Source organism: Cervus canadensis, chromosome 30, assembly GCF_019320065.1.
Source record: "Cervus canadensis isolate Bull #8, Minnesota chromosome 30, ASM1932006v1, whole genome shotgun sequence".
In the NCBI taxonomy this organism is placed as follows: Eukaryota; Metazoa; Chordata; class Mammalia; order Artiodactyla; family Cervidae; genus Cervus; species Cervus canadensis.
In genome coordinates, this window is record NC_057415.1 from 10,396,770 (window position 1) to 10,540,583 (window position 143,814).

The 143,814-nt window shown below is 40.0% G+C and overlaps 2 protein-coding genes and 1 long non-coding RNA gene across 9 annotated transcripts; 1 reads left to right on the plus strand and 2 right to left on the minus strand.

The window, feature by feature from the left end:
* Window positions 1-27,635: 27,635 nt before the first annotated feature.
* On the plus strand, window positions 27,636-48,566 carry IDNK (IDNK gluconokinase). 6 transcript variants are annotated; one of them, XM_043452844.1, is made up of 5 exons: window positions 27,636-27,708; window positions 31,171-31,201; window positions 31,586-31,672; window positions 45,144-45,187; window positions 47,865-48,566. In XM_043452844.1, exons 1-5 carry the CDS (start codon window positions 27,644-27,646, stop codon window positions 48,208-48,210), a joined length of 573 nt encoding a protein of 190 aa, XP_043308779.1. In that variant the 5' UTR covers window positions 27,636-27,643; the 3' UTR covers window positions 48,211-48,566. The 6 variants fall into 6 exon arrangements, with proteins under 6 accessions (XP_043308779.1, XP_043308783.1, XP_043308778.1 ...); XM_043452848.1 differs by having other exon boundaries at window positions 27,638-27,708; window positions 31,590-31,672; window positions 47,826-48,566; XM_043452843.1 differs by lacking the exon at window positions 27,636-27,708 and adding an exon at window positions 27,908-28,133 and having other exon boundaries at window positions 47,826-48,566.
* A 17,294-nt stretch (window positions 48,567-65,860) lies between these two features.
* Window positions 65,861-120,483, minus strand: UBQLN1 (ubiquilin 1). 2 transcript variants are annotated; one of them, XM_043452841.1, is made up of 11 exons: window positions 118,599-120,483; window positions 88,364-88,515; window positions 87,146-87,261; window positions 81,726-81,988; window positions 80,980-81,138; window positions 80,578-80,809; window positions 74,026-74,168; window positions 71,008-71,091; window positions 69,676-69,791; window positions 69,262-69,430; window positions 65,861-67,860 (listed from the first exon to the last, which is right to left on the minus strand). In XM_043452841.1, the coding sequence occupies exons 1-11, from the start codon at window positions 118,776-118,778 to the stop codon at window positions 67,708-67,710; spliced, it is 1,767 nt and encodes a 588-aa protein (XP_043308776.1). In that variant the 5' UTR covers window positions 118,779-120,483; the 3' UTR covers window positions 65,861-67,707. The 2 variants fall into 2 exon arrangements, with proteins under 2 accessions (XP_043308776.1, XP_043308777.1); XM_043452842.1 differs by lacking the exon at window positions 71,008-71,091.
* LOC122431601 lies at window positions 103,261-107,897 on the minus strand. Its single transcript, XR_006266579.1, has 3 exons — window positions 107,213-107,897; window positions 105,293-105,296; window positions 103,261-103,284 (listed from the first exon to the last, which is right to left on the minus strand). It is a non-coding gene; the product is annotated as an uncharacterized LOC122431601 (long non-coding RNA).
* Window positions 120,484-143,814: the final 23,331 nt, after the last annotated feature.

The following is a 143,814-nucleotide window of genomic DNA, read 5'->3' on the forward strand; positions in this document are numbered from 1 at the left end:
AACTTACTTACAGAACAGAAATAGACTCAGACATAGAAAATGAATTTATGGTTACCAAAGAGGAAAGCAGGGGAGACGGATAAATTAGGAGTTTGGGATTAACATATATACACTACTACATAAAAACAGACAGACAAAGACCTACTCTATAAGCACAGGGAACCATACTCAATATCTTAACCTATAATGGAAAAGAATCTGAAAAAGAATATATATAACTGAATATATAACTGAATCACTTTGCTTTACTCCTGAAACTAACACAACATTGTAAATCAACTATAAGTCAATAAAAAAATTTTTTAAAGAGAAAACTTCCAATCTTAAATTTAGCTAAAGTGATATCACAGAGTTTATTTTCTCTTAAAATCGCCTAATTAGGGAACTTAGCATTTGGATATTGTTATAAAGAGTAGTATTTTCATTTAAAAATTTTAAGATAGAAAAATGTTACCTACTTTTACATGGGAGTATCCCCAATATCACCAACTTCCACATATAACAGATTGCTCTGATTACAATCTCGGATGAGGGACAAAGCTCTCTCCACAGTGGACTGCCTTAACCTAAACAAAGGAAAGCATAACGAAAGTTACTCACATGTCCTTGATTATAAGCTTAATGTGAATTAAGTAGTAGAATGAAATATTGGTGAGATGCTATATTTTCATTTCAGTTCCCCAGAATTGGTAGTATTTGGAAAGGTTCCAAACATTAACTTCAGTAACAGTGAGTCAGTTCTCAAACTTAAGTTCCTTCTGTGACTTAGAGTTAAGATCAGGTGCAATTAGTGAAGGAGCTGAGGAAACTTCTCAAACAGACCCAGAAATCAATCTCTAATAACAGGAGAAACTGCAATTGAGGTAGATAAGCCCATAGTCATTTTGTCCACAGAAGTTTTGAATGTGGAATATATCTCACTCATAAGAAAGCAATGCGTTTTTAAAATTGAAATTACTCCAGTAAATATTAAGTTCTTTTCAGGTAATATTAGAATTCTTCCTGACCCTTGAATTATTTCCAGAACCAACAGTAATTAACAGCAATTATTTTCATCTGAAATAATCCTGTGATGTTCAAATTTCCTCTATTTTTGAGAGTTCATTTCAATGAAATTATTCTTTTCTATTTTTACTGCCTTTTCTGCACACAAACTTTCCCCTGTAAAAATTTACTTTGCTCAGATTATTCTTCTCAAAAAAAAAAAAAAAATGCTGGCTAAATTCCACTTTGGAAAACTTCAGCCCTAAGAACTTAATCACCCTGCTCACACCTGATTCTCCTAAACACAAAACCAGCTAGGTTCCATCCCTGTCACCAGAGGGCGTAGTAGAGCAATATAGCAGCAATCTTAAAATGCAAAAGTTTGTTTTCCCCAATTTTCCCACAGTACTGGGCATATTTCTGTTCTATTTTGGCCAGAAGGAAAGCATGTTTTTATCATTTTTCTCAAGGAATAACTTAAATTGTGTCATCAAATCCACTGGAAATGCTGTGGCCACCCTACCAGATTTCCTTCGACCAGAGTTCACGAAGAACTCCAATTTCATTGTTGCTGGGAATGTTAAAATTTGTGCAGCCACTATGGACTACAAGGAGATCCAACAAGTCCATCCTAAAGGACATCAATCCTGACTATTCATTAGAAGGACTGATGCTGAAGCTGAAACTCCAATACTTTGGCCACCTGATGTGAAGAACTGACTCATTTGAAAAGACCCTGATGCTGGGAAAGATTGAAGACAGAAGGAGAAGGGGATGACAGAGGATGAGATGGCTGGATGGCATCACTGACTCAATGGTTATGAGTCTGAGTAAATTCCGGGAGTTGGCAATGGACAGGGGCCCTGGCGTGCTGCAGTCCATGGGGTCACAAAGAGTCGGACACAACTGAGCAACTGAACTGAACTACAGAAAACAACAGGAAGGCCACTCAAAAAAATTAAAAACAGGACTACCATACAATCCAACAATTCCACTTCTGGGTATTTATCCAAAGAAATGAAAACATTAATTCAAAAAGACTTATGCACCTTCCTGCTTACTGAAGCATTTTTTACAATAGCCAAGATATGGAAGCAACCTGAATGTCCCTCAGTAGATAAATACATAAAGATGTGGTGCATACATACAATGGAATATTATTCAGCCTTTTATGACCACATGTGTGACTTGGAGGGCTCCTTGCTAAGTGAAATAAGACAGAGAAAAAGTAGTAGCATATGATTTAACTTTTATGTGAAATCTGAAAAGCAAAACAAATAAACAAATGTAATAAAACAGAAACAAACTCCTGGAGACAGAGAATAAGCTGGTGGTTGCCAGAGGGAAGAAAGGCGGTTGAAATAAGCGAAAAGGACCAAGAGGTACAAACTTCCAGTTATAAAAATAAGTCGCAGGGATGTACTATTTCAGCCCAGAATATAGTCAATAGTATTGCAATTACTCTGCATGGGGACAGATGTTAACTGATTATGGTGACCACTTTGCAATGTATAAAAATACTGAATTACTATGGTGTACATCTGAGACTAATATGTCAGTTACACTTCAATAAAACAAAAAAACAACTCCAATTTAAACTGTGCCCTGCAGTGTGAAACCTGGAAGGCAGGGAACTCAGAGGGGCTCAGACAGAGGCTGTTTACGAGTGCTCACAGAAGCACTTCAGTATCTTAGTAGTAATATTAGTAGAGCCCTATAGTCAGAAACCAGCCAGGTGTATGTCCTGAATATGTGCTCAAAGACAGGTCCAAAAGGAAACACCTTATCATCAGATGACTCGGGAAAGAAAAGAGAGACTTCTAGACACTTTCATTTTATGCTCTACACAAGTCCATACCACTTAAATTTTTTACAGCGAACATATTTCACTTTGGGAAATTTTTTCTAATCAAGCAAAAACAGCAAAGATTTGCTGCTCTCCCTGAGCTTCTAGAAGAACATCAGGATCCCAGTAAATTACTAACTTGACATTGTTGTATAAAACAGATCCAACACAGCAATTTTCCCCTACAATGGTACTGTTAACATATAAACAAAAGGAAGGAAAGTTTGGGGCCAGCTGTTGGCTCAGTAAAGAATCTGCCTGCAACGTGGGAGTCCAAGTTCAATCGCTGGGTTGGGAAGATCCCCTGGAGAAGGGAATGGCTACCCACTCCAGTATTCTTGCCTGGAGGATTCTATGGACAGAGGAACATGGCAGGCTACAGTCCATGGGGTTGCAAACAGCTGGACATGACCGAGAGACTAACACACAAACACACACACGTAAGCACCCAACCCCAGTAACTTCAAGTAGCAAAGTGTTTAAAAAGACACTTGAAAATCCTCATCCTGGCACCTCTTCCTCCCTTCCCCTCTGACAGAGGGAAGAAGAAAGCTGATGGAGAGAGCCCCCAAAGTTGGGTGACGCTTGGAGTATTCCTTGCTCTCCCTGGAATGCCTGAATGCCTGGAGACAACAGGGCAGCTGATCCCTGGATCAGCAGCATCACCTGAAAGCTTGCTGTGAATGGAAATTCTCAGACCCCACACCAGCCAGATCAGTAAATCTGGGATGGGGGCCCAACAATCTGTATTTTGACATGCCCTCCAGGGGAATCTGATGCAGAAAAGTCAGAATCTCTGCCTTAGGGTATCTGTTTTCCCCTAAGGGGGGCCATTCCCGGAGACCAGTTGAACAGAGGAACTACCTGTGGGAGGCATGGGACTCTATAAAGGAGGAAATGAGCTTACTCCTTGAAACCTTGGGGGAAAGAGTATATTCAGACTGCTGTTTGCATGTGTATTTCATAATTTGTATAATAGAAGGGACTTTGAAGCTTCTCACGTTATTAATTACTATTAGTTCAGTTCAGTCACTCAGTCGTGTCTGACACTTTGCGACCTCATGGCCTGCAGCACGCCAGGCCTCCCTGTCCATCACCAACTCCCAGAGTTTACTCAAACCCATGTCCATTGAGTCGGTGATGCCATCCAACCATCTCATCTTCTGTCCTCCCTTTCTCCTCTCACCTTCAATCTTTCCCAGCATCAGGGTCTTTTCAAATGAGTCAGTTCTTCACATCAGGTGTCCAAAGTATTAGAGTTTCAGCTTCAACATCAGTCGTACCAATGAATATTCAGGACTGATTTCCTTTAGGAAATCACTGTAATAGAAAATACAGATTTGTTTTCTAACCAGAGAAAAACATGGACAGAGAAGGGCAAGTTGAGAGGGAAAGTTAGATCTGAGATGACTTAAGACACAATTTTCCTTTCTGAAGAAACACATCCTTCCTACACAGGGTTCATCCAGGTCTGTAATTCTCCCACAGATCCCTGACTCAGGCGTGACAGCCTCCGTGGTTGTCTGCTGACACTTCAGTGGCCATAAGATCAGCCCGCTGAGAGTAAGAGGGAGGGGGTTGAGCTCTTCCAAGGGAAGGTGAGAGATGAGATAATAACAGAAATACCCTAGTGCTGTTCTTCCTAACCTGGATGGAGGAAAGAGGCTAGAAAGTTACCATTTCTTGAAACCAGTGTCTTGGTAGATTTCAAGCAAGTTTCACTTTGCTTTCAGAATTATGCCATAACTCTTCCAATTTCTCTCAAAAGGCAACAGAAGGGATGGCCAGTGGTTCTCCCAGGACACAAGCTTAGGACTCTGCCACTTATTGGCTGTGCAACTTCAGGAAATTACTTAACCTTTCTGTATGTCAGTTTTCTGGTCTGTGAAATAATGCGCTACTAGTAGAAGGAAGATCCCTGGCAGGTAGTGTTAGCTGTTACCATTGTATCAGAATTTCTATTATTGAATTAAATAAATGAAGACGTCATAGTCAGACACTGAAAGACAAGGCTTCCTGGGAACAAGAATAAAGCATTTGGATTCTTGTGTTTGGCCAAGGTTTCTTAAACTAGAGCCACAATAAAATCCCTGGCAAGGTTTGCTTTTTCATTTGGAAGACGGGCAGCACTTCCCCACAGATAAAGAAGGGATGCGAGTGAGTCAGCAATCCACAAGGCAGCCAGTGGTCAGACTCACTCTATACAAAATGGAGACATCACCCGGCCGGTAGAAGCGCGGTGGTTCCTTGAATACAACAGCACAAGAGCCCAGGAGGATGGGCCCAGAGAACCCAACGAGAGACAGGTCTCACCCAACCAGGTGTTGCCCCAGCTTGCAGCAAGGCAGATGCTGACACGCCAAGGTCTGCAGCAGAGAGAGGGTGTGTTATTCCAAGGCAGCCAAACAACAGACAGGAGACCAAATCTCAAGTCCACTTCCCAGAAGGCCAGGGGCTCAGGATACTTAATAGGATAAAGCTGAGTCCTAGCGAGCATGGGGAACGGTGATTGGAAATAAGAAAAAGGTGAGATAATCGTGGCACGAGCAACTAAGCTGCAAGCTTCCTCACCTGACACATGTTCAGAAAACGGTGTGTTAGCACGTTCTGAGGGTTGAGTTTTGGGCCCTGTGACGTCAAAAGCACACTCAAGCACATGCCCAGTTGGTGCATCGTGGATCCCAACCAGTCTTAACCAGCTCCAGCTCAAATTGAACACAGCTGACTCCAAGTTCCTAAATAACAACTTGGGCAAACACCTTATTGTTTAGGACAGGAGACAGTTGGAGGACATACAAGTTTTTGTAAAACAATTAAAGCGAGTTTAGTCAGGGAAGGCAGGTTACAGTCCTTATTTACTAAGATACAGTTTAATAAATCTAACTGATGACTACCCTTGCTTTGAGATACGGTCTTTAAAAAAAATACTAAATAAAACACAGTGAAAGTTGCTCAGTCGTATCCAACTCTTCATGACCCTATGGACTATACAGTCCATGGAATTCTCTAGGCCAGAATACTGAAGTGAGTAGCCAGTCCTTTCTCCAGGTGATCTTCCCAACCCAGGGATCGAACACAGGTCTCCTGTATTGCAGGCAGATTCTTTACCGTCTGAGCCACCAGGGCTCAGTACAACACATATACATAACACAGTAACAACTGTATATATAACTGGGGTCCTTTAAGGTGGGATCCTTTGAAGTGGGGTGTGGCTATGTGTCTAAGTTTTGACGTTTTGATGTAAGCAGAAGTGAGTGTACACTCTTCTCTCTTCTTCCTCTCTGTGGCCTGGAATGTAGGCATAATGGTTGGAGCTCTGAGCATCCATCTTCAACCATGAGGTGACCATGAGTCTGGAAGCCTGTGCTAACAGACAGACAAGAGCAGTTCTCTACAATTTTGTGTAACTTCCATCTAGACTTGAACTGCCTACTTCTAAATTTCTTTCATATGAGAGAAAAATAAATTTTCAATTTAGTTAATCCTCTTTTATTTTTTTGCTTTTCTGATGCATGCAGACAAATATAATCCCAAATGGTACAGAAATTTGACATATAAGTTATCCCATAAGATGTTTTAGGCTTGTGAATGTACAACATAATTAGGGAAATTAGATATTTGATGCTGGTTCCTGAAGAAAGGAATACTGAGTATCCCAAATGGCAAATGAGAGATAAAGAAGGAACTTTCATAATAATAAAAGAATAATTTCATTTTTTGAAAAATACAAATGCCCAGGTATTGCTTTTTTTCTCCAAAGTTTCAGATATATTTCCAATGAGCAGTGATGTTTAGAAACAACTGGACTGCATGATGATCTTTTACTTTTATCTAGTTTGTATCACTTTTTCTATTTTATATTCAGTGTTCCCATTTCATTTAGTTTATGTTTTCCAATTTCTCCATCTCTCCTTTTTTTATGATGTTTTTCAAGCCTTTATCAAGTGTAGTAGAAAAGTTTTTGTATACATATATATAAATAATATGTATAATATATGTATTTTAGAACACTTATGAATTTTTGCCTAAGTAAAAAATTTATGACATTTTGATTCTAGTTTGACTTACTATGAATAGCATGCTAGATTTCTAATTAAAAAAATACATATGCAACAAGCAATAAAGGTTTACTGTATAGCACAGGGACCTATAGATATTATAATATCTTATAATAACCTATAATGGAAAATAATTTCAAAAATAATATATGTGTATATGTATACACAACTGAATCATCTGTTGTGCACCTGTAACACTGTAAGTCAACTATACTTAAATAAAATATATATATTAAAAAACTAAATAAAAATAAAAGAACAATTTCAATAAGATTTTTTTAATCCTAAATTTGTATGCAGTTAATACCATAGTTCCAAATTACATAAGCAAAAACTAACAGAATACTGGGAAAGGCAAACAAATTCACAATCAAACGGGGAGACTTTAACAATCTTTCTTAGCTGATAGATAGAACAAGCAAACAAATGAAAAAGTGGTAATAATGCTGAAGGTTTAAACAATGCAACTCCCTCCTGGGTATGTACTGAAGGAATGAGTTCTTATGTCCACCAAATGCGCAAGAATATTCACAGCAGCTTTATTTATAATAGCCAAAAACTGATAGCAACCTACATGGTTATCAATAGCAGAATGGATAAATAAATTGTGTTATGTTAATCAACGGAATATGGCCCAGCAACAAAAAGAAATGGATGGCCAATACAGTTTGTTCACCAATGACACAGCTGTGATTTTGAATAAAAGAGATCATTTACAGAGTCTATACTCGAGTACTGTTCAGATACTGTTCTAGCACACATCCATATACATGGAGCTCAAAGATAGATGAAAGTGATCTACAATGATACGGGGTAAGAAGGGCATTTAACCCTCGAAGGTCATGAGCTGGAAGCAGAGCAAAGGGAGCTTCCTGGGATGCTGGAATATTCCATATCTCCATCGGGGATGTGAGTACATGGATATATGTATGTGTAAAATTTTATCACATTTTATCTGTATTTACTGTATATAAATTATATTTCAATAGATGAATTGAAGAGGCATTATTTTGGAGTTTAATGCCAATTACTTATTTCATATCTTCCCAAGTATCTGGCGGGCTTTCCTGGTGGCTCAGCGGTGAAGAATCTGCCTACAGTGCAGACGTTTAACCTTCTCTATGCCTTGACATGTAAAGGCTTGGCTATTCTGCTCTAGGTAACAAGAAGCCAGTTAGGCTGTTTGGGTGGAGAGTGGGTGTGATGGGATCAGTGGTGGAGAGCTCTGGCACTGGAACGGGAAGGATTTCCTGAGGGAGGTGTGGTGTCAACTTAACTGGGTCACAAGATGCCCACAGAGCTGCATAAACACTATTTCTGGGTGTGTCTGTGAGGGAAAACATGTGACTCAGCGGACTCAGTAAAGCAGATGGTCTTCCTCAACGTGGGTAGTCATCATCCAACCCATTGAAGATCCAAATAGAACAGAAAGGCAAAATTCTTGAGTTTTGAGAATTGAATTCTCTCCCTCTCTCTCTCTCTTACTGAATGGGCTGAGATAACCGTTTTCTTCTGCCACTACCTGATGTGAAGGGATCGGGATGGGGAATACGTGTAAATCTATGGCTGATTCATATCAATGTATGACAAAACCCACTGAAATGTTGTGAAGTAATTAGCCTCCAACTAATTAAAAAAAAAAAGAAAGAGACTTATTAAAACTACTATTAGATTGTTTTTAGTGGGGGCTTTGGGCTTCCCTGGTAGCTCAGTGGTGAAGAATCTGTATGCCAACCCAGGAGACTTAGGTTCGATTCCCTGAGTCGGGAAGATCTGCTGGAGAAAAAAACGGCAACTCACTCCAGCATTCTTGCCTGGGAAATTCCAGGGACAGAGGAGCCTGGTGGGTCACAGTCCATGGGGTTGTGACTTAGTGAATAGACAATACAAAAATAGGGGCTTCCCTGGTGGCTCAGACACTAAAGATTTCCCCTGCAATGGGGGAGACCTGGGTTTGATCCCCGGGTTGGGAAGATCCCCTGGAGGAGAGCAGGGCAACCCACTCCAGTATTCTTGCCTCCATAATTCCCATGGACAGAGGATCCTGGTGGGCTACAGTCCATGAGGTCCCAGAGTCAGGCACGACTGAGCAACGAAGTATGCTCAGTCCATACTGAGCCACACACTGGTGGTTCAGTGGTAAAGAAACCACCTGCCAATGCAGGAGACATGGGTTTGATCCCTGGGCCAGGAAGATTCTACACGCTGTGGAACAATTACGTCTATGCACAATAACTATTGAGCCTGTGATCTAAAGCCCGGAAGCCAAAACTGCTGAAGCCCACAAGCCCTAGAGCCTGTGCTCTGCAACAAGAGAAACCACGGCAATGAGAAGCCCGCGCACCGCAACTAGAGAGGAGCCCCCGCTTGCCGCAACTACAGAAAAATAAAGGCCCTCGCAGCAACAAAGACCCAGCACAGCCAAAAGTAAAAATAAATAATTCTTAAATATATATATATAAAGAAGTGTTTGTAATGCAGGAATAGAGGATGCCATCTATTTCTATTTCAGCGTTTCTCAGTGTCCCCTGTGTAAGGAAAACCTCTCTCGGGCTACAGCGACAAGAAGGGCCGTGATCTTTCGAGAACTGGTTTGGTTTTCCCATATGATGACTGCTCATTTCCCCACCTCGTCCTGACTGCTAAGGAGCTTGCAGCTACAACAGCAATGTACTGTGCACCCATCCTACTCCTGGCTTCACCTCCTCTTCGTTCTGCTTCCCTTTACTCCACTTTCTCAACTCTTTCATTTTGTGTTTTTATACATGTCCTTGGAAGCTGCCACAACTCCTATTTCAGGATATAGGTGGGGCATAAATAAATAAAAGAGGATATGGACAAATCCACTAAGATGGAGAAAGAGTGCAAGAAAGGCTTGAATAGACATTACCCCAAATACGATATACAATAGCCAGCAGGCATATAAAAAGATGATTAACTTCACTAACTATACAGAAAATGCAAATCAAAACTTCAATGATATTTTACCTCATGCTGATTAGGATGGCAGACAGGCAGGCAGGAAGAAGAAAAAAGGACGGAGAAAAAAAGAAACAAAGAAATGTCGGCAAAGATGAGGAGAAAAATGACCATATTACACTACTGGTGAGATTGCAAGATGGGGCAGTTGCTATAGAAAACATCATGGGGGTTCCTCAAAAAGTTAGATATAGAACTCCACGTGACGCAGCAGTTTTACTTCTGGGTATATATCCAAAAGAACTGAAAGCTGGGTTCTGAAGAGATGTTTACAGACCACGTTCACAGAAACAGTATTCACCATTGCCAAGAGGTAGAAGCAAGCCAAATGTCCATCAACAAATGAATAAACAAAATGCGGTATGTACATATAGTAGAAAAAGGGAGTTTTGATGCATGCTACAACATGGAAGAACCTTGAGGACATTATGCCATGTAAAATAAGCATGTCACAAAAGTCAAATACAGTATGGCTTCACTTAAATGAGGCATCTGAAGTAGTTGAGTTCATAGAGACAGAAAGTTGAATGATGGCTCCTGGGGGAGTGGTGGGAGTGGAGGTGCAAGTGTTAGTCACTCAGTGGTGTCCGACCCTGAGACCTCCGGCTCCGTAGCCAGGCAGGCTCCCCTGTCCGTGCAATGAGTGGTGAGCTGTTTAATGGGTATAGAATTTCAGTTTTACAAGATGAAAAGTTCTTGAGATTGGCTGCACAACAGTAAAGGGTTATGATGGTAAATTTTATTTTATGTGTATTTTACCACATTTTTTAAATGTAAAGGCAAGAAAGAGAAGCTTTTTCTCCTTTCACAGTTTTGTTCAGTATGCTTCCCAATCTCAAACAGAAAGAAGCTGGTAGTTTCATCTGGACTCTGTCACATTCCATCCCTGCCATTTAGGAGAGAGAGGAGGTATTTCCACCCAACCAGTGAGGGTAAGAAGAAATTCAACGACCTGGCTTGGATGTCAGTAAATATTCCGGACCTGAACAAAGAAGCGCTTCACTTGCGTGATCATTTTTCTAAGGTTTCCTTTTTCCTGGGTAAGACTGCCAAAAATTTAACTGTTTTCCTTGAATACATAATCAGAACCATGTTTACGATATGAGACGTGATTCTTCTCCTTCTCTCTCAACATCTACCCCCTTGTTCTTACATGCTTATGACAAGGTACCTCCCACACACAACTAAAGAAGCAAAAAATTTTAAGTCAACTGCTGCACATTGAGGATCCAAGTTATTTAACATACTGTGTAATTAAAGCAGGCTAATGGTGTAAGCAGAGCAGAATATGGGTTAGTGAGTCAACACTTTTCTAGTTCATCCGAGGCCGAGCAGGCTCTTCAGATGATTCATGGTTCATTTGCTCTGATTCAGTCTTGGTTGCTTTGCTATTCCTTTCACTCCATCCTGAAGGCCACGTTCATGGGAGGTTCCCATTCCATGGTGTGTTCAAGTTTTGGTGAGGTTGAAACATGGTAAGCTTGGTTCAGGTGTCTGGTTTTAACGCCATATAATAAAAGTCAAAGATAACTCAAGAAACAAAACCAAGTAACAATATATAAAATAAAGTGAGTTTCTGTGAATTTAAAGTGAAAAACCATTCACTCCACCTGATACTTCACCCACACTCAAATAGAAGAGCTGAGTTAAATTTAGCTGGTAGTCACTCACACTTGCTCTGTGACCTTGAGAAAATCTTCAATTTTCATCTAATTTCTTTCCACCCATAAATGATCATTAAGAATATGTACTTCTTGGAGAAGGAAATGGCAACCTACTCCAGTGTTCTTGCCTGGAAAATCCCATGGATGAAGGAGCCTGGTAGGCTACAGTCCATGGGGTCTCAAAGAGTCCAACACTACTGAGCGACTTTACTTTCACATTTTGGCTTCTAAGGGCAGATATAAGATCTCTATCCACATGTTACTTTATCGTTTGGACTTACATAGCAGAAAGATAACTTAATGAAAATAGAAAGAAGCTAATACATCTTGTTTAATGCCCTAACATAAACTTGTTAAAATACTTGGAAATGTGATATAATCTAAAGAAAAAAGGAACTATTTTATTTCATGTAATTTCATTTACATTTTAAATGGAGTAAACATTTTAAATGGAGTAAAGCAATAAAAAAAAAAAAAAAGAATATGTACTTCTGACTCAAGACACCCAACACTGTTTAAGTGAATGATGATGAACTAGGGGTTACAAGAAGCACTGAAACTGTCGTGCTTTGGACCAATGAGCTGGGAAAAGCCTTATTACCCAGGTTTAAGATGATGGCAGTCTTAAGAGGTCTTCCAGTTCATGCCCATGGAGGGGACAGATTCCATTCCATTAATAGGGGGCTGTGCTCCTTCAAATATTGTCCACATACATAGGTGGTCCCCAAAGGTCTATCAAGTGTTTTTTGACAGTCTGGCCTTTTAAGAGGAATATGTGATCAAATCATTTTGTTTACAGAAAGTTAAAAAATTTGAAATGTAATATTAAATCCCAATTTTTACAGACATCCTATTATATTTTTAATAGCCATTATTTTTTTAAAGTTGTATACATACTTCAAAGATTTTGGTTTTTATTAATAATTAATCTCGGTGTATTTTCACCTCATTAGCATGTTATTCTTTTTTAAGGTTTATTTTATTTTATTTTTGGCTGTGCTGGGTCTTCTTTGCACATGGGCTTTCTCTGGTTGCAGCAAGTTGGGGCTACTTTTCGCTGCAGCGCACAGGCTTCTCATTGCAGTAGCTTCCCTTGTTGCAGAGCACCGGCTCCAGGTGCATGGGCTTCAGTAGTTGTAGCTCACAGGTTCTAGGGTGCAGACTTGGTAGTTGTGGCCCACAGGTTTAGTTGCCCCATGGCATGTGGGATCTTCCTGGACTGGGGATCGAACCAGTGTCCTCTGCATTGCAAGGCAGATTCTTAGCCACTGAGCCACCAGAGAAGCCCAAGCATGTTATTTTTGATACAGTATATTAATATCTAATATAGTAGCTAAGTTCAACCGTTCAGTCATGTCCGACTCTTTGCAACCCCATGGACTGCAGCACGCCAGGCTTCCCTGTCCATCACCAACTCCCAGAGTTTACTCAAACTCATGTCCACTGAGTCAGTCATGCCATCCAACCATCTCATCTTCTGTTGTCACCTTCTCCTCCCACCTTCAATCTTTCCCAGCATCAGGGTCTTTTCAAATGAGTCAGTTCTTCGCATCAGGTGGGCAAAGTACTGCAGTTTCAGCTTCAACATCAGTCCTACCAATGAATATTCAGGACTGATGTCCTTTAGGATGGACTGGTTGGATCTCCTTTTCCAGTCCTGTGGCCACTGCTGAGTTTTCCAAATTTGCTGGCATATTGAGTGCAGCACTTTCACAGCATCATCTTTTAGGATTTGAAATAGCTCAACTGGAATTCCATCACCTACACTAGCTTTGTTCGTAGGTGACTTGACTTCGCATTCCAGGATGTCTGACTCTAGGTTGGTGATCACACTGTCATGATTATCTGGGTTGTGAAGATCTTTTTTGTATAGTTCTTCTATAGTGGCTAAGATAGGAGTAGAATTGAACAATTTTATTCTAAATTGCTATCAACTAATAAAACCACCAATATTTTAATAGAATTTTACAATTTACAAATGCTTTCAGCTTCATTTAAATAACACTGTAAGATGGAACAAGTACAATTCCATTATTTGTAAACCTACTAATTTAAGTGATGTGCCCAAAACTGATCCATTAATGGTAGTTCCATTATGAACTATATATAGTTCTGAAATATAATGCAAGAGAAACTACCATTCTTTTTACAAAGATGAATTATTTAGAGAACTTGGTTTTGTTTTTCTTTCAAATCACTTTGTACTGAGGACAAGGGACTAATTTCATTTGAAATGCCTTCAAATATTTTTTTCATTATACTGTTTATGAACTACGTCAGGCACAACACTTTTCAAAAACAAGGATTATTTTATGATACAAACAACTCAATGTAAGGATAAGTTTTTATTATTTCAAATGGCCTGCTTATTAGTCCTCAAGTAAATCGTCTTATCTATTCCTTTAGGGCCAACATTTCTCAAGTTATAATGAAAAAACAAGGATATCAGGATATCTTAAGAATAATGACAATAGTGCAAACAACTGATGTGGAGTCCAGCTCTTTCCCAGTAGTTCATGATTCTTCATTTGCTCAAGAATAAAAACAGAGCATGTGGCTGGACATATTTTTACACCATATGCATATTCTTGTAACAGAACATGAAGATGACTTTCTAAGGCTGAATGAAGCCAGACTGGGGTAGGAATCCTTCTCTATGGCAACATATGTGTGACATGCTGGTTGGTTTAGCATCTGAATGCACTCACCAAGGAGCTCTGTCATCATTTCTGCACAACCCAACACCAGGCTGACAGAGCTCCCAGCACTTGCTGTCATCCTGATGACTTATCATTGTGAATTTGCTTCTCTAAATTCATAGAAGTCAGGTCTAAGGAAATAAACCAATGAAGTGTCTAACTTAACCTGTAACTTAAGCTTATCAAGTCATAGAGAGAAGCCTCAGTGAAGGATATCAAACAATGTCATTCTTCCTATCAGCAGAAAAAATTATAATTTTTATCATTAATTTTTAAAGATTTGGCTTTATTTTAATAAAGATGTGTGACAAGTATATTTTTTAATTAACTGAAATTTTTTGGTCCATCTGTGTCTTGAATACCCATTAGAGTTCCTACAGACAGAAAAAAAAATCAAAATGATGACACAGGGGTTGGCAGACTATGTTCACAAGGAACACTCACTTTTCTACGAGATGGACCAATTAAAATCATACAGTGACAATTCACATCATAACAATACACATAATCAAAGGAAATGTACAGACAGAATTCTCTCAAGGTTGTTTTTCTCTCATATGTTTTCTTACATTTTTGGTACATGCCAACTTTATAAATGAGCATCATCAGTAAATGATTAAAACAATAACTGAGGAGACTTCCCTGCTGGGCCAGTGCTTAAAACTCCATGCCTCCAATGCAGGGGTTGACCCCTGGCTGGGGAACTAAGATCCCACCTTCCACAGGGTGACTAGACCCATGCACTGCAACTAGAGAAACCCCCACACTCCAGAGCCCACAGAACCGAACAACAACAAAAACCCAATAAACTGATAACAATAAACCCTGCTGAATCTTTTAACCGTATATTTTTTCTGAAAGACATGAAACATTTTTTTTCTGCTGGTAAAATGATTTCTAGTAAACATGACAGAAATAACCATCTACATGTTTCAGGGGATTATATGAAAAGGGCCATGACTTCGAGTTTCACTTTTTAAAAATTCATAAATTATATTAAATAAACCCTTAAACTACTCCAAGTAATTATTGTAAATAAGACAATAAAGGACAAATAGGGGAAAAAATTACAAACAAATACAAAAGAGGCTTTACCAACACAAGAAAGATGAACAACCAACAGAAAATGGAGAAGGGTCATGAATAGGCATTGCTCATAAAAGGAGCTACAAATACACAGGTCTCTTCAAGTCTCCAGGGATTCCTGGGACAGGAAACAGTGGCCATCACAGAGTAATGACTATAGCTCACTGGAATCTTCACAGCTTGGGGTAAGTTTGCTGAACCCATTCAATAATTTTTCACTCTGAATCCATGCCCACCAAGTAATCTTCTGATTAATAATTTGTTTTCTCAGGTTTTTTGGAACCTGAATAGGATGAGATGAATTGTACATCACCAATGCATAAATTAGCTCATACACCAGCCTCATATTAAAAAAAAAAAAAATGAAACTGCAGGAGGAATAGAGAGATGTTGTTTAAGTGTACAAACTTGCAACTGGTAGTTATAAATACAGGATATCCAGTGCCCCAGTCCATCCTAAAGGAATTCAGTCCTGAATGTTCACTGAAAGGACTGATGCTGAAGCTGAAACTCCAATACTTTGGCCACCTGATGCGAAGAACTGGCTCGTTTGAAAAGACCCTGATGCTGGGAAAGATTGAGGGTGGGAGGATGATAGAGGATGAGATGGTTGGATGGCATCACTGGCTCAACGGACATGCGTTTGAGTAAACTCTGGGAGCTGGTGATGGACAGGGAAGCCTGGCGTGCTGCAGTCCATGGGGTTGCAAAGAATTGGACACGACTGAACGACTGAACTGATTCAGTGCACAATACAGTGATTACAGACCAAGATACTGGATTATAAACTTCAAAGTTGCTAAGAGACTAGATTTTAATTTTTCCTACAACCACAAAAAAGAAGTAGTAAGTATGTGATGTGATAGAGGTGTCAGCTAACATCGTGGTCATAATCATATTGTAATATATAATCATACACCTTAAGCTTAAAAAATGTTATATGTCCATTATATTTCAATTTAAAAAGAAACTAACATTTTGAAAGAGAAATTTATAGACAACAAAATAAATCTGTTACTTATTGTAAGTCTGCTTCAGAATCACTTCTCCAAGAATGCAGACACCAATTTTAGGGAATTCCAAGTGTTAGTTGCTCGGGCATGTCTGACTCTTCGCAATCCCGTAGACTATAGCCCACCAGGCTCCTCTGTCCATGGGATTCTCTGGGCAAGAATACTGGAGTGGGTTGCCATTTGCTTCTCTACTAGGGAATTGCAAAACAGGAATCAAACACTTTATTAGGAATATGTTGATTCCAACGAGGAACAGAAAGGCTATGGGATAGGCTCAGAATTTCATACAAGGGCAGAGAAAAATAGGATAAAAGAATGCACTTGAGGGAGGTCAAAAGGAGAAATAATAGCATCGCTTTCGGCCTGAAACGTGCTCAGTCCAGCTTACCCAACAAACTAGCTCCACTAGATGTCAGGCTTTATCCTGCCAATGAGGTATCAGAGGTAAGTTTCCTCTTCCCTCTCTCCCATCCCCCTCTTCCTTTCTTCATTCTTCCCTCCTCTCCCAGCTCCTCACTCACCAGGTGTATTTTGAGTGCTTGCTATTCACCAGGCATAGCAACAGATGCTAAGGATACAGACTTGGCTCCCACAGTCCCAGAGAGGGAAGGAGCCTGAAGGCAGACCTTTAACAAAGTACATACAGAAACAAAATTACAAACCTTGTATTCTGTAATTCAACCTTGGTTAGAAAAGGTAATCATAATAGGTGACTGCCTCAGTCACCTCAGTCAGCAGTTAACTAACAGTTCCTAAATCAGCAGTCTTCAAGTGCCTGGGATCCCTTGGGAGTTTGACAGCGTCCCAAAACTTGGAGTCTTTTCTGATGAGATCGATGCTGATATTACAAAAGTGATTTTTAAATATATTGTGTAATGAAGTGTGTCAACATCTGGGTGACTTGCACCTATGAATCAATATTTTCCAAGTGACCCATGCATGATGTTACAAAATCATTGCATGGGTAAAAGATCCATTCAAAGTGCAAGAACATGAATAGATTTTAATGTAATAGAGAATAAAAACCACATTTGCAATGTGGTTTCAGGTTCCACATTGCAACTAGACTTTAAGAAGCTACCACTTATCAAGTTTTGATATAATATCAAAGAAGAATATGGATAACTCTCTTAAAAGACTTTTAAAATGCCCCACCTGGTATTTCCAACACATGTCCACGTGTGCGTTAGTTGCTCAGTCGTGTCTGACTCTCTGCAACCCCATGGACTGCGGCCGGCCAGGCTCCTCCGTCCATGGGATTCTCCAGGCAAGAATACTGGAGTGGGTTGCCATTCCCTTTTCCGGGGGATCTTCCTGACCCGGGGATTGAACCCAGGTCTCCTGCATTACAGGCAGATTATTTATCATCTGAGCCACTAGAGAAGCCATGTCCACGTGAGGCCAGAATTTCATTTCTTCAAACAAAAACATATTAATTGGATGTAGAAGTAGGTATAAGAATCCTCCAGTCTTTTATTGAGCCAGACATGAGGTTTGCAAAAAATGTAAGGCAATGCCACTCTTCTCTTTAATAATTTCTGTTTTAGGAAATATACTTTTCACAAAATTGGCTATGTTAGCATCTAATAGGTTTATTATTTTTATTTTTAAACAATAAATATTTTCAAGTGTCCCAATGGTAATTTCTAATACAGTAAATAGCAATATACATAATCTCTACATACAAAATCACTTTGGAGCCCTCAAAAATTTTTAAGAGTGAAAAAGAGTCCTGAGACCAAAACCTTTCAGAACCACCATCTTTAAAGAATGGTGGGAGGAAGCTGAGGTTTCTTTTGTCTCTGCCAATGAGAAATTAAAGACGCCATCTACAGAGTGCAGGAGGCTGTGGGTGGAGGATAATCTGAGCTCTGAGAAGAAGTGAGAAGGTTTGAGATGGTCACTATGGAAAACCAGAAGGGTGCTAACAATACACAGGATGCTGCCCTCAGGCTCCTCTGAGGTTTTCCCCACTGGACATCCTTTCTGATAACAGCACTGGTGTGAGCAGTTGACTACAAAGCTGTTTCCGGATGACCCAGAGTGAAGCCCTCATGAGGTCCTCCTTGTCCAAGAGCCATGCTGAGAGTCAAGCATCAGTGTGGAGTGTCCTACTCCACGCCCAGTCTGGAGACCCAGCATGGTTGGATGCCATGCTGCCCACCACTGTCTTCGTCATGCAGATCATCTCATTACAGAGCCTCTTCCTTCACACTCACATCAACTCAGACAAACGGTGGCCTTGAGAGGGGACTCACCATCCAGCAGCACTTCAACAGACACAGCCAGACTTCATATTTCATTTTAGCTTCACCTGGACCCCACGCTAAGTCAAGGAATGTTCTCCCTGACAACACTGTGACTTCTTCTCCTCGACGTGCCCTCTCAGACCTCTCTCTGCTCCCAGAATCCTCTCTCTGTAGTTCCTTCTTTTTTTTAACTTTTATTTACATTTATTTTTTATGGAATTTATTTCCAGGACATAAGTTTTTGTCTCTTCACTTTCATCTGGGATGTATTTTTCTTCTGTGCAACCTCCTCTTCTAGTTTAGAAACAATCTGCTCTTTTTCAATAAGGATCATCTCAATGCGGCAGGGAGAACTCACGGAAAGGTTGATTTGGCCATGAGCTCTGTTTAAGTCCTGCATGCATCGTAGGGGCTCTGTTCACTTGCATGTGCTCAACAACCACGGATGTGAGCTAGAATCTGAGGAGTACATGGGAGTTAAGAGGAGTTGTGGGGAGGAGTGCAATGGGAATTTTCAGAGGAAGCAGTAAGTGCAGGGTCCCAGGAGGAGAAGCACTTGACCGGACACAGAGGTATAACTAAGGCCAGGACACGGTGACAAAGAAGGAGAATAGCCCCCGATGAGGCCAGAGAGTTGGGAAGAACCAAGTGATAAAGGATGTTGTAGGTAATGTAAAGGAGCTTGGATTTCATTCTTAGTGTGATGATTCCCCCATTGAAGGGTCATGAGCACAAGAGGGATGGTCTAATTCAAAAAGACCCTCTGGCTACCAGGTACACAATGGATTTGGGGGTAGGGAGGTGCAGGGTACCTCCAGAGTAGATGTTGGCTGAGCAATATGAGCCAACTGCAGCAATTCAGGAAGAAACCAGGCAGCTAGGACTAGAGGGCTGGCATGGAAATGGGCAAAGTCAGGACACGGGGGATCTGTGTCTCTGTGTGCAGACAATAGCATGGCACTGGAGGCCTGGTGGAAAGAGAAAAGAACATGACCCAGAAGAGTGCTGGGGAACCTCAACATTTACGAACAACGGTCACACTGTCACAGGTGGAGTTGGTATAACGATCATGATTTCCAACAATTATTGAGCACTTGCCATGTGCCAAACTCTTCTGCTCATTTTTTAATCAGATTATTATATTTTGTGTTGCTTTTGAGTTATATGAGTTCTTCATACATTTTGGGTATTAACCCCTTACCCAATATATGGTTTGCAAAGATTTTCTCCCATTCCACAGGTTGCCATTTCATTTTGTTGATTGTTTCTTTTGCTGTGCAGAAACAGTTTAGTTTATTTAGTTCCACTTATTGATTTTTGCCCTTGTTGCTTGTTGGAGTCCTGATTTCATAACCAAATCCCATATCCTGGCTAACAGCCAGTTATTCTCAAGATCCCCTTGAGAAATCACCCACATGAGCAAGAATTTGGACTGAGACCATTCTGTATGCATGACATATAAAAATGCAATGTTACATAAGTAATGAGTGGCACGCTGCAGAAACACACTTCTCCTGAAGGGCTAAGCACATTCATTTCCTCTGTAACTCTGGTGGTCTGTGTTCAATGTAAAACATTATAATCTTGCACTTGTATAAATATTCCTTCCTCTAAATACATTTAATCATATTTTTGAAAAATAATAAGGTACATACTGTAAAAACAACTTGGTTTAGAACTTTCCATCTCAAATGTGTAATAGGACACTATCAAAACCAAGGTCCTGATATAAATAGTGGTGGATCACGTGATGCTATGGTTAAAACTGAACTTTTGGACTCAGGCAAACATTTTTTCAAGTTCTCCCTTCACCATTTATTAACTAGTTCTTTAACCTCACCTTGTCATTTCTCATCCGATAAATCCCTATCTCACAAGATCATTTTGAAAAGCAAAGGAGAATCGCTTCTCGGCCTTTTGGCTAAGATCATGTGAAAAGTAAAGGAGACAGTGTGTGAAAGTGCTGTGCCCTGCATCTGACTACTGTGAGCACCCCCTCTTCTCCCACTCCTCATGTGACAGGATTTCAGGGGTTGGGCCAATAGCTAGCTCCCCAGCACTGTGTCATACAAGTATAATACTGGCTGAGGCTGGAGAGGGACCTTAGGAATCATCTACTTTCTCATTCCACCCTCCTTGACTTAATAGATGAGAAAATTGAAGCCAAGAGAAGTGATTCCATTTGTATTCTATCTAGTCAAAATATTTATTTATTCAAATATTTATTGAGCACTTCCTATGAAAGGCAGTAAGTTCATTGACATCTAAGCATCCATTGTGAACTCAACAGTGTGCTAGGTGCTATGAACATGAGGCACATCAAAGGTGAAATATACTTACAGATACACCTTCTCAAGACACCAACGTTTGAGAAGGAGTGGGGAAAGGGTGCAGAAGGACAGACAAAGGCTACGGAAATGGTTACGAAAAATCCTTTTAAGTGAAAGAAATAAGTGAATAATCAACACATAAAGCAAATATTATCACTATCCATTACAAACCCATCCATATTGAATCCACCACAATCAATCACAAACCATCTACAGTTAATCAGCACACCCCATCTTGCAGAGAACACCACCATGGCAAAGACTCTGCCCCAGAGTACTCCCCAGGGGTGCCTGCAGAGTGTGATTCTACTCCCCAACAGGAAAGCAAACATTCATGGCAGAATCAGCTGCTTTCCAGAAACCCTGTGCAGGGCAGAAACCCTCTTGAGGTGCTTTTCTCATCTGTAATTATGAGGAACTGTTATTCTTTTCCTTCCTATTCTCAGTGAACATACCACTTTCAGACCCTCTGCTATTCTTAGTTGCTCAGTCATGTTCAACACTTTGTGATCCTTTGGACTATAGCCGGCCAGGCTCCTCTGTCCGTGGGATTTCCCAGGCAAGAATACTGGAGTGGGTTGCCATTTCTTCCTCCAGGGGATCTTTTCGACCCAGGGATTGAAACTACATCTCCTGTGTCTCCTGCACTGCAGGCAGATTCTTTACTCGCAGATCCATCACGGAAGCCCCTGCTAAAGCCAGTTCAAACAGCAGACGTGACAGTGCAGAAGTGAAAACAATGTGATATATGTGAAAGTGTGTGTGTGTGTAGTGTATTTGGGAACTCACTGGCAGAGAGGCCAGAGTGGAAAAGGGCAGAATATTCATTATCCAGTGTTATAATAACATTTATATTTGCTTGTGGTAACAAACAACCACAAAATATCAGCAGCATAAAACATTCAGTGTTCATGACTGGGGGCAGCCCTGGCAATTTCAGCTAAGCCCTTCCACGTGTCTGTAGGTTGAGTGGCACTTGGCTGGTCCAGACAAAGCTCAGCTGAGTGACTTGGCTTTAAACTGCAGGTCCAGACAGGACCTCTCTTCACAGCGAGTTAGGTTCAGGTCAGTTCTATGTGTGTCAAGTCTGTAGCTCTAACTCAGAGGACAACAGCTACTGAACACAAACTCTTCTGAAGGTGATGCCAGAAGCATGAGAGGACAAAAAGAAAAACACAATGCTTCTTAAAGCCTCGGCTCAAAATACGCACACTGTCCCTTCTCCCCATATTCCATCAGTCAGTCAATCAGATGGCCAAGCTCAGATTCAAGGAGCAGAAAGTTATACTCAGCTCTGGGGAAGCAGCTGCCAAGTTACATGGCAAAGGCAATGGGTGTGGGTAGAGCACAGGAAGAACAGGACTAATAAGTCAATATACCTCAGTTCAGTTCAGTTCAGTTCAGTTGCTCAGTTGTGTCCGACTCTTTGTGACCCCATGGACTGCAGCACACCAGGCCTCCTTGTCCATCACCAACCCACAGAGTTTACTCAAACTCATGTCCATCGAGTCGGTGATGCCATCCAGCCATCTCGTCCTCTGTCATCCCCTTCTGCTCCTGCCTTCAATCTTTCCCAGAATCAGGGTCTTTTTCAATGAGTCAGTTCTTCCCATCAGGTGGCCAAAGTATTGGAGTTATAGCTTCAGCATCAGTCCTTCCAATGAATATTCAGGACTGATTTCCTTTACGATGGACTGGTTGGATCTCCTTGCAGTCCAAGGGACTCCCAAGAGTCTTCTCCAACACCACAGTTCAAAAGCATCAATTCTTCGGTGCTCAGCTTTCTTTATAGTCCAACTCTCATACCCATACATGACTACTGGAAAAACCATAGCCTTGACTAGACAGACCTTTGTTGGCAAAGTAACGTCTCTGCTTTTTAATATGCTGTCTAGGTTGGTCATAACTTTTCTTCCAAGGAGCAAGCGTCTTTTAATTTCATGGCTGCAATCACCATCTGCAGTGATTTTGGAGCCCAAGAAAATAAAGTCTGTCACTGTTTCCACTGTTTCCCCAACTATTTGCCATGAAGTGATGGGACCAGATGCCATGATCTTAGTTTTCTGAATGTTGAGTTTTAAGCCAACTTTTTCACTCTCCTCTTTCACTTTCATCAAGAAGCTCTTTAGTTCCTCTTCACTTTCTGCCATAAGGGTGGTGTCATCTGCATATCTGAGGTTATTGATATTCCTCCCAGCAATCTTGATTCCAGTTTGTGCATCATCCAGCCTGGTATTTCACAAGATGTACTCTGCATATAAGTTAAATAAACAGATTGACAATATATAGCCTTGACGTACTCCTTTCCCTATTTGGAACCAGTCTGTTGTTCCATGTCCAGTTCTAACTGTTGCTTCCTGACCTGCATACAGATTTCTCAAAAGGCAGATTAGGTGGTCTGGTATTCCCATCTCTTTAAGAATTTTCCAGAGTTTGTTGCTGTCCACATAGTCAAAGGCTTTGGCTCAGACATGCAGAAATAATCAGTTGCTAAAACAGAGCACCATATCACGGTGATGCTATTTGTTAACATTTAAGACATAGAGCTCTAAAAAAATCACTCTATTTTGCAAGATGGAAAAGTTCTGGAGACCTGTGAATATACTCAGCACTGCTGAACTGCACACTTCAAAATAGTTAATATGATAAATTTCACATTATATATTTTACTAGGATTGATTTTTTTTTGTAAGAGCAAATTAGGAAATTCTCTGGCAGTCCAATGGTTAAGACTTGGCGCTTGGACTCCCATGGGACTGGGTTTTGATCTCAGCAAACTGAGATTCCACAAGCCCTTCTTCCTTGTTTTTGTTCTATTTGGGCCCTCAGTGGACTGAACGATACCCACTCACACTGGCAAGGACGAACTGCTTTACTCAGTCTATCAAGTAAAATGTTAATATCTTCTGCAAACACTCCCACAACATACACAAAATAATATTTTACAAGATATCTGGGCAACTCTCAGTCCAGTCAAGTTGACACATAAAGTTAACTGTCACACCATCCAATGTCTATGTTAAGAAACAGAATACTGCCAGTTAACCAGAAGACGTTTTGTGCCCCTTCTGACTCCCATCATCTTGAATTTTAGGTTAATCATTCTCTTGCTTTTCTGCAAAGTTTTTTTATATGTATGTATATATATATATATATATATATATCTTTAGAATGTAAACATACTGCTTAATTTTGTTTTCAAAAAAGAAATGGTAATTACATACATCTAATTCTTCTAATCAGCATTAGGCACTCCCCCGGTGGTTCAGACAGTAAAGAATCTGCTTGCAATGCGGGAGACCTGGGTTGGGTCCCTGATTCAGGAAGATCCCCTGAAGAAGGGAATGGCTACCATTCCAGTATTCTTGCCTGGAGAATTCCCTGGACAGAGGAGACTGATGGACTACAGTTCATGGGGTCGCAAAGAATCAAACACAACTGAGCGACTAACCCTTTATGGTTTTGATATGTTTTTTCATATTATTAACTATACAATATTTCATTACTTGAATATGCAATGATTATTAAACCATCTTATTGCTGATGGATATTGTTTGTTTCCAGTTTGGGGCTATTATGAACACAGCTTCTTGTACATTTGTGTACTTATATCTTCAAGTGTTAACCTAGAAATAAAATTGCAGAATTACAGAGTATATACCTATTCAGCTTTATTCTATCATGCCAAACTGTCAAGAGAGGTGATATCAGTTTACATTTCTAATGGAAGTTAGGATGAGTGTTCTTAATTTCTCATATCTCACATATACATAATCAGAGTACAAATTTTGTACTTCTTTTATTAAACTTTTTCCTAATTATTTTGTTCTTTTTGATGCTGTTATAAATAGGATTTTTCTTTTTAATTTCTTTTTCAGATTGTTCATTGCTGGTGTATAGAATATAATTGCTTTTTTATGTTGACCTTATAGTCCACAACCTGGCTGAACTAATTTATTAGCTCTAATAGGGTCCTTGTAGATGTCTCAGAATTTTCTGTATACAACATCATACCATCTGGAACTATAATTCTACTTATTTATTTCTTTAAAAAAAAATTTACTTGGCTGCACTGTGTCTTAGTTGCGGCACAAGGGATCTTTAACTGTGGCATGAGAACTCTTAGTTATGGCATAGTGGGATCCAGCTCCCTGACCAAGGACCAAGCCTGGACTCCCTGCATTGAGAGTGTGGAGTCTTAGCCACTGGACCACCAGGGAAGTCCCTACCTATTCCTTCCTAATCTGGGTGCTTTTTTTTTTTTTTGCTTTGTCTTGTCTAATTGCCTTGGCTAGAACCTCCAACAGAATGTTGAATGGAAGTGGTGAGAACAGACACCCTTCCTTGTTCCTAATCATAGTTGAAAACATTCAGTCTTTTATCATTGAGTAAAACATCTGCTGTGGGGCCCATAGATGCTCTTTATCAGGCTGAGTATTTTGTAGTCCTAGTGTGTTAAGTACTTGTATCATGAGATTTTGAATTTTTCAAATGCCTTTTCTGCATCTACTGAGGTAGCAAAAATCATCTTGCCTTTGTACAAACTTTGTTCTGGGCCCTTTGAGTGACCCTTTTTAATTATGAACATGTGAAGCAAGTTTACAACCATTACTTCCAGAAGAAAGTACAGCAGGCTACTTTGGGGCTTGGTTAAGACCTGTGATTTAGTATGTAGAGCGCTTCCATGCAATTATTTGAATTTTCAAAATCCAACCAAGATCAAAGACCGTCTGGAAGGGAAGAGGTGCAGATGAAACCTCTTGTTAATGAGACCTGTCAGATGTGAGGCCACTTTAATGGGAAAGCTGCCCTTCCCAGCCATCCTGACAGCTGCTTTGCTTCCCAGGAATTGCTTGTGCGCACTGTGAGAAGATGCTCCCCCCTCCCCCCACCCCCCCCACACCCCAGCTAACCCCCATGGACTGTGCGGTGCCTACAGGAGCCTTTCCACTGCCGCCATTACTGGACAAGACTCACAGTGCGGGCTGTCCTCAGTCTGGGGGTGATCTGGACCTGGGTCACTGTAGTAACACATGCAGGAAACAGTGGCTCGTCAAGAGTCTCTTTAGGCTTCCAGGCATCATGTGCCTCAGCTAGTATAGCAATTTCTGCAGTAGACAGACAGGACCTAACATCAGACCAAGGTTGGGCCTCTGGTTGCTCAACAGCTGGAAGCCCTGAGACAACTAGGACCAGTAAGTAGGTGGTCCTCTCAGAGGTAAAAAATGTGAAGTTCAGCCCTTAGCATCACCTGGGAGTTCTGATGTCCTGGAGGCAAGTGCAGGAGGATTAATTCACTGACTCTTGAGAACAACGTGCTGGATATCTTTTCTTTGCCCCATCACTCAGATACACTTTCCAACCCTCTCTTCCCAGCTCTGTGCCTGGGAGACTGGCATGCATGGGCCAACTTAACAGACTCCCTGGTTCTCTGCCTTCCAGTTGTGATTGGCCCGTGGGGTTTGGTCACTAGCAAATCAGAGGGCAGGAGAAGGGACGGGGAGGTCATTTATTCTCCTGATTCCTCCCCTGTTCCTTCTCTCTTTCTGAGGCCACATTTCACTTCAGACTTGTCTATCCACATAGTATGTGCTCTTTCTCTCTCCTCTCCCCTCTGTCTCTCCCCCCAGCCTAGCCAAATAAAGACTCCCTTCTATTGCCCCCTCACATCTCCCCTAACTTACTGAGATCCCATTGCTTTCATTGACCCCACCTGCATCTCTGAAAAAGAGTACCTTTGTTGAACCCTTTTCAAATGACCCAACTTGGATGTGTTGTTTCCCACCACCACCCTGACTAGTACAGAAACTATGAGGTCCTTGGACATGTCTAGGGTTGGATATCTGGGCAGGAGAACCAGACTTTCTGCTGATCGTTCTGATTTGAACTTTGAGAGAAATGTGAACACTTTTTTTTTACCTGAGCTGGTAAAGCAAAGCACAAGTCACACCTGTGCTTACACATCTACTCCCCCCTACCTGCCAGGAAGCACCTGGAGAATTACGACATTCACCTTTGGAATTCTGTGGATGGTAGATGTTCAAAAAATGTTACTCAAGCACAACTGAACTATAAACCCTTACACAAGTCACCTGTCTCTCCAGGTCTCAGGTACTTCATCTGTACAAACTCTATCCAGGAACACTGAAATGTCACCCGCTTGGGCTAAGTAAGAAAAAAAGTCAGTGCAGAGGTAACCGACATATTGATTAAATGCTTTTATGTCAGCTTCATTGTTTTCAAAGACACAGAGCAGTATGAACTTGGGAAACAAAGGAAGTTGGGCAGAATGTCGTTGGATGTCCTTTTAATCAAACATCTTAAATGGCACAAAATTAACACATTGCTTTAAAGCAAAAGGGTCCTTTAAAGGGGGTACTCCTTCCGCTTAAGTAATTGACCCAAGAACAGGAGGCAGATTAAATAGCAGAGCCATAATAACATTTGCCGCTATGGCCCACTCTATATTTGACATCAAAAGAAATCTGCCTTGTATTATTGTGACAAAATGCCAGGTTACAGAACACTGTACCGCACTATCCTAATTTCAAGCAATATTCCTACCCGTCTATCTATACAGGACGGGGGAACTGATGCTTGCTGCCGCGTGGTGTGGTAAAGTGTTGTTTATTTTCTGCTTATTACTTTTACATTAAAAAAATAAATAAATAAGCTAAAGCTCTTTCTAAAGCTCATTGGTGGAGGAGGAGCAGGAGGGTCCGGCCTGCAAGGGCGATGGAGAGAGGCTGGGCGAAGAGGACCGCAGATGGAGGGACTCGGGGCCCGCTCCCCTGCCTGCGGTGGGGCTCCGCTTCGGCACAGAGGAGAGGGGCGCCGGGGGGCGCGGCGGGGAAGGAACGGAGGTGGGAGAAGGTGAAGCGGTGCGGCGCCGTGTGCGCGGGTCTGCGCCGCGCAGCGGCGGGCGGAGCGCCTGGGGGCGCGGTCCGGGCCCGGGGCGTGTCTCGCCGGGGAAGGGGCGCGGGGTGGGGCAGGTCTCGACGCCGGTGGGGCGGCGCGGAAGTGGGGCCAAGCGCATTGGAGCGGGGATCCGACGGGGGCCCCCCGGGGTCCGGTCCGCGGGCGGGGCGGGGTCGCGGGCGGCTCCGCCCTGCGCGGCAGGGAAGGCGGGGCGGACGGGCTCCGGAAGGCGAAGGGAAGGAACCGGATTTGGGGCGATGGCGGCGCCCGACGCGCTGCTGGTGATGGGCGTGAGCGGCTCGGGGAAGTAGGTTCTGGGGGCTGGGCTCGGGGGGTGCAATGGGGAGGCGGCGCGCGGCGGAGCCCGGACCTGCCGCCGTTCTGGGCCCGTGGCGACTGGCGTTCTCTGGGGAGCCCCCTTCTTTTCCCTTTGCCGATGAGGAAACGGGTCCAGAGCACCTTGCTCCCTCTCCCCACTTGCCAGCCTGCTCGCTCCGGGAGCGCCTGGCCCGGGGCCACATCCCAGACTCGGCTCTGCATCTCTGAATTTAGACAGAGGCGCCTGCTGGGGTAACGGGTTCTGCTCGGCCCCTGGAGCGGCCCGGGCAGGTTGTTGGGGGCCTCAAGCCAGAACAGCGTGCAGGAGAGCAAGGGACCGCAGAGTACGGGCAGACCTCCTCCCAGGCGCTCGGAGACATTTGTCAGGCCGGACAGAGCACTAGCTCCCTCCTTCCTGGCCTTGGACTTTTGTGATTATTAACTTTCTAACCTACTGTGTTCCCCACTTCAACTAGAAGGATGGAGTATTAAATATGAAGAGTGCTCCAGGTTTGTGAGGAAGGAAGAGCATTCCACACCACAGAGCCCCTGGCCAGCCCAGTCTGGCCAACTTGGGGGGCCGAGGAAGCCTTTGGCTTCCCGCTTGGTCCAAAGTCCAGCAGTGCCCTTTATCAGAAAAGATAGGTAGCGTTCCACCAGAGGTAGCAAAAGACACCTGAAGTTTCACAACCCCCAAAGAATTCTAGAATGTTCTGAATCGGGAACTGCCCATGCGGTCCAGTATATTTCCAAGATTCCTTCTTGCTCCAGGGAGGTAGGTTTAGCTTTACAGAAACTACTGTGGCATTTGGGTGCCAAACTGGTTTGTAATGCTCAGCTCTGACCAGTCTCCTGTGAGGCGAGCATGTGCTTTATTTCTACTGAGGGTCCTTGGTCCATCTTCAAACATGGACCAGGGACCTTCACCATGTCCCTTGGTTAAGAAGTTTGGTTACAGTGGTTCAGTTCAGTTCAGTCGCTCAGTTATGTCCGACTCTTTGCAACCCCATGAATCGCAGCATGCCAGGCCTCCCTGTCCATCACCAACTCCCGGAGTTTACTCAGACTCATGCCCATCGAGTCAGTGATGCCATCCAACCATCTCATCCTCTGTCGTCCCCTTCTCCTCCTGCCCTCAATCCCTCCCAGCATCAGGGTCTTTTCCAGTGAGTCAGCTCTTTGCATGAGGTAGCCAAAGTACTGGAGTTTCAGCTTCAGCATCAGTCCTTCCAATGAACACCCAGGACTGATCTCCTTTAGGAGGACTGGCTGGATCTCCTTGCAGTCCAAGGGACTCTCAAGAGTCTTCTCCAACACCACAGTTCAAAAGCATCAATTTTTCGGCGCTCAGCTTTCTTCACAGTCCAACTCTCACATCCATACGTGACCACTGGAAAAACCGTAGGTTAGAGTGGTAGAGAATGGTTTTTCAGTTTCCTTCTATCTCCTTTCTGCCCGTCTACACCCTAGTCTAGTTGGCTCTTCTTTTAAATTATGACTGGTGGCTGACATGTTCATTCCTGGCTGATCTAACTTGGTCTTCAGTGTGATTTCTGTTGTTCACAGCCCTGGCTTCTCCAGCCCTGGAGTTTGGCTGGGACAGTTTAATCACTAGCAGGCTGCAACATGTCAGCCTATGCAGCCGCCATTGGAGTGAACTAATGGGAGAGGTTCTAGTTCTCAATCCTTTGGTCATTTTAGGGAGGAGGTCTCCGTGTGTCTTTTTAACACCTTCCTGATACTTTCTTAACAAAAGAGAACCCTTGGTAATTAACAGTATAGAATTTCATCATAGTTTTGATTTCATTGTGTGCATTTTTCAGTTACCTCCTACTTAAGGCAAGTAAGGATGGCCTCCTGTATGAGGGAGGGGAAGAACCTTCTTTAACACATTTGTTTAATTTTAAAGAGTGAAGCAATTAAATAAAAATAACATAATTGTAATAGTAGCATGTACAACTTAGGTGAGAAGGCATGATGAAGTAGGAGGTACAATAAAAAGATCCTGAAGGTTCTATGTCAGTGACTGGCAGTTGGGTAATACTTCAGAAGTTGAGAGCAAGAGGGGGCTTCATTTCTAACTCATCACCTGCCAGCCTCCATCCCTACCCCCATTGCACTAGCCATAAACCTCAAGATGGCTGAAACCAGTCTCAGTTGGCTGAGCATTATGTCTTGGGAGCTGGTAGGTGCTTGTTAAATATTGGCTGTGTGAAATGAGAAAGTGAATGGATAGATGTAGCTCAGTCGCCTTGTTTTACAGGTGAGAAAACTGAGGTTTAGAGGACAAGGTGGGCATAGTCATTTAGTGGCAGAATGGAGACTGTGGCCAAATCTCAAGCTCTGGGACCCAAGCCCTCTTCACTGACCTGTAGTTGTTAGGGTCTGAACAGAGAGCATTCAACTCCCATACTTAATAATGAATGCTGGTAATTCTCTGAGTCCCTTTTTTGAAGGGTGTGTCCCTTTTAAGTCAGAATGTTTTAATGCTTTTATGAGCTCCATGAACCTTGTGTGGGTGCTTAGAGGTTAAATTCCCTGTCAGACCCCTGCCTCCAGTATTCTCGGTAGAATTTATCACTTTATTCAGTTATTGTCCATGTAGTGACGAGACTTGACAGTCACTAAGTCATGTCCAACTCCTTGCGACCTTCACTACCTCCTAATTTGCTCAGATTTATGTCCATTGAGTCCATGATGCTATCTAACCATCTCATCCTGTTCTTTTTCAAAAAATAATTATCTACAAAACAGGGACCAAAAACTTAGTGGGGGGGGGGGGAACTTCAGGAGTTTAATGAGATCTTATGTATTGCTTTTGGGGGAAAATTTAGTGATAACTGGAAAATTATTTAAATTCCTGGAGAAAACTAAAGCCATGCTTTCGACTCCAGGGTGAGGAGCACGTGTCTGAGTTTCAATATTGTAAGTTGTTGGTGTTTAAGCCATGTGCTTCCCACGGCTCCTTGGATGGAAGAGGCAGATGGAGGAAGGATAGTCACGTAGCATCTGTGTCCTCTCCACAGATCCACCGTGGGCGCCCTGCTGGCATCTGAGGTAACCTGTGCTAACACCTCCCAGTTGCGAGTCTCATCTTTTTGTCTCGTTGCTTCTGGCCTGCGTGGTTTGTAAACTCGGTGCAGACACCTCCATAAAGCTTGTGAAACCCCCTGGAGCAATTTTGTTTCTCTCCTTGGTCATGGAAAATAATGATGAATGAAAAAAACAGCTGCAGCAACCCAGCGGGCGGAATTAGTGAAGCATCCTTACAGACCTCCCTGCTCCTGCGCCTGGGTGGAGGAGGGATGGTCTGTGTGGCTGCCGGTGGGAAAGAGGGTGGCCGGGTTGTTTCTGCACCTGCTGTTAGTATTAGGAACCCACAGTGCCCATCACATGGGCCGCATGAGCTGCTACATACCCTCTTTCACTTTGTTCTTAAAGCTAGGATGGAAATTCTATGATGCAGATGACTACCACCCAGAGGAAAATCGAATGAAGATGCAAAAAGGGATACCGCTGAATGACGAGGTAAGGTGCGCTGTCTGTTTTTATTTCCAACATGGATGTCCCAGCCAAGCGATGCAGGTGAAGATGCCTACAGCGCTTGGTGCAGTAGAGTTCCTGAGTCACGCACTCAGGACAGTGCTCCAAAAGCCAGGTGCGTAGCACGCCTGCCATGTATGTGAGCTGTGGCCCGAACTCCTGTCTAAACTCTCAACTGGCATCAGGATTGATGCCACCGTCAGCCCCAGCTTGGCAGGATCTGCCAGAACACTTTGTTGAGGGATTTGAATCTGCAGGGTGCAATTCCTGAGAGGGCACAGGCTCCTCTGTGCCTCATACATGTGGAAATTCACCTTTTCTTCCAAGGACCTACCAGCCTACCGTCTCCAGGCCCTGGTGCCCACCCCAAAGCTAGAGTGATCTTTGCAAACTCAAATGGCCCTCTGGCAATTTCTCATTATCTCAGGGTCAAGACCAGACACATAAACTCCTACACGTACATGGGCAGGCCAAACTGGCTGTGCCCCACACTAGTCTCTCTGGGTGCACCCCACCCTCCCACATGCCACCCCCGTCTCCTACCCCCACCTCCACTGGAGCCATCCTTGCCCTTTTCAGTAGCTCTCCCGCCACGCTCCTCCCCCAGGGCCTTTGTGTCTGCTGTTCCCACTGTGAGGAAGGCACCGCCCCACTCTTCTCAGCTCCCTGCTCATGCATCACGTCTCACCACCTGTGCCCCTTCTTCAGGGAGGCTCGCCCTGACTTCTAGATAAAACCTCCTCTAATGAACTCTTATGGCAGCATATCCCTTATCATCCATGTCCCAGTTGTAACATGGCATTTGATGGTGTGAGAATTCGATTAATATTTGTCCCTGTAACTAGATTTTACCTCCAAAAGGACAGGCACTGTGGCCATTTCTATTAACCACTATATATCCCCAGAGCCTGACACACAAGTGTATGTCAGAAAAGATTTGTGGCAAATTTGTGAATGAAAAATAAGTGAAAGAATGAATGGCTGACATCTCATTCCTTTAGGCACTGTCGTGAGGGTCGTGAGGGCCTTTTCTAGAGGGTCTTTCTCAAACCAGAGTCACAAACTGTGGATTCCCAGAACTAGCTATGACCCAGGAGAGACTGAGGGCAGGCCCAGGGTGGGTCCACAGGGCAGCGGGCAGCAGGGGCCCCAGCCAGCTCCATGTGCCCAGGGTGTCCAGAGGACCGGTACTGGGACGGGGCTGGCCAAAGAGCAACACTGCGTTTGTGCTTTCATGAACTCAGCTCCCCGCAGTTTCTGCTCCACGTTCTTCTCTTTGCCCTGCCTTGAAGGACTGGAGTCACTAACCCATATTCTAGAGCATTCTGAGGGTTTCTGTTTGTTTCGGGAAGTGCTCCCCAAGTTTAAACATTAAACCATCAAAATTAAGTTTACAACATTTGACTTTAGAAGGTGGGAGGAGAGCAGCCGAAAGGAGATACAAAATAACAACTTAAACATAACAGTGATACTGTGCTAGAGATAATAAACATATTGTAAATAACCTGGCAGCACCACTGAGCTTGTGTGACTTTTGGCAAATAGCTTGGTTTCTCTGTGCCTCATTTTCCTCCTGTGACGTAGGAATGGTGACAGGATCTATTTTATTGGGTCCTTGAGAGGATTAGATAAATTGAAAAGTGTGCACAGAGACATACCTGAAGCATTCAGTGAATATCACTTCTTACTGTTGTTGTTAGTACCGTATCTATGTATACATACATGTAAATCATTTCTGCGGAGTGTGTAAAGTGTGACCGTGCTGGGGTTATTTTCTTTTTCCCCTTGCTGAGTACAAAATTAAAGAACAAAGTAAAGCAACCCCAACTGGACAGAGTTTTATAATGGCATTTAAGCATCTTTCCTCTTACTCACAAGTAAGCCTTGTTAAGTGAGCAGTATTGATGCGGCTGGGGGCTGAGGAGGAGAATTGAGAAGAGGAATTTATTGTACAGAAGAAAAGGTTATCAATTACTGGAAGAAACATAACGAGTTACTAAATATATTCAGAGGAAGCTATACACGTTTGCCTGACATTAGAGTGAAGCAGAGAGGAATGCAGTAAAACAGCAGATGGCTGACATTTTTAATGAGAGCCCAGTGAGTCCATGAGCGAAGGTGTGGGTCACAGCTGAGCTGGCTCCACCACCCCCTCATTGCCCTGGCAACCAGCCCGCGGGCCCCCCTCCCCCAGAGGATACTGTGCTGAGCATCAGGTAGACTGTTAGAGGCAGAGGTAATGGTAGGCCTTGGGGGAGATTCTCAGGATGGTTTGGGGAGGTCCATGAGGTCACAGAGAGTCAGACACAACTGACTCTCAAAACACACACACACACACACACACACACACACACACACACAACTGAGAAGGCTAAGGTTTGAAGAAAAGAACCTAAGCTGAATACACACGGGCACCTTAAGGCTATTTCAATTAAATGTAAATTCCAGTTCCTGGATTGCATTGCCATACTTCAAGTTTCAAAAGCCCCGTGTGGCTGGTGGCTGCTAATCCAGACAGCGCAGGTAGAGAACATTTCCATCAGGGCAGGAAGCTCTGTGGACAGCGCTGGTGGAGAAAGATACGCCACCCAGGCAGGGATGCACGGTTAACATGATGAGATGATGATTTCCAAGCTGTCTGTCAGTGAGTCTCCCTGGCCCCAGGACCATGCTGTTCTGGCAGCCCATGGGATGATGCTTGAGCAGACTTCAATCTCAGAGTCTTTAAAAGAGAGGTTTTGGACAGTTTTGTTCCTGATTACAAATATAATACTTATCCTGTATAAAACATTTGACCAATGCCTGCAAATTTTCACAGAATATATCACCCTTGGTTTCATCTTCCAAAAATACCCGCTGATTGAATTTGATACATATACCCATCTTTCAGGGGTATGTACTTTGTTTGTATGCATTTTTTCCCTCTATGGGCTTAGGTTCACTTTTGCACCAGATAAAACCAGTCCCTCACCGCCACTGCCCCCCTCCCACTTCCCTTGCCCTCTCTCTCCACCTCCCCCAGCAATGCTGGACACACTCCTCTTCCATCTGTTCCTCTGAGCGCCTGCCCTTTCATTGTCATCCCCTTCCAGAAGACACTTTCTGTTTCTAGATAGGCCAAGGAAGCGGTCTCTATCTTCATGATGCTCTCATTTAGCCCGCGGAGCTTAAGCCCTGGGCTGGGGGCTCAGGGTACACTGCACCCCTATCCCTGCATGTAGGGACTGTCGGGGATGAAGGGACCCAGAATAGCGATCCAGTAAGCTTGGATGCCCATCTGGGTTATGTTGTTTGCTCCTCTCTTTCCTCTAAGGCTTTCTGTGTTTGACTTCACTAATTATGATATTGACTGTAGCGTTTACACACAGAACTCAGTGAATTTGCTCTAGTATCTCCCTGTTTGGCCTCAGTTTCTGCCTCTGTGAAGAGGAGATCTCAGTCATCCCCATTCTTCACAAACATTATGAATACAGAATCTGGAGCTCATGTGTCCCTAAGACCCGACAGGAAAGGCCAAACTCCTTAGCAGCTCACTCAGAGTCTCGACTATCTAGTCCTGACAGTTTCTCCTCACCCTCCTCACAGCAACTCCCATGCCTGGTCGTCAGTGCTAAGCTCCTGCCTCATCCGTTTACTGTAGAGTCTTGGCAAACCATCTTTCATATTTCATACTCCCAGTCTTTCCCTGCCCTCTGCTTGGCAGGCCCTGCTTCCATTAAAATCCTCTTTATCCTTGAAGATTTAGTCTTCCTAGGGCCTGATCAAAATTGATCTCTCCCTCTACTCTCCAGTCAGAGCCCTTCTTAGAGCCCTCATCCCTGCCTTACGTGTAGTTTAACTGATACCCGTCATCAGGCTGTGACCCCCTTGAGGACAGGAACCACACCATTCATATTACATTCCCAATGCTCTGTATGGCACTTTGCACATATTAAATATTATTTGTGGAATTAGAATCTACTGCGTGCCAAATTCATTTATTAAAGGTCTTTTCCAGATTCAAAGTTGGAAATTGATGCTGTTTATTGCAGCTATAAAATCAGCCCAAAAAAATAGTGTTTAAAATGAAGTCTACTCCTTTTCCTGTTCAAATCCCAAAGCAGATCAGTGAATTAACATGATTCCCCATTTTGCAGATGAACAAGGGGAGGCACAGAGAAGTTAAGTAACTGGAGCAAAGGCACAGAGTAAAGGGGATCTCTAACCCCTAAGACCCTACTTTTTCTACTGTGTTAAAGGCCCTGATACTCCATGCACACCCAATCTATGAGGAATGAATCAGGGTTAGTTAAATGGAGAGGGAAAGGGTGAAAGAGAGAGCAGGAGAGAGGCGCAGCCCTCAGCGAGCGCATCCCTTGGAGGGACCTAGGCCTAGATGGGTACCTGAGGCAGGTGACCCCTGGCTTTACGCAGACCAGGGATCCACCCAGGAATTCATGTAGCACCTGGAGCAACTCTGGAAGAACTCTCTCCTTATGGCCCCCTGTGACCCTCTAGAGAAGGATCCCAACTGTGTAATAACTGTGACTCAATACTTGGAAACTTCTATAAAATAAAGTTGAAAGTACTTCATTGCTATCTCCAGCCTTCTCTCATTGATTTTGTGGCTGGTGGACCCAGACCTTACTGGTGCTGTGAATAAACTGGTCCAACATGCATTCTGATTGGGGGCAGATGTCTGAAAGCATCTGTTTCTGTTTTATCATTCCATTTATTAATATTAGTTTTCATTGTTGAGCTTCTGAGGAATTTTATTGTGACTGAATGAAGCAACATGCTTAATTCTCAGCTAAGGCACGTATTTAGACACTGGTAAAATAATAATAAAGCATGGATTCAAAGTAAAGTTCTGTTTACCTGTACAAAGGGTAGGAAGTTTATTACCCAATTACGTTTTCTGTTTTTTTTTAATTCATTTGTTTCATCCTTATTGTGAAATATTTCAGGCATCCAGAAAATATAATGACTAATAAAGTCAATATCCAGCTTAATGCAATAACATATGTTTCCTAAGCCATAAAATAATAGAGATTGATCTCTGTACAAAGAGATTTGATGCTGATGGGCTGGAGGAATTGTGCAATCTAATTAAAATAACAAAACACAAGGTTGCTCCTCTGCTAGTGGGAAGAAAGGTAAGATATCTAAAGTACTAGGAATTAAACAAATTATCCCCCTTCCTTGGTGCATCCAAACCCACTATGAACATTTTACTCATGCAGAAGTACAGTTCATTTTTTGTGTGTTTTCATCTGTGAATCAGTCCTAGTGCATCATTATAATTGCTTCTTGAACTCTTAAGTAGGTATGTGAATACTGAATATGTGAATTAGCATTTGACCGTCTGAACCTTCCAACTTGGAGAAGGGCATGGCAACCCACTCCAGTATTCCTGCCTGGAGAATTCCATGGACAGAGGAGCCTGGCAAGCTATACAGTCCATGGGCTCGCAAACAGTCAGAGACGAATGATCGACCTTCCTACTACCTCTTCCAAGCCAAGCATTCTTTTTTTTTTTTTTTAATTTTTTATTTTATTTTATTTTATTTAATTAGTTGGAGGCTAATTACTTCACAACATTTCAGTGGGTTTTGTCATACATTGATATGAATCAGCCATAGATTTACACGTATTCCCCATCCCGATCCCCCCTCCCACCTCCCTCTCCACCCGATTCCTCTGGGTCTTCCCAGTGTACCAGGCCCGAGCACTTGTCTCATGCATTCCACCTGGGCTGGTGATCTGTTTCACCGTAGATAGTATACATGCTGTTCTTTTGAAATATCCCACCCTCACATTCTCCCACAGAGTTCAAAAGTCTGTTCTGTATTTCTGTGTCTCTTTTTCTGTTTTGCATATAGGGTTATCGTTAGCATCTTTCTAAATTCCATAAATATGTGTTAGTATGCTGTAATGTTCTTTATCTTTCTGGCTTACTTCACTCTGTATAATGGGCTCCAGTTTCATCCTTCTCATTAGGACTGATTCAAATGAATTCTTTTTAACGGCTGAGTAATATTCCATGGTGTATATGTACCAGAGCTTCCTTATCCATTCATCTGCTGATGGGCATCTAGGTTGCTTCCATGTCCTGGCTATTATAAACAGTGCTGCAATGAACATTGGGGTGCACGTGTCTCTTTCAGATCTGGTTTCCTCAGTGTGTATGCCCAGAAGTGGGATTGCTGGGTAATGGCAGTTCTATTTTCCAGTTTTTTAAGAAATCACTGTTTTCCATAGTGACTGTACTAGTTTGCATTCCCACCAACAGTGTAAGAGGGTTCCCTTTTCTCCACACCCTCTCCAGCATTTATTGCTTGTAGACTTTTGGATAGCAGCCATCCTGACTGGCGTGTAATGGTACCTCATTGTGGTTTTGATTTGCATTTCTCTAATAATGAGTGATGTTGAGCATCTTTTCATGTGTTTGTTAGCCATCTGTATGTCTTCTTTGGAGAAATGTCTGTTTAGTTCTTTGGCCCATTTTTTGATTGGGTCATTTATTTTTCTAGAATTGAGCTGCAGGAGTTGCTTGTATATTTTTGAGATTAATCCTTTGTCTGTTTCTTCATTTGCTATTATTTTCTCCCAATCTGAGGGCTGTCTTTTCACCTTACTTATAGTTTCCTTTGTAGTGCAAAAGCTTTTAAGTTTCATTAGGTCCCATTTGTTTAGTTTTGCTTTTATTTCCAATATTCTGGGAGGTGGGTCATAGAGGATCTTGCTGTGATTTATGTCGGAGAGTGTTTTGCCTATGTTCTCCTCTAGGAGTTTTATAGTTTCTGGTCTTACATTTAGATCTTTAATCCATTTTGAGTTTATTTTTGTGTATGGTGTTAGAAAGTGTTCTAGTTTCATTCTTTTACAAGTGGTTGACCAGTTTTCCCAGCACCACTTGTTAAAGAGGTTGTCTTTTTTCCATTGTATATCCTTGCCTCCTTTGTCAAAGATAAGGTGTCCATAGGTTCGTGGATTTATCTCTGGGCTTTCTATTCTGTTCCATTGATCTATATTTCTGTCTTTGTGCCAGTACCATACTGTCTTGATGACTGTGGCTTTGTAGTAGAGTCTGAAGTCAGGCAGGTTGATTCCTCCAGTTCCATTCTTCTTTCTCAAGATTACTTTGGCTATTCGAGGTTTTTTGTATTTCCATACAAATTGTGAAATTCTTTGGTCTAGTTCTGTGAAAAATACCGTTGGTAGCTTGATAGGGATTGCATTGAATCTATAGATTGCTTTGGGTAGAATAGCCATTTTGACAATATTGATTCTTCCAATCCATGAACACGGTATGTTTCTCCATCTGTTTGTGTCCTCTTTGATTTCTTTCATCAGTGTTTTATAGTTTTCTATGTATAGGTCTTTTGTTTCTTTAGGTAGATATACTCCTAAGTATTTTATTCTTTTTGTTGCAGTGGTGAATGGTATTGTTTCCTTAATTTCTCTTTCTGTTTTTTCATTGTTAGTATATAGGAATGCAAGGGATTTCTGTGTGTTAATTTTATATCCTGCAACTTTACTATATTCATTGATTAGCTCTAGTAATTTTCTGGTAGAGTCTTTAGGGTTTTCTATGTAGAGGATCATGTCATCTGCAAACAGTGAGAGTTTCACTTCTTCTTTTCCTATCTGGATTCCTTTTACTTCTTTTTCTGCTCTGATTGCTGTGGCCAAAACTTCCAACACTATGTTGAACAGTAGTGGTGAGAGTGGGCACCCTTGTCTTGTTCCTGATTTCAGGGGAAATGCTTTCAATTTTTCACCATTGAGGGTGATGCTTGCTGTGGGTTTGTCATATATAGCTTTTATTATGTTGAGGTATGTTCCTTCTATTCCTGCTTTCTGGAGAGTTTTAATCATAAATGAGTGTTGAATTTTGTCAAAGGCTTTCTCTGCATCTATTGAGATAATCATATGGTTTTTATCTTTCAATTTGTTAATGTGGTGTATTACATTGATTGATTTGCGGATATTAAAGAATCCTTGCATTCCTGGGATAAAGCCCACTTGGTCATGGTGTATGATTTTTTTAATATGTTGTTGGATTCTGTTTGCTAGAATTTTGTTAAGGATTTTTGCATCTATGTTCATCAGTGATATTGGCCTGTAGTTTTCTTTTTTTGTGGCATCTTTGTCTGGTTTTGGAATTAGGGTGATGGTGGCCTCATAGAATGAGTTTGGAAGTTTACCTTCATCTGCAATTTTCTGGAAGAGTTTGAGTAAGATAGGTGTTAGCTCTTCTCTAAATTTTTGGTAGAATTCAGCTGTGAAGCCATCTGGTCCTGGGCTTTTGTTTGCTGGAAGATTTTTGATTACAGTTTCGATTTCCTTGCTTGTGATGGGTCTGTTAAGATCTTCTATTTCTTCCTGGTTCAGTTTTGGAAAGTTATATTTTCTAAGAATTTGTCCATTTCATCCAAGTTGTCCATTTTATTGGCATAGAGCTGCTGGTAGTAGTCTCTTATGATCCTTTGTATTTCAGTGTTGTCTGTTGTGATCTCTCCATTTTCATTTCTAATTTTGTTAATTTGGTTCTTCTCTCTTTGTTTCTTAATGAGTCTTGCTAATGGTTTGTCAATTTTGTTTATTTTTTCAAAAAACCAGCTTTTAGCTTTGTTGATTTTTGCTATGGTCTCTTTAGTTTCTTTTGCATTTATTTCTGCCCTGATTTTTAAGATTTCTTTCCTTCTGCTAACCCTGGGGTTCTTCATTTCTTCCTTCTCTAATTGCTTTAGGTGTAGAGTTAGGTTATTTATTTGCAAGCCAAGCATTCTTGCTGAATGGAGATCAGCACTCGTCTCGGGATTTTGTTTCACCTAGAGACATGCACAGTGACAGGGATGCATTGTGGAAAAGGCTGCCTGACTGCCCAGATGGGACCAGGGCAGTCAGGCTCCCTTGCTGGCTCAACCCTTGACACTGTCAACACATTAAACACAGGTTCATGTCTCATATGAGAACCCCACTAGTCAGCTTCACAAGATTTTTACATAAAACCCGAATGCCAGTTGATTAATTTACAAGGAGAAATTTAACTGCCACGTGGCCCATAACACATCAATCTGATTTCAAAAGCCAAAATGTAGTCAGGTAGCTCAGTGAACGTGCAATCAAAAGAGTAGGAAAGTTAAAACTTAAGTTTCTAATGGTGTGAGACCACCCACCCCATTAGATGAAGACGTTTGCTAATGAGAACATGATATTTGAAGTCATAAGGCCAGAACTCCATGTCCTCTGGACAGTACTCTGCTGTCTAATCCTATAGTGTTCCTGCCCTGGACTTTTACACCCAAGCCTCATGTGCTTCCTTTATGTGTGTTAAAATACGTAGTTGGATCATAGTGATGCACTGCTAGCCTGAGGGTCACTTTTTACTTCTTCAGATGAGTTTAGACATCTCTGTCCCTTTCTGTTAAGTGTTGATCTTTAAAGCCTTAAAGAACAAGCTTCTTTCCTTCTTGTCCAAGTGCTTAGGAAGGTACCTCACTGCGGCCCCCATATGCTATAAGAAGACTCCTTAACTTTATAGAAAGTGAAAGTGAAGTCGCTCAGTCGTGTCCGACTCTTTGTGACCCCGTGGACAGTATGTAGCCTACCTGGCTCCTCTGTCCATGGAATTTTCCAGGCAAGGGTACTGGAGTGGGTTGCTATTTCCTTCTCCAGGGGATCTTTCCAACCCAGGAATCGAACCCGGGTTTCCTGCATTGCAGGCAGACACTTTTACCCTCTGAGCCACCAGGGAAGCCCCAGCTTTATAGAAGTTGACGTCATTTCTTAAACTTGAAGCCGGACACCTCTATTTACATGTAAAACACACACTGAGGTTAGACCCATTAATGATTAGTACACCACTTTACCAAGTAAGCTGCCTGTGCAGCCCTTCCTAAGGTTTGAAAGGCACCATATCTTTGTCGGTCTGGGTCCTAGGTAGGAAACAGCTCATGCTGCTGACATGTGAGTCTTTAAGGCCCAGTCACCCTGCTCTGCTGCAGCTTTCTGTTGGAGAAGCTGTTTTGGAAGATATAGCCAAGAGGTTTAAAAAAAATTTTTTTAAAGTCTATGTATAAATAATAGTGATTTTCTTTTTTTATCCCTGTTAGTTCATGAATGTAGTAGAAAAGCTTAGCTATTCACAATGAAAATACAGAAGAGAAAGGAATTTAGAAAGTTAGGTGCAAATGGAATCTTAGAAGTTAAACTCAGGGTGATCGTGTGTAGAGGATTGAAATAAAGGACCCAGAATAGTGTCTGGGTCTCCCTAAGCACACAACAGATACTTGCAAATGGATGAAGGAAAGGGAAATCCAAATCTGGGCTTGAGTTGGCAGCTTTCCCATGGGCAATTTTACATCATAAAATACTGCACGGCTCAGTAAGTCCAGCTAGTTTTCCCCACTACCTACAACCCTTGACGCTCTTCTTCGCTGACCCCCATCTTAAGTCTAGAAAATACTGTGTTACAGTGGCAATTTCAAGTTCCATAAGTATAGCTGCTACAACTTTTTTTCTCCTCACAGACTTCTCTAGAACATTTAGTTTTTGAGTATGATGTCAGAAAATCTTGCCAAGAATAAGCCTTAAACATATACAGTCTTTTCCAGGAGCATGTAAGTCTCCCCATAGAGCACAAAGTTCTTTATGGTCTGCAAGTTTAGAACTGGTAAGCCTCATCATCTTGTTACTTTGTTTAGAAATAACCACACTGGGTTCCCTGAGTACTCAGACCAGTGCTAACATTAACAAGTGTTTCATTAAATACATTTGAGCTATTGTGTACATTGTAGTGGCTGTTATAATTTGAGTAATAATATCTGTGAATCATGTAGTTATTGTTATTTAAGATACCATTTGTGTAAGTTAGGTAATAGTTGTCATTTGATCTCTGTCTTCTGCAGATTTTATAGCTGTTGCATTTGAACTTCTAAGTGGTCTCTGATTGGGTAATATGTACACAGAAGTAAAGTCTTCAAAAAATTCTGTGACTAATAAAACTTCCAGGACTCTTAACCCAATATTAGTTCACAGTGCTTTTTAAAAATATTATTTAATATGAAAAGATACATATAATGAAAAAATTACAACTGTGTATGTATGTGTAGCATGTGTGCGTGTAGTGTGTGTGCATGTAGTATCTGTGTGTACAAAATCCTCTGCTTCCTGACAAGGGTGGATCCTAGTAACTGGAAGGTCTTTAGTTTGCTGAGCACAGAGTGATGGCCTTGGTGGAATGAACCTTTCACTCACTGTGGAGCTAGTTACTCTGAATAAGAAATAGGGAAAGCCTAAGCCCTGGGGAAATAATCAGGCACTGAAAGACCTCACCTAGAGCTGGAGAACTTGAAAGGCTCCTGGTGGAAAAGATTAGGGGAGTGGGATGGGGGATATAACCAAGGACTTAACCAAAGTCAAAAGCAAAACGAGAAATTCTCAGGTGCCAGAATCAAAGTAGCAAGATTTAATTAAACCTAAATAACCTCTTCCCCCAGGATTTGGGAATGCATATAAGCCAGGAGGGTGGGAAGTACGATTTTTTATGTTCCTGTAGAGATGGGAGATGATAACCTGTATGAGGCATGGAGCTGGACCTGAACCTAAGTGTGAGAACTTGTATAAAGTATATAAGGGAAGACTTTCTTCAAGTGAGGATTAAAATACTCAGGGACACAGTCTGCTCAACCCTCCCCTGTCACCAAGTGAAAACATGACCTTGTTGGTTCTAAAGTATTCAGTCACCAAAACTGAATTAAAAATAGAAACATCTGAAAATAATACAATGTTCATTAAAGAAATTCAATCTGTAATCAGAGATCTTTCCTCAAAATAAATAAATAAATAAAAGGCCCAGATAGTATTTTCAGATGAGTTTCACTCAGCTCAGATTGCTGTAACAAAATAATACAGCCTGGGTGACTTAAACAATTGGATGTATTTATCACAGTTTTGGAGGGCGAAAGTCCAAGATCAAGATGCCAGCATGGTCAGTTTCTTGTTTATTCTGAGCTTGGAGGTTCTCTGTATCTCCGCTGGGTGGTTGAAAGGGAGGGCAGCAGCAGGAGAGAAAGAGTATATACTAGCTCACTGGTCTCTTCTTACAAGGGCACTAATCCCATCATGAGGACCTCATCCTCATAACCTCATTTAAACCTAATTACCTCCAAATATTCTCACATGGGGGTATGAATTTTGGGGAAACAAAAACATGAAGTCCATAAAAATAATATATTGTATACAAGCTGTTTCAAAGAAGAGAAGAAGGAAAGCTGCCCTACTTATGTTTAGGAGGCTAGGATAACCTTGATAACAAAATTTAATATGAACTACACAAGAAAACAAATGCAAGTCAATCTCAATTATACAAATACAAAAATTAAATAAAATGGTAGTAATCAAATGTTAAGAGCAAGGACTTTTAAAGATGCATCATGGGGACTTGCCTGGTGGCCCAGTGGATAAGACTCGATGCTCCCAATGCAGGGCTGGATTCAATCCTTATTTGGAGAACCAAGATCCCACATACCACAACTAAGCCTGCACACCACAACTTGAGAGCCTGCACACCACAATGAAGACCCAAAGCAGCCCCCCCAAAAAAAGTCTTAAATAATAAAGACATCATCTTTCTTGAATATGCATCAAAATGATAAAGGGTGGGGGTTGGGACGTATAGAAGACCAGATTGTGAGCTGAAAATCGTTAAACCTAGGTTATAGGTACAGAGAAGTTTGTTTTGTACCATTTTGTCTTTGTATATGTTTTAAATTTGCATAATAAAAAAAATTTTTTTTTAATGCATTATGGCCAATCAGTATTTACCCCAGGGGAACTTCTTTGTGTAACACTCTAGGGTGTCCTATGCAAACTTCTTCTGCCTTCTCTGGAAAAATACAAAATTCTCACAATACTTTTATCCGAGAGGAGCTTTGTTTTTGGAGGGTTTGAAGAATAGGACCGGGGGCAGCTGACTTAAGAGTTTCTATGAATAACTCTCTGCATTTGAGATCAGAAGCACCTGAAGAATCATGCAGGACAAAGATCTGTAAGTGTATCAGGAAATGGCAGCCCACTTCGGTTTTCTTGCCTGGAGAATCCCCATGAACAGAGGAGCCTGGCAGTAGCAAAGAGTCAAACACGACTGAAGCGACTTAGCGCACACACACACAAACATACCAGAACCAAAGAAAGTGTATTTATAATGGGAAGATTAAAATGGGGGAGTTAGACATACTGGCATTTTAGGGTAATTTCTATCATTGTGGAAAGAGCCTCTGACACCTGGACCAGGAACATGTTTCTGTGCTGACTGCCCAATGACTTAACTCCTCAGCCTGTGCATGGCCTCCTCCTCAAAACCAGTGAGATTTCTCTGGACCCTAACATTGATGAACATGATATGAACATGTTTCTGTACAAATAAACAGTATCTGGAAAAGCCACTCTGTGTTTGTTTTAATTTCAGGACAGAATTCCATGGCTCTGCAAATTGCATGACATTTTACGAAGGTAAGAGAACGTCAGACCCCAGATAAGCCAGTGAATAAAGGAAACCACTCTTGAAATCATAACTGACTAATGATAAAGGATCCCAGAAATGAAATGCATCTCCATCTGGTGACTAGCAATGACTTTTAATCAGCCACAGAGTGTTGGGTTCTAGAGTCAGCCTTCTAGACAACTTCATAATTACTAGCTGGGAATTTTACTCTGCAACTTGGCTTCCATAAACCTGTTTATTCTTCTGAAAAATGGGGATATAGTTCCTATTCACAACAGTCCTTACAGACTGTTGGTGAGGAATTAGTGAATAAAGCATGGGTAGCACTTAGAATGGTACCTAATATGTATAGTAAGTCCTAAAGAAAATAATGTTGTTATAGCCATATCTTAGGCACCACTTGTATTGCCTCCTACTTCAGCCTCTGACAACCAGGAAGATCTGGGGTCATTTGCAAGTCAACAGATAACTTGCTGCCAGGACTGAAATCTCAAACTGTCCAGCTCTGTAGCATGCCTCCGCGCAAACGAGTGGGTCTGGCCTTTGGGAATCCTGGTTGGGACACGGAAGATAAAGGAGTGGCAGTTAATGAGTTCCAAATCTTGCTTTCTAAGATGAAGTCATGTTTTATAAATCTAAAACCATTTGGGCCATGTGAGATTATACTTATGATTAAAAATTGTTTACTTTTTTTTTAAACACTGCACAGACAAGGCTAGCAGTCCTGTCTTTGTATGGGTTTAGGGTTTTAAGGTTTTTGGGTTTTAGGATTTGAGAACTCCTACCCAACTGGGTCTCTAACATAAATAGACTCGTCAGATCAAAGATACTGACCTGGATGGAAGCCGAAGTGAAGAGTCTCAGGAGGGCAGAGATCAGACCTCCAGGCTCAGAACTAACAAGCTCTCACTCATGCCCTTGAGAAGAGCTGGGAGGTTCAAGTACATTGGTTTGTTGCTGATGACACACTCCATCCACTGGGTCTCCAGTCTACGACGGCCATAGATCAAGGCAGGCCCCTTTAGAATTCTTAGTTCTCAGTTCTGAATTGAAATCTCTACTAAGTACCCAAGCCAGCATTGACCCTTGACCACTTTATTTAGTTCCATCCTGGCTCCAAGAAGACAGCCTCTCCTGCCCAGGGCTGGTATACATCAGCTTAGTATGGGGTGGGGGTGGGGGGTCATCCTCATGTATGGTCTTGGACCACACTGGTTTTCCCTTCAGTACAGTTCAGTCGCTCAGTTGTGTCTGACTCCCTTGTGACCCCATGAACTGCAGGACACCCGGCTTCCCTGTCCATCACCAACTCCCAGAGCCTACTCAAACTCCTGTCCATCACATTGGTGATGCCATCCAACCATCTCATCCTCTGTTGTCCCCTTCTTCTCCCACCGTCAATCTTTCCCAGCATCAGGGTCTTTTCCAATGAGTCAGCTCTTCGCATCAGGTGGCCAAAGTATTGGAATTTGAGCGTCCGCATCAGTCCTTTCAATGAATATTCAGGACTGATTTCCTTTAGGATGGACTGGTTGGATCTCCTTGTAGTCCAGGGGACTCTCAAGAGTCTTCTCCAACACCACAGTTCAAAAGCATCAGTTCTTCCACGCTCAGCTTTCTTAATAGTCCAACTCTCACATCCATACATGACTACTGGAAAAATCATAGCTTTGACTAGACAGACCTTTGTTGGTAAAGTAATGTCTCTGCTTTATAATATGCTGTCTAGGTTTTCGCTTACTGGTGCCTTGTCAATCTACCTCTATTTCTGGCTCAGGTTTTTCTCTTAGCATATCTCTGGAAACTTCTCACTTTCTGCTCACCTTGAAAACAGAGGACTGGTGCTCTCTTTTTTCCTACTTTCTCCAGCTCTGCATGGGTAACTTCCCCAGATTTTTCTAGCATACTGCAGAGTAGGAATGGAGAGAATCTGAGGAGAGCCTGAGCCATGCTCTGTGGGGGACACAGGTGCCTGCCAGCAGCGACCCATGTCCACAAGGGCTGGCTCAGTCACATCCTGTAGCCAAGGGGCAGAGCTGATACTCACTCAGCACTTCCTGTGTGCTGGGCACCGTGATAAACTTCCACACCACAGTTCTGTGGGCAGGTACTCTTGAGTAGCCACATTTAACAGATGATGAACTGATGCTCCTAAAGGAAATCAGTCTTGCATATTCATTGGAAGGACTGATGCTGAAGCTGAAACTCCAATACTTTGGCCATCTGATGTGAAGAACTGACTCACTGGAAAAGACCCTGATGCTGGGAAAGATTGAAGGCAGGAGGAGAAGGGGACAACAGAGGATGAGATGGTTGGATGGCATCACCGACTCAATGGACATGAGTTTGAGTAAACTCCAGGAGTTGGTGATAGACAGGAAGGCCTGGCGTGCTGCGGTCCATGGGGTCGCAGAGTCGGACACGAGTGAGTGACTGAACTGAACTGATAGAGAAGTAAACACATCACCCAAGAGGGCTCACTAGTGGAAGATCTTTACCTCAAAGTCAAGACTGCCTGATACTTGGCCACCATTTGTAACACCTTCCACTGTCAGAGAAGTGGGACTGAAGTCCTCAGCCTAGGCTTGACACCAGTTATTTTAAATGTCTTCACTCTTTGGGATCTTCCCTTCCCCATCTCCCCAGGTTTTTTTGTTTTGTTTTGTTTTGTTTGTTTTTAAACAGAGATGTAGCCTCTGGACAGCATGTAGTTCTAGCCTGTTCAGCTCTGAAGAAAGTATACAGAGACATCTTAATACAAGGAAAAGATGATGCACCTCTAGAGTGTGATCACTCGGGAAAGGAAGAAAAGCCAGTTGAGGTGAAGCTCCTTGTGGTCCATCTGACTGGGTCATTTGACATCATCTCTGGACGCTTACTCAGAAGAAAAGATCATTTTATGCCCCCTGAGTTACTGCAGTCGCAGTTCGATACTCTGGAGACCCCATCAGCTCCAGAAAACTTTATCCAAATCAATGTGGACAAAAATCTTTCAGAGATAATTGCTACAATTATGGAAACTCTAAAATGAAATGAGAATCATTTATATCAGTGGTCCAGACCCATCAGGCGTACGTAACTCTGTCTCCCATCCCAAACCATGTTCTCTCCAGATTCTTCTTAAGGTGAATAAACCACAACGTGCTGAGGTATTGTTCAGGTGGATTTTTGGGAATCTGGGAGACTTTTATCATCATGCTGTGGCACATTCAGAGAAATGGAGTGGAAACTTGGAAAGTGAAGCTTCACTGAAGTTTACATTCATGTGACCCAATCAAATGATCAGAGGAAATTATATAATCAAAGCTGTAAACCCTGACCTTATTTAGAACATTCTTGATCATGCTTGTACTTGGACAAATAAATGAAACTTGGCTACCCTGGGCACCCTCTGGAGTCTGGTCTCAGGAGTAGAGAAGCATACAGAATTGACCACTCGCCAGCAGTTTCATTACACCACACACCTCTTCATCCTCTCTTTGGGCCATTTCAAAGTAAATAAAAAGCACATACAGTTCATGGATTAAAAAAAAAATTTTTTTTTGCAAAGGTGGAATTTGAGTGAATGACGTGCAGGACTGTCTGCCCCCAGGCCCTGCTCCATTTTACAGAGACTCCTGTGAGACCAGGCTAGTATTAACCTGCCCACTTTCCTGCTATAAAAGCTGTCAGTGGTGGACACTAGGCGGGTGAGGGAGGAATACTAGAGCTGCTGTGGCCGAAACCTGACATGGAAACTTTCCAGTAGGCAGCGTTATGCCATGGCCTAACAGTGGCAGCCAGGTCAGGCGAGGCTGTGGGGGGCTCAGAGGGGCTGATGTGTGGCTGGCATGCAGCTTACCAGGCGCCAGTGGGGAAAGTTGCCATGTGGCCAGCGTGGGCTGGGTTTGAGCACTTCCTTGACGGGGTTCCAGGAAGAAGCATCCTTATCCCTCTATCTAATCAGGGCCACAAGACCCAGCTGCTTCACAGGCCTTGGTTGGTTCTGGGCAGAAAGTGAGTTTTGGAACCAATTCCCTGTTTTCTTTCACAAGAACATGCATCTTTTTGTCTCAGGAACCACAAACAAAATATATGCGTGGGGTGCCAGGGGAATGAAAGGGCCTTTCTTGGACGAATCTTGCCTAAGAAAATGGAGAGCCATGGATTTTCCTGACAGACTCCTTGGGGCACCTCTTGCCTGGCTTCAGTGTACATCAGCTTTCATACCCAGGGTCTAGGCCCTTAAAGTGTCCAGCCAATGTACTCAGGCTGGACGAGAGTCACCCCCAGCTGTAGAGAAAGGACTCAGTCAGTCCAGTGTACTCAGCAAGTGCTGTGAGGAGCACTCTGGAGGGCTTGAACGCCTGCAACACCAAGCCCTGGCTCTCAGGGCGCCCAAGTTGGGGTGGAAAGATAGGGCATCTCATATCCTCTAGTACCAGCTAGAGTTCTCAGTGAAGGCAGTTCTTCACAAGAAAGAATTGCTGTTCACATATCCTCCTGGATCTTCTTGTGTGCATGCTAAGTCACTTCAGTCGTGTCCAACTCTGTGGCCTGCCAGGCTCCTCTGTCCATGGGGATTCTCCAGGCAAGAATACTGGAGTGCGTTGCCATGCCCTCCTCCAGGAAATCCTCTCAACCCAGGGATCGAACCCATGTCTCCTGCACTGGCAGGCAGATTCTTTACCGCTAGCACCACCTGGGGAGGTCGAACCTTCACATAGGATCAAATGAAAAAGGCTAAGGCTGTTTAAAGAAGCACTAAACCTAACTCTGTTTTATACATAAGTAAAAGCAGTTTTGTCCTTTGCAGTTTTAATACACACTGAAATTTCCAAGAATGCAATAAAGGGACATTTGTATCCTATTTTATTTTTAACCTTACTAAGAATGATTTATCTCTTCAGAAAATCAGAGAATTTCTGTCATACACAACAACCTACATCCAGCTGTATTTGTAATTCTTCATTCTCAGTGATCTGATGGGCAAAGCATCAAACTAACTTTATTGTGTTCATCTAGTGTAGCCATATCCAAGCATATTACTGAATCCCATCAGTTTATTACATATTACTTTCCTTTTTTTCCCTCCTTTTCAGAGTAGTTAATTTCACTTCAAGATGGTAAAGGGGGCATTAGAAAACAGTCTTGTTTTTCTTTTTTAAAAAAAGGAGTCTGAAAAAAAAAAAGGGTCTGGTAGGGCTGAGAATCCGGGCTCCAAACTTGCCAAGAATGAGCGCAAGGAGGCTGCGGTGTGAACCAGTACTGCCCTCTGGTGGCCCTCAGGGACATAGCAAGCTCAAACAACTCGCCCACCCCTGAGCTGCTCCCCACCTGGCCCTGACCACACCCGTGCCCAGACACTAAGACCTGGAAAGAAGGGACAGGCAAAAAACGTTTGCAGCGGTGCAAAAATAGATGTCAACCAAATATTTCCTCAATCCTGCAATGCCACCTACCATCTCCTCTGGTAGGTCTCTCTGTCCACCTTGCCTCTCTCCACTCCCCACCACTGGAGTCAGTTCAGGTTAAACATTTTTCTCTTCTATAAAATGGAGTTGCTGCCTGCCTCCTAAGCTTGTGGAACTGATATATAGCACGTGCCAAGTGCTGAGATCAAAACCCAACACGCTAACGGCTTAACAAACGTTAGCTCTTATGATACTTGTCATCCACAGGTATGTGAAGCCAGAGGTTGAAAACTCGCACTCCTCTGCTTTCGTGAATGCGTGGCAACTTATGAACCCCTTCTGAGTCTTAAGTCTTTGTGCTCTGATAGCCTTCCTTCTTAATTCCTGCCAGAGTCTCCTTCTACCTTCCCAGGCCTTGGTCAGGTCAAATCAGGCAACATCTGGGATGATGTCCTTGAAGTCCAGGATAACAGGGCTACCTGCAGGACAGCAAGCAGGCTCAGGAATTGGGATGCTGAAAAGGCTGGGTTCTGGTTCTGGTTCTGGTTTCTGCCCCAGACCACTACAGGGTGTCACCAGGTGCCTTCAGAGGTTCAGTACTCACATTCTGCGCTTCACTAGAGATTACTCTGATGAGCAAAATTTTCAGTGGATGGGAGTGCAAGAAGAAGTTAAAATAGCCTGACTTCAAAGACACCATCGACCAGGGATTTTAATTTTCTGAAACTAATAGGTAAGTTTATTCTCCCTTCGTGCGTGAGTGCATGCTAAGTCAGTCGTGTACGACTCACTGTGACCCCATGGACTATAGCCCACCAGGCTCCTGTCCATGGGATTCTCCAGGCAAGAATGCTGGAGTGGGTTGTCGTGCCCTTTCCCCGGCCCAGGGGTGGAACCCAGGTCTCTTATGTCTCCCGCGCTGGCAGGTGGGTCCTTTACCACTAATGCCACTTGGGAAGCCCTCATCCTTTCATTGAAGAGCAAATCTGTGTATTTAAAATTATTGAGATTGGAATGTTGACTGTTATGGGCATTATGAATGCCTAACAATTACCAAGGAAGTATAATTTGATTAGACATCCAGCCCACAGGCTGCATTGGGCATCAACATAGGGGAATGTTTCAACTCCTACAGAATCTCATTTGAAATGTAGCCTGTTGCTGAGTTCCTTCCAGATAATCGAATTCCTCCAGTGTTTTCTCCTCATGCAACATATCTTACATGCTGTAGAAATTAAAATTTCACTTTGTGGATGAAGGTTGAGAAGTCAGGAGCCATCACTTAGGAGGACCCCAGACCTAATACTGAGTAACACATACCTTAACCAAAGATCCAATCAGCTGGTGCTAGGGGAAAGGTCCCGAAATCATGACAGTCTGCACCAGGACTTGCATACTTGAATGCCGAGAGGGCCTAACAAAAACAGTAACAGTGGGATGTGGGAGACAATGGGGAGTGCAGAGCCATGACAAAATGGAAAATGCATGCTTTATCTAAAATGGGCAGCCACAACTCATTGCCAGGTGATGAGGAACACACCTGCATTAAACAAGCTGGGTTTTTTGCTCACTGAATAAAGAACACACACCTTCAGAACCACGAGGGCATATCTCTGTAAGCTGTTACAGGACTTAGGATGTGGGCAGGTTAGGTGATTGGGGGAAAGGTTCAAGGAAATAGGGCTCTCTCTAAATGGATACTGTGAGCAAGTGTGGGTTGATTGGCTGTCTCAGTAAGTTGAGAGATAGCCAGTCTCGAAAAGGTGAGATGCATGACATGAGGCTAAAACTATTATTATGCGACATGTGGAATTTTAGTTCCAAGACCAGGGATAGAGTCAGCACCCCTTGCGTTGAAAGTGCAGTCTTAACCACTGGACCACCGGGGAAGTCCCTAAAGCTGTTCTTAAAGAAGTACATTAGCCAGGGCAGGGAGATAAGATATTTTTCCCTGACCAGGGACTGAACTCGAACCCTTGGCAGTAAAAGCACCGAGTTCTAACCACTGAATTGCCAGGGAATTCGATATTTGGTCATTTTCATGTTTTCCTCTGGGTTCAGAAACGATTACAGAATTGTCTTGTTCAGGAACAATTACAGAATTTCTTGACCATGGTCATAGAGCCATATTGTAGGTGTTCTGTGAAACGGTCTACTTTCAGGGGGACAGAGAGGCCTCCTTTTTAGTTTTGACTAGGCCAGTTCCTGGATGATAGGCACGGCTTTTCCTTCATCAGAGATTCTTGCCATTAAGGTTTTTTTAGGCCTAGATTTGAAATAGTTGAGAAAACATGTCATTCACCATTACAGCAATAAGCAAAAAACTCAGAGAGTATAACTTAACTTCCCTTCTCAAAAAAAATGAGAATTTGGTACGTTTTCAACCTTAAGTAAGGGCCACAGTGTGATAGTTGATTATACCCTGAGGACAGAGGGTTGAATGACAGGAAGCTAGAGGATTAATCTCTCAGAACATATATCTTCCTCTTTTGTAACCAGGGCTCTAGCACTGAGGGTAAGCAGAAAGATCTTGAGAAGTTCTCCCATCCCACCTAGCAAGCACGTTGTCCAAGGCCTCTGTAAAAATGTTTGTCCCTTATTCAGCATGTATCAGTATTTCATTCCTTTTTATTGATAAATATTGGCAGTACTCACTGTACAGATCTACCACATTTTATTTATCCATTCGTTCACAGATAATTTAGGTTAAATGCTAACTCCATGGTTTAACCTTTTAAGAAACTGCCGAACTCTCTTCCACGTAGTAGCTGCACCATTTTACATTCCCACCAGCAATCCTAGTCCACAGTTGTTATTCTGTCTTTGTGATTACAGCCATCCTAATGGAATATGAAGTGGCATCTCATTAAGGTTTTGATTTGCATTTTCCTCATCTTTTCATTGGGCTTCCCTGGTGGCTCAATGGTAAAGAATCCACCTGCCAATTAGAAGATGCAGGTTTGATCCCTAAGTTGGGAAGATCCCTGGAAAAGGAAATGGCAACCCACTCCAGTATTTTTGCCTGGAAAATCCCATCAACAGAGGAACCTGGCAGGCTACAATCGATGGGAGCGCAGAGTCAGACACGACTTAGCAACTGAACAACAATCTTCCTGTGTTTATTGCCCATTTGCTTATCTTCTTTGGAGAAATGTCTATTTTAATCCTTTGTCCATTTTTAATTGATTGTCTTTTTATTGTTGAGTCATAAGAGTTCTTTCTATAATTTGGAGACTTACCAGATATACAGTTTGCAAATATTTCCACCCATTCTGTGGGTTGTCTTTTTCACTTGATCAGCTTTTAAGCACAATAATTTTTAAGTTTGATTAAGTCCAACTTATTTTCCATTGGTTGCTTGTACAAGGTCACAAAGATTCACACTATGTTTTCTTTTAGGTTCTAAGAGTTTTAGTTTTAGCTTACTTTTATGTCTAAGATCCATTCAGAGTTCTTCAATCAAAATATGCAGTGTAATAATATCCCAGGTGATTTGTATGCACAATGAAGTTGAGAAGCACTGCTTTAAATTACTAGTAAATTCCTATTTCCTTTAAATCAGTGATTCTAACCCTGGCCCTACAGTCACTTCAGCTTTTAAAAATTAAGTCTGAGTGGGTTCAAGATGGCAGAGTAGAAGGACATGCACTCATCTCCTCCTGATAGAACACCAAAATTGCAACTAGGTGTTCAACAACCATCGACAGGAGGACACTGGAACCCACCCCCCAAAAAATGCCCCAAAGACAAAGACAAAGCCGTGAAGAGATGGTAGGAGAGAAGCAATCATAATAAAACCAAATCCCGGGACTTCCCTGGTGGTCCAGTGGTTAAGAATCTGCCTTCTGGATGCAGGGGGCGTGGGTTTGATCCCTGGTCAGGGAACTAAGATCCCACATGCCTCGCAGTGCAGCAATAAATAAAAATAATAAATAAATCTTTAAAAAAAATAAAACCAAATCCCATACCCGCCAGGTGGGCAACCCACCAACTGGAGAACAGTAATACCAAAGAAGTTCTCCCACTATTATGAAGGTTCTGAGCCCCATATCAGGCTTCTCAGCCTGGGGATCCAACAAAGGGACTGGACTCCCCAGGAAATCTGACTTTAAAGGCCAGTAGGATCTGATTACAGGATTTCCACAGGACTGGGGGAAACAGACTCCATTCTTGGAGGTGTATACACACACAAAATCTTGTCTGCACCAAGACCCAGGGGAGAGGAGCAGTGACCCACAGGGGACTGCACCAGACCTACCTGTGACTGCTGAAGGGTCTCCGGTGGGGGCCTGGTCAGCAGCAGCTCGTGGTAGGGGTGGGCGCACTGGGAGCATCCGACCTGGGGCACTAACCCCACAGACCCCACAGATCCCAGGGTGTGGTCACCTCAGGCTAAACAAGTTAGATTAAAGCTTTACTGAGCGGGGCTCTGCCTACCAGAGCAAGACCCAATTTTTCCTACCACCAGTCCCCACCATCCAGAAGCTTACACAAGCCTCTTAGCCTCCTCCATCAGGGGGCAGACAGAAGAAGCAAGAACCACAATCCCACAGCAGCTAGAACAAAAACCACATTACAGAAAGTTAATTAGGATGAAAAAGCAGAAAGTTATGTCTCAAATGAAGGAACAAGATAAAACCCCAGAAAAACTATATGAAATGGAGATAGGCAACCTTCCAGGAAAAGAATTCAGAATAATGATAGTTGAAGATGATCCAGGATATCGGGAAAACAATGACGAAGATTCAAGAAATGTTTACCAAAGACACACAAGAACCAAAGGACAAACAGAGATGAATAATACACTGGAAGGAATCAATAGCAGGATAACTGAGATAGAAGCATGGGTAAATGACCTGGAGGACAGAATGGTGGAAATCACGGCTGCAAAACAAAGAAATGAAGACAGCCTGAGAGACCTCTGGGGCAACATTAAACACACCAACATTTGCATCACAGGGGTCCAATAAGGAGAGGAGAGAGAGGACCTAAGGAAATATTTGAAGAGAATAACTGAAAACTTCCCTAACATGGGAAAGGAAATAGTCAATCAAGTCCAGGAAACACAGAGAGTCCCAGGCAGCATAAACCCAAAGAGGAATACACCAAGACACATACTAATCAAACTGACAAAAATTAAAGACAAAGATAAAATATTAAAAACAACAGGGGAAAAACGGACAAAATACAAGGCAACTCCCATAAGGTTATCAGCTGATTTCTCAATAGAAGTTCTACAAGCCAGAAGGGAATGGCATGATATATTTAAAGTGATGAAAGGGACGAACCGACAACCAAGAATACTCTGCCCATCAACACTCTCGTTCAGATTTGACAGAGAACTCAAAAGCTTTACAGACAAGCAAAAGTTAAGAGAATTCAGTACCGCCAAACCAGCTTTACAACAAATGCTAAAGGAACTTCTTTATACAGGAAACACAAGAGAAGGAAAAAAACCTACACAAAATAAACCCAAAACGGACTAAGAAAATGGTAATAGGACCATACATATTGATAAGGTAAATGGATTAAATACAAGAACCAAGATAGACTGGCTAGGTGGATGAGAACACGTGCATGTATACACTTCCACTTACCACATCGCTCTACTTAACCCCTCAAACTGTATGTAATTATTTTACATTGTTAGGTTAATCATGTTTCCATTATGGCTTGCAATAGTAATGATCTTTTATTTTTAATCTAGCTATTGATTGTAAACACTGATAAAATTCTTCTACTACTGTTATTTTTGCTTAATACAATAATTATATCATGATTAGTCAACAGAAAATAATTATCACTAAGTTCAGTCCAGTTGCTCAGTCGTGTCTGACTCTTTGCAACCCCATGGACCAGAGAACGCCAGGCCTCCCTGTCCATCACCAGCTCCCGAGTTTACTCAAACTCATCTCCATTGAGTCGGTGATGCCATACAACCATCTCATCCTCTGTCGTCCCCTTCTCCTCCTGCCTTCAATCTTTCCCAACATCAGGGTCTTTTCAAATGAGTCAGCTCTTCGCTTCAGGTGACCAAAGTATTGGAGTTTCAGCTTCAACGTCAGTCCTTCCAATGAACACTCAGGACTGATCTCCTTTAGGATGGACTGGTTGGATCTCCTTGCAGTCCAAGGGACTCTCAATGATCACTGAAACTACCATTTAATAGAAAAACTGTACTCACTTCTTAACATCCAGATACATATCAGAATTATCTTGGAATTTTTTGAAAAATACAAATGCTCAGGTATTGTTGTTCTTCTCCAAAGCTCCAGATGTATTTTTAATGAACAGCCATGTTTAAAAACAACTGGACTATGTGATGATCTTTTATCTAGTTTGTTTCATATTCAGTGTTCCCATTTCATTTAGTTTGTTTTCCAATTTCTCCATCTCTTTTGATACTCTTTCTCAAGCCTTTACCAAGCACAGTAGAAAAGCTTTTGTATACATGTGTTTATATGGTATGTATAATATATATATTCTAGAAAATTTATGAATTTTTGCCTAGCTAAAAAATTTGACATTTTGATTCCACTTGTTTGACTTAGTATGAATAGAATGCTAGATTCCTAATTCATATTCACTCAGAATTTTGATATATACTTTCATATATTTTGGCATCTAGTATTACTGCCAAAGTCTACAAAGTATTATCTTAATGATTAAAAAAATTTAACTGAGGCTTGAAACTTCTAATCTAGTTATGAGAATATAAAGAAATATTTTTGTTAAAAAAAAACAGGAAATTAATGTGACAGTATTAATTAAAGTACAGATTTTCTTCAAATCTCACAAAATTTTATGCTAGTGTCCATTATTTGTTTTCATATATTATTCAAGACTCCAATTTGTATTTAATTGAGCAGCTTCAGCTGCATGCAACAAATTCTGGTAAATTCTCTTTTCATTTTAATTCTATCACAAATATTTTCTAATTTTCCTTGTAATGGCTTCTTAGATATACTCATTTAAAAGTGGACGTTTAATTTCCAAGTACATGAGCTTTCTTAAGGTATCCTTGATATTTTCATTTAAATGCTTTCTTCTCTGCAACCACCCTGTTTTTTGTCTTCTAACTTTACTGAAACTTTCGATGGCTAAGCCTAAGGTCTCTCTTGTTAAATGTCACACTGCACTGAAAATATGGGGTTATTTTCAACTATCTTTTGGGGGGGGCTGGTAATTTTAATCTTTTTTTAAATTTTATTGAAGGATAATTGCTTTATAGAATTTTGTTGTTTTCTGTCAAACCTCAACATGAATCAGCCATAGGTTACATATATCCCCTGTCAAGTATCTTTTGATATTGATCTCTAACATAATTTGACAGTAATAAGAGAACAGACTCTGTATGATTTCAGTACCTTTGGACCATGAGATTTCTGCACCTGGTCTTATGTCTCTGTGTATGTACCAGTGCCTCTTAATAGTCTATGGGAACTTGAATAGAATTTATATCTTCTTCTTGTGTGAAAACTGTGTAAATCTTAACTATGTTAAACTGGTTCATAATGCTTTTCAGGTCTACTATATTCTTCTACTTCTTTGTACATTCATTCTATTAATTTCTGAGAGTTTGATATTGAAATTTCAACTAAAAAATTTATCTACTTAAACAACTGTAATATACAATGCAACTATATGTAACTTAGTTCTGTATTTTCCAAGTCTCCTGTAAATGTTATCATATTTTCATAATTTAAAAGATAGAAAAGGAAGAAAAGTAAATAAAAAATAAAAATTCCATTTGAGCCTTATACATACGACAATTCCACTTAAGTCTAGGGCAGGCTTATTTTTCATTCTTCTTAGCTGACTCTGATGTGAAGTCAAGGTTGAGAATTACCAGATTAACATGTTCTACAGCCCTCAATTATCTGCTCAATTTGTTTAGGATTTCCACAAAGCTATCCCCATCCACATGCCTCACAGTCTAATCAATGTCTCAAGTCTTTGTCACTTGAAAAGGAATCCTTAACAAAAACATGTGTGCTCTGTCATTCAGCTGTATCCAATTCTTTGGACCAGGGGGCGGTGGGGGCAGGAAAAGGGGATATTCCCCATCCAGGGATCGAACCAGTGTTTCCTGCATTGCAGGCAGATTCTTTACCTGCTATCAGGGAACCCTATCAGAAACGTACTTTCTACTATAGATTTCACCCACATGCCATCTCCAGGCTGGTTTGCACCCACTGCCTGCTTAATATTTTATACTAGGCTTACAACAGTGCCACATTATGGCTGGGATCAATGCTCACAGTTTGTACATGAGACTGTAAGTTTAGTGCCTGAATATAAAACATATCACACTTTGATCCAGAAACTAGAAGATGGGAGGTCATATTGGGTAGTACTGGAAACAGGAATGAGAAGAGGAAAATGAAGAACTTGAAGAGGAAAAACAGAACTGGCCAAGAGCATGGTCTATAACCAGCTACATTTTAACACCTATCATGTTCTCTTTGAGGCATATTTCTCTTTTTCTTGAAAGAGAGGGACAGAAATGGGGGGAAAAAAAAACAACACCCAACTCTTGTCTACTCTTTGCAAATCCAAAACAGTGGGACCAATTCAAATGCATCAATGAATGACCTGTACCTAACAGCTAAATCCATAAAACTCTTGGAAGAAAACAGAGGAAAACCTCTATGACCTTGGATTGGGAATGAATTTTCATATATGGTACCAAAATCAGGAGTAACAGAAGAACAAAGGAAAAACTTGACTTTAAAAAATTAAAACTTTTGTACAAAGGGCATTATCAAGAAGTGAAAAGACAATCTGTAACTGAAAGGGTTTAATATCCAGAATATATTTTAAAAACTCCCACAACTCAACAACAAATATTTTCAAAAGGCAAAGGACTTGAAAAGACCTTTCTCTGAAGAAGATGTGCAAACAGCCAATAAAGCACAAGAAAAGATGCTCATCATCATGAACTCATTAGGGAGATACAAACCAAACCATAAGGAGATAGCCATCCAACACTCAGTAGAATGGCTGAAGTCTGAAACAAAACCAAGAAAAACAGAAAATGTAAGTGTTGCCAAGGAGGTAGAGAAAATTGGAAAACACACCTTGCTGATGGGAATGTAAAATGGTACCGCTGCTGTGGAAAATAGGAAGTTCCTCAAAAAGTTAAAAACTACCATATGACCCAACAATTCCACTCTAGGTAGATATCCAAATGAATTAAAAACAGACTCAAATACTTACTAGTGTTATAACAGCATTATTCATAGTATCTAAGTGATGTGTCCATCAACAGATGAATGAATGTGTTAAATCCATAAAATAGAGTTATTATTCAGCCATGAAAGGGAATGAAGCGCTGACACATGCTACAACATGAATGAACCTTGAAAACATGATAAACCTGACATAAAAGACCACATAAAGGCACACCTTGTTTTACTGTGTTTTATTGTCCTTTGAAAATACTTAAAAAAAAAAAAAAAAATGAAAATTTGTGACAACTCTGTGTCAAGCAAGCCTTCCAGTGCCATTTTTCCAACAGAATTTGTTCCTGTCTCTGTGTCACATTTTGGTAATACTTGAAATGTTTCAATTTTTTCTCAGTTATTACTGTATTTGTTACAGTGATCTGTGATCAGTGGTCTTTGTGACTGCAGATGTGGCGGAAATGGCAAGAGAACTAGAAGTGAAGCCTGAAGATGTGACCAAATGTCTGCTATCTCCCAATAAAACTTTAATGAATAAGTAGTTGCTTTTGATGGAGGAACAAAGAAAATGATTTTCTGAAATGAGATCTATGTAGTAGTCCTGGTGAAGAAACCAGAAGACTGCTGAAATGACAACAAAGTGTTCAGTATATCATATATTAGTTGGTAAAGCTGTGTCAGGATTTGAGAGGACTGATTGCAATTTTGAAAGAAGTTCAACTGTGAAAGGAAGTTCATCACTTGTGAAAGGGAAGAGTCAATGCAGCAAACCTCACTGTTGTCTTGTTTTAAGAAACTTGCACAGTCACCCCACAAGCTTCAGCAGCCACCACCTAACCAATCAGCAGCCACAACCTTGAGACAAGACCCTCCACCAGAAAAATGACTATGACTCACTGAAGGCACAGATGGTTAGCATTTTCAGCAATATTTTAATTAAGGTGTATACATCGGATTTTAGACATTAACACTAGTGCACATTTAACAGACTACCGTATAGTGTGAGCATGGAAAAACAAACACTTTGTGTGACTCACTTTATTGTGTTATTAAGCTTTATGAAGGTGGTCTGGAACTGAACCCATACTATCTCTGAGATATTGCCTGTATTATATAATTACATTTCCATGAAACATCCAAAATAGGTAAATGCATAGAAGACAGAAAACAGACAAGTGGTTGCCAGGGGCTGGGCTAAGGGTGGGGATAAAGAGTGATTTCTTAATGGCTTTGGGGTTTCCTCTCGGGGTGATGGAGTTCTGGATGATTGTGAAGGTTGCATAACACTGTGAATGTACTTTAAATACCACTGAACTATAGATTTTTAAATGGTTACAATAGCATAATTTGTTATATATATATATATATAAAATATATATTTTTTTTAAGCAAAAATGAAAACCACAGGCATTCCCAAGAGCTTTCTAACCTTATTACCATATGCTAAGACAGCCAATTACAATGCATGCTTCCTTTGGGAAAGCTGTTTCCCAGAGAACAGGGACTCAGTCAAGTGTATCCTGCTCCTTCTACAATATTCAGTAAGCAGTCACCACTTCTCCTTTGGAAAAGCGTGAATACTGAGAACAACAATGTGCTCCTCCAACATTTTCCCTCTTCTGGCATGATGGTGTGCTGCTGATTAAGATGATCACAAATTCTGTGATATTCTACTTATCAAGCAGTTTGGGGCCTCTGACCCTTAAATCTGGGCAAGTTAAGCTTGACCAGTAGAATACAAGAGAGATGACACTGGGCCAGTTTGGGGGGTGGGGGCGCACACCTTAAAAAACTGACAGCTTTCATTTTTCCTTGAAATACATGCTCTTGAAACCTGTCCACCATTTTGTGAGGAAGCACAAGTAGCTCTTGTGGGCAGGCCCAGGTGGAGAGGAACTGAGACCCCCAAGTGCACTCCCAGATGAAAGTACATAGTAATTAAGACAGCTAAGGGAATAAGCTCTCTTGAAAGTAAATTCTCCAGACCCAGTCAAGTTGCTCCAGCAGTATTCACCAATCCTTGCCAAAGTGCTCAATCATGAATAAATTTAATGACTGATTTTTGTTTTAAGCTCCTGTGCTGTGGGATAGTTTGTTATGAAGCATTAAATAACCACAACACGCTGGAAATTTCCTTCCCTCTCTAGAAACTAGGAGTAGAGAATGGGTCTGAATAGTTTTAAAAAAAAATTAGTTTGCATATACAGCAACTACTATATATTTCATGAAAGAATTAGCCCCCACATTCAGCTTTGGCCTTCTGAGGGAAAATATACCAGGAACTCCCATAAATGCCTAGGTTCATAGAGTGGTAAGCAAGACAGATTGGATTGTGGCTCTGGGACAGGTTACATCATAATTAAGGAGTTTGAGGCACAAATGTCAACACCTTATAAACTGGAATTACAAACTGAGATGAGAATGTGCTTCATTACTACCTCAGCTCTGGAAAAAATCTCCATCTTATTCTATTCAATCTCACCAATGCAAAGGTGTTGGAAAGAGATGCTTTTCCTCCATTTCCAAAAGGGTTGACCATAAATAGTAGTTCAGATGGGCTGGGAAGGTACCACTCCTACTAATAAGGGAAGGCTGCTAGCTACCTAGCTGAGGAAAATGATGGTTTGAAAGACAGAGAAATCCTCTCCCTCGCACTTTAGCCCATCCAACAAATGTGTCTGTGTGCTTATCTAGATCTATCAGTCAAATTCATTCTAGGGATCAAAGGTGATGGTTAACTACTTTTTCTTTATAGTTTTTGGTAGAAAACAATTACTCCATATTCTCCTCCAAAATCGAGTCCCCTTACACACACACACACACACACACACACACACACACAAAAACTTCCCATCGTAACAGAACACAAAAGGCAAACTTCCTCTACACTGCCATCACTTCCCTCAACTCAGCTACTGTCCCCCATTTCTCTGGATTCTCTTTACTTCAAAATTCTGTGTATCCTGATATTTTCCAGGTTCATTCTAATCAGAATTTTACCCTAATCACACTTTAAAACCCCTATTACAGTCATAGAGGTCCTTCCCTTTACTAAATCCATAGGTTAATAGTCAATCCATGATGGGTACTTAAAGGCAACAGCATTCAACACTTCTTCACCATCTTTCTCCTGTGAAACACTCTCCACGTGCTCTCAGCCCACCCGCCTGTTCACATCTTTTGCTGGTTTACTCTCATCGCTCTGAGGTGAAGTTAACAGCAAACCAGGACTCATATCTTCCCAAAGTGTGTTTATCAACACACTCTAAAATTCATATAGTCAGGATTTCTCAACCTTGGCACGATTCACATTTTGAGACCAGATATCTCTGCTGTGGGAGGCCGCTCTGTGCATCAGAGAACATTCAGTGGTGTCCTTAACCTCTACTCATCACATGCCAATAGTAGCCTTAACAAAAAGGTCTCTCTAGACATTGTCAAAAGCCCCCCTTTGTCGTTTCTGGTTGAGAACCACAGACCTCATCCTTGGCTTTAAACACTATAGAAAAATTGATGCTTTTGAACTCTGGTGTTGAAGAAGACTCCTGAGAGTCCCTTGGACTGCAAGGAGATCCAACCAGTCCATCCTAAAGGAGATCAGTCCTGGGTGTTCATTGGAAGGACTGATGCTGAAGCTGAGACTCCAGTACTTTGGCCACGTCGTGTGAAGAATTGACTCATCAGAAAAGACCCTGATGCTGGGAGGGATTGGGGGCAGGAGGAGAAGTGCATGACAGAGGATGAGATGGCTGGATGGCATCACCGACTCGATGGACATGAGTTTGAGTAAACTCCGGGAGTTGGTGATGGACAGGGAGGCCTGGCGTGCTGTGATTCATGGGGTCACAAAGAGTCGGACACGACTGAGCGACGGAACTGAACTGAAGTGAGCTGATATACACTGGCAGCTGTATAACTTGTCTGTAGCCTGAACCTCTCCTCACGCTGCCTTCTCATTATCTCCAATTATATATCTAATCAAGTACATCTCACTTAACACATCAAAACTAGACTTCTGACATACACCCCAACCCATATGTACCCTGCTCACCTTGCTTGGCATCTCTCTTGTTCTCAACTCTCACACTTTTATTCATCAGTAAAACCTACTGGCTCTGCCTTCAAAACATACCCCAATTTCTTACTACAATTTGACTATAATTTCTTACTACCTCCACTGCTACCAGTCCAACCCAAGCTGGTATTAACTCTGAAATCCTAACAGTCTCTCTGCTTCCACCCTGGTTCAGTGGTTCTTACCTGGGAACTTGTTAGAAATGAAAATTCTCCTCCAAGCCTAGGACTAGCAAATCAGAAACTCTAGGAATGGGACACAAGAATTTACTACTTAACCTGTCCCCATCTCTCCAATCAATCCCTACACTACTTTCTCCCTAGCTCACCTTGACCGTCACACTGAACTGCCTGGGTTCTAGAAACACATTCAGAACATTCACATTACAGCACATTTTCATTAGCTGCCTCTCTTCCTGAAAAGCTATTCACCCTCCCAGATATTCCTCAAGTCTCTAGTTAAATGTCACCTTTTCAGTGAGGCCTTTTCTGACTACCCTACATAAAATAAAATACCTTCTTCCTGAATTCGTCTCCTTAATCTTAGTTTTTCACCAAAGCACTTGTCACTACCTAGCAGGCCATATATATGTTTTGTTTACTGTTTCCCTACATTCCACTGTGTAAACCCCATATAGATAGAACTTTGCTTTATTTACTCCTATGCTTTGAGCAACTAGAAAAGAACCTGTTACTCAACAGATGTTCAATAAATGTTCACTTTCTGAAGCAAAATGGTTGCATATGGTTTCCTAGAGGAAAGATACAAAGAAGTTGAGGAGAACCACTTCATGTTACTTAAGTAACTGCCAAGATTTCAGAGCAGAAAAACAAACAAAAATCCTCCAAATTGTAAGTGAATGAGAGAAGCAGAATGCAGCAGTTAACATTTCAGAGTATATCAACTGGTTAGCCAAGTTTAGGAAAACTACAAAACTGATCCCAGAGGCACAGTAGGCTTTACATAAGCCAAAGAAGACAGATGAAAGTCCAAAGGAGAGAATACCATGTGCAATACTAGAGAAGCAGACATTTGCTAAGTGTAATTTTCCCCAAGTGTGTTTTCACTGGATCTACCGAGAACAACAGTTAAGTGAAAAGGACAGTAGAGAATAGGACAAAGTTGTATTATAAAAGTTTCCTTAATGTAGGACTTATTGACTTAATTAACATGTTTAATGTTAAGAGAGGAAGTATGATATGCACGTATTTCTCTGCCTTAACAACATAAACTTGTTTTGCACAAGGACAGACATGTGCTCCAGCTTCACTTTTATCACTAATATTAGTAACATTTTTTATCTGTCCTATTTTGTAATTTTTCTACTAAATTAACATAGTAATAATGTTTCTCAAACAAAAAAACTCCTTTCATGATTACATTTAGGCCAAGTCTGAAACACCAATTTTGAATACACAGAGGCCAGCTGTCATTTATCTCACTTGCTAAAATTTGTGTAGGATCACAAGTATTCCACTTGGGAAATAAAATCCTGAAATGTTATTTTCATCACTCAACCCAATATAAGAACAATTTAAGTCTACAGTATTTTAGGAGTGTTTTTTTTTTGTTTTTTTATTTGTTTTTAAGGCTTTGGAGAATTTTAAGTATCTTCAACTCCTTAAAAGATATTCACCTCTAAGATGAACATATCAGAAACAAACAGCAACAAAAAAATCACACCAGGGTGACAACTAAAAGGTTCTTAAGAATCACCTAGGCGAGTGTGCCACATAGGCCTCACCACCACTTTCAGTCATGATGCCGACTCCAAATAACTAGTCAAGAACCAAAAAGAGTAAGCAAAGGCCCAAGTTACCTGATGTCCCAGTTGGTTCTCTTTCTAACGCACAATATAGTATATACACACATAATTTAACTGAGGAAACAAAAAATTAATGAAAAATAATCTCAAGTGTAGGAAAATCTGGGGGTAAATCAATTCCAGCAGTCTTTAAAAGACATGATTACCGAAAGTAAATTGAAGACATCTTTTTCTTTCTACAAAAAAGGCAAGACAAACAAGTGTAAAAGCTAGAGATTTATTGTTATTTTGTGATTAATAAATTGTCAAACTGGTTATGACACTACCCCACACTGTATACCACCAATCGCTAGTACAAAAGTTTTAAAACCATACTGAGGCATAAGGCAGAGAGAGCAGACACACACAACGATCGTCCTTGACAAGTTCCTCTTAGTCATGCCTCCATCTTAATTAACCTTTGTACCTGTTTTATTCCAGGGGACAGTGTCACAACAGTGCACGAAATGGTGGGCAACCTGCCTCTTTACCTTTTTTAATAGCAAGCAACTGACAGAAGTAATGGAATTCAACTTGTATTTTCCCTTGATTTTACTGGTCTGAATTAATTTTAGTTACTTTAACATTTTAATTTCCCTTAACTGTACATGAGAGAATATAATGACCTAAGAGAATACTGAACCAGAGTCAGCTAAATATGTTACTGACCCCGAAGTTAGGTTTTAATTGGTCCTAAAGGAATGTACCACCCCAATAGTTTGAGAGTTAGGCAAACAGAATTTCCTTGGGGAGGGAAGAAAAAAGCTGTAGAACAGCCAAATGTACTCAACATTGTTAAAACGGCTCTTTGTTTTCACCCCTGAATGATACTTCTTTACTACACTATATGCACAGAAATCCTAACAGAATCTTGGTTGCCAGTATTATTTAGGCTGGCCCAATCCAGGACAGAACCCCACCCCACCCCCAAAATTCCCCTTCTCTCAGGCTCTGAAAAGCACAATATTTAACTATTTCTTAATAGAACTACCAAAACACTTCAGAAACAAGTGGCTCACAAATCATTTTAAATTCGTGTATTGCCTGTGCATGAGAAAACTGATAAACCCAGAAGATAGTTCTATTTTTACATGGCGATTAAAAATAACTGAAACATCAAGACACTTTCAGTGAAAGCAACATTTCAATTACGAATTGTAATGCCTGTTAAACTACCTATGGGAGAAGCTGAAAGTCCTAGGCAAATGCACTTTGGGGTTATACTACAGTGCTCCTTCAGTCTGCACAAAGATTAAGGTAATTTACAGTCAATCCGTGAATGCTGAGACAATGTTACATCATCTTGTCTGTACAATTAATACGTCCTTTTTAAAGAGACAACCAGAATCAGTTTTTCTACTGTATTTTCAACAAGCCTCACTAACCAGTACTTTTGCTGAGATGTTTATCAAAGATGCTGTAAGATTCTACACAAATTAAGAAATACTCCACTTTGAAGTATTTCCTTATCTTTATTTTTCCCATTACAGATGTTTTGCTCAGATGATCTACTGTAGTATGTTTCTAGAGATGTGTCCCAAATGTGCATACATACACTGTATACAAATAAAGCAAAAATTGTCAGTAGTATAAATCTTACAGCATTTTTGTTTGCAAAAATACATGCCAAAGTCACGATAAGCAATGTTGTATCACAAATTATAAAGCGCAAATGATTTGCTTCTTTTTAATGCTTTTATTCTACATAAATTACTACCAGAGACTAATGTTTAAAAAGCAAATAAACTGGACAGATGCAGGACAAAAATCTGTTCACCCAACTATAAAAGGTGATATGTTTTTTAAAAATTACAATAAATGCATAAGTGTTTGACGCATGCAGTAGCCTTAAATGAAAAAGCATTGATTCCCACTGTTCCAGGAAAACAAAAAACAAACACAGTGAAACCCACACATCTTACTGCACTCCACCTTAAAATGTATCATATATTGGGTTTGTTTATAACAGCACAGAATTCCAAGAGTCAAAATGAAATAAAGCGGGTATTTTAAAGATTTAAGAGCCGTTATCAAAAATAAATTACATTTTTTTCAAGATACAGAAATGCTGCTATGATGGCTGAGAGCCCAGTAACCTTTCAATAGCCGCATTGATATCACCTCCTGTGGCTATTAGCGCTTGCAAGTTTGCTTCACGGTTCAAAAATCCCATTGCACTGAGCTGTTCCAGTTGCTGCTGAAATCTAACTTCTGGATTCTGTAGCTGTTAAACAAAAACAAACAAACCAAAGCTCTAAGGAAAATCAGTCCATGTCGCACCTAAATAATCTTTTAAAATTTTAATTGCTTTTTAACATTTGCTAATCTATCAAGTGATATAAAAGCACTGGCCTCTCTTGAAACATATTCAACATAGGGAGCCCAGCCTGGTGTTCTGGTACAACTTAGACAGGTGGGAGGGAGGCCCAAGAGGGAGGGGATATACATACAATTATCACTGATTCATATTGTTGTACAACAGAAACCAACACAACATTGTAAAGCAATTATCCTCCAATTAAAAAATTCAAGAAACTAAAAATATATAAATAATGGAAAAATAAAATATTCTTATTATTAAAAAAATAATTAAAAAAAAAATTTTGGAGCTATCAACCAATTGGGTAATTGTAAAAGCCAGTGTCCTCATGTATAAAATTCTAAAGTTCTAATCTAATGAGGCTTAGAATGTCTTTAATTTCTGTATCAGCCAGTCAAGTCTTCAGAAAAAAGTTTCAGTTTCAGATGTACTTACTATACTCCTCATTTTTTCAGCTGCATCTCCTTTTCAGAAATGATATACTACAGAAATACATAAATGATCACTCAATTCTGGGCAACATGATAATGGTGAGGCCTATAGATTGTTCAAGTTAGATAACAATTCTGCCCAATACCTAAAATTGCTTTTTCCTATTAATTCAAAGAACATTTACTGAGTCAGCAAGTCATGCTAGTTATCAGGAATACAAATCCTCATATAAGATAAAACTCTGACCTGTTTATTGTATTTAAAAAGGCTTAAAATAAAAAACTATGCTGTATTTTCACCACGTAGTAGTTCGAGCACAATCTACTGTAACAGGTTTGAATTTGCAATCATCTGTAAAATTGGCATATTCTTAGTAAATAAATGATTCTAGATGCGAGAACATTAGGAGTCCACATTTTTTTAGCCATATTTGTGAGGTATATACGTGTAACACAAGTTACCATAGGAAGCAGTAGCAAGTGGGGTGAAGTACTTACAACTTTCAAGCCAAAATACAAAGAGCAGATAGAATACAGCTGTTCACGAGGTATGTGGAATAATCAATTTCTATTCCTCCCTGACAAACTTTTATAAAATATAATCTATTTCAAACAGTTTTCTAACATGGACTCCAAAAAAGAATGCATTTTAAAAAGCAATTTCCAAAATTACAGCAGAGCATTTCTTCCCTACAACTGTAACATTTCCTTTAATGTCTAATATAGTACCAAAGTTAATAATTATAATGCCTATTTTTTAGAATCAATATAATTAAGAACAAACTTTTCATTACAAGCTAAGCCCCCAAAGATGACCACTTTCTTTACTTTTTTGAAACTTCTACCATTAAGAAGAGCAGAAAAGAATCATTACCTGAGGATTCACTCCAGCAAGAGCCTGCAGCATTTGTTGGATAAACTGCTGGTGTCCAGATTCGGTGGTTCCAACTGTGGGACTTGGGTTTTCGCTAGATGCAGAAGTAGAGCCATTGGTTCCTGAAGAGCCTCCAGTACTTCCTAATGCCCCCAGGCCAGGAGTAAACCTAGAGAAAGCACCAACTGTTAGTAAATCTAAACTCCTAAAAATAAGAGGACAGACCAGGCTGGCTAATGGCAAATTAGTTACAATTCAACAGAATGTTAGCTAAGTTATCTTCTTAAAAGAAGCATTTTTAACTTTGAAAACTCTCTTACAATCTCAACTCAAAAGAAGAATGGCCATTAAATCTAAAATTCTCAGAGAAAATAAGCACTGTGCACGTTCACAGTCTTTCCCAAAGAAGCCTACCCTGGGATGAGGCCGGGGGCTTCAGTTGCTAAGGTCTGTAAACCCTGCTGAATCTGTAACAAGGCCTGCATTGCTCGAGGGTTTGACATTGCCGATAACGTATCAGGATTCTGCATCTAAGGAAGAAAGAAAACCAGTGGTTATGAGGGAATTAAAATTAGTGAAGGTAAAATGAAAATGTTTTCTTTGCTATGCTTCTTGAGAAAATCTAAAACCTTACTCCTAGACCCTGGTAATCCATAATTTCTTTCCCAATATAAACACAAGCACCTCCCCTTTGGCAGCAATCTCATGTGCGAATCGTCACTTGACCTCCTCCCAAGTCCATTGTGAAAACCATTTTTCATAATGAAACACAATCAGGAGCTCCTCTGGAAGCCATAGTTGTTCCTCGTTTTCCAACAGATAAAAAGAGTTGTTTCTAAGAGATGACCTCCAAATGCACAGTTTATATCACATGGTAATATGGTGAAAGCCACATATTCCTCCTTGACCAAGTGTTAATCTGTTGCTGATGGAACAATTTTACCAATCAGATACACTCTAAGACAATAGTTCCAAAGTTGAAGTTAACACGTGTTGGTTCAGCTTCACTACTTCCAAATATATGCCACCTGACTAACCAAAAAAAGATAGGCCTACATCATTACAATAAACCAAGGACACTGACTAACCTTAGATAATGGTTTATAGGTCAGAGGATCATTTGGGTAATATTTAAAAGCCCTCCCTAGAATTAGCAGTTTCAAAACACCAAGACTGACTCCTCTTTTCTTTTTAAATAGTAACATACCATGGCAATCTCAAGTACTTTTTAATTAAAATAACTTCCTTGTATGACAAGACTGACAATTTTAATCTTGCTAATTCCAAGTTTGAGGAATGAGATCTACCCCTTGGAGAACAGGCATTCTATTAATTTAGAGGAATTAAAACATTACGAAGAAACCAAACACATAAAGGGTGGCTCTCTTCCTGTTACTCAAGATTAGTTAAACCATAAAGCATAACATGACACAATGAAGCACTTCAAAGTTAGTAAAGTGAAAGGAAATGGTTTATGATATTAACAAAGCATTCAAAATCCTAAAAATCCTCAAAAGCAAAAACCAAATGGTCCTTTCCTCAGAATTTGTATTTTTAAAAATAGAAGCAAAAGGTGAGCAGTGAAATGGTGCTCAATTAAAAATCAAGCTGAATTCTCTGCAAATTGACAGCAGACTCTATTCTACATTTTGCTATCAGCCAGAGAAAAAGCAAGGAAAATGTTTACCATCAAACTTTTTCAAGCAAATCATTACCGAAGACAGCTAGCATCTTTTTCTTACTCACTTGTTGAAGGAAAGTTGGGAGCTGTTGTCTCATTTGTTCTTGAAGCTGAGGATTTCCAGCAAATAGGGGATTATTCAGCATCATCTATGGGGCAAGTGTTCAAACAATTTTAACTGGAAATATCTGAAACAAGTAATGTACCTTGTTTAATAGTCTATCTTCCCCCCCAGTGCCTAACCTGGCACTTAACAGGGAGGAAGGTAGAACATGAATAAAAAAGGGAAGATACTGTCCACAAGAGGGATCTCCAGAAAAAACAAAAACGAGACATCTTTTCTCTCAATGAGAATGGTGATTATGATAATGTCATGCGATATCCTAAAAAATAAAAGCAATCATTTTCTTAGGCTTTTCCTTCAGTAAAGGTGAATATTTGCCCTTGAAAGAAAAATGGGAGTAACTGGAATTGATGAAGATACATTTTCTGCTACACTCACAGAATAAACGTAAGCATCAATACATGGAACTATACATGGCTTGCACAGACACCTCAACACACAAGTGGCAAGCACAGAGAAAATCCAGATCTGGAATCACTATATTTACCTGCCTACTGCAAAAGAGCTAATATTAGGTCCAGAAAAATAACACCGCAGAACAGCAACCAACTTGCCAGAGAAATGGAGCTGCCAGGTGAAAATCAGCCTAGGACTAGAACGGATAGATCTCTGGGGATAAAGTATTAAAATGCTTTAATAAGACCTAAACCATGTAAATCATTTGAGAACACGAAAATTAGCCTCTAGATTTCACCTCACTACCACCAGAGATGGAAAAAATGGCATGCCTCCTAACCTTCAAATGGGTGTTTAATGAGTTAAAAAGTCAAAGTCAGCGCCAATATTAATGTGTTGTATACCTAAAAATAAGATTACAATACACAATAGCATAACCAGAAACTAGTAAATTCTCATAGCTTCAAAAGAGACAAATTTTATATCAGTTTCCCCAAACAGTGAAAAGTCAACTAACAATGATTTACTGATAGCCTATTTACCAGGCCACATCCAAAGTCTGGTGGGGGAGTGGTGTGGAGGATGATTCCTGCCCTCAAGTATTAATAATTAACTGTGTGTAAGAGTAATTAATGTTAATTGCTAAAAGTAGAGAGAATTCCTCCCTCCCTCCCTCAGTTTATCAACTGTTGCAAAGCAGACTTAGTTAATTTCAACAAAATAAGACAGGAAGAAGTCAGACAAGTTTTATGAATATACGGCATTTATTTCAAAGTGACCAGTAAGTTCACAGTAAATAAAGTAAAATCTAATTGAGGCCAACAAACCTGCTTCTTTAATGGCTCCAATCAATAAAGTTATCACATTTATCTTTTAGGATTCATGTTATTTGAAAAAGTGTGTCATCTTAAGCTGATTCATACTTTCTCAGAAAATTGTTACCACATTTGATTAAGATTTTTCTCCTAACTTACCTGACTGTATAAACAGTTTTTACAATCAGACTTTTTTGAATACCTAAAAATGAAAATCAGAATAGAGAAACTACAAACTTTAATACACTGGTAACCACAGTACATTGTAAATGTTTCTAACAATTATCTATCAATATTGTAAAGCCAATTCACATCTAGCTTACTTTTGTTTCAACATTTTGCTTTAGAGTAAAACAAGCAACATACAAAAGTGCTCAAGTCACTTTATAAATGTAAAATTGTTAGTTTAAATGGCTGGGAATGTGCTTGTTAGAGTCAAAATTTTAAAGCAAGATGCACATTTAATGATTATTAAATAGGCAAATATGTATTTAAAACCATACAAATAGGATCACTCTGATACATATTTTCCACATTTATTTTAAACTAAAGTGCTATCATCACAGTGAGCTGAAGCATTTAATACTAATAAATCATTTTCTAATGAATAAAACAATATTTCATAAAGTAAACCTACAATGTAAAAATTAAAAGTATATAAAAATTTATCTAAAAACATCTTTATTTCCAATTTTACAAATTTTAAGAGAATAGAAGTTATTACTGAGGGTTGCTAACTCAAACATATCTGCTATACACTTGAATCAACATGGTTCCAGATTTTAGAAGTGTAAAAACTATCTCATTTGATATAATGAAGAAAGTGATTTAACTTTAAGAGCTTTTAAAATTTTGGAAATGGAGAGATACTATTACAGGAAACTATTTTAAATTCCCAACATTCCACAGAAACCATTTTTAATAAACAGCAAATATAAATTATAGACAATCAAAGTTTAGTTCATATGCTCTAAGGGTTTTCAAGCCCAATGGTTCTTAACTTATGGGTACATCAGAATCACTTAGGGAACTCGGAAAAAAAATCCAATACAGTTATATCAAACTGTCTGAGAATGGGGCTAAAAAACAGTTTTTTTAATCTTAAAATTTCCAAAGTTATCCTAAACATTCAGCTAGGGTTGAGATTCACTCATTTTTTAAGTTATGGTCTCTTCTGAAACAAGTTAGAAAATAATTACTTGATGAAGGACCAGTGTACTAACTTTGGATAGAGATCTATAGTGGAAAGAATGAGAATACTGTTCCCACAATTCTCTCTGCCCATAACTGAACAATTTCAGGCTATTTTATAACTGACATTTTGAACATGACTAACACTCAGAATTTGTGTGATCTAATAAATAAAAGTCTTTCAAATGTATTAACACTTCTTAATCACTTTCAAGATTTACATTACACTAAAGAGTACTGTTTCTGAAGCGCTATTTTGAAGAATAGGCTTCAAAAGGGAGAGCAATCAGAAACTTTTCTATTCTTCTCCTACATGAACATATGTAGATATAAAGTAAACCTGAACTTCCTTCTAGCCAGTGGACAGAGGAAATGAAGCTGTTTTAATTATATTATGAAGTATTAATCTACTGTAAAGAAACAAACTGTCCAAAAAATTGGGAGATGCAATTTGCTTCTCTAGTGTGTTAAGGCAGAACACACAAAATAAATGCGCCAAAATCACAATGATTTGGTTAGGCCATTTCGATCCACAGTGCTCACAATGATAAGCTCACCTGTGCAGCAAGGTCAGGGTTCTGGCTGAGTGACTGCATCATGCTTCTCATGTAGGGGGCCGACAACATGTTTTGCATAAGTTGTGGGTTTTCAGTTATTTGCTGCAACAAGCTCTGCATTCCTGGTGTATTGAACATACTAGCTGGAAGTTTTTTTTAAAAAGAAGACATTTTATCAAGGGAAAGATAAATAAAAGAAAGTTTTAAAACACAATACTTTTGGCAATTTTAGACAAACATACCTATTAGTTATCAAGTGAACTAAAAAAAATTTTAAAACTAAGATCTCTAAAACTACATACTCAACAGGAGGGTTTATTGACTTTAAAGATTCTAGTTGCATTTACAGGAAAATCATATCTTATGGAAAGGCTGGGTTCTAAAAAAGTCAATTTAAGGCAAAATTTACTACTGAAAAATCTCATTAAGTGAAAATGTCTGAGCCAACTTTTCCTCCAGAATCGCTAACTAGAATCATATTCAGCACTCAGTATGTTCCCACTTAAAAAAGAAGGAGGCCTTCTCACTCAGGCCTCTGTGACATTTTCACTGAATCCTGCCACTCAATAAATTCAACCCCAAATTAAGGGGCCTTCTTCATACTTCAGTTTCCCCATCTGCAAAATGTAGATACTTGCTACTATTCTTTTTTTTTTTTTTGTGGAGAGCTATAACTAAATTTATGTGAATTCAATATTCTTTGGAAATTAATCTATTCAACATACATCCACATTTTCACTTGCAGACTAGATATACTCAAACTCAAATATATTCTCAAACTTTTTCACTCCCCTTGTTGTTATTCCATTCAGTGCAGTTTAACAGGCTCAAAGCATTTGACTCTTCCCACTTAACTTTCTAGTTTATTATAATTCTGCAGTTTTTAGTAATTTTTGTTTTTCCTATTCTCTCATGTTATTTCAATTTACGTTACTCCCCCACCCTTGCCACATTCCAGAGACCAAGGATATTCTAAGACAGCAGATGAACCTAGTCTGCAGGGCAAATATGGCAAGTGACGTGTTTTTGTACAGCCCATGAGCTAAAAATGGTTTTTACACTTTTAAATGGTTAAAAAAATTTTTTTGTGTGAAACGTGAAAACTGTATGAAATTCAAACTTCAAGTTCCATAAATAACATTTTGTTGGGACACAGTCACGCTCCCCCAACAAGTCTGGACAGAGGCGCCATGTGGCACTGTCACACTCTACAGAGCTGTTGGGTGAGCCACCATCAGTGACTCAGTTATACCGTGTGCCCCATGAATCACTGTAGCATGCCTATTCTATTCTATTCATTTCGATTCTCATTACCAGTGCATACTATGTCAGAACAAGAAGAAAAGGGGGAGAACTGGGACTATGCCTGCCTGCTTTTAAGGCACAGTAGAAGATGAATTATTTTATCAAATGAGGTGGCAACATATTACCATGCAATGATACTAAAATTAATAAAATACACTTCCACATTGTTAGAGCACTACCACAGCAAAGCAAGTCAGCAAAATACAATTACTGGGGCTTCCCTGGTGGCCCAATGGTTAAGAGTCCCCTTACAATGCAGGGGACACTGGTTTGATCCTTGATCTGGGAAGACCCCGCATGCTGCAGAGCAACAAAGCCCCTGCACCGCAACTACTGAAGATCCCGTTCCCTGAAGCCCACCCCCTGCAGCCAGAGAAGCCACCGCACCACTGCGGGAGAGCAGCCCCCTCCCCGACTACTCTAGTAGTCGAGACGAGAGGAAGCCTGAGTGGGGCAGCGGAGACCCAGCACAACCAAAAGGAACTAAGTCAGTTAAAAAATAAAACACAGTTATCTCATCATAGCCAAATTTCTCCACAAAAATAAAAAATGAAAATAAAGCTGCAACCAAAGTTAGGTGTCCAAATGGTTTATTTGTTAGCCAAGCAAGGAAAGCAGCATCCTAGTTATGATTAATTAGTATGGTTATTTAAATCTTGACTGCAGCACGCAGGGAAATGTGTGCTGGGAAAATAAACTTGTTTGAGGCTACTCGCCTTTCAAGGAGAACAACTTCTCAAAAGTTAGGGACATTGAGCTGTTAACTGATAATTTAAAAACACGAATTATTTTGAGTAGTGTTCCTTGGTCCCTAATGAATAGATAAATGTTACTGATACTGCTCAGTCCTTGTTTGAGGCAACAATGTCAAGATGGAAGTTAACTAAAATTAGCTTCTATCAACAGTCTGCATGAAATAACAACAAGCAAAACTATTTTCAAAGTTAAGAGAACATTCATTTGGTACAATAGAGAAGTAGAATCTGCTAAGATGTGCTACATCTCGTGATGATAAAGAACACATGTAAAGTATTAAAAGGATTAGTTGGACAAAGACATACTGCTTATAAAAATATAAGGTATTTAGACGATAGCTGATCCACCGATTCATCAGCAGGTACTCTGGAAAATATTTTGAACTTTAACATTACTCAACTGATAAAAGTTATCAATAATAAATTTCATTTCACTCTTGTGAACTTAGCTATAGTCAATTTCATGAATTTTTTGTCAGAAATACCCTGATTTGCCCAAGCACATGGCAGTTTGATGGCTTAAGAGTAGTAGCTTCTTAGTCTTGTTTTTAAAAAGATACAATTTTATTGCAATTTTTTTTTTTTAACGCTCAGAGCTAAGACTGAAATTCTTCTGAACCACACAATCACCATTATCAAACACTAAATGACTTTGGAAATTATCTTTTGCTAGAACCTGGCAATGTTTCTCAATGAATTCCCTAAATTAGAAGACAAAACAACATTTACATGTCAAACCCATACTGTGATGTGCATTCTGACAAGTGAAACTGTTTGAATCACAATGTCAAGCTGCTTTATACATTCTTGTGTTGTCAAGTTAAAACAAGCAACAAGATCTCTTTTCACAGATTTGCCGTAAATATAGTTTTGAACTCACATTATTGTTCCAGCAGCATTTTTTGGACCTTAGTGCAAGTACAAAGAAATCTCCATACTTTAAAATTCATTTCACTGTATAACTGAGGCACTATGACTTAATCTTCAATTGGAATTGATTAATCTGCAATGACATGTTAAAACACCAAGAAGACCCTGACAGAATCCTACAAATGCTTCCCAACTAATGAATATGCTATAGTCCTATTTTTGGAATCAATACATAATTAAAATGAAAAAAGTAAAATCTCATTATTTATTAGTATTAATAGATGAACATTTACAAATGATTTGCAACTGATGAAAGGAAACACTGTGAACTTTAAGCAAAATGTCATCCCTAAAAAGAATTCCATTCCTACCATTAGGGAATGTGTAAAACAATATAATCCATAACTGACTCAATGGACAAGAGTTTGAGCAAACCCCAGGAGTTGGTGAAGGACAGGGAAGCTTGGTATGCTGTAGTCCATGGAGTTTCAAAGACTCAGACATGACTGGGCAACCGAACAACAAAAATAATATTATACCCAATTATTATATTTTTAATTCCATCAATAAAAGAACTTGTTGAGATTGGTCTTCTAATATAATATTCTTTTTTTTTTTTTTTTGGTCAAGCTGCATGGCTAGTTTTCTGACCAGGGATCAAACTCGTGCCCTGTACAGTGAAAGCAAGTTGTAATCACTCGGATCATCAGGAATTCTCTTCCCTTCTTAATAAAATAGTCTTGATTTTGTTCTTTTGGCTCTTGGCCTGCAAAGCCTAAAGTATTATTATCCCTTTGCAAGAAAAATTTGCTAAAAAAAAAAAAAAAATTTTTGCTGACCCTTGCTCAACAATTTCCTCAGTTTCCAGAATGAGTGCTTACAGGGCAAAAGAAGAGTAAAGAATTTCACCTTTCAGGTATATGTGTGCTTAACTTCAAACAGTTGAGTAAAGGTCCTAATAGTATAAAAATATGCTAACAATGTTAGGCCATCTGGGTACAATCATTATTCTGTTTCTTGTTTTGCTTTGATGGAAATATTAACATGAAATCTTAAATAGCATATCAAGCCATTAAATTAAAAAGCTGAGTAAAAAGTTACAAGACCATTTTGTTTGTAAGACAAAGTTGTTACTATAGACACCATGCTACAATTAAAAATAATTTGTCTATCAGCTGGGAAACCTTATTAAACCTTTGTCTCTGCTCTTAGACCTCTAAAATGTGAATGAAGCATCTCTCTCAAAAGTTTATCGGTAAAAATCAAATAAGCATTTGATAAAATCAGAATAGGATAGTATTTTCCTTGTTTTAAATATGGTTTATTTGGATTTTTAGACTTAAACTTTGGATGTTTAGACATGACCTGTATGCAGGCCACGAAGCAACAGTTAGAGCTAGACAAAGGAGAACATCAAGGCGGTATACTGTCACCCTGCTTACTTAACCTATATGCAGAGTATATTATGCAAAATGCCAGGCTAGATGAAGCACAAGCTGGAATCAAGATTGCTGGGAGGAATATCAATAACCTCAGACACACAGATGACACCACCCTTATGGCAGAAAGTGAAGAAGAACTAAAGAGCCTCTTGATGAAAGTGAAAGAGGAGAGTGAAAAAGTTGGCTTAAAACTCAACATTCAGAAAACTAAGATCATGGCAACTGGTCCCAACACTTCATGGCATATAGATGGGGAAATAATGGAAACAGTGACAGACTTTATTTTGGGGAGCTCCAAAATCACTGCAGATGGTGATTGCAGCCATTAAATTAAAAGACACTTGCTCCTTGGAAGAAAAGCTATGACCAATCTAGACAGCATGTTAAAAAGCAGAGACATTACTTTGCCAACAAAGGTCCATCTAGTCAAAGCTATGGTTTTTCCAGCAGTCATGTATGGATGTGAGAATTGAAATATAAAGAAAGCTGAGTGCCAAAGAATTGATGCTTTTGAACTGTGGTGTTGGAGAAGACTCTTGAGAGTCCCTTGGACTGCAAGGAGATCCATCCAGTCCATCCTAAAGGAAATCAGTCCTGAATATTCATCGGAAGGACTGATGCCAAAGCTGAAACTCCAATACTTTGGCCACCTGATGCATAGAACTGACTCACTGGAAAAGACCCTGATGCTGGGAAAGATTGAAGGCAGGAGAAGGGGACAACAGAGGATAAGATGGCTGGATGGCATCACCGACTGGATGAGTTTGAACAGGCTTCAGGAACTAGTGATAGAGAGGGAAGCCTGGTGTACTGCAGTCCATGGGATCACAAAGAGGCGGACACAACTGAGTGACTGAACTAACCAAGGCTTATCACAGCAATCATTTTGCAATACAAATACTGTATCACTTCACTTTACACCTGATGCTAATATAATGTTTTATGTCAATAGTACCTCAATTTTTTTTAATGGCATTATTTAAATTTTTACAAAACTATTTTGTATTCTAGGGCTACCTAGTGGCTCATTTGGTAAAGAATCTGTCTACAATGCAGGGGACCCAGGTTTGATCCCTGGGTCGGGAAGATCCTCTGAGGAGGAAATGGCAACCCACTCCAGTACTCCTGCCTGGAGAATTCCATGAACAGAAGGGTCAGGCAAGTTACAGCTGATGGGATCACAAATAGCCAGACACGACTGTGTGACTTTCACTTTGTATTTTATACAAAAATCTCATTATACTCACTGTATTCTACAAAAGAATATATTCTTCTGTGCCCATTCTGATTATTGCCTCTCAGTAAAGAATTTTTTAAAATTCCTTATACTCAATAAGGAATACTTATATACTTATATAGGAATACTAAAATATTCCTATATTCTGTATCTCTTCTTTCCAGTTTCACTGCCAAAATACAGTGATCTTTTAAAATATACCCAATTACTCTCACCTGAGGGAAGTGGCCTCATGCTTTCATTTCTTCTCCTTTAAATGGTAAGTAATTAAGACTAAAATAATCATTCTAGCTACTGATTTTGGACCAAATGCTTAGCATGTAAAGATCTGAATAATTGAAAAGGATAGCCACTTATTGAATCTAATCTACAGAAAAATGACCGAAAGTAAATTCCTAACCTGCTCATACATCAGAATCTCTAGCATCTTTACACACACACATCTCAAACTCCACTATGGCAGATTCTGATCCACAGGTCTGAGGTTAAGGCTTAGAAAGCTGACTTTTAAAACAAAGCCAGCAGGTGCTCTGATTTGGCTAAGTTTAGCCCTGCTGGAAGGAGTGGATACCCACTGAGTCCTACAGAAGAACACAAAACTGCACTAAAGCCAAGGAAAACGTGCCCCACTGATTAAGCACACAGCTAACTGTGTTGCTCCTACACTTCAGCTTCCCTAAGCTGTTGAAAGGAGAAGACAATCCACTTCTCCCGAGCCATCTTATGAGAAGACAAAACCACAAAACTGCCTCTGGAAATCTTTGGTATACCTCTTGAACTACAATGCACACAAGTTAATACTAATCATTACATATTTAAAGCATCCTTCAGAAAAAAAAAAAAAGCACAACATGAAACCAGTAGTTCACAGAAGCTGTTCCTCGCACACACACAGAGGCACACAGGGTGACAAGAGAAAAGGCGCCGGCTGGCACGAGCGTACCTCCTACTCCAGGTCCCAGATTTGGCGCAGAGCTCTGCCCAGCAGTCCCACTGGCAGCACCACCGCTGGTGCCCCCCACTGCGCTGGCGGTGCCACCGGAAGCGGATGAACTCTGAGAAGCCTGCGGGGCCCAGGGATTGGGTAATGGATCTCTATTTTCTGTACGGGAAGGCTGACTACCTTCACCTGACGACGTATTGCTCACTAACGAAGCAAATGGGTTACCACCAAACTGTAATGAAAGATAAAAAAATCATAAAGAGTAACTTTTTGTCTTAAATAACAGACACAGAAATCTTTGTTAATGAAAACTGTACTCTGCATACAAACACAACGCTCAATCACAGATCTATCTGTGTTGGAACAGGAGCCCTGCCCTGAAGCACAGCGCAGTGGTGTTACCTGCTCTTGGGCGGCGCTCAGCATGGGCTCCTGAATATCCGTGTACATGCGCCGCAAAGCGTTGTATCCCCCTGGGATGCTCTCCAGGTTGCTCAAGGCTCGGTCCTGGTTTCTCATCATTTCCTGCATCATTGCTGGATTCCTAGCAAGCTCCAAAGTCTAAGAAAAAGATTTCCAGAGGGAGGAAAAAGATGCTGAGATTAACTGTCATAGCTAATTCTCTAATTCTCTGAATTAACAATCTTCAATACTTAAATCAGAAAACTACTGTGAATTGGGGAGAATGGATATGTGCATATGTATGGCTGAGTCCTTCTGCTCTTCACCTGAAACTACCACAATACTGTAAATCGACTTTACTCCAAAATATTTTTGGTGTTAAAAAAAAATATTTTTTAAAAAAAAAGAAAATTATTGTGAATAGTTCCTGCTGAAAATCACCTCAAAAAGCAAGCTAACATTCAAATAACATCAAGAGAGAAACACTGTGCTCTGCGGGAATGTCCATCTCTTGAATTGGACTCTTTGTTCCTTAGATCTGCAAAACAACTATTTATTAAAAAAAACCTTTAAAATACAGCACAAAATTCAAAGTTCACATAGTTCAAATTAGTGCTTTGTTGTATTTTCCTGAACAAGGATTAGGGTTTATTTTTTTTAGCTTATGTATTTGGCAAGCTCTTTAAATACAGAAAATAAGAAAAATAAGTATATAATTTCTTAACTAAATGAAACTGTTTACATACTTGTCTCATAATATCTGGATTATTTAGCATATGACTAATTTCTGGATTTCTCTGTATCAACTGTTGCATCTGTGGATTGGCCATAATTAACTGCCTCATCAGGTCAGGATTTGAAAGCATGCTCTGGACAAAGGGATTCTCCATGATCTGGACCATCATTTCAGGATTGGACATAAGTTGCCGCTGCATCTGGCTCTGTAATTCAGAGAAGTTGGTAGTATTCAAACCCAAGCTACTCAGACCTGCAAGTCCTCCAAGGCCACCTAAGAAGATAAAGGGAAAAAACACAAATGAAATTTTATCATTAATATGACTGTGCTAAAATATGAAGATGAAGCAAAAATATTAACTGAATCAATAGCCTATTAACAGAAAACCATTCAGCTTAAAGCAAAAATAGATTTCCTATTACTTTCTTAAGTATATGTCTAATTTCTATAATTGAGACTAGTAATAAATGTGTTCACTCTGATATTTAAATAATAAAACCAAATAAACATGTATTTCCTAGGCACAGTATAATACAAAAACATTATTTGGTTGTTTGTTACATCTGGTTCCAGGCACAGAGCTCTTAAAACACTCACGATTTCCTGACAGAAGGGAATGTCTTTTGTTATCGGTAACAAGTCCCTTTAGATCATACCTCATTTATGTTAATGGTATTACTTAGGATGGGGCCCCCAGACAGCCTCAGAATGTGGTGGTCGCCAGAAAGATCATGTGATTTTTTGAGAGTTGGAATGTTCAGCCCATTCACCAATTTCCAGGGCTAGAAGAGGGTCTAGAGATGAAATTCTGTGAAACTCTTGTGCAATGAGATTCACAAACTTCTGGATTGGTGAATACATTTACATCGTATGAGGGTGACATGCCCAGAGAGGGCACAGAAGCTCTGTACTCTTCCCCCACCCCCCCACACCCATACCTTGCCCTACGATTCTCCCCCTCTTCCACTTATCTATTTCTGAGGTCTATCCTTTACAAAAAACTGGTAAATTTAAGTGAAGTGTTTTCCTGAGTTCAGTGAGTCATCTGAGTAAGTCATCAAACCTGATAAGGGGTTGTGGGAACCCCCAATTTACAGCCTGTCAGTCAGAAGTACAGGTAGCCTGGGACTGGACTGGTACGTGAAGTAAGGGCAGTCACAGGGGACCAAGTCCTTTAACTTGTGGGATCTAACTCCAGGTATTAGTGTCAGAACTGAACTACTGGATACCCACCCAGGCAGTGTTGGAGAACTGGCTGGTATCAGAAAGAAAAAAAATCCCAGACTATGCCCACTAAAAGAAGAAATGAAAAATATACAGAAGACTATACTTCTAATAATCTCTTTCCAGAAGACTAGTGACTAGTTTAACAAGTAGAATTCACCAATGACTGGTTGGAACAGAGCTGCTGCCCATCATGGAAACAGATGTCTCTCTGAAAGTATTAAATCATGGAGAAACCTAACAGATTCAGGAGGGTGACTGTTTATTGTAAAACTTTGTATATAGCCAACCAAAAGCATTCATCTCTCACTTACTGAGAACTGTGTTATATGTTGGGTATAAGGTGACAAGAAAAGACAAGCATACCCTCAGAACTTAATCTGGTGGGAAAGCCAAAATAAATGCAGAATAAGTATTTCAACAGAGACTGTCACAGAATATCATGATAATATATTAATAGTACCTTAATATATTAATAGGTAATATATTAAAAGCGAAATGGCTACTTTTCCACAAAATGACATTTAATGAATTTGGAAAATGAGTAAGTAGGCAAGAAGTAGGGAGAGCTGGGAGGACAATTTAATACTAGGCACAACAGACATTAGCTACAAAAGCACAGATATAAATGCATTCTCAAAGATACTGATGCATTCTTAAACCACAAAAAATTCAGTATGACCAAAAGAGCAGACACCAGTGCTCACCAAACATCTCATGTGCAGTCTTCTTTTCTTTTGGCAGTTGAACAAACTGCCACGTGACTAGTTAAGGCCAAAGGACTGTAAGAAATGGTATGTGTCACTTCTGGCCCAAGTTTAGAATACAAGGTCCAGTTTAAAACACTTTAGCTCTATCTTCTGCCATATTCCAAATGGTGCAACTACAAGATAGTAGAATTGCATTAGTTTGAGTCCCCGAGGACTATGCAGATGCAGGCCTCACTGACCAGGGAAACACACGAAGCGTGAGCAAACGATTACATTTAGAATGGGTAAACAAGGCCCTAACGCACAGCAGGAGAAACTACATTAAACATCGTGAGGAAAACTATAATGCAAAAGGATATTCTTAAAGCGTATAATGTGTATAACTGAGTCACTCTGCTGCACAGCAGACAGTAAAATCAACTATACTTCAGTTAAAAAAAAAAAGTCATGAAGAAAAAGGCAACCCACTCCAGAATTCCTGCCTGGAGAATCCCCATGGACAAAGGAGCCTGGTGGGCTACAGTCCAAGGGGTCACAAAGAGTCAGATACGACTGAGCAACTAAGCAGACACGTTACCACAGGACAGCCTATCCTAACCAGTGTAACTTGTGCAAAACGTTAAATTAAAATGGAGAGGCTACATCACAAAATCTTGAAATATTTTAAATGCAAGACAGTCACTTAAGATATTTTTAATAACAGTGTGGAAATGACATAGAATAATAAACATTTTTAAAAGTTGAGGAGCTACATCAAGGCAGTAGCAACAGAATAGAATCATTACATGGGGTGGGAGAGAAAAGATTTTATGGACCAAGAGACTTGGCTGCAGAGGTAGTAGTCTGAGACAAGATGATGAATTTATTTGTTTTGTTCTTCTTTGTTTTCTAAGAAGGAACATACAGGCTAAAGTACTTAAGAGTAACATCAGGTAATATCAAAGAGAGCTGAATACAAGGCATGGAGTTCAGAATTGATGTGGGTTTAAGTAAAGATTCGAGAGTCAACAATTTACAGTTAGGATAATGTCAGTGGGGAAAACAGAATAAAAGAACAGAAGAAAGAAGGCAGAACTCGGCAGAACAATACTAATAAAAGGAATAGGAAGAAGAGACCCACAAATGAGAGAGAAAAAAACTAGTTAGAAAATTAACCAGGGAAAAAGCATATCAGGAATTAAAGAAAAAAAATTTCAAGGAAAGACTGGTAAGTATTAGAAGACAGCAATTTAGATTTTAAAACACTTTCTTTTGATCTAAGTGTCTAAAAATCTAAAAAAGTGTCCATTAAATTTGGCAAGCTAAGAGGTCAATGGTGACTATCAAGGAAAGTGATGGGGGCAAGAAATAGAGCACAGCAAACTTAAGTGAAAGAGAAATACAGACAGAAAACAGAATATATCTTTTCCAAAAATAGCTGAGAAAGAAAAAGAAAGGTGGTAGTGGGATTCTGTTGCTTTTAAACATGCTGCTGCTGCTAATTCGCTTCAGTCGTGTCTGACTCTGTGTGACCCCACAGACGGCAGCCCACCAGGCTCCCTGTCTCTGGGATTCTCCAGGCAACAACAACTGGAGTGGGTTGCCATTTCTTTCTCCAGTACATGAAAGTGAAACTTGAAAGTGAAGTTGCTCAGTCGTGTCCGACTCTTAGCAACCCCATGGACTGCAGCCTACCAGGCTCCTCCGTCCATTGGATTTTCCAGGCAAGAGTACTGAAGTGGGGTGCCTTTGCCTTCTCCGTTTAAACATAGGACAGACCTTAATGAAAACACACAGTGAAAAAAAAAAAGCCAAATATACAGGGTAAACAGAATAACTGATGGAGAAAAGTAACTAAGATAGGAGGGGATGGGAATGAAATAAGCAGCAAAGGGACAAATTAACTAAAAGCTTCTATGGGCTTTAATTTCTTTGCCTATAAAATGAGAGAAGAGGGACTTCCCTAGTGGTCCAGTGGTTATAAAACTCCATGCTTCCAATGCAGGGAGCCCAGGTTCACTCCCTGGTCAGGGAACTAGATCCCACATGCCCCAACTAACAGTTTACATGCCATATCTAAGACCCAGCACAGCCAAATAAATAATATTTAAAAAAAAAATTGAGGGAGGAGATTTACCTCAATAATACACTAAATAATTTCATCCTGATCTTGCTAGATTAGTCATGTTAATCAATTTTCAATCTAAAACTCATCTGCCTCAACCAAAAGAGAAACATTTAGCCCAAGATGTGTTTAAATCAAACGTTAAAGAGAGAGAGAGAATGTGAATCAATGCCATGCCCTAAATGTTGTTTCCAACATAACTGGCACAGTAGAGCTATCAATAAATTACTAAAAAACGTTTCCTGGAAGTGAAAGAAAATATGAGCCTCGACACATGAAAACTGTATAAGGATTCATTACACAGCTTACGATGTCATTATTCACATTTGCTCTGTCAGGCTTTTGTTCCAAGCTCGTGTATACTATAAACTCACACTTATTATTGCAAAGTTTTTAACAGTGACACATGGTGAAATTCTGAGTGAAGAATTAATAGGTGAATTTTATGCAGATACTTTCTCTGAATATCCAAGTGATATACATGCTACTGTCTCAGAAGATGACAGTTCTTTAGAATACAGTTCTGATTCAGATGGTGTGAATATTAGACCAACAAAGAGAAAACTTTAGTGACTGATTCTGACACAGAAAGTGAAAATAAAACTCACGGTGCTGGAAAAGACTTCACAGGTGTGTCAGGTTTAACTACTAAATGCAATAAACTGCAAAGTATTAGTAAAATAACAGAACTAATTTTTGGCTAGCTGAAATAAAAATTGCTGGTCACAGGTGTTAGTTTCTGCCAAAAGTCCCCCGGTCAATAATGAGTTAAAATGTCATTTCAAGCTATTATACCTGTCATACAACTTAGGAACTGAAAGACGCACTAAGCCATTTATCTATCTAGTTCAACTTCTGTTAGCTTCAGATCACTCTATTCTCCAACTAAACCTTCCTAAGAACCTCAGTGTAAAAACTAATATAAGAAAAGTAGTTTTAGCTGATGCAGAAGATCCTTAACCACCGGGCTTGCACTCAGGCCTTTCTGTGTGAGTTTAGGACATTTAGAAAATCACTAATGCAATCTAAGCCTTTCATTTTACAAAGGAGAAGATTGTGTTCAAGGGGTTAGCTTATGATCAACAACTAGCTAATCTTTTCCAGAGTCAATTATGTGGTGGTCAAATCGGGTACACATACAGTACATCTCTTTCATTATTAAAAAGAAATGTGCCACTTACTGATCACTTATTACATATAAATGTAACCTAAGAAAGCACATCTGTATCCCCAAATATCCCCTTAATAACTACAATTATAGAAATAAGCTAAAGAAGTTTTTGTCATTGATAAAGTGACTTAATGTTTAACTGTCATCTTATTTAAAACTATCCTGGGAAAAAGGAAATTTGTTTATTTTTATCCTTACGAAAAATGACTAAAGATATTTACCTAAACCAAAAGGGGTGCTAGTGGCAGAACCAGATGTGGAGTTACTACTAGGAGCCGATGATGTAGTAGCACTGGTTCCACTGGCATTCGTTTGTTGAGCTGAATGATCCTGAGGCCTAGGAAATATAATTTACACCATAATATAAACATTGGAGCGAATTATTTTCAAAAGGAGCTCTGAAATTCCAATAGGTACAAATAAAGTTTTTAAACCAACTCAAATTATCGTTAAGTAAATATGCTGAGATAATTAAGCACAAGGAACATGAACATATAGCAAAATCCTATGAAATCCAAACTATACTTCAACTGCCCTCAAGTACTTGTCATAAATATTTCATAACATTCATAAACATAAAAAATGTCATAAACATTTCAATTATACTGACTGACTGTGTAAGAGAGGGAGATAGATCACCTCACAGAAAAGAATTAATGACTGATCACAATCACAAAGTCTGACTATATAAGCAATTTTTAATCTATCTCCTAAGTTCTTAAGGACTGGGGAGCAGTTTTACTCAGAACGAAAAATGTTGAAAGTAAAAAAAGAGACTTGACCAAAGAATGCTGCAAAATCAATACAAATAATAACTAATTACTACTTAATATTAAAAAAAAATGAGAGTTTACTAGAAACCCTTTCCATCTGATACCAGTTAAGAGTTCTGAATCTCACTTAATCTGAATGATGATAAAATACCATATCCAAATAAGTCTAAGGAAGCTCTAGGAGCTCTTTCACTAAGTAGAAAATAGTTCTAAATGAAAAGAAAATATACCAATTTAATGGGTGATATTTTTTCTTATTGGTACACAAATAAAAGTATCTCTTAAGAACTGAATAGTGCCTTGGATTTAATGAAATATGGTTACTAATTTGTGGTTTGCAAAGAAAATGAGTCACACTTCTAATCTTTGTCCAAAAATCTGAGACAAAAAAACACAGCTCAAAACATTAATTTGCTTGTTCTGTAATTCAAGTAATATAATGATGATGATGAACATTCTAAAATATCAAATGTGTAAGCATTAGCATTACTGAATCATATTGGCTTTCTTTAAAACATCTGGTTATCAACAGCAGCAAATAAATCAATTTTAATCTACTTACACATTAATGACAGCAAATCATTTAAAGCCAAGACTGGTTACTTTTAAAAGGGAAATATAAACATTTATTCATGGTGTACAGCTAAAATGTTTCTAAAAACTTACCTGTTTTGTGTTTTGATGACAAGGTGAACAGTAAGTCCATCGTGAATTCCATGCTGACTCAAAGTATCTTGATCTTTTAAAATTTTTCCAGCAAATATCAACACAAGTTGGTCGGTATGTGATTTGAAACGTTTAGAGATTTCCTCCTTGAACTAAGTAAGAACAAAATAAATATATATTATAGATGTTTACATAGCATCATCTAGTCTAGTTTCTAGAAGTACTTCAAAAAGCCCCCAATACAGATACTACAGTAACTCAAACAATATGAAGACATATCCTTTCCGTGTCCGTTATCTTGAGCTTAGTGGGAAATGAGTATTACCATTTCACTCATCTCTAATGCAAACGTTTTATTACAGATGCATAAATCCTATATTCAAGGCTTAATAATCCACTTCTTTGTCATAGCCCTGTTCAATTTTACATCAATGGTACTAAATGTAGTTCAAGTTACACATAGCTCTTACCAAGTTTACAATATTCCTTTCTTCAGATTTCCATCTCAAATTCTGCTCCTTTCTAGTTCAATATAGAGAAAGCCAACCTCTTATTATTGGCCTGATTATTGGCCTACTATACTGACTTTATGCCCCACCTCTTTCATTCAACATCTATTAATAAGCAGTATTATGCAGATACAGGCTTGCCCTGTAGCTCAGTGGTAAAAAGTACACCTGCCAATGCAGGAGATGTGGGTTCGAGTCGTGGTCCGCAAAGATCCCCTGGAGAAGAAAATGGCAACCCACTCCAGTATTCTTGCTGGGAAATCGCATCGACAGAGGAGCCTGGCAGGCTACAATCAACAGGGCCACAGAGTCAGACACGACTGAGCAACTGAACCCAAGAACACACACATCATGCAGAAACAGAAAGTAAAAATTCCTCCCTGAAGGCGAGCAGTCAAGTAAACCACAAAGTACAGAGGAAGTACAAAGGATAGAGAAAGTTTTCGTAAAATATAATTAGGAAGAAGCCAAGAAAACCTCAAGAAAGGCTTCCCAGGGAGGAGAGTAAAATGCAGAAACATACAACAGAAGAGTGTGTCATACTATTGGACTACCCAAAAAGTTCATTTGAGTTTTTCCATAGTATCTTGCAGAAAAGCCAGAAAAAACTTTCTGGCCAAACCAAGATAAGAAAAGTTTACTTACTCTATGCTAGATAAGTTTCTCACACTTTCACTAAAATCACCTGTACACTTAGGTTTTACTCCACTGTTGAAGTCAAAAAATCTCAGGGTGGGTAAAGAAATTCAAAGAATCCCATCATACCACAATGCCCTCCAGAAATGGGTCTCAAGAGACAATTAACATTATCATCAAGGCAATGTTTTGGAAATATAGGGGTAATTCTGGTTGTCACAGTAAGTAGAAAGACACATTAAATAATATCTAACATTTTCTTACAGGAGTAGGAGGGGAGATGTAGAGGAATACAAACATAAAGCAAGATAGATCATATGTCAATCACGGTCAAAGAGAGGTGAACAAAAATTCATCACATCCTACCTTTGTGTATAAATGAAATTTTCCATAACCAAGTTACAACACTCAATGTAACTTTTATTTAAAAATCATAAATACAATGTGAAATTATACTACAGTAAATATTTCAGACCTTTATCATCTGAACTTTCCTTCCTTTGAAAATATATGATATATAACTCTTTTATATAAGATAAGCAATTTTCAACTAGAAAAATCTTTGCTAACGCACCAGTAGCACAATATTCTATATAAAAAGATTAAGTCCAATCATGAATTAACTGTCCTCATATTATTAAGCATTTCATTTCTCTCTTTGGCCGCTGTTAGAAATAATAATAAGGGAATGTGCATAACATAATTTCATAAGAATGGAATGAGAACGGATGTGAAACTCAAGCACCAGGTACAGAAGGTGGTTTAATGAACAGCAGCTACGAGAAGGCCAGCTCTTTAAACCTCAATAACTGAAGATGACTCTTAATCCTATTTCAGATACAGAAACAGATGGGTTCAATACGCTCCTCTCACAGTGACACAGCTAATCAACTGACTGGTTAAGCCTGAAACTGGAGCCCCTGGTGGCTCAGTAGAGAGTCTGCCTGCAGTGAGGAGACCGGGGTTCAATCCCTGTGTTGGGAAGATCCCCTGGAGAAGGAAATGGCACGCCACTCCAGTATTCTTGCCTGGAGAATCCCATGGATGGAGGAGCCTAGCAGGCTACAGTCCATGGGGTCGCAAAGAGTCGGACACGACTGAGCAACTTCACTTTCACTTTTCTTTTTCAAGCTTGAAATCTAGGTCTGACTTTAAGAACCAATCTACTCAGATTAAAAGCAAAGGAGAAAAGGAAAGATATACACATTTGAATGCAGAGTTTCAAAGAATAGCAAGGAGAGATGAGAAAGCCTTCCTCAGCGATGAATGCAAAACAGAGGAAAACAACAGAATGGGAAAGACTAGAGATCTCTTCAAGAAAGTTAGATACCAAGGGAATATTTTATGCAAAGATGGGCTCAATAAAGGACAGAAATGATGTGGACTTAACAGACGCAGAAGATATTAAAAAGAGGTGGCAAGAACCCACAGAAGAACTGTACAAAAAAGATCTTCACGACCCAGATAATCACGATGGTGTGATCACTCACCTAGAGCCAGACATCGTGGAATGTGAAGTCAAGTGGGCCTTAGGAATCATCACTACGAACAAAGCTAGTAGAGGTGATGGAATTCCAGTTGAGTTATTTCAAATCCTGAAAGATGATACTGTGAAAGTGCTGCACTCAATATGCCAGCAAATTTGGAAAACTCAGCAGTGGCCACAGGACTGGAAAAGGTCCGTATTCACTCCAATCCCAAAGAAAGGCAATGCCAAAGAATGCTCAAACTACCACACAATTGCACTCATCTCACACATTAGTAAAGTAATGCTCAAAATTCTCCAAGCCAGGCTTCAGCAATACAAGACCTGTGAACTTCCAGATGTTCAAGCTGGTTTTAGAAAAGGCAGAGGAACCAGAGATCAAATTGCCAACATCGAAAAAGAACAGAGTTCCAGAAAAACATCTATTTCGGCTTTATTGCTATGCCAAAGTCTTTGACTGTGTGGATCACAATAAACTGTGGAAAATTCTGAAAGAGATGGGAGTACCAGACCACCTGACCTGTCTCTTGAGAAACCTGTATGCAGGTCAGGAAGCAACAGTTAGAACTGGACACAGAACAACAGACTGGTTCCAAATCAGGAAAGGAGTACGTCAAGGCTGTATATTGTCACCCTGCTTATTTAACTTACATGCAGAGTACATCATGAGAAACACTGGGCTGGAAGAAGTACAAGCTGGAATCAAGAGTGCCGGGAGAAATTTGCCAGGAGAAATATCAATAACCTCAGATAGGCAGATGACACCACCCTTATGGCAGAAAGTGAAGAAAAACTAAAGAGCCTCTTGATGAAAGTGAAAGAGGAGAGTGAAAAAGTTGGCTTAAAGCTCAACATTCAGAAAACTAAGATCATGGCAAATAGATGGGGAAACAGTGGAAACAGTGGCTGACTTTATTTTTCTGGGCTCCAAAATCACTGCAGATGGTGATTGCAGCCATGAAATTAAAAGATGCTTATTCCTTGGAAGGAAAGTTATGACCAACCTAGATAGCATATTAAAAAGCAGAGACATTACTTTGCCAACAAAGGTCCGTCTAGTCAAGGCTATGGTTTTATCCAGTAGTCATGTATGGATGTGAGAGTTGGACTGTGAAGAAAGCTGAGTGCCAAAAAATTGATGCATTTGAACTGTGGTGTTGGAGAAGACTCTTGAGAGTCCCTTGGACTGCAAGGAGATCCAACCAGTCCATCCTAAAGGAGATCAGTCCTGGGTGTTCATTGAAAGGAGTGATGTTGAAGCTGAAACTCTTAATACTTTGGCCACCTGATGCGAAGAGCTGACTCATTTGAAAAGATCCTGATGCTGGGAGGGATTGGGGGCAGGAGGAGAAGGGGACGACAGAGGATGAAACCGTTGGATGGCATCACCGACTCAATGGACTTGGGTTTGGGTGGACTCCAGGAGTTGGTGATGGATAGGGAGGCCTGGTGTGCTGCGGTTCATGGGGTTGCAGAGTTGGACACAACTGAGCAACTGAACTGAACTGAACTCAGATTAAATATACCCTGTGCTAAGTCACTTCAGTCACCCATATTTGGCATACAATGGCTTTTTAGTATATTCACAGATTTCATTCAACCATCACCATGGTCAATTTTGACATTTTCATGTTCTCAAAAAGAAACCAGTACCTTTTAGTTATGACCTCCCTATCCCCCCATCACTCCAAACCGTAAGAAACCAGTAATCGGGGAGCTCCCTGGCAGTCCAGTGGTTATCACTTGGCAATTTCACTTAACATGTATGAAAGGTGCATTCATGTTGTGGTATGTATCAATAGTTCATCACTTTTTATGGCCTAACCTTCTATTGTATGAATATACAACATTTTGTTTATCCATCAATTGATGGGCACTTGGGCTGTTTCCACCTTTTGGCTATTATGAATAATGTTGCTATAAACTGAGTGGGGAAGATCCCCTGGAGAAGGAAAACAGCAATACACTCCAATATTCTTGCCTGGGAAATCTCATGGACAGAAGAGGCTGGCAGGATACAGTCCATGGGGTCTTGAAAGAGTGAGACATGACGTAGCAACTAAACAACAAGTGTTTATGTACAAGTTTTTCTGTGGACATATGATTGCATTTCTCTTGGGTACATACTCAAATGCATAATTAAATGACTCTTAATTCTTAATCACTTGAGGAACCACCAGAGTGTTATCCTAAGTATTTAATGGCTATTACTATTGTACAATCCTACCAGCAGTGTATAAGGTTCTAATCTCTCCACACCATCACCAATATTTATTACCTAATTTGTTTTTAATAGCCATCCTAGTAGATATGCTGTAGTTTTCATTTCCATCCCCCTGACAACTAATGACATTGAGCATCTTTTTGTGTGCTTCTATTTATATCTTTGGAGAACTTTATTCACAGCCTTTGCCCAGTTTTTAATTGGGTTATTTGCCTTCCTATTACTGAGCTATAAAAATTCTTTATATATTCTAGATATGTCTGTTAATCAGAATACGATCTGGAGGAAGAAACATTTTAAGGCAGAAACTCATAAAATAGAAGAAATTGAGACCTTTTGGTTTTAACCAGAACAAAGTTTTGATCCTAAACATCCAATGGCACCCAGGAGAACTGAATCCTCAACTGGTAATACAGAAAACCAAGCTAATACAATCCCCCCCCGCCCCACAATCTACAGAATTCCTAGAAGACTCACTATGGTACCACCAGGGGCTGAGAACAGGGTATAAGGTGACAGATGCTGAAGGATTAAAATAGGGGATTTAAAAATCAAAGCAGACACATCTTCACTGCATGCTAAGCAAGCAATCGTCCCTCCCCAAACCCAACAAAAAGGAGGGAGAATTTTCTTTCCTCTGGAAGGGGAACAGGGTCTCTGGACTAAAGAACATACTAGGCACACGGAGAACAGGAGCACGACACTAAAAGAAGAAGATTAAGTCAACAGAGACATACAAGATGCTCAGCCTTTCCCCATTCCCCTCACAGCTATCAAACGGAATGCTGGCGTCTGGACTTTCAACATCCAAGCATAAGGATAATAATACACAATGTCTCCAAGGAAAATCTAACTAGGCTAAAATAAAAGAACTTAGAGATAAAGACTTAAGGGTTTTCACTAGATAGTTATCCAAGGCAGTGGTTCCTGAAGTGAGTGGAGGCCTCTATCTGCCCTGGGGAGCATCTGGCAATATTTGAGGACATTTATCGTTGTCACAACATGGATTAAGTAGCACTAGTGGGTAGAGACGGAAGATGCTAAATAACCTATAACACACAGTTCAGCCTCAACAACAAAGGATTTTAAAACCCCAAATGTCAACAATAACGAGGTTGAGAAACTGTTCCAGAGCTGTACTTCTCAAACTGCTGTCCCCCAGATGAGCAACTTTCACCATTACCAGGTTAATTTGATAGAAATGCAAATTCTCAGTTCAGTTCAGTCACTCAGTCGTGTCCAACTCTTTGCAACCCCATGAATCGTAGCACGCCAGGCCTCCCTGTCCATCACCAACTCCCGGAGTTTACTTAAACTCATGTCCATCGAGCTGGTGATGCCATCCAGCCATCTCATCCTGTCGTCCCCTTCTCCTCCTACCTCCAATCCCTCCCAGCATCAGGGTCTTTTCCAATGAGTCAACTCTTCACGTGAGGTGGACAAAGTATTGGAGTTTCAGCTTCAACATCAGTCCTTCCAGTGAACACCCAGGACTGATCTCCTTTAGGATGGACTGGTTGGATCTCCTTGCAGTCCAAGGGCCTCTCAAGAGTCTTTTCCAACACCACAATTCAAAAGCATCAATTCTTTGGTGCTCAGCTTTCTTAACAGTCCAACTCTCACATCCATACATGACCACTGGAAAAACAATAGCCTTGACTAGACGGACCTTTGTGGGCAAATTCTCAGGACCCAGTCAAATCAGAAACTCTGGGGATGAGGCCCAGCAAGCTATGGTTTTTTGTTTTTGTTTTTTTTTAATCTATGGTTTAACAAACTTCCCAGGTGATTGGATGGTTCTGATGGACAGTGCTCTAATAAATTTCCCCCAAATCTGCAGGTGATTAATGAACATAGTAAATGACATTAAAAGGAAACAGTCACTAAACTCAACAAAAAAGGTGTCCTTAACAAATAACTTGCTAACAGGAAAAAGCAGAGAGGAACCTATAGAAGAAAATGAAACTTTTAAGTAAACATGGGACACTCAACCAAGATAAAATCATCAACTGGGTCTTAAAACAAACCTTGGAAATGTTAATAATTGTAAGTTTGAAACCATGTTAAGTATACTCTCTGACACTAATGGAGTAACAGTAGAAATCGGTAACAGAGAGATACCTGAAACTTCCAAAGTAAACAAAACACTTCCAAATAAGTCATGGGTCAAAAAGAAAGTCTTAAAGAACAATTAAAAAATATTTTCAACTGAACAAAAATGAAGCTACAATGTGAAAATTTGTAAGATACAGCTACAGCAATACCTAGAAAAATTTACACTGTTAAAGACATAAATTTAAGAAAGGTCACAAATCAGCAGCCTACAGTTTCAACCTTTAGAAAACAGAAAAACAACAAATGAACCCCCCCCCAAAGAGAGCAGAAATCAAAAACAGAAAAATAAGAAAAACATCTCTCAAAATATCAGTAAAATTGATTAGAATCTAGATACAAAGGCCAAAAAAAAGCCAGAAGATATAAATTAGCAATATGAGGAACAAGAAAAGAAAATGACTACAGACCTCACAATTAAAAGGATAATAAGGAAAATTCCTTATTCCTTATTGTTGTTGTTTAGCTGCTAAATCGTGTCCAACTCTCTTGCGATCCCATGAACCATTTCCTTCTCCGAGGGATCTTCCCGATCCAGGGATGGAACCCAAGTCTCCTGCATAGGCAGGCAGATTCTTTACGACTGAGCCACAGAAAAGCTCAAGAAAAACTCTGCATGCAAGGTGTTTGGTAACGTGGATGAAATGGACCGATATCTTGAAAGATTCAAGCTACCAGAATTCACACACTCTCTTCTGAAAATAGAAAAGGAAACACTTTCAATTAATTTCATGAGGGCAATATTATTACCCTGATACCAAAACTAGAAAAGAAAAACTACAGACCAATATCCCTCATGAACACAGACAGAAATGCTCCATAAAATACCAAGTTAAATCCAGTAATATAGAACAGAAGAATAATTCTTAATGACCAAGTGAGGTTTACCCTAGAAATTTCAACATTTGAAAAACCAATGTAATTCACCATATTGACAAAAGGAAAAGAAAATCCACACCATCTTATCAATCAATAACAAAAAAGCATTAGAAAGCATTCATTTCTAAGAAAATTTCCAGGAAATCAGGAATAAAAGGAAACTACTTAGACCTGATAAAGTACATCTACAAAATATCTACTGTTTGGAGTAATAATGGTGACCAATTGAATGTTTTCCCTCTAAGACCAGTAACAAAGCAAGGATGTCTGCTCTCCAAATACTATTTGATTCCACTTATACAAGATACCTAGAACAGACAAATTAACAGAGTCAGAAAATACACTGCTAGATGCCAGGGGCCGGGAAGCGGGGAGGGGCAATGGGGAGTCAGAGCTTAATGGGGACAGAGCTTCAGCTTAGGAAGGTGAAACATTGGGGAGAGGGATAATGGTGACAGTTGTGCAACAATGTGAATGTACTCAGTGCCACTGAACTGTACAGTTAAACATGGTTAAAATGCTGTGTTTTACATCATGTGACTTTTACCACAATAAAAACAAACTTTAAAGGAAAAAAGGGGGGGGGGGGTGTCTGCTCTCTATTCAACATCATATTGAAAACTCCAGCCAATGCAACAAGGCAGGAAAAACAAATGCATAATTAGTACAAAAGAGGAAAAACTAGGGAACTTATCAGTTCCTTGCAACATATGAGCTTTATTTGCATGTCATTTGAAACAGAAATCTTTTGCAAGAGAATGGGAAAAGCCAGACTGGGAGAAAACTCTTAGAAATGATCATCTGATAAAGGACTGTTATTTAAAGTAATTCTCTGGTGATCCAGTGGTTGAGTCTGCCTGTCAATGCGGGGTTCACAGGTTTGATCCCTGATCTGGGAGGATCCCACATGCCAAGGGGCAGCTGGGCTCGTGTGCCACAACTACTGAGACCACACTTTAGAGCCTATGGGCTGCAACTACTGAGGCTACGCACCACAATGACTGAAGCCCTTGCCACCTAGAGCCTGTTCTCCACAACAAGTCACTACAAAAGAGAAAAAAAAACAAGTCACTACAAGAAGCCTGTGCACCACAATTGACAAGTAGCCCAAGCTCAACTCAACTAGAGAAAGCCCATGCACAGCAACAAAGGCCCAGTGCAGACAAAAATAAATAAATAAAGGTTTAGAAAAAAAACTGAATGCAATTAAAAAATAGGCAAAAATTTTAACAGATATCTCACCAAAGAAGATACACAGATGGCAAAGAAGCATATTTGCATTATAGGCCGTTAGGAAATTGCCAGTTAGAACAAGAAGAGAGCACTATATAACTATTAGGATGGCCAAACTAAAACAGAAACATCACCAAATACTGGCAAGGATATGAAACAGGAACTCTCATTCCTTGCTGATGGGAATACAAAATGGTATAGCCACTTTGGAAGAGTTTAGCAATTTCTTACAAAACTAAACATAGTCTTACCATTTGGTCCAGCAAGGACCCTCTCCCTGATATTTACCCAGAGGAGTTGAGAACTTATGGACAAACAAAACCTGCTCACAGGTGTATATGACAGCTTTATTCGTTAATGTCAAAGCTTGGAAGCAACCAAGAAATTGTTCCACAGGTGAATAAATAAACCATGGTACAACCAGACAAAGGGATACTATTTAGCAATAGAAAGAAATAAGCCATAAAACCATCAAAAGAACCACGCAGGAACCTTAAATGCATACTAAGTCAAATAAGCCAATCTAAAAGGCTACATACTAAAAGGCTAGTATAATTCCAACTAGACAACATTCTGGAAAGGACAAAACTATGGAGACAGTAAATGGATCAGTGGTTGCCAAGAGTTAGGGTAGAGGCAGGGCATATACACTATACACTTGTCAAAACACCAAGAGTGAGTCTTAAACTATGAATTTTGAATGATAAGGATGTGTCAATATAGGTCCATCAATTAAAACAAATGTACCGTCCCCAGGGTGGGATGTTGATGGGGAGATTTAAGTCAGGGGAGGGGGAGAGCAAGGAGTATGAGAACTCTGTATTTCCTGCTCAAGTTGCTATAAACCTAAAACTGCTCTAAAGTCTTTTTTTAAAAAGGCAAAAATATATAGTAAATTCATGCTATCATTAACACTTAAAAAGTCATTTTGAGACAAAGGGGAAATTCCGGATTGGTGAAATTTAGACAGCATTAATTGGTAAGGCAGGATAATGTACTGTGTTTTTTTAAAGAGGGTCCTTATCTTTTAGAGATACATGCTAAAATATTAAAGGATGAAGAGATATAATCCATGAGAGATGAGTCAGATAATGGAACTGAGAGGAGCCTTAAGGGTAAGTACACTTACAACAAGGCTGGCTCTAAGATAAATTGTCAAAACTGGGTGAAGGATTCATGGGGAGTCAACTTACTATTATCTCTACTTCTTTAAATATTTAAAATTACCCATGATTTTTTTTCATTTAAGTGAAGGATAAAATTACCCATGATTTTAAAATTAAGAAAAATTTTAAAGGGGGAACAGTAACTGGCAAACTAAAATTTCATATCCAGTGCAAATTCCCCCAAAATGAAATCAAAATAGACATTTTCTGATACACAAAAACAGAGAATTTGTTCCCAGCATACACAGACCACAGGGAATGTTAATGAATTCCTCAGACAGAAGAAAATGATCCTCTCCTAGGTGAAGGAATAAAACAACGGAAAGAATAAATACAAACAAAAACTGACTTTATAAAGTATTAATAACAATGTCTTATGTTGGAAGAAGGAAAAGAGAACAAAGGAGGAAGTAAGGAGGGGGGTTCAAGTATAGACTGCAGGCAGGTATAAACAGTGCTCAATTGTTCCAAGGTTCTTGTAATAACAGGAAGTACAAGTAGCTACTGATTTAGACATTTTATAAGATGCACATGGTATTCTCTGGTACAACTACTAAACAATATAAATAGCATGCATCTACCAACCTAATAAAAGGTGCAACTGGAAAAGGTGGGGGGGGGGGTAGCTGGAATAATACAAAACAAAAGAGAAAAAAGCAACATAGAAGAGACAGGAAAGACAGAAATCAGTGGTAAAATGGGAACTGTAAACCAAATGTATCAATAATTACATAACAGACTACATGTTACAAAGACAAAATTGCCAGACTGGGTCTAAAAACCCAGTTTCACATTGCTTAAAAAAAGATACACAGAAATTACTAAGGGAAGAAAAAAAAAGAATGGGTAAAGATAGACCAGGCAAAAACTAACCAAATAAAGTTAGTGAGGCTACTCACAATATTTTTTCTTTACAGTTGAAGTGTAGTTGATTTACTCTGTTAATTACAGTCTGTTCAGCAAAGAGATTCAATTATACACATTATATGTAAATATATAAATATATACACACATTCTTTTTCATATTCTTTTCTATTATGGTCTATCACAGGATACTGAATAGTTCCCAGAACAAAGCAAACTTTAATACAATACAAAAGCAACTAGGACATTTCAACATTAGAAAGTGTTCAATTCACAAGAAAACTTTAAACGTACATGTATATCATAATACAGTTTCAAAATACATAAAGCAAAAATAAAATAGAACTACAGAGAAAAATAGACTAATCCAAAAGTACAGTAACATATTTTATAGCACATTTACCTCAGTAACTGATAGAATAAAACAGGCAAAAAGGAAAAAAAAAACATTTGAACAACATAATTAACTGATGACTCAACTGGCGTGTATAAAACACTGTATCCAACAACCACAGAATAAATGTTCTTTTCTAGTACATTTACAAACTTATATACTGGGCTACTGGCCTCCCTCCTGGCTCAGAGGTAAAGAATCCCCTGTCAATACAGGAGACACGAGTTCAATCCCTGGGTCAGGAAGATTCCCTGGAGAAGGAAATGGCCACTCACTCCAGTATTCTTGCCTGGGAAATCCTATGGACAGAGGAACCTGGCAGGCTACAATTCTTGGGGTCACAAAAAAAGAGTAGGACACAACTCAGCAACTAAACAACAACAATACTGGGCCATAAAGCGTGTCAACATATTTCAAGAAGTTTAAATCTTTTAAACCATGCACTCCACACACAAAGCAAACAGAACCATGCAATTGTTGTTATTGAGTCACTAAGTCATGTCCAGCTCTTTTGCAACCCCAAGGACTGCTGCCCACCAGGGTCCTCTGTCCATAGAATTTTCCAAGCAAGAATACTGGAGTGGGTTGCTATACCCTTCTTCAGGGGAAGATCCTGAAACAGACTGAATCCATATCTCCTGTTTGGCAGGCAGATTCTATACCACTGAGCCACAAAGGAACCCCTACCATGCAATTAAACAGTATCAAAAAGGTAAATGAGTAGAATACTAGTTCAACTGGAAAAGATTTCCCAGATAGGACACAAAAAAATATAGCCACAAAAAATCCACAATAAATTAAACTATCATTAACAGAGTAAAATGTTAAGCAAGAGAGTGAAAATATCTACAATACCAAAAACCAACAGAGACCCTGAAACCCAGATTTTATACAGAAGCCAGCAGATCAGTAAAATACAAGCCAACTGAAAACTAGCCAATAGACTGAAATAAGAACTTCACAAAAATGAAATCTAAATAGCCAATAAACAAAGGAAGGAGACTAATCCTAAAATAAAAACCGGGTAACTTTAAAACCTCTGACACGGGACTTCCCTGGTGGTCCAGCGGTTAAGAATCTGTCTTCCAATGCAGGGGATGCAGGTTCAATCCCTGGTCGGGGAACTAAAATCCCACATGCCACAGGGCAACCAAGCCTGCACACTGCAAATAAAGAAGTCTGTGTGCTGCAATCAGTGAACACGCACACTCTAGAGTCCATGCTTCTCCCCCAAACCTCCATCCCCATTAGTCAGCTATACCCCAATACAAAATGGCTTTAAAAATAAATAAGAAGAAAAAAACAAAGTAAAACTAGTGACATACCCACTGAATAGTCCAATATAAAAACTGTTACAGGGCTTCCCTGTTGACTTAGTGGTAAAGAATCCACCTGCCAATGCAGAAGACACGGGTTCAATCCCTGGTCCCAGAAGATCTCACATGCCGTGGAGCAACTCAGCCTATGTCACAAGTACTGAGCCTGTGCTCTAGAGCCCAGGAACTGCCAACTACTGAAGCCTGCACACCCTAGGGCCCACGAGTCACAACCACTAAGCCTATATGGCCCAACTACTGAAGCCACCACAATGAGAAGCCCACACATCATAATTAGAGACAGGCCCCCACTGGCTGCAGCTAGAGAAAAAAGGCTGCACAGCAATAAAGACCCAGCACAACTAAAAATAAATAAATAGAATTATTGAAATAAAAATCTACTGAACAGCACAGGGAACTCTACTCAATACTCTGTAATGACCTATATGGACTAAAAAACTAAAAAGGAGTGGAGCTAGGTACATGTATAGCTCATTCACTCTGCTGTACACCAGAAACTAACACAACATTGTACATCAACTACACTTCAGTAAAAATCTTAAAAATAAAGTTTGTCTAAAAATTCTAGTTTTAGGTAGCAGATCAGAGTGGCTATGAGGCACAGAAATCACAACACAGATGATCACCCAAGAATAAGAGACAATTATCCATGAGCATAATTAAGCAGAGACAGTTCAGACCTGATATCCAGAACAGCCACAACCTCAAAAGCTTCTATCATAGAATGGCAGTGAATGCTTTAGTTGAGCCCTTAGTAATATTTAAGGGCTAGAATCCTACTAACCATGAATTGCCGATGTTGGGAAGGATAGTTTGGCTTTCTGGACATACTAGGGGCTTCTCTTGATATCCTAGATGCAAAGGGGTAAGATCTTAGTGGCACACAGTTCAAAATGCATTTATACTCATTATTTTACTACAGCTACATCATGCCTCGAACCACATCCCCACATCATCTCATTCAATCTTCACAAAAATCTCAAGAAACCAAAGTCTTTACAGACTCATAAGAAATCACTTTCTCCTAAAGAATTACAACATTGTTGAAAATTAACATCACTGATACTAGACTCCTCTAGCTTCATGAAACTCCTGGTTCTGAGGGGCACCTAAGGCAATTCAAAATAAGAATTTATAGCACTTCATGTTGAAGACTGGAAAGCATTATGACAGAAATAGGGTACAAAGAGAAACTGTGTAATGTGACTACCTATTATCCAATTCTTATAAAAATAAATTTTAAATTTCAAATAACTGATGTCAAACAATTTAGGTAATTAGAACTACTCCCAAACAGACTAATATTGGTTTTCTCTGATTATTCAAAGCTTGTAACAAACTTTACAAAAACAAAGGATAACAATAACTCTCAGCAGCCTGCCAGTCCACTGAAAACAAAAAAGAATAAATCTTAATTTTAATTATACCAAATCAGATATGCTCTAGTTTCCCAAATAAGCTACCTTTTGGAAAATTTTAATCCAAATATGATGTTATATTTTTACAGAAGAGCCAAAAATCCTGCATGTACTTCATACATCCTTTAACTTCTATTCTGCACTCTACAAAAGGTAGAGGAAATAGTTTACAATGGCTTCAAATTTTCCAAAATTTGATCTCTAACATTTGAACTTATCTGTCTGTTTTATCTATTATACTTTTATTGAACACAAGAAAAAAAATCAGAAACTAAGTAGTACTGACTTAGGAAAAAAAAATTAGCAACTTTTAGAATAATGCCATCCTGTATTTATTGACATGAAATGCTCAAAATTTTGCATTAACTGAAAAATTCAACTTTAAATCAAGAGCATCAAGTTGGATTTTTTAATTTATTTTTTAATTGGAAGAAAATTGCCTTTCTCTGTTGTGTTTTCTGTGGTACAACAGCGAAAATCAGTCATAATTATACATTGGCTTCCCAAGCGGCTCTAGGGGTAAAGAACCCACCTGCCAATGTAGGAGACATAAGAGATGCAGATTTGATTACTGGGTCAGGAAGATCCCCTGGCGGAGAGCACGGCAACCCACTCCAGTAGTCTTTTCCCTGGTGAATCCCAGGGACAGAGGAGCCTGGCAGGCTGTGGTCCACAGGGTTGCACAGAGTCAAATACAACAGAAGCAACTTAGCGTCTGTTGTGCATGTGTAAGCCTCCCTCCCCTCTCCCCACCCTACCGCTCTAGGTCATCACAGACTGCCAGGCCGGGCTCCTCACGTTATACAGCAACTTCCCATTAGCTACTAGACTTCCCTGTGGCTCAGAGGGTAAAGAACCTGTCTGCAACGCAGGAGGCCCGGGTTCGATCCCTGGGTCAGGAAGATCCCCTGGAGAAGGAAATGGCAACCCACTCTAGTATTCTTGCCTGGAGAATCCAATGGACAGAGGAGCCTGGTGGGCTACAGCCCATGGAGTTGCAAAGAGTCGGACACGACTCACACACACACTTCCATTAGCTATCTATCTGACACACGATAATGTATATATGTCAATGCTACCTTCTCCATTCTTCCCACCCTCTCCTTCCTCTGCTATGTCCACAAGCCCATTCTCTACATCTGTCTCATCCTTTCCCTGCAAATAGGTTCATCAGTACTATTTTCCTAAATTCCATATATATATATGTTAAGATATGATATTTTTCTCTGACAATTTCTGTAAGGTGTTCATCCACCTCATTACCACTGACTCAAATTTGTTTCTTTTTATGACTGAGTAATATTCCATTGTATGTATGTACCACAACTTTCTATCCATTCATCTGTCTATGGACATCTAGGTTGTATCCACGTCCTGGCTATTGTAAATATTGTTGCAATGAACACTGGGGTACATGTGTCTTATACAACTGTGGTTTTCTCAGGGTGTATGCCCAGTAGTGGGATTACTGGGTCGTATGGTAGATCTATTCCTAGTTTTTAAAGGAATCTCCACATTGTTCTCCATAATGGCTGTATCAGTTTACATTCCCACCAAGAGCACATCCTCTCCAGCATTTACTGTTTGTAGATCTTATGATGATGGCCATTCTGACTGGTGCAAGGTGATGCCTCATAGTAGTTTCGATTTGCAATTCTCTAGTAATTAGCAATGTGGAACATGTTTTCACGTGTTTATTGGCCATCTGTATGTCTTCTTTAGAGAAATGTCCATTTAGGTGTCCTGCCCATTTTTTGACTCGGCTGTTTTTCTGATATTGAGCTGTATGAGCTGCTTAAATATCATTGGAGACTAATCCTTTGATTACCATTCTTAAAAATTCTCAAAGCAGCTTTAGACAGGAGGCAGCCCAGACAATATTCTTCTGTAGAAACATAAAATTTATTGCAACAAATTATATAAAATGCTTCCATATACCTAGGGAAGAATCCTAACCAAAAAGGATTTTCATAATTTCCTTTAGTTATTTCTATACTACCTTGATAGATATGCTTACTTTTGTCCTTCAGCTCATGTGGCCACCACCAGTTCAAAATGAAAATACACACTGGAATGAGTCTCTAAGGATACACATTTCCTATAAACGTAGGTTTCCTACTCTGGTCTTGCTCTTGACAACCTTCAGAAATTTCCAACAGGCTAGAAAGGTTGAAAAGTGAAAACTACTATACATGTTCTCAAGAATCAAAATTTCAACATACCTCAAAGTAAGTTATTTAATGATTTGAAATCAACTCAGCATCTACAAAACATTCAGCAGCCTTCTCATTTTCTCAGCATCATCTGAAGTAAGGTGTTTCACATCAGTGGATTATACAGCTAAGTTCACGCCTGTGTGAAAACCAAAACTGCTTTCCATTCTACCAAATACAATTTAACTTTCTGACAATGCTGAGTTAGTTACTGGTACAGTTATCAGCTGCTGTCCTACAATACAGAAATACTATTCCAGACTCTCAAACTGTCTTATATTTGCTTTGTATCTTCCAGTGCATTCTTAACAGCATACCCTCTTCCCCCTAAATTTGCTATTTTTAATCTCAGGAGGAAGAGGCAAATAAATAATCAAGAATTAGAAGGCAACATAAAGTAGAATGCTATATGAAATGAAAAAATCTAAGATTTAATACAGTATCAACTTTCATGACACCAATCTCATTTGTTCAGGGTCTACGTCATTTATTCCCTGTTCCTGATTTGTTCAGGGGAAGAGACACACGCACGGTGGGGCAGGGCGGAGACAAAGCGTCACCACATTAGGGAAGAATGTTTATGAGACATGTTACACCCAAATTCAAATCTTATTTTTGCCACTTACTAGTTGTATGACCTGTAAGATGTCACCTGTCTCTGAGCCTCAGTTTTCTATCAGTAAAATGGAGAGTATAATTATTCTGCAGGACTAATAGGACAATTAAGTGATGAATGTAAAATATCTGGGCATAGTATACTCAGGCAAACAAATATTTCTAACCTAATTGTGTGAGGATAAACTCTGAACTATAAGCACTTTAAAATATTGAGTTAATATGCTTTTATGAAACAGTCATCCCTTACCAATATCCCACAATCCAAATTTACCTTTGACTAGCCAGTCTCTACTCATATTAAATATCCTTATGAAAAAAACAGAAAAATCTTGCAAGCTCAAAAAAAACCCAAAAACTAAAGATTAAAACACTTTAATTTCATTTCCTGCAGAACCACATATTAATAGCATTTAACAAAAATTTTCTAAATAGTTGGGTGAGTAACACACTGCATTCAAACATTTGCTATTTCAGTATTTTTAAGTCACAGGTCCTTTGAGAGTCTCTACTTTTTAATCAGTTTTTTATTCAGTACTGCTTATATCTCTCAAAAAAAAAAAAGTGTAAAAAATACATTTAAGGTTACTCAAACCTCAGGCATTTGGAGAATAATGCCTGAGGTTTGAGTAACCTTAAAGTACCCTCATTAAAAAACAGTGTATAAATCTTACATTAAGATGTTAGGCATAAGATGAACTACAAAAACATAAGCAGCTATATGAGAAAGGGACACAGTTTTTCAGAGTTTTTAAGTTTTTAAGAGTTTTTAAGAGTTTCTGTGACCTAAACTTTACAAATAACTACAAATTAAATGTTGCACTTTCACATGCTAGCAAACTAAGCTTTCTTCTACTACAAAAAAATAAGACTCAATTTCCTGGCAAACAAAAAGATACGAAAGGAAAGAAGCCAATTCAAGTGAAGTATATAAACTCTGAGTTAGGTACTTTTACATATTATCTCAAGAAATCTTTCAAATAATCTAGTAAAGCAGGTATTTCATCACATGTTAAGAATATGGCCAGTGAGGCTCAGAGGCGTAAAGCCGTTATCTTTCAGCTTCCAAGGTTAATGCTCTCTCCAAGATGCAGACCACAATATTCGTAATGACAACACCCTTTCCCTTTCTTCAAAAATATTAATATTATGCATTAAGCTGGTGCAAAAATAATTGTGGCTTTCCATCAAACTTTGCCACTTGATACTGGAATACATTCTAAATGTGGTTATGTTATACATCATTTAAATGTGCATTTCTTGCTTTGTTTTTTGCTAGCCACATTACTTGCTGTGTACTTTATTTTAGACTATGGAAATGATGTTTTAGACAAAAAGCAAATCCGAGCAACTTTATGAGTTCAAAATGAACTGCAAAGCAGCAGAGACAACTCACAACAATGCATTTGGCCCAGGAACTGCTAACGAATGTACAGTGTGCAGTGGTGGTTCAAGAAGATGACAGCCTTGAAGATGAGGACTGGAGTGGCCAGCCATCAGTTGGTCTCAGTTGACTACAACCAATTGAGAGCAATCATCAAAGCTGGTCCTCTAACAACTACATGAGAAACTGCCGAAGAACTCAACTTCAACCATTCCATGGTCTTGGGCATTTGAAGCAAATTGGAAAGGTGAAAAATCTTAGTAAGTGGGTGCCTCATGAGTTGACCGAAAATCAAAAAAATCGTTGTTTTGAAGTGTCATCATCTTTTATTGTATGCAGCAATGAAGAGCAATTTCTCAATCAAATTGTGACATGTGACAAAAAGTGGATTTTATACAACAACCAGCAATGACCAGCTCAGAGCTTGGACCGAAAAGAAGCTCCAAAGCACTTCCAAAGCCAAACTTGCATCAAAACAAGGTCATGGTCACTGTTTGGTGGTCTGTTGCCGGTCTGATCCACTACAGTTTTCTGAACCCCAGCGAAACCAATACATCTGAGAAGTATGCATGCTCAGCAAATTAATGAGATGCACTGAAAACTGCAATGCCTGCAGCCAGCACTGATCAACAGAAAGGACCCAATTCTTCTCCACGACGAAGCCTGACAGCCTACTGCACAATCAATGCTTCAAAAATTGAACAAATTGGGCTGTCAAGTTTTGCTTCACTAGACATATTTACCTGACCTCTTGCTAACTGACTGCCACTTCTTCAAGTACCGACAATTTTTTGCAGGCAAAATGCTTCCACAACCAGCAGGAGGCAGAAAATGCTTTTCAAAAGTTCATCAAATCCTAAAGCACAGATTTTTACATTATAGGAATAAACAAACTTACTTCTCATTGGCAAAAATGTGTTGATTGTAATGTTTCCAATTTTGACTAATAAAGATGTGCTTGAACCTAATTATGATTTAAAATTAACGGTCCAAAACCACAATTACATTTGTACCAACCTAATAAATACAAGCAAGAGTTTCAGAAAAACATCTATTTCTGCTTTACTGACTGTGCCAAAGTCTTTGACTGTGTAGATCACAATAAACTGTGGAAAATTCTGAAAGAGATGGGAATACCAGACCACCTGACCTTGCCTCTTGAGAAACCTGTATGCAGGTCAGGAAGCAACAGTTAGAACTGGACACGGAACAACAGACTGGTTCCAAATAGGAAAAAGAGTACGTCAAGGCTGTATATTGTCACCCTGTTATTTAACGTATATGCAGAATACATCATGAGAAATGCTGGGCTGGAGGAAGTACAAGCTGGAATCAAGATTGCCAGGAGAAATATCAATAACCTCAGATAGGCAGATGACACCACCCTTATGGCAGAAAGTGAAGAGGAACTAAAAAGCCTCCTGATGAAGGTCAAAGAGGAGAGTGAAAAAGTTGGCTTAAAGTTCAATGTTCAGAAAACTAAGATCATGGCATCTGGTCCCATCACTTCATGGCAAATAGATGGGGAAACAGTGGAAACAGTGGCTGACTATTTTTTGGGTCCCAAAATTACTGCAGGTGGTGATTGCAGCCATGAAAGTAAAAGACACTTACTCCTTGGAAGGAAAGTTATGACCAACCAAGACAGCATATTAAAAGACAGAGACATTACTTGGTCAACAAAGGTCTGTCTAGTCAAGACTATGGTTTTTCTAGTAGTCATGAATGGATGTGAGAGTTGGACTATAAAAGAAAGCTGAGTGCTGAAGAATTGATGCTTTTAAACTGTGGTGTTGGAGAAGACTCTTGAGTCCCTTGAACTGCAAGGAGATCCAACCAGTCCATCCTAACGGAGATTGGTCCTGGGTGTTCATTGGAAGGACTGATGCTGAAGCTGAAACTCCAGTACTTTGGTCACCTGATGCTAAGAGCTGACTCACTTGAAAAGACCCTGATGCTAGGAAAGATTGAGGGCAGGAGGAGGAGGGGACGACAGAGGATGAGATGGCTGGATGGCATCACCTCCTCGATGGACATGAGTTTGAGTAAACTCCGGGAGTTGGTGACGGACAGGGAGGCCTGGCATGCTGTGATTCATGGGGTCGCAAAGAGTCGGACATGATTGATCGACTGAACTGAACTGAATAAATACAAATAATCAATAAATAACAGTCGAATGAGTTAGCTCTTCATATGCCAATATAGAAAGACAATGAAGATACAAATAAAGAGTAAGGTTAAAGTGTGGGTAATGATCCATCTGCTTAACAGGAATAAGTAGAAAATTACATATGGGTAAATATATGAATATTTTTCTGAAAAGAATTAGATAGATACACACTTAAGAGTGGGTTTCCCTTTTTAAAAAATTTTTTTGAGTTATGTATTACGGTATAGCCAATTAACAATTCTGTGACTGTTTCAGATGAACATCGAAGGGACTCAGCCATACACATACATGTTTTATTTCACACTTTTCTCATTGGAAATTTCCTAAACAGAATGCATGATGTATTTCATTTTCTTTGCAGTTGGTATTTTTAAAACTAATAAAGCCATACTCTTTATAAAAACTGGAATCTTAAAGGCTATAAAAAAAAAATCTAACAGAAGACCTCACACCAGTCTAGAAATCTACACATTAGCTGCTTAATAAATCAAGCAGTCTATGTAGTCATATCTACGGGACATCAAACTCACTCAGAACGGCATAAATTTACCTAGAATAAACCAGAGTTCATATCTTCTGATAATCAAAATTATTTGCAAAATAGATGCACATATATATATTTTTTGTTTATACCTATAACAAATGGAATCTGATATGCTAACTCAGTAAGTTTTGCATCAAGGAGATTTGGAGATAGCAACATTAGTCTCTTGAAAAACCTCCCAATTCTAATTTTAATGGGATTTTCTTTTTTTTACAGTGAAGTTGCTCAGATAGAGAAATAACTAAAATAACGCCATTGGGACTTCCCTAGTGATACAATGGCTAAGAATCCACTTGCCAATGCAGGCAACGTGTTCGAGTCCTGGTCCAGGAAGATTCCACATGCTGTGAAGCATCTAAGCCCGTGCATCACAACTAGAGCCCAAATGCTCTAACTACTGAAGAGCATAAGCCTCAAACCTGTGCTGCCCGCTCTCTGCAACTGGAGAAAGCTCAAGCGCACCACTGAAGACCGAGCACAATCAAAAAATAAGATAAATAATTTTTAAAATAAATAATGCCATTGGACACTAAAGTAAGACTAAACGTCACATTTTTCTAAGCAAATCACACTGTTAAAATATTCCCAACTAAGCACAAAACACTGCAAAAAAAAAATCTTTAACACACTATTTGCTCATTCACTCTATAAACATTTGCATTACTCAATGTGTGCCAAGTACAATACTAGGCAGGTACCATGGGATTAAGAGGTAAGCAAAACAGTCCCTATCTTTGTAAATTCTTACAGTATGGGGAGGGGAGGATAAAGTCCACTTAATCACAAAGTGGTATCAGAGATTATAGTCACTGATCTAATTTAGAGTGGCAAGTCCAAGCAAACTTCAATGAACTAATACTTAAATAAACCTACAGGCTGAAAAGCCAACCAGAGAAAAGTCAGGGCGTCTTGAAGCAGTGATTAGGTGTGGACTCCAGAGTTATTCTGGAGTTATTCACTCCAGAGTTATTCACTATATAACAAGTGTATAAATTTAACCACTTTTCTAACCTGAGTCTTGGTTTCTTCATTTTTAAATAACAGGTAACAACAGTACTTCCATCATAAAGTTGTGAAACTTTAAAAAGTATTAATGCAATATGCCTTAGTATAATAAGCCTGTAGTAAGTATCATGTTACTGCCATTAGCAGCATTGGCAAAAGCTCAAAAGGACAAAGAGCTACTGATAGTTGGAGGAAAAGACTTAAAAACAGCTGAAATGCAGTGAATGACCAGGGACAGGTAAGTAAGGAAACAAAGCAAGAAGACCTTATCAGCTATGCTCTCTAATTCTGAAGTTTCTAACCAAAAGCGGCTACTGAACACTTGAAATGTGGCTAGTCCAAATTAAGATATGCTGTGCGTGTAAAATACACATCACATCTTGAACACCTAGTATGAAAAAGAAAAGTATCTTAATTTAAAAAATATCAATTACATGTTGAAATGATACTTAAGATATACTAGGTTAAAAATATCTATATTACAATTACAAAACCAAAAGACAGAAACAACCCAAGTGACACTGAGAGCTGAACGGATAGACAAAATGGGATATATACACACCACAGTATACACATGCAATGGAGTATCCTTCAGCCTTAAAGAAGGAAATTCTGTCACATGCTGAAACATGGATGAAACTTGAGGACACTATGCTAAGTGAAATAAGGCAGTCACAAAAGGACCAATATTATGATTCCACTCTTATGAGAAACCTAAGTAGTCAAATTCATAGAGACAAAAAGCAGACTGGTTCTTGTCTGGCAGGATGGGATAATGGGGAACTATTGTTTACAGGTACAGGGTTTTGGTTTAAGATGAAAAGAATTCTAGAGATGGATGGTGGTGATGGTTGCACAACAATATGAATGTATTTAAGGTCACTGAACTAACTGTACACTCAAAAATGGTTAGGATGGTAAATTTTATGTTCTAAGTATTCTAATAAAAAATTAATTTTTTAAGTGGCTATGAGAAAAATTATATATGCAGTTTGCATTGTATCTCTACTGGTCATGCTGTTAAACTTAAGTCATGGCAAAATTTTCCAGTGAGAAAGGTTTTGAGGAACTGTGTGACAAGATCTCGATCTAGTAAGACCTAATGCCCTATAACAGGAGTCAGCAAATTTCCGGTAAAGGGATAGACAGTAAATATTTTCAGCTCCATGGGCTGTTCTGAAAGTACAGATAATATAGAGGTGAATGGGCATGGTGAATTTGGCTCACTCTAGTTGGCTGACACCAGCCTTAAGACGTTCACTATAAGCAACAGCTCCTACCAGCTCAGTCTTAATTTTCATAAATCGTATAAGCCAGTTTCATAGTCATAGCCTAAAATCTTCCATAGGGAGAGGTATTTACTACCATGGAAATCAACAAACACTACAAATTAGTGCTGTTTTCCCCCAAAGAACTAGCTGATAAACATCTACTAGCACACCACTTAGCTTAGGTAAAGAATTAACTTCTCTCCTACGCATTTAAAAGTATATTGGCTGGAAAAACAGACAAGTCATTCAAAACTTTCTTTTTTTTTTTTTGTCGGCAAAGAGTCGGACACAACTGAGTGAACTGAACTGATTCAAATCTTTCTGGGTCCTATGGTTAAAATGAAGCTTCTCAGTTAAGAAAGGTTGTTCTAAAAAAAAAAGAAAGAAAGGCTCTTCTAGAAAAATTGTTTCAGTAACTACAAGCGAGAATGAACATCCTGTAGCAGTCAAGAGTGTTGCACTGAAGGGAGAGCAGTTTCAGATGAAGCCGTGAGAGGAGGGCAGACAACAAGGAGATTATGTATAGCCAGCTGTCCAAACCCACAAACACAGACGGAGACTTTGGGACTTGAGCATCCACAGATTTTGGAATCCACAGTGGGTCCTGGAACCAATCCCTGGCGACACCGAGGGGCAACTGTACTGCACTCAGTAGACAGTAAGTAACTGGTGGTGGGTCAGTCACGAAGTCATGTCTGACTCTTGCAGCCCCATGGACTGTAGCCCCCCAAGCTCCTCTGTTCATGGGATTTTCCAGGCAAGAATACTAGAGTGGGTTGCCCTTTCCTTTCCAGCATATATTCCTGGCTCAGGGATCAAACTCGTGTCTCCCACTTTGCTGGCGGATTCTTTACAGCTGAGCCACCAGGGAAGCACATCTTCCCAAACCAGGGATCGAATGCAGGTCTCCCGCATTGCAGGCGGATTCTTTACCGTCTGAGCCACCAGCGAAGCTCAAGAACACTGGAGTGGGTAGCCTATCCCTTCTCCAGGGGATCTCCCCAACCCAGGAATTGAACTGGAGTTTCCAGCATCGCAGGCCGATTCCTCACCAGCTGAGCTACCAGGGAAGTCCTAAGTAATTGGTACTGATTATTAATTACCCATATCATGCATATGGTCTAGATTCAGTTATAAACAAATATTTTCTTAGTCCACACTATGTGCTAGGCTTTGGTAACGCTACTGGGAACAACCACGGCTCTTCTCCAGCACACACACACAAATAAATTAATCAAATAATCACATGAATACAGGTTTTAAGTTGTAATAAACTATGACCAAAACCAGGATACTGTGAGAAAGTACAATGGGGAATTTCAACCTACTCTGGAAAACCAGGGATACTTCTTTGAGAAAGTGACCTTGCACTGCGTGGGAAGGGCCACCAAGAGAGGCAATCTGGGTAATAGCAAGAACAAACGGCACAGAACTCGTCAGGCAGGGAAACAAAGAGATTAACAGGCCAAGGAACGAAAAAGTCAGTAAGGCAAGAGGCAAGTGACCAAGGAGGAAAGATGGCATCAGACTGGAGAGGCAGGAAGCAACCTTATCACACAAGGCCTCATGACCCCATTATGTTAAGTCCAAGATCAATGGGGAGTTGTTAGTTTATGTAGAGGGTAACATGATCTGATTAATATTTTTCAGAGACTGCTCTAGGAGTTAATGGGGGTGCAGGGAGGGAACTGACCAGCAGGCTACCATAGTTTCTAGGTGAGAAATAATGGCAACTTAGTGAAGTCAATCCTCAACCTTAAAACTCCCTACATAATCTATTAAATGTCCCATTGCAGCAAAACCCACATCTTACAGATTCTGAAAAAGTATTGTTTGTTTTTGAGAAAATCAGAGTGAAAAACAAAAATATCTCAGAATATTATGAAAGTAGCGTTGACCTTATGATCCTCCTAGAAGGGCTATGGGGACCCCCAGACTATATTAAGAACTGCTGCTTGAGTAATAGAAAGTCAAGTAATCACAACAAAACGCTTCACAGCAGCAAAGTTATAAAGACAGACAGTAAAAAAAAAAAAAAAAAAAGACAGACAGTAACAAGTGTTACAGACAATGGAAAGTAACTGGAATCCTCATGTATTGTTGGCAGGAATAAAAACTGGTACAACCACTTTGGAAAACAGTTTGGCAGTCCCAAGAGCAGGTCAATAGACAGCTATCACATGACCCAATAATTCAACTCAAAAGGCATATGTTCAAGAATATGTCCACAAAAAACTTGTCTAAGTATTCACTTTGGCATTATTCATAGTAGTCAAAAAGTAGAGACACTCCAAATGTCCATCAATTGATGAATGAATCAACTGGAGAAATAAAATGTGGCATACGCTGGAATAGTATTCAGCGGTAAAATACATGCTACAACACAGATAAATCTTGGAAACATTGTGCTTCTTAAGAAACCAGCCACAAGTTTTCAAAATCTGGTGTGTATTTTACCCCTTCAGCACATTTCAAATCAGTCACATTTTAAGGGCTCAACAGTCAGACATGGCTTGAAGCACACCTGTGGACAGAAGTTCTAGATCTACACTATAAAGTCTTTGTTTTAAATGATGTTTGAGATAATGACCCTGAGTCAATGTAATTTCCCCTATCAAGGAAAAGTTCAATTCTATTCAGTACAATATATACATTATATCTAAGTACGTTATTCAGTACAATATATACATTATATCTAAATACATTAGTAACATGTACATTATGTTAATATCTTTCTAAAAGATTCAAGTGATGAAGACATTTCCCAAAACTAGAATACACTGCCTGATTACTTCAGATGACTGTATTTCAAAATCTTAAGACTAAACTCTAGAGAACTATAAAAATCCCAAAACAACCTAGTTAGGAGCTAGTATATAGAAGTCCCGTCTTTTCTCTGCACTAATTTTAACCACAACATTCTTCTGGACTTCATCTTGCTTGCTGACACTTAGAAATCCTCAAATTGTTTCCAATAGCAAATAATGAATAAGTAAGAAAAAACATAATCTCATACACAGGGACTTTGCCATTACACATTTTTTAAAAAATCTATTAACTTATATCATGAAAACCCTTACTAATGAAACCACCTTGGAAAGACATAGTAAAAGTTTATATTCCAACCACCTTTAGGTAGAAATTTAAACTTTATCCCATTGAGCACTCAATGAAAAAATAAATTTCACTTTAATTTCAAAAAGTATAAGCTTTATCATCAACCTTGAATGAGTTAAAATTGAATACAAACTGTATTAAAGTATCCTGTTTCTCCCTGTTACAAATAGAAACAGAGGGAAAAATAAGAAACTTAATAACCACCTTACAACTTGTTTATACCTTATCCAAGAAATTTAATATAATTTCATCCAATCGATTAGAACACATTCATATACATACTCCAGAATACTAGAGTGGGTAGCCTTTCCCTTCTCCAGCGGATCTTCCAGACCCAGGAATTAAACCAGGGTCTCCTGCAATGCAGGAGGGTTCTTTACCAACTGAGCTATCACAGAAGCCCTGATACTATTTCAGCACAGTATAGTAAAAGAATTTACATTACACAGAAAACAGATTTTCAACATGGGATGTGTCTAATAGAAAGCCTAAGCCTTCAACATTATTTTTTGTAGGTCTTCTGCTTATCCTTTTTACCTCTAAGATTACTAAGAACTTTCAGGACCAAATACTTCCCAATTTTTTACAAAACATTTTCAGTGAAATCTCAACGTCATTAAGTTTATTTTATTGACTAATTTTAATCTGTAGTAAACAGTTTAAATCTGTGAAACCCTTAGAGAAAAACTTAAAATTATAGATGACAGAACTTTTCTTGTGCTTCAAGAAGAATTTTTCAAACCATGTGAAAACTATTTTTCTTATTCTTGTACATTTTTCCAAATGTACTTACCCTAACAGAGCCCACAATTTGTCTTCAGGTTCTTGATGCAATGAATGATAAGCTTAAATTTTTATCACATTTTCTACTTCAAAAGAAAGTATTTATCAAAATAAAAATTCAATTACCATGAGAAGAAGTTGCTGCAGAAAGACTTTATCTGTTAAAATTTTACTTTGGTTACAGAGGAGTTTAACTAAAACTTCCATAGAATTTGAAATTCCAGTTTCACCATCATAAAAAGTCAAAAAATCCTCACAGATAATAGTATAATAAACTGATCTAAATGAATTTTTCTATTTACAAAATATTGACTTTCTAATCTTTTACAGTAAAATGCTTAAAGCAGCCAGAATAATGGAGACCTGAACTTGAAATCCTGGAAAGAACAACTATGGGCTTCAAAAGCTAACATGGCTATACATTCATTAGAGTAACAAAAATAAAAAAGACTGATATTATCAAATGTTTGTAGGAATATGGAGCAACAGGAATTCCCATGCACTGTCAGTGGGATTGTAAAGTACAAGCACTTTAAAAAAAAACACAGTTCCTTATGAAACTAAACATCCAGCTTCCCTGTTAACACACACTCATTCCACTTCTAAGCATTAACAAGAGAGATAAAAGCATTCATCCAACAAAAAGATTTGTACAGAAGTGTTCAGAGCCAACAACTGCAAAGAGTCCAGGTGACTTTCAATATGAAAATGGATAATTACGGTGATATATTCATAAAATGGAAAGCAAAAAGCAATAAAAAGGAAAGAATTACTGATGATACATAATAGCGAGTCTCAAAACCCTAAGCTGAATGAAAAAGCCTTACCGAATGGAGTGTATACTGTATACCATTTATATGAAACTCTACAATAAGCAAAACGAGTCCATACAGAAAAACAGTGGTTGAATCGGGGAGAGTGACTGAACTGACTGGGAAAGAGCCAGAGGGAACTTTCCAGTTAATTATAAAGCTCTACAACTCCAGAAGGCTTCGGATTACACACGTGTATGTATTTGTGTAAACTCGGGGAATGGCAACCGACTGCATTTCACTCCAAGTCAAATTTACCTTCAAAAATTTTAAGTTGAAAACCTGAACTCAGGTTAATGATATGCAATGCACATTGCTGAAGTGCTTTTTAAGGGTTCAGTTCAGTCGCTCAGCTGTATTTGACTCTTTGCAATCCCATGGACTGCAGCACGCCTGGCCTCCCTGTCCATCACCAACTCCCAGAGTTTACTCAAACATGTCCATTGAGTCGGTGATGCCATCCAACCATCTCATCCTCTGTCGTCCCCTTCTCCTCCCGCCCTCAATCTTTCCCAGCATCAGGGTCTTTTCCAATGAGTCAGCTCTCCGCATCAGGTGGCCAAAGTATTGGAGTTTCAGCTTCAGCATCAGTCCTTCCAATCAGGACTGATTTCCTTTAGGATGGACTGGTTGGATCTCCTTGCTGTCCAAGAGACTCTCAAGAGTCTTCTCCAACACCACAGTTCAAAAGCATAACATGTACTAATACTCGCAACTTGCTTTGAATTGCATCCAAAAAATAAAACTGACCAATAAATGATTAATTGTGTGATAAAGCAAATAAAGCAAGATGCTAACTGTAGGTGATGGACACATGAGAGTTCATTGCACAATTATTCCAACTTTCCTGTATGCTGGAAAATACTTTAAAAATTAAGGGAAAATTTTACAGGAAAATTGAGAGACCAAAAAAATAGGGATTCAAAAGGTGGTCAAAGCTTCTCACGATGCTACACATTCTTACTACTTGACAGAACACACCACCTTTCATAATCATATAAACAAATAACGCAATTGTTTATTGTTCCTTTAAGGGAAACTTACAGGTACGTTTCATTTTTGCTTCTTCATAAACTGTTCACACTGTCTTGATATCTGCTGATCAACTGTCTGAGATCAATTCAGTAATTACAGAAATATTCTGGGACGTATATTTAACAAAAACTAAAATGATTTGTTAAATTCCTCAAGATCACTAATTAACTGCAATAACTGTATTCCTGAATAGATTTTAAGCGGTAAATTACTTTTAAATTTCCTCCATTAACTCCAGGTTCGTGCTCTTTCATCTGACTACAATTGCTAACATGTGAATAACGTAGCTATTCCTCTAAAATCAAACAAAAACCTCCCCAACGATTGGCATCTAAAGAATGACAAACACACTTAAAAAAAAAAAAACAAAACAGAACCAGCAAGTCGTCAGTGAAAGTCATCCACCTTTCTCCTTAAGCCTAGTTCTATTAAGATTTGGCTGAAAGCAATTTCTACGTCACAGCTCATTTTTTCCTTAAAGATTGGAAGGTGGGAAAGATTTCAGCGGTCAAAACGCAGAACTAAATGGACACGTGCTCCTCACCCCCAAAATCTACTTTAACCCCCAGGCAGGTAAAACAATGAGCACCCCCTCTTTTTTTTTCCTTCAAGAGACAAAACCGCAGACCAGGCTAAGTCAAACCCTCGCCCAGCCTCCACCCCGCCCGAGCTAGGCGGCGGGTCTCTTTCCTTTGTGCGGAGTCAGAGGGAGGCGGCTGGAGGCGGGGAGCTGGGGGAGGAGGCTGGGGTCGGCGGACGCCGGAGCAGGAGGAAGGCGCCGAGGAGAGCGGCATCAGCGCGTCCCACAAACAGGCCAAGAGGCCCCGCCACAAACCTCTGCGGTGTCGCCAGGAGCAAATCCACAAACCTGGGTGTGATCTAATTTGGGATCAGACCCAGGAGAAAGGCCGAGGGCACCTCCAGAGACGACCCCTTCCTCCCAAGCCCTTGCAAAACAGTCTCCTCCTGCCGCTGGCGAAGGTCCTGCCGCCATCCCCACCCCGCCCCAAGCCTAGCGCGGCCCTCACCTGCTGGACGGAGCTGTTCTCGGGCACTGCGAACTCCTCCTTCTCCTTCGGGGTCTTCACGGTGACTTTCATGATCTTGGGTTCCGTGGAGGCGCTGGCGGCGGGTGCGCCGGCACCTTCGGCCGCGGCGGCGTTGTCCTGGGAACTCGGAGGGCCGCCGCTTTCACCATTCTCGGCCATGGCGGCGGCGGTGACTCAGGCGCAAAGGAGGGAGCGGGTGAGCGAGCGGGAGCCAGGCAACGCCAGAGCCCGCCTGGCCGGGCAGCGGAGAATGTGAGGCACGCTGCCTCAGTGACAACTGGCTCAGGGCCGCCCTGGCGGGCGAGGAGCCGCGGAGCTTGGCGTGGGCTCCGGCGCAGGCCCGGGTCGGGCGCTCGGCAGCCGCCGTGTGTTCAGACGCCGATCAGTCGCAGCGACATCCGCAGCAGCCGCCGCCGCCGCCGCCGCTTCCTCCTCCCCGCCCCTCCCCCTACGCCGCTCTGCCCGCGCCGCGCGGGGCACGCCGGGTAACGCGGCTGGCGACGTCGCCGAGTCATGCCTGGCCGGCGGCGTTTGGATCTCCGGGTGCTTTTCTTTCCCTCTCCCGCTCCATTGCCCAAAGCGTAGGCGCGTCCAGAGTCAAGGACTAAAAACAGAGTGGGGTGGAGGAGGTCAGTTCATTCCTTCTTACCCCTTTCACCAAAATATAAATTTGGGGGTTCTGGGAGGCACCGTAAGGGCGCACGAGGATGACGTCACGGCTAGCGAAATTACTGGAAAGGGAGCTAGACCACTGGGCGCTGCGGCCGGAAATGCGCCTGCGCGATGGTAGGCCAGGTAGTTCTCCCCCACCCTCTCACCTCACTCCGGCGGTTACGGTGCGCATCCCCTAAGAGCCTGAGCTTGCTTCACGGTGTACCCCACTGGGAGGAGGGTCTGGAACAAATGCCCGCGAGGGTTTTTTGTAGTTGATATTGAAATGTGCTTAAATGTTGCGTACTTATAAGATTTTTAAACGTTTGCTTTTACTACACGGTGCGCTAGAATTGAAAGATAAGTTAATGGACGAAAAAAATCCTCATCATAAAGAAAAGAAAATGGAGGACGCCCCTGTCGCCACCCTGCTCTGTTCCGAGCGGTCAGTGCTCCGGGGCCAGAGTTTCCCACCCTGGTCAGCCAGGTTTGGTCAGGGGATCAGGCCTCCTATGTTGGCAGTGGCGCTGAAAGCCCTACTAGCCCCCGGCTGAATTCTGTCAGTACTGTCCCGTAAGATGTTTGGGGCAGCAACATAGTATCCAAGGCGTGCTCTCCCGGCTGAGACGGCACAATGTAGCCGAGGTGTTCATTTTATACTCTACCAAATTAACTTACTGCCCTGTTTCAGACTTGAGGTGACATCAAAGGTAGTCGTTCAAAAATTATTTTCAGTGTAATACATGTGTAAATAAGAAACAGGAAGTTAATTTTCCCCTAGAGAATATTAAATTTGAAATGACCTCATCACTTGCCTTTAAAGATGACTTGCAAGGAATGTACAACACTGGACATAAACTTTATAAACCAGTATTGCGCAAATGTAAACTTTGACACCACATCGTGACCCAGGTGTGGAAAGATAGACTTTGTATTTCTGTTCTTAAACCGTCCAGCTCTGTTCTGGCTCTTTTAAGTACTCTTGCATGAAGTCCGCTTCTTAGCAGAGCCATTCTGAAATCTGGGTCTAAGTTCTTAACGTGTAAATTGCTATAGCGACGTCATTTCATATCAGCGAAGTTTCTGGCAGCATTTTTCAACGACATGAAGAAACTACACAGAGCTTTCTGCTAAAGAATGGCTGTTTACATATGTTTAGATGTGAAGTAATCATTACTCCTCAAGGTAGAAAGTTCCACCGTTGGAAACCATTTATATCTAACTCTGCACTTATGAAATTGCTCTGTGATTATCTGTGTGTTACATTAATTTCTAAAAAGTTTTGATGTCTGTGCACGATTTATGAAGTAATATAATTTATCTGTACGCATATACAGTATAGTAATTCATTATGGACCTTTTTAGAAACAGCCCTACCCTCTAAGAAACCACTGAGGTGTGGGTTTAGATCAGGGATTAGCAAACTTTCAGAGACTAGATCCTAGATATGTTGGGCTATGTGGGCCGTGCGTTCTCTGTCTCAAATACTCAGCTCTGCCCTAATATCACAAAGCAACCATAGTCAATACATATAAGACTAAGCCTGATTATGTCCTGGTAAAACTACTTACAAAAAAAAAAAACAATTTGGCCCAAGAGGTCTAAATGTTTATTTGAGGCATTTTGTTTTTAATATATTTTGTTTATTAATGTGAAGTCACTCAGCCGTGTCCGACTCTTTGTGACCCCATGGACTGTAGCCTACCATGCTCCTCCATCCATGGGATTTTCCAGGCAAGAGTACTGGAGTGGGTTGCCATTTCCTTCTCCTTATTAATAGTCTAGAAAAAATTACAAAAGCATACTTTATTCATTCTACAAACATTGATTGAGTACATTAATGTTGAAGATACCAAGGAATAAGATTCAGTCTGCCCTCAAAAAACTTAGAAGCAAGTTGGATGAGGGGTAAGAAATGGAAGGAGGCGGAGATAAGCAGTGCCATGCTGATATGGGTTTAATAACCAACTCTCCAGAAAATAAGCTTTGATTTTTTTTTTTTAGCATTTCCCAATCCCCTTGATGTAAATACTTGCAAAATGGCCAATCTCAAGCTACCAGCTTGAGGTCCTGGCTCACAGAGTTCCTGACATTTTATCATTAAGTTTTCATAAGTGAATATGAGCCAGCTGTAAGTGGATAGATCCCATTTTTTAAGTCTCAATATTCAAAATTCAACTATAATAATAAGAGGCTGTTATTCAAATGGTAGAAGAATTCTTCCTTGACAAAATGAGTCAGCAGATTCAATCAATCAACAAGAATTTATTGAGCAAACTAATCCCGTGTCCAGGAACTTACATAGTAACACAAGATCGTACATATGTCCAAAAGTGGTATAAATAACAGGTATTGATCATGCTTCCATTTTCTCAAAAATGAAGCCCAAGCCTCTTAACTAGGTACAAGGCCCTCCACAACTAACTCCTAGTCTCTCAAGCTTCACTCCCATTACTCTGTAGAAACGATCTGCTGCAGTCAAACAGGTTTATTCTCATCTCTGGAAATGCTTGTACATTGTATTTTTCTCACCTAGGATCACTCCTTCAGGTCAATACACCCCCCCCCCCCCACACATGCCAATTATTACTGCTGCTTCCCTAATAGAAAATACCCAAGCAGAATCATTTTTTTCTCTGACCTCCACCATAATTATTTGTACACATCACCTGACAATTCATCACTTGTAACATACCTTCTATTATCTAAAGCTATTTCTCCTGTTACCAGTCCAGTTCACACCCTCGTTAATTCTGGCCTAGATTGCAACAATAACCTCCAGATTCCCTTGCTTCCAGTCTGAAGTCACCATCCTCAAAACTATTTATTATTGGTGCCATATGTTATCCCTGTAGAACTAAACTTTCATTATGACACCCAGATAGCTCTCAACAGAGTTTCAAAATAATATCTCATTCCTATCTTAACCCTAAATCAAGTGAGTCCACTAAGCATTCCAAGCTTGTCTTATGCTTTCCTGCCTCTAGGCTTCAACACATTTTCACTGCAAATTGAAATTCTTATCTCTCATTTTGACTTCATTGTTTTACCCATCCTTCAAGACTTAGCTGAAATGGGACTTTCCCTAACAGTTTTTCCCTGATAATGTTTCTTTGATCAGACATATTTTCTAAATACTCTATATTCCCATATGACTTTATTACCCTTCTGGTGTCACTTACCCATTTGGCCTTGTGTCATTCTTAGTCATGTGCACATTTGTTTTATTAGACAAGGTCCTTGAAAACAGGGTCAAGTCTTGATCATCATATGTACCACACAATGCCTAAGCTGATTTCTTGGCATGATAGCATTTTCTGCTAAAGTTAATGAATTATTGAACTGTCCGTTTTACCACTAGAGAAGAAATTCATTTAAATCAGTAAATCATATTTTATACTCCTTTGTCTCCTGCAAGGTTTATGTCACAGTGATAGATAGATATCAATACATACATACAATACTTAACTTGAACCTTATTTGCTTTGCAATAGTTTCAGAGAAAGGACATATTATTTCACCTCCTGCTTGGTGCAGGGGAAGGAAGGAAAGTCAAAGAAGGATTTTAAAGTGAAGTGAAGTAAAGTGAAAGCAATTTGAGTCACATGTAAAGGAATGGATGTGATTTGGTTAAGTGTGTTGAAAGGGGCAACTTCAAGAGAAAGAGGCAGTGATGAGAAATAGAAACTCTGTTAGGGCACTGATCTTAAACTGTGGTCCACAACCTAGGAACAGTCCATTAGTATCTCTAGGGCTACTTGCAAATCAAAGGAAAAAGGGTGAAATGTTCAATAAGTTTCTGAGCCTTAACCCTGGAGAAGTGTTTATGGTGAGGGGGGTGGTTTATTAATTTATCAACTAAAACTCTAGACCACTGGGTAGGATTTACAAGTAGATCTACAGCCACTACACACTTTGAATGCAAGTTGCTCAGTCAGTTCCCATAGCTGTGCCAGCCAGTGGATAACATACGAAGCAAGAAGAGGGCCAGCAGTGGCCCAAGGAAAGGAGTTATAGCAAGCCTCTCTGAAGAAAACACCTGTGGTTCTTACTTTGTTCCAGTCTCACCTTTTTTTTTTAGTTTTTATTTTGAAATAATTATAGACTCACATGGAAGCAGCAAAAACAGTACTCCAAAGAGTCCTATGTACCCTTCACCTAATTTCCCTCTATGGTGACATCTTAAATTTTGGCTGCATAATATTAAACTAGGAAATTGACATGTTAACTGGGCTATAAACCTTATTCTATTTTTACCATATTTTTAAATCTTCATTGATTTGTGCATGTGTGTGTATCTGTCCAATTTTATCTTGTGTATAAATTCATGTAACCATAACTAGATGCCAGGGTACAGAACTATTCCATCATCAGTCTCACCATTTTTTGTCATTCCTATACAGAAGGGGTTCTCAATCTTGACGCTACTGACAGTTGAGACCACAGCATTCTTTGTTTAAAGCAATGGGGAGGTGCTGGGCATTATAGGATTTTTAGCAGCATCCCTGACCTCTGCTTAGTAGATGCAGGCAGTACAGAGAACAACCAGTGGAAATACTGGTGGTGGTTTAGTAGCTAAGTCGTGTCCAACTCTTGTGACCCCATAGACTGTAGCCCACCAGTTTCCTCTGTCCTTGGGATTTCCTAGGCAAGAACACTGGAGTGGGTTCTTATTTCCTTCTTCAGGGGAACCGCCCAACCCAGGGCTTGAACCCGAGTCTCCTGCATTGCAGGCAGATTCTCTACCATCGGAACCACCAGAGAAGCGGACCTCTCCTCAGCAGATGCAGGTAGTACTACCACCCCTCCACTGTTAACGCTGTCACAGCTGTTTGTCAAAATTGCCAAATGTCCCTTGGGAAACAAGCTATACAGAGAGCAGATGGGGTCCTACCATCTACACTTTTCCTCTTTCTCTATCACAAATTGGAATAGCAAGTGTTACCAGTTATCAAAGAATCACATTTTACTGCCAAGTTTATTTAATTCTGAATTGATTATATTACTCATGATGAAACTTACTGTGGATTTTCTCCAGTATAGGTAAGTATTGCCAGGATTCCATTATAAACTTGCTTTTAATCTATTATTACATTTCATCTGCTCATCTCTTATCAGGAGTCTGAATTTATTCAGGCCTTAAGAGAATGCCTAAAAATATTCATAGGCTATACTCTTTGACCTCTCCTATGAACAGGTTACTACAGATAACATGAGATACAGCCCCTAGGGCAAGCACTGAATATCTTACATAAGTGGTAAGACTGGTTCTCCTGGAAACATACAGTTGCAAGGATAAATATTTTTGTAATTAGATTCAAGCTTGGTTTTATTCTGTGTAAAACTCCAAGCCTTATGATTTCTTTTCAGAGGAGAAATTTATTCAGAACACATATATTTGGAATGTGTTTCCTGACCTTAGAAGAGGTTAGCTTGTGTGAAGAGTCTGCCATCTTGTATAAACTAACCAAATGAGCCATGGGGAAATTTTAGGTGTTCCTGAAGGCAGAGAGAAGAAAGTTAAATCATACAAAATCTATAAAGCAAGTCATCTAGGAATTTCAGAGAATAATAATGCTTCTGGGAGGGAAAATTGTTTCCGGCTGCTGGGGAATTTTGTAACACACAAAAAGGCAATTTCAAGGAATTTCCCTGGCAGTCTGTGATTAGGACTCTATGCTTTCACTGCCAAGGGCCATGTTTCAGTCCCTGGTTAGGGAACTAAGATCCCACAAGAAGCACAGCACAGTCCAAAAAAAAAAGGGGGGGGGTGCAATTTATTGATGTATTTTACAAAGGAAGCTGAGAAGTGTTAAAGAAAAATCAGTCATCTAGTCCTTTGGTTTCATCCAAATAATTCTTAAAACTGTGGTTCTCAAATGATTTGAAAGGTAGATGATAATATGATAGCTTATCTGAGTTCTATAATCTAACGAGAACTGTGAAAGGTTTGAGATTTTCCCCTATTTACAAGCTAAGAGTTTTGTGGAATACTGGCTGAAGACACATGACTTTTAAGACTTTGTTACAGCAGCAGCAGTGGCCAGTGTATTAGCAGTTTCTTGCACCTGTACATGCAGTGGGTTGCATTATAAGAAGTAATCTCAAGTGTGAGGAGCCCAGATCTTTTAAATGTGCAGTAAACTTGTAGCCTTTTGCTCTGGAAGGAGATACTATGTTTTCAAAAACCACTATACAAATATACTTGAAAAAATAGCTTAGAACAAAGACATTGTATAAATTTCCTATTGCTGCCATAACAACCATACTTTAGTGGCTTAAAGCAACACATATTTTTCTTGCAACTCTGGAGGTCAGAAGTCCAAAATTGATCTTAGAGGGTTAAGCATAAAAGGCTATGTTCCTCTGGAGACTCTAGGGGAGAATTCATTTCTTGCTTTTCCCAGCTTTTAAAGACTGCCTGTGAGATAGTGGAGGCCAGAGCCTGGCATGCTGTAGTCTGTGGGATCACAAAGATTTGGATACAACTTAGCAACTGAACAACAACAACAGACTGCCCACATTCCTTGGCTTGTGGCCAAGTCACTTGACCATCTGCTTCCATTATCAATTTCCTGTGACTTTCCTGCCTCCCTCTTTCCCTTGTAAAGATTTTATAAAGATGATGTTGGGCCCTCCCAGATAGTAGGATCCTTGATCACATCTACAGAGTCCCTGTGGCATGTAAAGTGACAGATAGGTTCTGGGAATTAAGATATGGACACCTTTGGGGAGCCATGATTTTGCACATCAGAGGCGGTCAGTGCCCGTATTTATAAGATGTGCAGAATTTTGAGAGACCATAAAAGAATTTTCTCCCAGTAATATCCACTCCTTGTTTCTACAGTTGTTTGTCATTCTGATTAATCTGACCACCAGAGGCTGGGACCAAATCCATAAAATTTGTTTCATATAACATTTAATAAACTGCTATCAATAGACTCAAAGAAGAAGAATGAGGCCAACTTGCAGTATTACTAACCGTGCTCCCCAGTGGTTCAGACCCAATCAGCTGAACACATCCCATAAACCATCAGAATCTACTTTGGCTGCTTCCTAGATATTGCTTCTGTATTGACTTTTCCCCTTGGCCCAAGGCATTTATCTAGTTACAGCAGGATGTCTTAGCAGTTGCACATATTTTGCCATGGACTGCAAGGGAGAAATCCAGGGCAATTATTACTGATCATAACAACCCTGAGCAGTGAGCTGAGGTTGGCTTGAATGCCTTCCAGGCTGATGTGATTGTCATCGATCTTCAGCTGAAGTCTGGACGGAATTTTGTCCTACCTCTTCTAATTCAGTGGTTCTCATTGTAAGAATTAACTGCCCACAGGTTGCATACAGATAGCAAACAAGTAAGGAAGGCCAGTGAGAAACCCCTGCGAGTAATCAAGGGCAGCTGCATTCTAGATAGTTCTCCCAGTAATCTGAGGGCTGTGTGATCTACAGACAGTGTTTCTTAAAGGTCTCTTATGACCTCCCTTAAGGTGCAAGCTGCTGTGATTTCAAGAGAAGGCAAGCTAATGCCTAACTTCCACAAGAGAAGTACAGTCCTGGGAGTGCACATGGTGTACCTGGAAAGAAAATGTTGTTGATAATTATTGAAACCCCTTAAATATGATTGGCAACTGGTTGGTAGACCTTAGGGTTCCTGGTTCAGTTTGAATAATTGAGTCTAGTCCTTGTTAATGGAGGGACTGCCTAGAGGCCAGCAGTCCAAACTGTCCTGTTTATCTATGCCACCTGCCGGTGACTAGTAAGGGCTACAAGGATGGCAATGGGAAAGATATCCAGAGGTATTGACACATGTTTTACATGGGAGGTGCAGAGACCCAGTCATTCCCTGTCATTTTCAATTGGCTTCTTATTAAAGTTAAGGAGAATGGCAATTGTGATCAGAGTTATCCTGTGAGGTATGGCGGACCTAGCAGTGAGTTAAATTTAGTGTTTGCTAGTTCAGGAGAGCCTCACCCAAGTGTTTTTCTTCCTGAGTAAAGACCCAGGGATCTCTCTAAAAGACAGAAGATCACAAATGCCCCACCTCTTCCAGGGCTTCTCAAGGTCCAAGGTGTTCCTTCTCCTAGTGCTAGGATTGTTCCCTACCCCCGACCAAAAATACCAGTGTATCCCATTCCGGAAACGGTAACTTCACCTTTTCCCCAGTCACCACCTACTCACACCAAGACTTCTTATCTAGAAGGGAAACAATTTATCTCAGTGGGACTTGAACCTATGTGCTGGGACTCGAACCCATTCAAATTCGTGCTTGGGACTTGAACTCATGTGGCTGGGACTCGAACCCAGCCAAAATCCCTGGTCTTTCAACTGAGATCACAGACCTGGTTTCAGGACATAATGAAGGTTCTTGATGATTTTGCAGGAAGAATTCAGTGAGAGAAAAATGATAGGTAAGAAGTGGTTTTATTCAGAGAGAAACATACTCCACAAACAGAGTGAGCCATTGCAGAGGGCAAGTGCAGCTTCAAAATGTGGCATGGTTAGTTTTTATGGGCTGGGTAATCTCATAGGCTAATGAGTGGGAGGATTATTGCAACAGTTTTGGAGAAGAGGTGGAGATTTCCAAAAATTGAGCCACTGCTCACTTTTTGGTCTTTTGATAGTGCCTTGGAACTGTCAGAGTGCCTCTGGGTGTGTCATTTAGCTTGCTGATTGAAGATCAAGGTCTAGTCAAAGTTGACTTGTCTGCCATCTTGGAGCCATTTGATTCCAATTGATTTATGTTGTGTCCTCGGGCTATGTCATTCTTTCAAAGGTTGTGCCCTGCCCCCTTCCCTCCTGTTTCAGAAGGGTAGGTGCAAAAGGCACAGGAACATTTTTCTAAAACATATAGGCCCTCATTATGTCTCCCATTTTGGCCCTTATGGAACATGTTAGGGGACTCAGGGAGCAAGTATTCCACTATGTAATCATTATCCTTATAATCTAGGGCCATATTCATCCAATAAGAGAATCCAAGTAGCTGAACCAGATTTAAATTCAAATTCCATAGGCTCCATTTGGCTTGGCTGCCACCAAGAGTGTGTACCAACCCGGTACCAATCCAGCCAGCCAGTAGTTGTCAGTAGGGGAAAGAAAGAAGTGTCATGCCCCCGGTAGACTTCTGAATTTTCAAAGTAGGTTTATAAACTCCTATCCCCTATGTTCTTATCATTACCTAGGAAGTGGGCAAAAGGAGATGATTCCTTTCTGGAGACCATTCAGTGACCAAAATACCTAGTATTAAAACATGTGAACTAGGAGGAGGTGAGAGATATAGAAGAAGAGGTCTTTTTGAGTTGATTTTTGAGGTGACCGTTCCAATACTCAACAATTCCAGAGGTCTATGGATAACAGCATGGAAAAGTCCTCTAAGTACCTTAGCCAGTAGCCCAAAAGTGTACCTTTGTCAGACTGTAAATGGTCCAGAAAGCTAAAAACATGACACAGATTAGTTGTCAGGGGCCACAGTGGTGTGGTTAGAGTCAGTTGATTGGACTAGACCAATAACACCAAAGCTTGAAAAAGTGTCAGGAGCAGTGAGCCACTACCAACAGCTCTGAGACAGGGTCAGAAGTCCAATGTAATCAAATTGCCAGGAGTAGGTGGGGACAACACTCACGCAATGTATCCGCATTCCCTGTGAAATGAACGCGTCACCTTTTGTCAGCAGTCCAAGTCTGACATGCAGTGGTAGCCCTTGCATCAGAAACATAGACTCTTCTACTTTGCCCAGTTTATGAGAATGGGTGTGGATCATGTCCAGTACAATGACGAACAATGGCAGGAAAGGCAGTGCAATGCTCTGTCAGCAGCTTGACTACAGTCAATCTCCTCAGGATGGCCCCTACCATAGATCTCCACATGAGAGACCCAAGTGGTTGGGTCAGCAGCTGTGGTTTGCTTCCACAGTTCACATCCCCAGAGAAGAGTGTACTTAATCTGCCAATCTGTAGTTTTCAAAGTACAGACCAAAGAGCTGAGCTGTTGGCAACAGCCCAACAGTCGGTGCAAATAAAATAACAAGGTTCATCAAGAGGACTGTTGGTAAGAGATAAGAGAGTGGCCTTGAATTCTGCCCACTGAATGAAGTGATCTTGTGCACTTTTGGTTGTACATATTAACACTGGGATTGAACAGCTATAACAGCTCCAAGAACTCCTGTCAGGTCTCAGGCTAGTCAAACCAGTAGTTTGTGAACCAGGCCCAGGCATTTAGAGGAAACTGATTTGAGGGTCCCTTTGAACCAGTGGCTTTGTTTAGAGCAGAAAAGCCTGAGGGAGGAGAAGACAAAGAATAATTTTGCTCCTGGGAGATAGCTGCTGCTTTCTCATATAATGCCAAAATGCCACCAGGGCCCAAACAGTGGTATGCGTGAACATACCATTTCCATTGATGAGCAAGACTTGTTGAGCCCTTCTCCTTGGTGTTCTTCAGCCCAAGTCAACCCACCCCAAGATGGGAGTATTAGGCTGAGTGGAAAGGCCTTTATCAGTTGGGCTTCTGGCTTCAACAAGAGCTCAGGGGTGTATGTGGCAGCCCTGTTAGGAAGCTATGAGTCAAAACCCCAAGGGGCACCTATAGATGGAAGTTGCCTCGCCTTGTCAGGGTGTCCAGTGGGCAAAATCATCAGTCCCATAGACTTGTAGCTGAAATTATGGAGCCTCAAGAGTGCTAATGCTTCTCTACATGCAGCTGTTCCCATCAGGAGACTCTCTTCTGGTACGAAGAGGATGACAAAACACAAGTATGTAACACATTGATTCCTACTGTACATTTAGATAATAAAAGTAGCAGCAACTATACGTTGAGTTGGCTTGGAGAGCCCAACCCACAAGATCATGTCAGCTCTTCCCCAGGTGAGCCCTGCTTGAGCATCATTAGCTGAATCCAAGAGCCATTTCCCGTATGGGGCTGGTAGAATGGAGACTAGGACCCCTGTATCCAGCAGAGCAACACAAGTTTGACTTCATCCCCTCCCCAAAGTTCCCCAGCATGCCAGCATAGAGCTCTGGTCCCCCTTGTTGACATAGACACCTTGGCCCCTCCCCCAGCCATCATTCCCTTAAAGTGGCTGTGATTGTTGTGAAGAGGAGGGAGGGAGCAAGAGAAAAGGAAGGAGAGCATGACTGTGTGGAAAACAAGGTGCGCTGACTTTGTTTCAAGCAGTGCAGGGGCTGACCTCAGCTTTTGTTTGGTTTGGTAAGGAAACCAAATGTCAATGTTTCAGTCCACTCAAAACCCTGCACTAGATAGCAGTGTCAACATTTGCCCACACTGTTGCAGTCTTAGGCTCTCTGGCAGCCACAGTCATGCTTCCCAGCTTTGCCCAGAGTTTGTGTCCTTCAATTGACAGCCTTTCTGGAGGAGTCCACCTTAATCTGAGCCATCTGTTGCCCCCTTATCAAAATAAGATCTCTTAAATTCAATATAAATGCTAGTGGGAGTTTCCATGATGTCAGGGATGATTGCAAGAAGTTATTTGTATTTCTTTGGGTCTGTTTCTCAATCTTCAGTGGGTTACTTCACCAGCATTGTAAACCCAATCTGGGGCAGTAAGAGCCTTAATCTAAAGGGTTGGTTTGCAGCTTCCCACAGGAATGAGTCTGCCTCAGGAAAATCTGAGGGGACCAAGTCTTATAGCAGTTTGGATGTGTTTTAAAAAGAAAAACCTGTGAGACCTTTTACTGTCATCTCTGCTTAGATCTAAGATTAGCATGATAGTCCTGAAGGAAGGGCGGAGGTGAAGAACAGTGTAACTGTTGCCGTTCTTAACAAGCATTGTATCCCCAGCCAACCAGTCAGAGTTGTAAAAATTAGCTTGGATTCTGCCATAGCAGTTGCAGATTTCCCTCTCGTGTTCAATGTAGTGCACATCTCCGTCACTGTGGTCGGAAAGAGGGTGAAACCGAGTACTAGTTGTTACAATGGGATAAGCCTGAGGCTGAGCTAGTGTCAACTTTTACTTGCCCTACTTGCAAGCTGACGAGTTAGGCTGCCAGCTTTGTGGATGTGGACTGAAGACAAGGCTCCAAGGTCATAGACAAAGGACTTTATTACTTGCAACCATAGCAGCAGCATCCAAGGCAGAGTATCAGCATTGTCATGTACCATTTCCCCAGAGCACAGTTCCCACGGGACAAGGCAAGGAGGACCAGTATCTTCTGTACTTGCTATGGGTTGTATTACACAAGAGGATTCTCTGAGCTTGGAGAACCCAAATCTCTCGTAATAGGCAGTAAACTACCTTTCTCTGGAGTGGAACACTATGTTCCAGAGCTGTAAACACACATATCCTTTGCTCCAGAAGGAGCCAGACACTATATCTTCCAAGGCTGTTGTCCACTATATAAGCATTATTGAAGAGATGGTCTTTGTCAGGCCAGTGTTTGCTCCTCGGTTCTTGTCTCGTCACGACAAAGATTTGGAGTGACGGACATTAAAGCCCCCCTCGGCGTGACATGGCTCTCAGGTCTTGGACAGACCGTGTTATAGCTCTCAGGTCTCGAACGGATCGTGTTATAGCTCCTAGAGAAATCAGTGTTACAGCTCAGTGTTACAGCTCTATTTTATTTAGAAGATAGCAGGAAAATCCATCTTCAAGGCGAGAGAGAGAGAGAGAGAGAGAGAATGAGTGCACACATGCATGGGAGAAAGAGAGAGAGCCCTTTGGCTCCTCTTTCTATATGTTTTTTTCTTCCCCTGGGCCTGCCCTATGCAAACTGGGCTTAGTCAGGAGTGCTGTTCTACCTGAAGTCCTCACTCCGGTCCTTGGACCTTCCTTTGTTCTATTTTTGTGGGTTTTTCCCTTCCTTGTCTTTTAGCCACCACCATTTTGGACTCCTTTTCCCTATTCTAACTACCTAACAGTCTTCAACAAAAGTGGTCAGTGCCTCTTCTCACCTGACATGCAGAAATTGAGGAGACCAATGGAGAATTGTCTTCCAACATAGTCTTATAACAATTCATATTTGCCTGAAACTCTGTAGCATTAGAAAGTTCTCGAGATTATTTTTATTCTAGTCTTCTCCATCCTTAAAGACATATCTGAGAAGAGACTGTCAGAGGTCAAAAAACTTTTTCTATAAAAGACCAGATGGTAAAGATTATAAAGTTTGCATGCCATGCAATCTCTATTTCAACTACACTGCTGTTAAAGCATTTAGCAGCCATAGACAATAATAAATCAAGTGTTACAATACAACTTCATTTATAGATGTTGAAATTTAAATTTTATGTAATTTTATAGGTCATGAAATATATCCCCTTTTGATTTTTAACCTTTAAAAATGTAAAAACAGTTATTAATTCTTGGGCTATAGAAAAATAGGTAGAAAAATGAGCCGCAGGCCAGAATTGGTCCAGGATTCTTTAAAGAATAAGATTCTTATAAATCGGCATGAATTCAATTAGGAGATGGCAACATTTTTTCATTTATTTCTTTCTGACTCTCTGTTCTCCAAGTCAGGAGAATTTACAGTTACAGAAAAATAAAACCACTTAAGTACCAAGGCTTATAAAACTGCTAATTGTAGGATGTGATGGTTAAATTTCTGTGTCAACTTGACTAGGACACATGGTGCCCAGATCAAACATCATTTCTGGGTGTATCTATGAGGATGTGCCTGGATGAGGTTAGCGTTTGAATTAGTAGGCTCAATAAAGTAGAGAGTCTTCCCCAAGGTGAGTGGGCATCATCCAGTCCTTTGAGGGTTTGATTGGAATGAAAGGGCGGAGGAGGGTTGAATTCTCTCTTCCTGCCTGACTATTCAAACTGAGACATCAGCTCAAACAGTCACATAGACTGCTCTCAACTAGGACTTACACCACTGGCCCTACAGTTCTCAGAACTCCACTGATGACTTTCCTGGATTCCCACCTGCAGATGATGGACTGTGGAACTTCTTAGCCTCTTTAATTTCATGAGCTGATTCTCTAGATATATTATACACACACACACACACTGATTGCTTCTGTGTCTCTGAAGAACCATGTATTATATGATTATTTTAATTACTTATGTTAACTGATTATTTATATAAGACCTTATATATTGTAATATATAGTACATAACATATATAGGCTGCATTAGTTATATTAACTAGTTATATAAGACCTTCCTAATATTCTTCAATAAAGTTAAGGGGAAATGCTTTACAAGATAAAGTTTTAGCTTTTTAAGAAGATTAAAGACTCAGTTTCAATTGTGGATAGCCAAGGTGTAATCCCTGAAGAGCATGATTGTATTAATATGCATGTCAGCAGATGGTATCATAGTCTGAGTTGGGTAGGGAGGAAGTTGTATGGAATTGGTGACCCAAATGTGGAAAGCAAGACTTCACAGCTTTGAACAGCTAAGAAAGGATTTCTTAAAAAAAAAAAAAAAAAAAACACACACACACACACAAAAAAGCACAAATCATAAAGAAAACACTGACATAGTTAATTATATTAAAATAAAAAATTTATGTTCATCAAAAGCTTTTTCAAAACAAAATGAAAAGACAAGTTATCTGCTAAAAAATAAATATGGGAAAATTATAACCAATAAAGAAGTAGTATCCAGAAAATATAAAAATGTCTATATATGGATAAGAAACAGATACCTAAAAAGAATGGACATTTGACTCAAATGGAAATGCTAAACTTCATTAGTTTTTATGGAAAATACAAATTTAATCTTAAAAACATCTTGAATTGATACATATATCTCTGGCTTTCTCATTTTACCTGCTGTGTAATAAAAACATTGGCCAAAAACTGCAAGTTGCACATCATGATCTATAGTTTATCATTTATCTCAAGTTTTAAACATTCAAAACAATGTTAAAATGTTAAAGTGTGTGCAGAAACAAGAACAAAATCATCAGGGTAGTATTGACCTCAGGGTCGTAGGGAAAGGGATGGCCTTGGGGAAGGATGGGGGGAGGTGCTTCCTTTTATCTGTATTGTTTTATTCTTTAAGCACATTGATACACAAATGTTTGTTGCATCTTTCTCTGATCTTTTGTACCTCTGATATACCTCATTAACTTAGAGAGATGTTTTTAAACCCTTTAAAACAAAGTAGTCTCCTTCCTCTCTGTCTTCCTGAAAGAGTCCTAAGGTTATTAGGTGAATACCTCCCACCTAGCCTCTTCTCCCTTATCACCTGGTAACGTTAGGACTCTTGCAGGAAGACAGCACACCAAGCAGACAGATCTTGGCTTCCCCCTTCAGAAGGTACTGAGTCACCTTCCAGTTCCCTGGAAAATACCTGACTCAGAGGGCTGTAGTAGGAAAGGTACGTTTTTTTCTCCCAGAGAGCAATAAAAAAAATACTGCTAAGAATGTTCGGATGTGTCAAAAGTACACAAACAGATGCACACTCAAAGTACACAAAAGTCAGCTTGAAGAGACTCCCTATAACTAAGTTGGGGACAATTTGAGAACAAAATAATGATTACAACTCACTGAATAGAATGCATGCATGTTAAGTCACTTCAGTTGTGCCTGACTCTTTGGGACCCTGTGGACTGTAGCCCACCAGGCTCTCTGTCCATGGGATTCTCCAGGCAAGAATAATGGAGTTGGTTGCCATTTCCCGCTCCAGGGAATCTTCCCGACCCAGGGATCAAAACCGTGTCTCTTATGTCTCTTGCATTGGCAGGTAGGTTCCTCACCACTAGTGCCACTTAGGAAACCATAAGTCCATAAGACATAAGTGAATGAATAAATTGAAATTTTGATAAAGATTAGTACATTTACATAACTTAAACTATCTCCCCCCAACAAATATAAATTATTAATTACAGAGGGGAGAAGAGTAACTTTATACTGGGTAAGTCTAGAAGACCCTCTCAATTCAGCAATCAAAGGAAATGTCTCCAGAAATGGGACAAACCTGTATCATGCATCATTTGATAGGATACATTGAGAGAAATACGGCCCCACTTCTGTGATTTTCCAGTCTAAAATCATGAGGAAATATGCAAACCCAAATTGAGAGATATTTTATTAAATAACTGGCCTGTAATACTCAAAAAGTGTCAAAGCTATCAAAATCAAGCAGAGGTATGAAACTGTTCCACACTGGAGACGAGGAAGACGACAGGCCAACAAAATGCAGCCTATGGTTCTGAGCTGAGTGCTTTTGCTATAGAGGATATTGTTTGGTCAGTTTCAGAAACCTGAACGGGGGCTAAGAATTGAATGGTAGTAATATAGCAGTGTTGATTTCATTATTTTGATGGTTGTATTGTGGTTATATAAGAGACTGTTCTTGTTTTTACAAAACAAATGATCATGGGCAAAGAAATTTTTTTGTATGTATAGTTTATGTATTAGGTTGTAACTTTTCTCTCCAAAATTTTTTAACCATTAAAATTAGACAAAATTAAATAGTGTGCAAGTGGCTCAGTGGTAAAGAATCCACCTGCAATGCAGGAGACACAGGAGACAGGTTTGATCCCTGGGTTGGGAAGATCCCCTGGAGAAGGGGATGGCAACCCACTCCAGTATTCTTGCCTGGAAAATCCCATGGACAGAGGAGCGTGGTGGGCTACATAGGGTCACAAAGAGTTGGACATGACTAAAACAACTGAGCAGGCATGCACTAGAAGACAAAATGAGTTTTGGTGAGAAGATTGTGCCAGAGTAACTTTATTGATAGGTTTTGATAGCATTTCTGGGCTGACAATCAGGCATAATAACCCTAATTTCAGCAAGATATTTTGACAAAAACCTTAAACAACATCTCTGTAAATAAAATGGGGGAATGTGTGCTGGAAAATAGAAAAGTTAGGTGGCTTCAAAGCTTGTCTAATATTTATACCAAAAAAATGCCTTTAAAAAATGTCCACCTGAAAGAAAGTTTCTAGCAGCATGCCACAGGACTGTGGCTCATGTTCTCAGTCATGTCTGACTCTTTGCAATTCCATGGACTGTAGTCCACAGGCTCCTCTGTCCATAGAATTTTCCAGGCAAGAATACTGGAGTGAGTTGCCATTTTCTATTCCAGGGCATCTTCCCAACCCAGGAATTGAACCTGTATCTCTTTTGTCTACTGCATTGGAGGCGGATTCTTTACCACTAAGCCACCTGGGAAGTCCACAGGACTTTATACTTTGTCCTATTCTATTCAACATATTTGTCATCATGGGAGATAAGAGTCATCCTTAGGGAATGTACAGAAGATAATACTTAGGAGACTAGCAATATAATGAATGACAGAATCATTATAAATTTCTGCAATGACAGGTGAAGGAGAGTTTGAAAATATATAATAGATACATGTATAAAAACCTTGAAAACCCTGGGAAAGTTCTACTTGGGTGAGAAAAAAGTTTCAGTGTGAACATGGTAGTTGTTTTCAAATAGATGTTAAGTAGTCATGTGGTCTCTGCACAAAATTAAGACCAGTAAGGAGAAATGAAAAGGAGGCGGATTCAGTACATCCTATTAGAGGTGCTTAGAGTTGACCAAAATTGACTTGTGAATGTTCATGTAGAGGGCAAGAGAAAATCTGGTATCACAGATGTTACAGAAGGATTCCTGCTTTGGCTGGGCTAGGTAACCAGCCAAAGTAATATACTTCTCACTTTAAAATTCAGTGGAGGAAAAAACAGCTAAGAATTTTCAGTACAAATATTGTTTTTCAACTTCCAAAGAGGCTAAGTTGTGCCCTAGTGTCTGTGTAGTGTCTATTCCTAGTATCTGGAAGTTTTTGTGATTAAAAAAAAGAAAGACAGTGTAAAAATATATCTAAAGGAACAACGTAATTAGATTTTTATTGTACATACAAGCTGAATTTGATAATTAAATGAAAACTTTACAGGATAGGTAGATTGAATCTATACCTATTTTTATAGGAGTTTAGAGTCTATAAAATATTTAATACCTGGCTGCTTTTGAGGATGCTATGTTTATTTTAAAATTTTATTTTATTGAAGTATAGCTGATTTACAATGTTGTGTTAATTTATGCTATACATCAAAGTGATTCAGTTATACATATATAATATATTCTTTTTCACATTCTTTTCCATTAGGATTTATCACAGGATACTGAATATAGTTGCCTGTGCTATGTAGTAGGACCTTGTTGTTTGTCCATCATCTATATAATAGTTTGCCTCTGTTAATCCCAAACTCCCAATCCTTCTCTCCCACCCTTCCACTGGTAACCACAAGTCTGTTCTCTGTGAGTTTATTTCTGTTTTGTAGCTAAGGTCATCTGTGTTATATTTTAGATTCCACATATAAGTGATTCATGTGATATTTGTCTTTCTCTTTTTGACTTACTTCACTTGATATGATAATTTCTAGGTCCACCTATGTTGCTGCAAATGGCATTATTTCATTCTATTGTATATATATATATATATCACATTATATACAATGTATTCATATGTGATTGTATACAATTTTACAATTCATATACAGTTGTATACAATGTACAACGTATATGTATTCCATTGTATATATATATACCACATCTTTTTTATCCATTCATTTATTGATGGACATTTAGTTTTTTTCCATGTCTTGGCTGTTGTGAATAGTGCTACTATGAATATAAGTGTACATGTATCTTTTCAAATTATAGTTTTGTCCAGATATATGCCCAGGAGTGGGATTGCTGGATCATATGGCAACTCTATTTTTATTTTTTTGAGGAGTCTCCATACTATTTTCCATAGTGGCTGCACCAATTAACTTTCCCACCAACAGTGTAGGAGGGTTCCCTTTTCTCCACACACTGTCCAGCATTTGTTATTTGCAGAGTTTTTAAAATGATGGCCTAGAACGCTATAACTTTAAAATCACCTATACAAGCTAGTACTAGGAGGGAGAAAGCATTAGAGAGAGGGAGAGGAAGGGGAAGGAGAGGTAAAGGGAGACAGAGGGAAAGAGGGAGTGGAGGGAGAGGGTACGGAAGGAGAGAGAGAGAGGGAGGAGGGAGGAGGGGAGCACGCTTTGTAGGCTGCTGTGCGCGCCGCGTTTAGTCGCTCAGTCGTGTCCAACTCTTTGCGACCCATGGACTGTAGCCCGCCAGGCTCTTCTGTCCATGGGGATTCTTTTTTTTTTTCTTTATTTTTGTTAGTTGGAGGCTAATTACTTTACGATAATGTAGTGGGTTTTGTCGTACTTTGACATGAATCAGCCATGGATTTACATGGGGATTTTTCAGGCAGGAATACTGTAGTGTGTTGCCATGCCCTCCTCCAGGGAATCTTCCCAACCCAGGGATCAAACCCAGGTCTCCCGCATTGCAGGCGGATTCCTTACCGTCTGAGCCACCAGGGGAACCCTTGTAAAGCTGGCTATGGGGGGAGAAAACTTGTATTTCAAAAGGAGTAGCTTCTTTTCAAAGTAGAAACTGAGTCTATTGGATCTAGTGTACTAACTGCACAAGAAAAGAAATGGGTTATAATTGCAGTAAAAAGGAAGAGAATATAGCCTTCACTGAAAACTAAAAGGTATTCTTTTTGTTTACAGTTGGACTATTACATCTGTTTTACCACTTTATTTTTCAACATTGCCTTTATTCCAGAATACTCCAAAGGATAAATTCCAACTCTTATGAATTATATGACCAATATTTAAAATCTAAGACTTAGAAAGGAGAGACTAAGGCAATGAACACCTAGACGATTATCATCAGCTAAATGGTCAACACAGACAAAGTACAGAGTCTGGGTTTTCTTGGATCTCATCACAGGTGCCTTCTTATTAAACACTTGCTTACTGAAGGGTGCTGCGTCTCACCAGTATCTATATCTCACCTTAGAAAAGTTAATGTTTTCCATCTAGTGGAAAGGCTGAATAAATGATACTTCTCACTCTGGTTAATACAAGAGCAATAAACTTTTAGGGGGCTTTATTAAACAGTTTGAGGGTACCAGGACAAAGAGAAATGTCCAAACGTCAAAGCTTTGCAAGATAATGCTAAAATGTTTTCCAAAATGGTTGTAACAATTTATACCCCATCAGTTCTGTAAGAGAATTTTGATTAACACAAAATTTTACCAACTTTTGGTCTTATTAGATCTTTAAATTTTTGCTATTTTGGTTACAGGGATAAATAGTTTCTCACTGTGGTTTGAATTTAAATGAGACTGAACCCATTTTCATATTTTCATTGGCCATTTGGATTTCTCTTTTTGTAAAGAGCCTGATACGGGAGTTTCTGTCTGATTTTAACAGTCTGCTGGGTGTGTAATGTTTGTTTTGGTTTCAATTTTTATTTCCTTTATTAACAAAGCTGATCACCTTTATTTATGTTTACCATCCATTTGGATTTACTCCTTTGTAAAGTGTCTGTTCAAGATTTTTGCCCATTTTTCAACTTTGTTCTTTTGTCAGCTATATATTCAAATAGCTTTCCCCCCTCCATTGCTTGCCTTTTTATTCTTTCATAGAATATGTTCATGAAAAGAGGTTCTTTCAGTTTTAATTTAAGATAGTTAATCTTTCTCTTTATAGTTAGTGCTTTTTCAGGAAGATATTCTCTTATGTTATTAGTTCCTAGAGTTGCCACAACAAATTACCACAGACCTCATGGCTTAAAACAACAGAAATGTATTCTGCTACCATTCCTGGGGTCAGCAGTCTGAAATGGAGGTATCAGGAGTGTCACTTCCTTCTGGAGGCTCTGCCTCTCCTGCTGAGAGCTCTGCTGGCTGCCAGCAGCTCTGGGCCTTCCTGGACGGTAGGTCATGACTCAGTCTCGGCCTCTAGTCACACGGCCTTCTCTATTTCTCCTGTGTGTCTTGTTCGTTGTTTTTTTCTGTTATGAAGACACTCATCACTGGATTTCAGACCCACCTAATCCAGGATAATCTCATCTCAAGAGCTTTATTTTAAAAACATCTACAAAAAGACTTTTTCAAAGTAAATTTACATTGTGGAGTTTCAGATGAATATATCTTTTGGAGGGCCACTATGCCACTCATGACCGTTATTTCCTAAAACCCTTAGGGTTTGCTGTTCACAAATAGCTCTTCAATCTATCTGTAATTAATTTTTTTGCATGGTATGAGGTAAACATTTTTTGTCCAATTGTACCAGGACAACATATTCAAAAGACAGTCCTTTTCCAGCTGATCTGTAGTGCCACTCTTCTCCTAAGCCGAATATTGATACAAGTGTCCTCTACATAAACTTTTCATTCTATCAGTTCACTTGTCTACTTCTGAGTCAGTGTCATAGTTACAGTTAATGTAATGTTGTAAGAGTTCTTGGTAGCTGGAAGAACAAATCTTCCAAAATAACTTTTCATCTTCAAGAGTGTGTTGGCTTTTCTTGGCCCTTTCCTTCAGCTGGTCAAGTACCACAGAACAAAGTAAATATTCTGTTGAGAATAACTGAGGTTGATCTAAATCTATAAATCCATTTGAGAGAATTAAAATATTAAAACATTAGACCTTCTACTCCAGGAACATTGCATATCTGTCTATTTAGATCATTACTGTCTCTCAGTAAACTTTCATACTTTTCTCGTTAACAATAGTATTGCACACCTGTTTTGGGATTAGTGCTATATTATCTTAAATGATATTTTTAAAGTTTTTATGTTATCTTATGTGCTATCTTTTAAATTTTAATTATTTAATGGGATATATAAAAATAAAATACAAATTGTTTTATGTTTGACTACAGATGACTTTTAGTTGTTTTCTTTGCTTGACTCGATCTTTTTTTAACATGGAATATGTATGGAAGGGCAATGCAAAAGAATGTTCAAACTACCATACAATTGCACTTATTTCACATGCTAGCAGGGTTATACTCAAAATCCTAGGCTTCAGCAATACATGAACCAGATGCACAATCTGTGTTTAGAAAAGGCAGAGAAACCAGAGATCAAATTGCCAACATTGACTGGATGATGGAGAAAGAAAGGGAGTTCCAGAAAAATATCTATTTCTGCTTCATCGACTACACTAAAGTCTTTGACTGTGTGGATCACAATAAACTGGAAAATTCTTAAAGAGAAAGAATACCAGACCACCCTACCTGTCTCCTGAGAAACTTGTATGTGGGTCAAGAAGCAACAACTAGAACTGGACATGGAGCAACTGATTGGTTCTAAATTGGGAAAGGAGTATGGCAAGGCTGTGTGTTGTCACACTGCTTGTTTTTCTTTGCAGACTAGGTACATCATGCAAAATGCTGGGCTGGATAAATCACAAGCTGGAATCAAGATTTCCAAGAGAAATATCAACAACCTCAGATATGCAGCTGATACCACTCCAATGGCAGAAAATGAAGAGGAAGTAAAAAGCCTCCTGATGAGGGTCAAAAAGGAGAGTAAAAAATATGGTTTGAAATTCAACACGAAAAAAACTAAGATCATGGCATCCAGCCCATCACTTCATGGCAAATAGAAGGAGAAAAAGTGGAAGCAGTAACAGATTGTATTTTCTTGGGCTCCAAAATCACTGTGGATGGTGATTGTAGCCATGAAATTGAAAGATGCTTGCTCCTTGGAAGGAAAGCTATGACAAACCTAAACAGCGTGTCAAAAAAGCAGAGACATCAGTTTGCTTACAAAGGTCCATGTAGTCAAAGCTATGGTTTTTCCAGTAGTCATGTACAGATGTGAGAGTTTGACCATAAAGAAGGCTGGGTGCTGAAGAACTGATACTTTCAAATTGTGATGCTGGAGAATATTCTTGAGAGTCCCTTGGAATCAAGGAGGTCAAACCAGTCAATCCTAAAGGAAATCAACAGTGAGTATTCATTGGAAGGATTAATGCTGAAGCTGAAGCTCCAATAATTTGGCCATTTGATGTGAAGAGCCAACTCATTGGAAAAGATCCTGATGCTGGGAAAGATTGAAGGCAAAAGGAGAAGGGGGCAGCAGAGGATGAGATAGTTAGATAGCATCATTGACTCATTGGACATGAATTTGAGCAAACTCCAGTAATGGAGGACTGAGAGCCTGGCATGCTGCAGTCTACGGCATTGCAAAGAGTAGGACATGACTTGCTGACTAAACAAAATATGTGGCAAGAATTTTCTAAATCCATATTTTGGAGATATAATTACACACTATAAAGCACACTCTATTTTAAGTGCACAATTCCATGAACCTTAACAATGTATTCATCTATGTTACCACTACCACAATCAAGATATAAAGCATTCTAGCAGTCTGAAAATTCCCTTTTATCATTTTCCAGTCAATCCATACCTCCAACCATGGCCCCAGGAAAATACTGATGTCTTGATTGTCATTTAAGATTAATCTTTTCTAGAGTTTCATATAAATTGAATCAGTATGTATTCTTTCGTGTCTAGTTTGTTTTATTCAGGAAAATTATTTTATAGTTCTTCTGTATTGTGCCTATTAGTGGTTTCTTTCAGTATTCCATTGTATGGATATACTCCAATTTGTGTTTCCATTCCACTATTCATGGACTTTTATGTTTGTAGCTTCCAGTCTGTGGCTATTCTGAATAAAGCTGCTATGAACTCATGTACATATCTTTGTGTTGGCATGTTTTTCTACCTAGGAGTAGATGGAATGAATATGACTGGATCATATATGTTGCTTTATTAGGTATTTAAGCTTTATTAGGATGATTGTTTACATATTATATCTTACTCTGTTCTTTTAGTTTACCTGTGTCTTTAAAGTGAGAGTTCTTGTAGCTAGAATGTTTTTTTTAAACATGCTATTGCTATTGCTTTTTTCAGTCTAGTCTGATAATCTCTGCCTGTCATTTGGAGTTATTTGTTTAACATTTGCATTTAATGTACTTATCAATGTGTTTAGAGCTTTTGTGTGTTTTTTTTTTTTTTTTGGTTGGTTGGTTTGGGTTTTAAATCTTCCATTTTATATTGTTTTCTGTTTGTTTCATCTATTCTTTGTTGCTTTTATCCTCTTTTCCTGCCTTCTTTTGGAGTATTTTTTAGTATCTATTTGATCTCCACCACTGGCTTCAAATATGTATAATTTCCCCCTCTTTTTGTGGTTGCTCTAAGGCATTGTTTTTTCAACTCCAGGGGTGATTTTGCCCCTCAGGGGACATTTGGGCAATGTCCAAAGACATTTTTGGTTATTAAAACTGGGGTGTGGATGGGGGTAGGGCTGCTATTAGCAGCTAATAATTAGAGACCAATTTCAGATGCTGCTGAAACTCCTACCGTGCATGGGATAGTGCCCCCCCCCCCAATAAGAAATGATTATCTAGTCTCCAAAGTAAGTAGTGCCAAGATTAAGAAACCCTGAATTTTAATTTATCACAGTTTAACTTCAAATAGCATGCCACTTCATACAGGATGTAGGAATCTTGGGAGTGTTTACTTCATTCCCCTCTCCTGTCTTTGTGCAAGGCAGTGTTGTTCTATATTATATATATATAATAAGCCCTACAATGCTTACTCCTTGGAAGGAAAGTTATGACCAACTTAGACAGCATATTAAAAAGCAGAGACATTACTTTGTCAACAAAGGTCCGTCCAGTCAAGGCTATGGTTTTTCCAGTGGTCATGGATGGATGTGAGAGTTGGACTATAAAGAAAGCTGAGCACTGAAGAATTGATGCTTTTGAACT

Bases quoted from the DNA above. Each gene is read 5' to 3' on its own strand.
- UBQLN1 (XM_043452841.1), bottom strand. From the start codon at position 118,778: ATGGCCGAGAATGGTGAAAGCGGCGGCCCTCCGAGTTCCCAGGACAAC. The intron at 81,989-87,145 runs GTAAATATCTTT...TTATCTTCTTAG, and splicing joins TAGCACCCCTTTTGGTTTAG to GTGGCCTTGGAGGACTTGCA. The intron at 69,431-69,675 runs GTAGGCTTCTTT...TGCTTTCTCTAG, and splicing joins GCCCCCGGCCTCATCCCAGG to GTTTACTCCTGGCCTGGGGG.
- IDNK (XM_043452843.1), top strand. From the start codon at position 28,084: ATGGCGGCGCCCGACGCGCTGCTGGTGATGGGCGTGAGCGGCTCGGGG. The intron at 28,134-31,170 runs GTAGGTTCTGGG...TCCTCTCCACAG, and splicing joins GGCGTGAGCGGCTCGGGGAA to ATCCACCGTGGGCGCCCTGC. The intron at 45,188-47,825 runs GTAAGAGAACGT...CCATCTCCCCAG, and splicing joins TTGCATGACATTTTACGAAG to GTTTTTTTGTTTTGTTTTGT.